Source organism: Lycium barbarum, chromosome 1 (assembly GCF_019175385.1).
Source record: "Lycium barbarum isolate Lr01 chromosome 1, ASM1917538v2, whole genome shotgun sequence".
Lineage (NCBI taxonomy): Eukaryota > Viridiplantae > Streptophyta > Magnoliopsida > Solanales > Solanaceae > Lycium > Lycium barbarum.
The window spans coordinates 135,694,710-135,838,888 of record NC_083337.1 but is presented as its reverse complement, the minus strand read 5'-3'; the positions used below and the strand labels follow the sequence as shown (position 1 = coordinate 135,838,888).

Sequence of the window (144,179 nt, the reverse complement as noted above, 5' to 3'; positions counted from 1 at the left end):
GCATAGGATTACACCGTGTCTAGATGGCCGGACATGTCACCGAGAAGGCGGGCTGCATACGATTGCACCGTGCCTAGATGGCCGGACATGTCACTGCGAAGGCAGGCTGCATACGATTACACCGTGCCTAGATGGCCGGACATGACACCACTAGTGGGCGGCGTGTGATGGTTAGCCGGACGCGGGTTAACGATGATGATATATTTGATATGCATACATGTGTTTCTATTTAAAGTTAAGAAGACTTAGTATTCGCCTTAAGAGGCAATTGACGTACAGGTTATATCATCACCTCATGTTCCATTATTTTTCTATTATGTTACTATTATTCATGCCTTACAAACTCAGTACATTTACGTACTGGCGTCCTTTCTTTTATGGACGATGTGTTCATGCCCACATGTAGATAGGGAAGTGGCCCAGATTTCTAGGAGCTACTCAGCAGATTTGCAGGAAAAATCCACTATTCCGGAGGTGCCATTTTGAGATATTATCTTTGAGTATATGTATTTTGGGCATGACGGGGTCCTGTCCCGTCCTTATGTTTGTACTCTAGTAGAGGCTCGTAGATACGTACGTGTGGGTAGTAGATCTCTCATGATGACTACATTGTATATTTGTATATCATTTTGATAGCTTGAGGGGCTTATGCACATGAGTATAGATACTTTTTGGAGGTGATAATGGTTTCCTTATGGCTAGTTGTGTTGAGAGTAATAAATGTATTCAAGATGAGTATGCTGATTAGCATAATGAGTGGTGCTCAGTAGTCAGCTCCGGGTACCCGTCACGGCCCCCTAGTCGGGTCGTGACATTCAAGAAGTCTCGAGTGTGTATCTTAATATGACACACTCGTTGATGATAGAGATAAAGCCTTTGGAGCCCATTGAAGACCCATATATGAAAGTGATCAAGATATGGGAGATATCTTGGAAGGTGGTAGTTACTTATGCAAATGGTGGCTAGTTATGCAAAGAGGCTAGACTTTTAGCATCCACTGTGAAGATCACCAAATAAGGCCCTTATTTCATTAAGTGTATTATTGTAATAGCTTTATTAGTCTTCTTAGCTTAGTTAGTATAAATACTATACTTGTCATTTCATTAGGGGACTTTTGATGAATTGAATGTTGAAGAAACTCTTTTGAGAGTAGTTCTCCTTGTATGGAGTTAGGTTAGCTAGTGCTAGGTTAGGGTGGATTCCCTTAACTCTTTACCTTGAACCGTCTTGAATAATCTTTGAATAGATGGCCAAGTATGAGTTTGAGTTTCCTTTCTCCCTTGGATTAATTCATGTATTTGTTTGTTGATTGATAGGTGTAGGTATCAAGTCCTATGTTGACTAATCACAACAACTAGTTGTTTTAATCCGTTCTTTCTTCTATTCTCATCTCCTATATCTTCATTCTCATCTATTGATTTCTTACTATCTTTAGTTTTCGCGTTTGTTGTTTGATATCATGTCTTCCACAAGCCGGATCGGATCATCTTGAGACTTAATGCCTTTAATAATCCAAATTAATTACTTAATCATTAAAAGGATATTGATTGATCATTCTTGTTTTATGAAGAATTCACAGTGTTTACTTTTGTCAATTCTAACACCTCTTCCACCTCTACAGGAAATGTCTCCTCTAGCTGAGATATAACTTCCAGCTAGGAGATAGATTCTGTTTATCAATTTTCTTTATAGGCTTGTGTTATTTTCCTGTGACGGATTCTCTTATCTTGATAGAGCCCAAACCAATTTATTATCAGAGTAGTCATTAGGGCCTTATATAATGTTTTCACTGGAGTCTTATTATCCTTTAATACTTTCATAATTATTATTGTCGGTGTCACTTTCTTCCTCTTGGGACTCCTCATTATCCTTTGTGTATTCTTCAATGGCATCAACATTTAAAGTCAACTGAATCTTTACTTTATTCTTCCGAATCATCCTTATTATCAAGGTTTTTAGGATCAGGAAAAAGTCTACTAGAGGGTTATTGGGGTAGACGGTCAGGAGGTTTTGGGACAGTTTAGTGCGATAGTAGTGCTATCAATATGAGCTACCTGAATTGGATGTTTAAGAGGTGTATAGAGGCTTGCTAAGTAGTGGGAGGTTGTATCTATTTATCTAAAAGGTCCTGGCTAGTAGTATCTATAAGATTTTGTTCAGCCTTGTCTTTTGGGATGTTGAATTTGATTTGATTCGTTAGGAGGATGTGATTATAGTGTGTCTGGTAGGCACAAATAATGTTATTGGGTTCAGTTGAGGCCTTTTTAAAGGTTTTGGTTTGTCGGATTTTGGTTAGAGGGTTGGTTTGTTGACCTTTCCAACGAACCTTCTTCATTTCTCCATTCTTATTCTTGCTAGTAGCCAAAGTCTGAGTGTCATTGGGGTTTCTCACCTGTCCCTGATTTTGATTGCCCATAGCGTTTTGAGAGTCATGATTTTTAGGTTGCTGGATAGGTTGATCTCTAGATGACTGTTGTATAGTGTGCTCATTTGGGTGGCTAACTTGGAAGGATAGACGAGGAGATTGACTATTTTCGAAGTTTCTCTTATATTTTACTGTCCAAATTTCTTAGCACCTTTTTGAACTTGTCAAGAATCTTTTTCTATTTCCTTGTTATTAGAAACTACTAATTTAGCACTTTTAGTTTCGTCATCCCTCTTCTTGTTTCTGCAAAATAAAACATCGTGTCATTGCATTACCAATATTGAAAATATGAGGGCACAACTTTATATTCCATATCTAACCAGTATCCATCTTCTTCACTATTTTTTTTTTCTTAAAGCCACCATTGGTGGGGATTAGGCATTGTCTAATCTATGTATTAATTATAACAAAAATATATAGTCGGTAAATTGATTTTTTGTCCAATCCACCTTGTGAGATGAAGAAGGATGAATAATTCATCCTTGTACAAAAAAGTCCCAGTGCAAAACAACATGGGATTAGGCATCAAAATTATGAATCCTCTAGGATCCATAGTTACGATGAAATGAAAATACAACTGCCCAAACCAAAATATATAGTTAACTATTATCAAAAGTAAAAGATTTCTTCTGAGCTCATATCCTGGAAGTAGGGATTCCATCCATATCATTCTTCGACCTGTTTTTAGGCCTATTAGGTAGAGTCAAATCCATCTTCTTCATTATTATCCACCCTCTTGAACCCTACATAGAGCTGATCTTGTTGAGGTTTGAGTAGATCAATTTCGACCTTAAATTTGGACGCATTACCCTAGATGTGAAATAAGTAGTCATGTTAGGGGTTGTGACATTGCCGACAAAACTTACCATTTAGAGAGAAGGTCCCACTTGAACAAATGCCATGAGAGTCGGTGAATTAAAATTCAAATAGAGGCCAAAGTAATTTCATTTTAAGCGATAAAGTCAGGGTGTCTATATGATGAGTTTCATAATATAAGGTCGCAGGGTGATAAAGGGCTTGAAATATTTGTAGCAAAAATCAGATTCGATAGTAAAATTTATTTAGACATGATAGGGTCGAAGTAGGATAGTATGACTAATTCTTTTAGGGGAATATGACTGGTTAGCTTTCTAAGATCGTCCATATTAACAAAGTAATCTTGGGTAGAAAAGTAAGCAACCAGCTTACCTATGTGCATGTCATATTCGATTTCAGTTGGTTGTTTGTCTTTTGTGCTATCGGAGAGAGCTGCTGAGATCGTCAAGGTAAACAAACGATGGAATATGAAACTATATATAAGGTCTGTTTGAAGGTTTGGTGCCATTCTTTTCATGATTTGTTCAGTCAATAGGTCACTTGTTAGGCTCCGTATTGTGTTTGGGATTTGGTCGGAGTTTTTGAATGGTAGTACATTCTCGATTGGTGGTGTAAAAGGGATCAAGGTGGGAGGAGACTTTTAGAGGTGGAGGAACAAAGAGATTGATTTGTGTAATTCCTTCTTGGCTTTATTTTATTGGTTTTGGTGTTGGTTCAATTAATTACTTACGTCAACTCCTTCTTCACTGATTTGGCTTGCGGGAAGGGGTGATTGCAGTATAGGTTGTTTAGTTGGGATGGTGGATGGATTTGGTCGAGGTTTTCCTGTGAAGCTTGGTTGTCGTTGGATTTAACGATAACATTTAAGGTTTCAGGATGATATGTCAAGTTCTGTCACGCCCCAACTAAGGAAAACCTGCGGGCACCTACCATTTCCCACCTCGATAGGCGAACCTGTCCCTTATTCGCAACCAAATAATAAATAATATAATTCCATTCACTCAGAATTACATAATAAGTCTAACATAAATAGATAAATATAATAAATGCGGAAGATACATCAAATCCAAAATATGGTCTGAATAGTACAAGAGCCACTACATAATGTCTAGGAAATACAAATCTCAAATATCGATAAATAACTGTCTAAATGATAGAATATAAAGGCAGGAATAGATAAGAGTCATCCAGGCAACGAATCCATCCAAGTGCTCACCCTAGAATGCTCGTCAAACAGCCTCGAGACTTAGTCACGAAGCACAGAAGTCGAACCAGTCATGAACTCTGCATTCTGAAAAGAATGTAGCAAGATAGAATCAGTGCAACAACACATACTGAGTAGGCATCATAGGACAATAACAATTAGATAACATATGCATAAGAAAGAGACTGAAAAAGTAGATATGCTCACTATTAAAGGCTAGTGTATCACTAAAAAGCTTGTGGAAACACACTTCCAGCAAGCACGCTTTGAGACTTTTTCAAAACACCTACAAATAGCTTCCTAACACAGAAGAGTAGGTTTACAATTTAAGCACAAACGAACAAAGACTTACAATAACATAAAGAACTTTAGACTAAATCTATGTCTAGATCGGGTTCTTCAATTTTGCAAGTGACTTGTTCTTGAGAGAACTTAAGAACTTGTGACGGCAAGGATTTGCACGATTTTGATTAGGTTTTCAAGTCTACTCAATATGTTGTCACCATGTTGTATATATAGTGAGAGCATGTGGGATGGAGACCACTCATTCACTTTGACCTATAGCATGGGCCAACTCACAATTGTATTATGTGCAGCAAGTGGCTCAGCTTTATAGCTATTCTCCACTGACGGTGCAAGGTGCACAGAGAGCAGGTTACAGACCAGGTTTCTATCTGGTTCTGAAAAAGTTTGACAATCATCAAAACAAAAGGCAGTTGGACTTATCAATTGCCCCTTTTTTTATGATGATAAACTCATAGACTATGTTCCCCCTGAGAACTAGCTACCCACTTGTTCCCCCTGCGAAGCAGATCATCATTGTCAAGGCACCTGCAGCATGTTAGCAACATAATACCATTTTCAACTGGAAGACAAAAATTGCCACAATATCATCACATATCAATCTTCCAGTTCTTCCCCCTTGCTCAGCACATCTTCCCACCATTGTGAATTTACAGCATTACAATCATTTATTCGACATGTTTTCCCCCTTAATCGCTGCATGTTCAGTTCAGTTCACTTTTTTCACTACACAATTATATCTTCCCTCTTTTGGCATCATTAAAAAGATTAAAGCACAGCCAACAAGAACTTTAGATATATTAACTTAGAGCCACAGGGGCAACACAATTATGAGAAAGATAGAGAAAAGCAAGCTAGCAATAATGCATAAGAACACAACAATATGGCAATAAATAGATCAGCACAAGTGCAGATAGTAATCAATTCAGTATACATAAATGATAGTTAAGCTGCAAATCTGCCAGAATTCAGGAAAGGTGACTTCAATTTTATGCAAAAAGGATGGGGGCTAGGAAGGATTTTCTAGACAGTGTGGAGACTTGAAGGAGCTAAACAAGTATAGGTCAATTTCTATGGTCTTGGCGATCCTTCATCATCTCATCTCTGAGTGCGTCCACTTGAGTTCTCAACCGATCCCTCTCTACCCGTAGCTTCCTAATTTCTTCTTTTGTTTCTCAACCCGAACCTAGTTCTTTTGATTGTTCAGCTAGTTGGGCTTTTAGAAGGGCATTTTCCTCCTTAAGTCGTTTGATCTCTGCATTTTCCGCTTCTTAAGCTTCAATTAGAATTGAGATGGTGGATGGACTTTCAGCACCTGGTCCCTATGGCACAAACTCACACTTCTTCAAGGTAGCTAAAGATAACACATGGTCTTTAGTTCCCAAGGAGGCTCTACCAGTTCTTACATTAAAGTGCACAAGGACTTTCGATAAGAAAAATCCATACAGGAGACCAGATCCTCCTTGCACAATTCGCGCCACCTTACTCATTCTCTCGATCATGATGGCTGATAAGTTGATTGGTTTAAAAGATGTAAGGGCTTCCATTAGAACCAGGTCTGCCACCGTGACAGTAGATCGTCCCTCCATCCTTAGCAAAACCACTTTGCTGACAAACTCGAAGACAAGTTGATGCTCAGGATTAAGCTCATTCTTACAGAGACTAGCTTTTGCTGCTGAATTTGCAACTTTGACAATGACCTTTTTGAAATCTAGTGATCTCTTGTCTGCTACAACTCTAAGTCCCACTGTCTTTGCTCCCAAGATTTCCCCAAGTACCGACTCAGTAAGCATAAACTCTGTCAGATTCACTGTTAGGGTCAGAGCAGTATCATTTATATAGAGCAAATTCTCATAGAATTCAACCACTTCGACTTCATATACACATGGTGATGGTTGACTAAAGAGATGGCTCCATTCCTAGAACTCCACCATTTCTATCAAATCTTTCATGCGAGGCTCCTTTTTTAGATTGACATCAAAGACTCTTCAAAAAGAACCTTTTGTTTTTATAGGTTCGCTTTATTCTTTCTTCCTTCTTCTTCACTACTTCTCCTCTTGGAGGAACCTGGTCTCTCACTTGTACTCATCTTTCTTTTCTTGAGTAATTATAGGGCACTGGGTTCCTCCCTTCTCTTGGCTTCTTGGCTTTGATCAGCCACATTTTTACTCAGATCACCTTCCAACTTTAGTTCAAGTAAATGTTTATTTTCATTCACTATTTCTTTCTTTGAAATTTTTCGTATCAAAGGTGTCTCCTCTTCGTCTTCAGAGTCCTCAACACTCGGCATTTCTGCATTACAGCGAGAGCTTAATCATTGAATCCAGTTAAGTCACTACCGAGTGACCTCAATTTCCCTTTCTCAGTCCATTGCTTTCCTGCATCATAGTGTTACACCCCTACTAGGAGTATGCCGGGCTCCGACCCGTAGTCCGGGAACCACCTGACTTATCCGTTACTTTGAACATTATAAACCATAACTCAAAGAACACTTGCACACAGAAAAGGCCCAACATAGGAATATCCGATCATTCAGCACATATGTTCATATGCTAACCGACAGGGTCGCCACAATATAACGTATATCCTAAAGCCAGCAAGGCTAACAGTAAAGTATCAAGGGCTCAAAATAAGGCCGACAAGGCCACCAATGTATTATACAACAATATGAACCAATGGAGCTATAAAACATCTAACTGTACACACACGTCTACAAGCCTTTACATAGAATACAAATGATCAGAAGGACAATACCAAATAGACTGCAACTCCAAATTAAGTGGAGTGTTCCTGAGAATTCGCTCATAGAACACCTACGGGTCTGATCCATCTCCCTGCCTACCTGCTGGCATGAGTGCAGCGTCCACAAGAAGAGATGTTAGTACTAATAATGTACTGAGTATGTAAGGCATGAATAACAACATAATATAGATATGAAAGGTAACATGGAATATGAGAGATAACCTGTACATCTGGATGCCTCATAAAGCGGTGTCATGCATGCTTAGCCTTCTTTTTAAAAAAATATTTTTATACATATATATAGTACCATGCCCGGCCATTAAGGCTCAGTGTCATATATATATAGTATCATGCCCGGAAATTAAGGCTCGGTGTCATATATATATATATATATATATATATATATATATATATATATATATATATATATATATATATATAGTATCATGCCCGGCCATTAAGGCTCGGTGTTATCATCATTAGCCAGCGTCCGGGGAAATATCATAACATGCCCACTGCAGTGGTGTGCACATCTACATGCCATGCCCGGCCGACTATAGTGCGGCGCAGTGTGAGAAAATACATACATATATATAAAGCATGCGTGAGAGCCCAATCAAAAGCCACAACTATATCGGAGTGACGTAAGGTCGGTAGCCTCCGATTATATTATGGATCAATCATAATCGTTTATCCTACCTTGAAGGAACAAGGGTCATAAGGTGAGATTACCAACAATGAAGGAAACTAAGAAAGTGCAAAGTAAGCTCAATCACCTCATAATAATATAAAGCTCGTGTACTTGGAAATCTCTATGAATAAAATCATCTCATAATATCATGAAATCCATATGCCTTGGAGCTTTGATAAATAAATCTCACATAATCATCGTCATGGTTATCATAAAAAAAAATTATTCACCTTTAGCACCATAAAAAACTTTAAGAGTCATGAATCTCTAACATTCTTGGAAATGAGGATTTTTATGGAATTCATGCAAGGATTGGTAGGAAAAAAATCATACCTTTAAAAGAAAGAGGAATAGCCTTAACATACCTTTTTGGTCGCCTTAACTTTAACTATTCAATGCTTGTCCACCCAGGCTTGTAAATCTATATTCAAGAAAATTTATACTATTGTTAGACTCACCTTTATACGCTTGTCTTAATCCTTCAAATAAATCTTTCTAGAGTTGCCGAAATTTGGGCAGCATCTCCCCTATTTATATGCCTAGCCCGAAATCATAATTCAACAACCAACAACAATAACAACAATATCAACATCCATAACATCATCTCTAACACCATTATGTATCATAAAACATCCCTCACGATGTTTTCCAATTTCCACAACTAACCAACCCGTTATACGATTATTTAACGACTTTATCTTCGTGAATAAACCAAACGTAATATTAATAAGGAGAGATTCATACCTTATTCTTGCTAAGGCAGAAATATCTTCAATATCCACTTTGAATTCACGCCAAAATCCACCGCAAAACAATACTAGAACCATAACTATACTCTTCCCGAGCCTCGGTTAACCAAAATCACTTCAAACCCTCAACTTTTTATGACATAATTGCCCTTCGTGTGTGCTGAGCCTAAAATCTGATTTTTGGTGAAAGAAAGGGGGTTTTGCCCCTTTTATAAGGTTCTAGATTCGGGGGGGTCACTGTAGCAGTACTGTAGCAGTACTTTACTGTAGCAGTACTGTAGCAAGTCGGTACTGTAGCAGTTACTGTAGCGCGTGTTTCTGCTTTGTTAGCCTAACTTGTAATGTCCATAATTCTCTACTCCGATGTCGTATCAACGAGCAGTTTATTGCGTTGCAAACTAGACTCGACGAGCTTCATTTTAGGCTTTTGAAACACCTTAAAAATCCTAATATGCTAGGATATATACCGCTCCAAAGGTGACTAAAAATCTGCCCAAAATCCTGCCAACTTTTTCCAAATTTTCGTCAAACTTATTTTCTTCGATTTGCTTGATCCCGAAATCTTCCGAAACTCTCCATACATGATATTTATCACTAATAATACTTGATAATGGTCATGTCCTTTGGTTCCAAGGTTGTCTTTCCCGGTTACGACTTACAAGATCATAATTCATCATTTACTTAAACAATATACTTAATAATGCTTCGTTCCTCACACTCCAAAGTTGTTTTACCTAACCATAGCTCGATATACCTACATTCAAATTTAACCAGTGCTTCTCCGAGGTACGGGGTGTAACACTGAAAGTGCGGGGTGTAACATTCTCCCCCCTTCAAAACATTCATCCTCAAATGCTGAGGTAGAGTTCGCTCTGAGGTAGATGTCAATGTTCTTACCTGTATTTGTTGGTATTTAATTTACTTACTTGCAGTCTTACTTGCTCATTTAAAACTGAACTTATCCGAATTACGCAGTTTATCCTTCTTCTTTTGTGGCCAAAATTTACGCCCGTACTCAAGGTCGTCTCTTTTCTTATTATCTGTCTATCTACTAACTCTTTATGCTTTATCATTCTCATTGTCTCTTCAGCCTTCGTTGTTTACATTCTTGTATGCCCTTTCATCCAGTACTTACCGCATACTTTTATCCAATTTTGATCCCATCTTCTTTTTATTCAGAAATTCTTGTTCTCTTCGATCTCCACGTATCTTTCTTACGTTTTACAGATGTCCCAGGTCTTTGTCTTCTTGGAGTTTACTTATTCTTATTCTACCTCCCTTAAAGATAACCTCAAGACTGGTCACATTTTAGAATCCTTTGCTTTCTATAGCAGTCGAATTAATCTTTGCGGTACTTTATCTTTCAACTAGTTTAACACCTAAATGTCTCGCTTAATTTCTCTTTCCTTCAATTGGACTTCTGGCACTTGGCTAACTAGCGGTAATTCTTGTACTTATATCAAAACATCTCAAACCTCTTCTTTAATGGTTCCTTTCCTTTAATTTACTCTTAAAGTTTCTGATCCTTAGTTCGGCTAATAACTTAGGGGTGAATTCAGAAATTTGTCGAAGAATAACCAAGATTCCTAGTCATGCAGCAAATTCGAATCTTTTCATTCTTTCCTTTGTTTGTAACCTTCATTCATCCCTTTTTCCAATAAAAGCCATCATGATGCTTGTTCCACGAGGTCTCATTGTCACCCACTTGTTCCAATCAAACGTGATATCCTTTGATCATTTCCTTTGGGGTTCTCCTTCTACTTTTAACCTGCCCAATTCTCATTTAATAAGTCTTTCCCATAGTTTGACATAATTATCTGTCATTTCGGTTTATCAATCAAGCGGATCTCTTAATTCCTTAAATGTCCATCTCATTTATTTATATCCTTGAATCTTTTTCCTGTGATCTTATCTTCATCTACTTCCATGACTTCACCTTCCATTGACTTAGTCCCTCTTGTTTTGCAGCCCTCTATTTCTCTACTAGTGGACAACTTTGTTATTTGGCTGTGACACCTTTCCTTGCTTGCTTCTCTAGTGCTACTTTAGATTATCCATCTTAGCACTAATCGATTTTATATGCATATCATTCCATCTCCTTTTTAATGCTTTTTTCGAACTCCTTAATTCCTCACAATGTCATCATAGTTCCACCTATGGTAGCACCCAGATGGCTTGTAATAACATTTCCTTTCTAATGGCTTATTATTCTCATTAATTAATTTACTTCAGATTACTCATCCAATGCGTCAAAAATACTATAGCCAAGGGATTCATATTTAAATAGGACTCAATTCGACCCATACAACAACCTCAACATCATCCGTTATACACTTGTATGCAGCATTTTCTTATCACCGTCATTATCCTTCATCACAAGATTATACTTACAAGTTACAACATACTAATGCTCATATCCCAAGCTAATCTACAATTCAAAATATCTTCAAATCTATGTTTAAAGCTTTCCTCCAATTTCCTCTCCTCTAATCTTAACATCATTACAAAATAACTCATGAGCAGGAGACTAAAATAAAATCTTACTTAATCACAACTTCCTTTTAATACGAGTGTGCTTCCCTCTTTAAGTCCTTGGCTCTCCAATACCAGCGGCTAATTGAGACTTAACTAGCTTCCATTCTTCTTCAAATATTTATTGTCGTCCCCACACTACTTTACTAGCCATTTCATCAGGACAATTATTTATATGGTCCTATGACATATACTCTCACGATTTGATATAAACGGTGACTTATGATTTCACGACGCAGGAGATATTTTCTAGTCCCAGGTAGTACTGCTGTCATGCTATCCATAGGCATACTGTTTTCCTTTCTTTTAACGATCATTGAAATTCCTAAAAATATTCCTCTTTTAAATCTCTCACCTCTTACAGTGCAACAATTTCTCTTTGCTAATCCCAACTGTCCCTGATACTTATCCTTGGTCACTTGTATGCCTTCTCACTTCTTTTGTTACCTTTTTGGGGTACGTTTGCTGCATATTTAATTGTAACCAAAAATTTCTCTGGTACAAGCGATTCGAATCATAGCCCGGAACACAACGTATTGCATTGATAAAACTTATTTCCTTGATTTGCTAAACCTTCATTATCTTGTCATGCCTCATTTCCCATGTCTGTCTCATAATATACTTGCATTTAGTCCATTTCCACTTTTATTTAGCACATCCTTGCTATATTAGTTCATCTCGAATTTCGACTCCTTCAAGCCAGTACATTTCCTTCTTCTGTACTTGGAAATATTCTAATTCATCTAAGAATGTTCCCATATACCAGTAACATTCGAGTATTGACCTTCTTTGGTAGTCATTTGGCCGACCCTAGCGATCCTTCAACTCCTCTAGTCCATATAATGCCGGAGTTACTTTCATCGCATGGTTTGACTTATTTTTTAATTTTTATTTTTTGCTAACTGGATTCTTGTATCAAGTCAAATGTCCACACATATTGGACCCAACTCAAACCCTTTCCTTCCTTCATGCCTAATAGTCCCCTAGGTTAATGAATCAATGGTAACATCGGAATTCGTTAGGCTCCTTATAGAATGCCCAACTATACCATGCTCCTTCAGCAGCAATTTTCCTTCATAGCTATCCTTTCACCAGTACCCTTGAGATTCCTCTTACTCTTGGTTCCCAATTACGAGTTGGGTTTATACCATACCGGTAAAAGTCGATAATCTCTCTCATTCATTCTCACGATTCGTCCTTTCCTTAATTTGGCTCATAGTGTCCCATAGTTTCTCTTAACTAATTGTTTACATCATACTCCTTCTAATGTCCCGTCGATTCTCATTCTCATCATGAAATTTTAGTAAAATACTCCCTTTTCTTTCTTCCTTCGTTCATCTCTTATTTCCCTTTACGATACCATAGCTTGCTCGTATGTATGTCTATTCCTCGTATACTCATCTTGTTTCCTTTATAATTGCATCTCTATTCCAAGTCCACTGTCGTATGCCATCACTGTCTGTCTCTTGCCAACCTTACTAATTTATTAAGCTTCCTCTTATCGTCACCGATCACATAACTCCCTTTAATTAATTTATAACCGCAGTTTCTCATACTTCTGTTCTCAAGGTCCTCCTTGATTTCCTTTGTTATTAAACTGCTCATTCTCGTTTGCCACTTAATAATATCTACCTAGAAATTTGCAAAACATTCCACTATGAGTACAAACCCATCTTGATCGCGTATATATATACACTTCTAGGGTGGAACTTTCCCGTACTCGTTAACTGCCTTTCCCACATCAATATCTCTATGTTATCACTTACTAACCAATCTAATCTATAAATTGTAATACTGTATTAGAGTTCCTAATGTCAACTTTCTTTATGTTTCCAATAGGTCCCAATCCTCCGAAATCTCAGATGCAACTCATCCCAGTTTCTTAACTACTAATCATTTTTCCCTCCAGGGTTCCTCCTTTAAATTAAATTAAAATCACTCTAAAGCTTCTCTTTGAAAGCATCACATAGTTGTTCCTTCAATCATAACTTACCAAACAGCTGATGGTCACATTTTCCCTTTACTCTTTCTCTATAGACTTGCAACATCATAATACATCATTTACTTAAACAATATACTTAATAATGCTTCGTTCCTCACACTCCAAAGTTGTTTTACCTAGCCATAGCTCGACATCCTTACATTCAAATTTAGCACTGCTTCTCCGAGGTACGGGGTGTAACACTGAAAGTACGGGGTGTAACACATAGTTTCCCCCTTTTGTTTTCAATGATTTTCCATTCTTTCCACCCATATGATCATATGTTTCCTTTTGACCAAAGATAGCCACAGGGATGTAAATTTCCTAGTCGTTCTACGCTTGCTGGGTTTTAAAGGAAAGGGTCTAAAGGCTGAAGTTGCTTCATTTATGCCATGATCAGAGGGAATTGAATGCCTTGAGGGTGATGATTTAGACTCTATTTGCTCAGTCTTGACAAGGATTGGTGATGTTTGATAAGTACTTGGTGTCAGGACAGGAATATGAAGAGTTTAGGGTAGTATTGTATGAGAGAGATGTGCAAATGAAGTCCTAAAATTAAAGGATTTGGGAAAGTGAAGAGAGAGAAGGATGAGGGGAATGTCTTTTAAAGAGGCAGAAGTGGCACTTTAGGATAAGTGTAAGAGGGAACAACTGATTTGTTCAAGAAGGAAATGACGATTTGGCATGGACACTCTTTTGAAATTTCTCGGAAGAGGAATAGACACATGACAGATTTGGCAATTTTTGCAGCTCAAATACATTTATGAGTACTGAAAGAATAATTGACCTGAGATACAGAGACCTGGTCTCTGATCAAAATTCTTTAAAGTATCAGGCCATCACTGTGAGCTGTGTAGAATTGCTTATGCTTGAATTCTCCTAATCTTTCCATGCATGTATAGCTGTAATAGTACAGAAGTGAGTTAGATATAGCCAACGACACTTGTCAGCAGTGTACCTTTTCACTTATTATAGCCATTTTGAGTGATGCCTTTCTGCAGCATTATTCATCAGATATCTTTCCTTTTATCATCACACCATACACATCCTGCTATAAGGGCTTTGAGGGGAGACATCTTAACCATAGTTGCACCTTGCAGTTGTCACAGTTCATCAGTTTATGCTGACTGCTTCTTCTTTCTCCCACCCTGTTAAGCGATGCTAGTGATTGGATTTGGGAACCCAAACCAGCTTGGGTCCTTTGTAGTTATATAAGGGGTGAATCAAACTCCTTTTAGCCCATACGGGCAGCACATTACTTTTCTTCTTCAAATGTCCTTTCTTTTGAAGACCTGCTCCTTTCAATCTGGTTCCCTTCTTGACACTACTCCTATTCTTTTGAAGAACGTCAGCCTTTATCTTGTAGGACTCTTGGTGACGATTAGTTTGCCCGCAAGAAGGAAATGGCTGCTCTTTAGTTGTGGGAACACTACAAAAAAATAGCGTTTAGTGACGGATGTATTCCGTCGCTAATCAGCATATATCTGTTGCTAAACATGTGTTGCGACGAATTAGCGACGGAATGTCGTCTGTTACGATTTTGCGCGTTGCTAACCTATTAGCGATGGAAAAATGAAATCCGTAGCAAACTTAGCGACAGAGTAGCGACGTATGAGATCCGTTCCACATTATAGCAACGGAATATTTTGTTGCTATTGTTATGAATTCCATGACTAATTTCATATTTCATTTCGTCGTTTTAGTAAATTAGCGACGAAAATCATTGTCGCTAATCCGTCGCAAAATATTTGAATTATTTGTGCCTGCATTTAGCGACAATACAATGTTTGTCGCAGTTTGTAGCCTACTGTTTTCCCTCTAGCAACGACCAATATCCGTCGCAAATCTGTCACAAATATTTTTCTTCCAATTTGTTTTTTTTTTAAATACACCTGTTGAAACATACTAAATACAAATTAATAAATACCCTTAAAAATAACTGACATTCACATAAAATAATATTGATAAAAAAGATTCAAAATAGATAGCGGAATCCTAATCGTTAAGTCCAAAACACCGACAACACCAAGCTATCAACTACCTAAAGAACCCACACATCCATCAAGCATTGTTAGTGCATAATTTTGTTCTTTCCAGCAAAAAGTAGATAACATAAAAAACTAATGCATGGGTGAAGGACTACGATCATTATCAGAAACTAAAGGATCAACATCGTCAACGTTAGCAGTAGTAGGAGGAGGCACTATGGGTGTCACAACTGATGGTTTGTCGATAGGAGTATTTGGATGATGTGATGGTGAAGAAATCACTCCGCGTGCCTTCTCAATTCCGAAGCTGTAGACATCTGCTTTGTAGGTCAAATAACCCCATAGCGCATACTCGGGTGCCATGTATCCTCTGCAGTTATTAACATACAATTATGTTACAAATTTTACCTAACCATACTGCTGATAACATAAAGGCAATAAAGAAATCTAGTTTGGATTTTACATCAGAACTTACATTGTTCCAGCAACTCGAGTGCTAATATGGGTATTATCATCTCCAGTAAGTCTAGCTAGCCCGAAGTCCAAAATTTTGGGATTTAGATCTCTATCTAGCAGTACATTAGTAGCTTTAATGTCTCTGTGTACAATTCTACGGCCGGCTTCCTCATGAAGGTAAGCCAGACCTTTAGCAATCCCAACACAAATCTTGACCCTTGTTGGCCAATCAAGTATCAATTGACTTTTCTCTGAATCTAAAGTTGTCCATACTAAAATGTTAATGGGCATTTCATAGAGATCGAACTGGTAGTAGTTTAGAAACTTTTCTTAAAAGAGAAGGTGTAACTTACTAAATAATGCGCGAGCAAGGCTATTATTTTCCAAGTATTCATATACGAGCAGTAATTCAGTCCCTTCAATGCAGCAGCCATGCAGATTAACAAGATTCGGGTGCTGCAAACAAGAAATCATGCCAATCTCATTTAAAAATTCACGATTTCCCTGTCTTGATGAATGCGAGAGCTGCTTCACTGCAACCGAAGTACCATCAGATAGCCGGCCCCACATCAAATATTTGGTCAAAATTCACAAACAATAATGATAAAGAAGATACTACATTACTATTGTTACCAGAATAATACCTTGAAAACTGCGCCAAAACCACCTTCCCCTATCTTGTTAGAAGCATCGAAGTTATTAGCGGTAGCCTTTATTTGCTTTAAAGTATAAGAAACGGTCTACGGCTCCATGCCCTCTAAATCTGTCATGGAAATATAGACTTTACTGGTTAATCATCTATTTACAACTCACAACTTCTGGATATGGAGTTTCGTTGATCATCATTTCATTACAATGTGCTCTTTCATATCAGTAAAGCATGGATCATCAGCCTAGTCACAAAATTTGTTGGTTAAAGTTACTTCTTTGTAACACTCGTTCAATAATCACCTGTTCTCTGTTTCTTTTTGCATTGCAGATTGCCTTTCCACCAAAGTGCGCTCATTAACAACAGGAAAATGCATGCGGCCACTACTCCAACAATAATATAAGCAGTAACACTCTTCTTATCTTTCTCTGAACAAGATCCAAAAGCTGCACAGAAATGAAGACAAGATTATTAGTGTATGCAGAAGTACGTGTAATAGCAAAATGAGATTGAATCAGTTAAGAGTCAACCAGTTGATTAGAAAGAACTTCAACACGCATATGTCATTCATGGGAAAATAATAGCAAAGTCAATATGTGTGCACTCATCCAAATAGATTTCCTCCGTTTCTAAACCATCAGCTTACGAACAACATCATTATAAATGGTGAACTTTTCCCCCTTGGCATTACTACTAAAAATATACAGCCTTCATCCCTTTTAGGCAGAGATAATGGCAAACACAACTGCTGTACTTAAACAGTTCTAATATTAGTATCGAACTTGTCTGCTGTAAGCCCGGAACTTGCAAGGACCAATTAACTTGGCTTTTGATTGTTCATTCAAATGAATAGCTAATAAGAAATATAGTGCGTGTATATAAAAGAGAGGCAAATAATTTCAGAATTCCAGGGAAGTAAAAGCTACCTTCACCAAGAATTACGAGAGCTTGTAGCATCATAGATCAGTAACATACTAATACTTATAGTTGGTACAGAACCACACGCAGATCAAGCCAGGTACAAATTTTAATAGCTTAATTCAAAGAAACATTTCCAATAATAAATTAGGAATGCTATTGAAAATTTACTCTTTCAATCATTCAAGCAGGTTGATTTAAAGTTCACATATTGGCTTTTGATGCTGATAATGTTTTACTTGTCTCAAAATAAATGTCGCTACTCTGAAGAAACCAAAGCAAATCAACTGTTCAGAGAAATACCCCACCAGTTATCTTTTGCAATTTCAGAAGCCAACTGGTGTTCAAATAGCACGGTGAAGAATGGCAAGAATCAGAATTCCCCACATATTTACATGCATCATCTTAGATAGCAGACCAATTATATTCTACAACGGAAGTTTATAAACATTGTCAACCTCACAAATAGCCTAACAGAGCATGTAATCATGCACTCTATTGCAGTATTTCTTGTAGAAGCAATTAAATTATCATGTATGAACCTGGTCATATGATATGTACGATCTCTAGAATATCTCTGTGGGACTTCAAAATGATACATGCCTTTTTGTGTTAGTTTTTTACAAAGGCATGCATAAATACACAATATACTTAAAATGATGAAGGTTGAGGAACCTTACTTGGTTTGAGTGATGAAGGCATGAACCTTAAAATGATGAAGGCATGTAATAGTAGATACACTATGATATTCCCCTTAAAATGATGAAGGTTGAGGAACCTTACTTGGTTTGAGTGAAATAGCAGATATTAGCGGACCGTAATGCCCTCTAGATGGAATTCTGGTAGTTCCTTTGCCAGCCCAGTAAAATCGGATCTCCAAAGTATTATCTGTGACACTGGTGTTAAAATGCCTAACCACGGGCCTTTGAACTCCATCAGCCTCATTCACAAAATTGAAGTCTTTCCAAACTAATTTCTCCTGAAGTAGAAAGAATATTGTGTAGGTACCTTGTTGAAAGTCAGGGGAACCAATTCAGTGAGATGTTATAATATATTCAGATTAATAGTATACGATATTCTATCAATTCAAACATCTCAGTATAAAGGAAAGATAAAATTTTGTATTCTAGTATTATAAACTTCTATATAAAGAGACTCTACTTTCTTATTATTGATCTAATACCTTCCATCTAACGCTTCCGGCCAGACAAAGTTTTTCATTTTTTTTAATTTTATTTTTATTTTTTTAAATAATTTTACAAGGCTTTTCTCTTTGCAGGTCCAGCAGCACCACTCATTTCCTCTCTCTTCCAGGCTTCAGCCATCTTTTGGGCAACACGTGCCAAATATCAACAGTCTTATTATTTGTCCAGCTAGCTGATGTGTCACCATGCAGACAGCACAATCTCGCTTCCTAGAGAGTGTTTCTATTGCGACTAGTACAGAAACGTGTTTCTAGTCAACATCGGGTCAGAGTCATGTGAATATTAATCATCACCAAGTCAAATACTGTTGATTGCCAGCTATCCAATCAAGCTGGCGCGGTGCTTGCTTCTCATTAACCATCTAGTTAAGCTGGCAAAATGAATGCCCTCAAATTCAATAGTAACTCCTACTCGATTTTGTATGAGTAGCAACCTGTCACTTTTCACTTTTGATTTGCAAACTCGAGTTGCTTTATCACCTTGAGTTTGGAAGGCTTGTTGAAGGAGAATTAATGCAGTGATGTGTTAAAATATATTCTAGGTTAATGGTAGAGAGCATTTTTTCTAAGTCTGTAGGGGTAACTTCCCATATGTAATAATCCTTATTTCATTTAGGTTAGCTTACCATATTTATAATTGTTTGAACTTCTATATGTGGAGGCATCTTGTATGCCATCCTACAACCAAATCCAATACAAGTTCTCTTTTTCTTTCCTTTATTTTCACACATCTAACGTAGTTTAATAGTTTAGCAATTTTGCTATTCGAGTGAAGAAGAGGAAGGCCAAGTGGCTAAAGATGTCAGATTCTTGCTACTGTTGGATTTCATATTCCATATGAAATTGAATAACTTTCCAGAGAAGTAAAGAACATACTTACACCGAGGACAAGTGAAATCCTTCGTACATGGAAGAATTCTCTTTCTGTAGAAGTTAAAGCACAAAAGCAATTAGACTCAACTCTGAATCAGATAGGAAAGCAACCACTTCTAAAGCTCAGTTTCATCATAAATCAGAATTTTAAGTTTTCAGAATAATAAGGAGAATCATCTTACAGGGGGCTTACTGCTGCAGAGCTCTTGTACAAATTCAAATACAGATTCCTGTAGAAAGAATAATTATCAGAACCAAAGATGCTTATGATTATCCAATAAATAACTTAAGAGCATGAATTAACAAATATGGACCTTTCCTTACATGTTTTGCTGACAAGCATTTTGGTCAGGTCCTTGCCAGGTAAAATTATTGTAGGAAAGATCACTGCATGCAACGGATGTTGTTAGATGGATTCTTCCCGATTATGAACCAAGCAGTTGTGAGATTCACATGAAGACAAAAATGTGGAAAAAATAATGCCAACATGAACGAGTCAAAATTCTTTTCGCATGCCACGGCACGATCACTATGTTTATGAATAAAAACTGTGACATGTTCCGCAAGGACTGAGCCCATCATACACCAGCAGAGATTGTTATGAAATTAAAATATTAATAAATGTATACTTACACATTTATTCCATTCTTCAGTATTGAGTCTGGTATATCTCCACTGAGCATGTTGCCAGTAAGAAACCTATGCAGAGAACATCAACCAGTTTGGGAAGAGCAAATCTGGAAGTACAAGAGTGTGTTATACACTTCATACTCTAATTTTCTTATAGAAACATAAAAAGGATGTCACTTTTGAGAGAATCCACTCTTTGTAATTCAACTTACACAAACTTTAGCATACTTCTAGAACTAATATTGTTTGGGATTTCTCCAACTAACTTGTTGAAGGTAACGTCTCTGCAGAAAATTAAACAGAAAATCATGATTATAAAGTACTTATCAGAAGGAGGAAATAAAGATATGAATCTGTGCGCACAAACTCTTACAACTGCCACATGTATATTGTAGGAGCAAAATATGTAAGAGTCAACTCTATATGTTAGACTAGAGAATGTACAGGAGAGATACAAGAAGTGGAAGGATGAGACGTTTAATGAAAAGAAAAGAGCAGCTTAAAACCTCTTGATATCAGGGTGTCATATACTAATTAAGAAGCAGCCGCCTTGTTTCCCTATCAGCCTCAATTATCTTTAAGAACTGGAAATGCTAAACATTTTCAAGTCACACAGAGCGAACTAGTTGTGATAAATTTCAACCTTCCATATAAAGAAATTAAAAGGGGCTTTATATTTCCAATGATTTCCCAATTATTTTTGACTGGAGAATGTAGTGTTAACTGAAAGAGGAACCAATAAAGGACAGTAAATAGTGTGACCTCAGAGCATCCAATGGTTACAGACAGCGGGGGAAGACAGGAAACCATGTAAAAGCTTTCTCTCAATTTGATACCATGTATTCTTAATGCAGCTGAAGAAGTTTGAATGTGGCAGAAAAATAATTACATGTCGCATACCACCAAAATTTCATTTTCCAAACAGTAAGTCCATAACTTACAATGTTTGCAGATCCTTCATCGCCCAAATATATACAGGAAGCTCTCCCGAAAGGCTGCAGTTTCGCAATACCATGTATCCATTTTTAATTAGCTTAACGAAAGATAGGATGCTTAATAGCACACTCTAACTGTACAATGGTTTCCACATATCGGTATAATTTGACCTACAACGTTTGAATGCCCGCGATATCACTCAATGAAGGAAATGTCTGAGCTGGTCCACCTATGTCACTGATCCTCCTGTATACAAATTGACCATGAGAGAACCTGCAGAGAGTAAATGCTCTACAAGAACCTAATGAAAAATAGTTAAGTAATGTCGAAAAGTTCTATACTTACAAATCTGTTAACTTATTCAGAAGAGATATGTTTGATGGAATGGGACCCTCTAGTCCGGTGGCATGCATCTCCCTTCATATATCGTCAAGAAAAAGTTTAGAAACTCTGCCAATTTTCTTTTTTGAAATTCGGGAGGTATTTCCAAAGATCTTACAGTTTGGTAAGTTGTTTCCAGTTTTGTATGAAATCTGGAATCTGTCCACTGAAATTGTCATCATTTATCCTACTGTTTAGAAAAATTATACTGTGAGATATTCTATTCCACGGAAAATATAGGAGCTAAAAGAATCTGGGCTAGAATTTATGTCTTACAAATCTGTTAAATTTACGAGTTCAGAAAATGAAGTTGGCACCTCTCCCACCAATTGGTTGGAGGATAAAAACCTGAAATTAGAAAAAGGAATAATCACCCACTCATCTGTGCATCAATCATTCACGTGCCAAATGCCAATTATTCACGTTACACCATAAGCTACAATTACCTTTAGAGTTTTCATTGTTATCAATTCTGATGAATCAATCTTCCTGGCATTTATCAGCTTTGCAATCTTTCCCAACCCAACTGGCTGCATGGAGCACATAAACAAGGAACAATTAAACAGACGATAACCACTAACATTAATCCAAAGGTTTACAACCATCAGTGGTTTCACTATCCAAATAAATCTTCACATATCTTTACTCAATCACAAAATAATATTAGTAACGTATTTACCATATCATCCAAAAAAGGGACTTTTAGTAACAAAAAGTTGTGTCTGACATGATAATTGGATAGCACTTGTATGGTGCAAACAACATATTTAGGTAGAAGTTGTACTAATATCTATACAACCTTTACTCACACCACATCATCCAACCTATCGTACATCCAATCACGCTCTAGATTATTCATGTTCCTATTAATGTTGACATAAACAAAGCAATCAAATTAATGTTCTGTCTTCATATCATTAATACAACCGAATGACCTCTAAATGGAAGAACAAGCTGAAATAACTTAGTGAAATAGAACATATCATTCACCTTTTAGTTAAAAAAAATGACAAACCGAAACAAAAAAAATCGAAAAGAAACGCAGTTCACTAACACTGATTTCAAATCACAGAGTACAAAAAAAATCGAGTAAGAAACCCAGTTCACTAACACTAATTTCAAATCACAGAATATAAAGAATGTTGAGTTCTTCAAGATTTTTCTCGACATGCAACGAATTAAAACAAACTTTAACCACCAAATAATATTATCCTACAAGATTTAGCACAAACAAAGGTCGAATTTCCATTTTCATCAGATTTTGGCCCAAATAGAGATTCCCAACACTTAACCTTCAAATAAATTATAAACCCAACAGTTTTCAAGACACCCAACTTCGATTTTAGCCAAAACAACACTTAAAGACACTCTGTCCTTTAGATAATAAGCAAAAAAACACAGATATCTTAATTTCTATTTTAGATTTAATGTCAGAAAACACAAAGAAGGAGATAAAGAAGAACGAAACTGCCCATAAAACATAGAAAAATCAAAACATACCTTTCCTTTAGATAAAAGATGCAGCAGAAGAAGAGAAAAACACAATAGAAACCCAAGATTCACATTATTTTGATCTATGTTGTGCTCTCTCTCTATATCTGTGTTGGGTCTGTTTGAACTGAAATGAAATACATGTTTATCCTAGGAGATATCTTTTTTTTTTAACACTTAACGACGGAATAGCGACGGATTTTATATTCCGTCGCTAAATAATACATTGATTTATTTTAATGATTAATATTGCGACAAATTTTTCCGTTGCTGCAAATATATATTTTTTTCGAGAAAAATTAAAAGGCCTAGTGACGGATTTTTCGTTGCTGAATCCGTCGCTAAATAAAAATAAAATTTGTCGCGCCTCTTCTGTTGCTAAATCTGTAGTGAAATTTAAGGCGCCAATATTTCGCGCTAATCATTAGTGACGAAACTCAGCTCTCGTTGCTAATCCGTCACTATATAATGAGATAAAATCTTAGTTGCTTTTCTCGCGACAAAATGAGCAATCCGTAGCTAATCCGTCGTTAATTAGCGACAGAATATGGTCTGTCGCTAATATTCCGTCACTAAACGCTGGTTTTTTAGTAGCGGAACATGTTTGTTATAGAGATCATAGGGCTTCTTCTCCTTCTCAAAGCAAAGTTCTCATCTGCACTATCCATTTTCCTCATTTCTAGTGGAGATTCCGTCAGAAGACCAGGTCCACTTGAGAGTTCTGTCAAGGTCGAACTTATCCCTATCTAGATCTTTTCTTAGCAGTTCGTTCTTCTCAATTTCAGTAGTAAGACTTGACTTTACTTTCTTTAGTTTAGCTTCAAGATCTAAGGAAGTCTCACTTGTTACTCCTCATCTTTTGGAGGAGGTTTCCATGTCTTTTCTCACTTGATACTCCTTTTCTTTTGGAGGAGGTTTCCATCTCTTTTCTCACTTGACAGTCCAACAAGATATTTTATTGCTTTGTCTCAACACCTGTTTCTCCATTTCTTTTGTTATCACACACATATCCTTCTTATCCAGTTCTATTTCATCAAGAGTAAGATTTAGCTTCTTTCTCTCAGCAACCAGAGCATGATAAGCATCAATTAACGCACTTGAAAGTGATATGAGTTTTTTCTTAGAGTAATCTCTCAGATTTCTTTACATCAAAGAAATTTACCTCTTTGTTCTCTTCATCAATATCACTCATGTCAGATTCAGCCATGAGTACGAGGTCTGACTTATGCTTAGTTTCTCCATCGTCAATTGCCATCATGGATAAGTCTCTTTTGTCATTTTCATCCTCAAACTCACTTGAGGAGTCTCCCCAGGCTACAAGTGTTTTGCTTCACAATCTCATTAGCGGCCTTGTTCCTTCTGAAATTCCTGCCAGGGACCTAGTTCCTCTTGGCAGTTCTGTCATAATTGTCCTACCTGTTTTGAGGACAATCCTTCATGAAATGACCAGGTTTCCCACACTTGTGGCAGGAGTAGTTGTTTCTGCTGGGGTTTTCTATTTTGGGGAACATGCCATTTTTCTTTATCATCTTGTGAAAGCTCTGTGTGAGATAAGCCATTTTGGAGTCATCATCACTGGACTCTCCCTTTGCAGCTTTGAGAACCAGGCTCTTCTCCTTCTTCACCTCATTCTTTTCTGCCTTTTTCATGGTCATATTCATCTCATATATCTTGAGGTTTCCAATAATCTCAACGATAGTGAATGTATCTAGATCTTTGGCTTCAGAGATAGCATTTACCTTGATACCCCAGGAATCAGGTAATACACTAAGCATCTTCCTTACCAGCTTGGTAGTTTTGATGACTTCTCCGAGAGAGTGGAGCTCATTAATTATAGAGGTGAATTTGGTGTGCATCTCATGAATGGATTCACTCTCTTTCATCTTGAACATCTCATACTCAGTGGTTAGCATGTCGATCTTGGAGTTTTTTACCTGAGTTGTTCCTTCATAAGCAGTTTGGAGAGCTTCCTAGAACTCTTTTACTAATGAACAAGATGAGACTCGATTGTACTCATCCAGTCCTATTCCACACAAAAGAATTTTTTTGGCTTTATAGTTCTTCTCCACTTTCTTCCTGTCAGCTTTATTGTATTCATTTCTTGTTTTGACAGTGGTCTTTTTACCGTCTTCACTTGTGTGAACTAGAATATAGGGACCATCACAGATGATATCCCAAAGCTTTGAATCTTTGGCAATGATGAAGTCGTGCATTCTTGTCTTCCACCACCCATAATATTTTCTATTAAATCTGGGTGGCCTAGTGAAAGACTATCTTTCTTCCATATTTGGTGGGGCTGCTATTTTACAGATTCTGTCTAGGTGTTAACCTTTTAGAAAGTACCTGCTCTGATAACAATTGTTAAGGCCTATGCATCCACCAAACACTGTATGGAGGGCCGTGGTTGCGTACCAGTTCCCTTATGAAATGCAGTATGTAAAGGACTGATACGCTCAAATTACACCTATGAATGATATAACGCGGACGTTGTCAAATATAGTTACCCAACAAGGTTGGGGTCGAATACCACAGGGAATATGGTGTGAAAAGGTTACTAAAGTCGTAGATGCTAAGTTCTAGGTCTAATGTCTTAATCCGATGATTTTGGTAAAAGTTGGTTTTTCTATAACTAATTGCTAAACTATTGCTTTGGTGGAAATTTATGGTAAAATAAACTAAGGTTGTGTCCCCGCTAGATAGGGTGTATGATCATGGGTATTGATCTCGATATACTTATAATGGATCATTATATGAATGCACTTAATCTCTATGTGAATCTCTACTATTTCCCAATAAATAAAGATTATGTCTTTCTATGATTTTCCCAAATATAAGAAAGTGACCATGAAGAACGATTAATCATGCCAAGTAAATTCATCTTATTCCTAAGTGAATTTATTAAACAAAGTTTAAAGCTTTGAGTTCTTTTTAGTTATTCTTACCAACCCTAATTATTTTCCCAAATAAATCAAGATTTATGGCTTTAATCAATGTTTGCAACCATTAATTATGAATGAAGAATAACTAAACCCTAATAATCCATTATTTGTATATCAATCACAACCCAATCACAAAACACCCATCATTGGGTTCACAACCCTAGTAAGGGAATTTAGCTACTCATGACAAAGAACAAGAAATAAGAAATTGAATAATTCATAATTGCTTACTTTGGAAGAAAAGATGAATTGATAATACTTGAATTGATGTTTGAATCTTCAAAAACTAGAGAGAATTTTATGTTCTAAGTCAAGAGAGAAAAATATAATAACTGATAACTATTAAAACCCTACAATGACTATTTATAAGTTTTGGAAATATAAAAGTTACAGATTTGCACTTTGGTCCTGCCATTACGAAATACGGTCCGTAAAGTGATTTACGGACTATAAAGTGGTTTACGCTCAATTCATCCTCTCCGTTGTGTGCAACTTCAACCTTCTGAAATACGGACCGTAAAGTGGTTTACGGCCCGTAAACTGCATGGTCGTCTTTCACTTGCCAAAACTCAGACTTTCTGCCAACTGCTCGAATGATTAAATACGTGATGGAATACGGACCGTAAACTGAAATACGGTCCATAAACTGAGCTCGTAAATCACCATCTTCTCAACTAGCCTTTCTGGTTCTGTTATCCTTTAACACGACCATGGAATACGGCCCGTATTGTAGAATACGGACCGTAAACTGCATTTACGACATGGTTCTGCACTTCAACTGTTGTCATGTCAAATCTGTTCCTTCACCTGAAAAACACTAAAAAACACGTAAAATCACATAGACTTGCTTAAAAACAAGTAAAACTTATAGCCGAAAAGCATCGATTTGTGGCGTAAAATCACGGCACATCAACACCCCCAACATAAAGTATTTGCTTGTCCTTAAGCAAGCCATACAAAACAACGACTTAATATAACACCTAGATATCCTAGAATAACAATGTCAACATTGGTTTTGACTCTGAACCACCGGCATGTTAGTTTTTCTTCAAACGACCACCCCAATTTTCTATTTCAAAGCGATATACACAACTCAAGAAAGCTATGACTAACAATGAATCTTCAATACATGACATTACGTTATCGAGCATATTATGATGCACAAACGCTACGTTCAGCGGTCACTTTATTTTGCTCAATCCTCATCCTTATGCCCTCACATAGACCAAAGAATTCCCAACACACATATATACAACAAGAATGGGACGAAGATGAAAGAGAAGAGAAAAACACTCACACTCACACTCACAAAGAATTCATATCTAGACATGCAAATATCATAGGCTTGCCCTTATTTTCTATGTTCTCATCCTAGGCTCGTTTGGTTGTGATCACATTAGGACTTGTTTCGGCTTGTAATGTAGGCTTAGGGACGGGTAGGATACTTTTTTGGGTATTAGTGACTCCCCCTCCTTGACACTACAACATCTCTTTACCTTGATTCGCCTCTTTTCGTTCCAACCCCTTTTTATTCTTTCGCGTTTTCGACCTCGATGTGGTTTTATTCCTATCCAACTAGCAATTCATTTTGTGTTTCAATTTTCTGATTTTTTTTCTTCTTTTTTTTTATTTTTTTATTTTCATTTTTATATATGCAACTACCACATCGACTCTCTAATAGCAAACTCCACCACTCCCAACATTTGTTCTCAACATCTACTTCACATGTAATTCACCCCCAACTTAGGTGCTTTGCCTCGTCCATCTAGTAGCATCAAGGAGGGAACGGGTGCAAAGATGGATAAATTTCACAACGGGTGAGGTTTCATTCGGTTAGCCAAGAAAAAGGTCAAAAAGGCTCAAAAAGGGAAACTAGTGATATTTTCAGCTTTTGGTAAGGCTTATTTAGGCACAGTGACTATTTACACAAAGAAAGCCTAAGATCATTTCACAACCAAACTAACTTTCGGATTTCAAACAAGACCAACCAGCAAAGTTCAAGATTATACATGCGTAAACAGAATTAAACTAACAACTCACACACACATCGGCATAAGGACAATCATTTTGTTACACTTTTGACCTCCTAAGTAGTCATTCAGCACACACAATACCCCAATAGCCACAATGTCATTCTGAGGGGTCGAAAATTTTCAACAAACACACACATCAGTTACAAAGTAACACCAAATAAGTCAAAATTATTCTACTCAACCTAAGCAACCTCCTAAACATGCCAGTTTCAACAGAATAAAACCCCCCTCAGGAAAAGAACTCTGGAAAAGAAAAGCCGAGGGGGTTCCTAAAAACATATTTACACTACCCTACTATCAAATAGTCCCACCCCCAACTAAAGAATCAAGCACTGTCTCAGTGCTTCAATTATAAGAACGAGAGAAAAGAAATGGTACCTTTGTGCTGTGAGCATCTCATGACTGCCCCGCCGCCACCGGCGGCTGACTTGAGGACTCTCCTGGTTGGCGCTGCGGTTCAACTAATGATTGAAGGATTGCCTGCTGCATTTCCTTCTTTTCTGTCTTCTTCAATCTCCTGTCCAATTCCTCTGGGTCCTCAGATGGCGCACGTACCCTCTTTCCCGTATCATGACCAAAAGGCTCGGCATCCTCCGCCTCCTCCTCAAAGTCCAGCAGATCCATCTCCTTAAATGTAGTAGGAAACATGGCACGTGGTGCTGGCACTGGTGCGGCTACCACCCCTTGCACCTTGAGTGCTTCAAGCTCCTTTTTCAGCTTCTCTAACTCACTCCTCAATGAACTAGACTCCCCACCGGGTGTGGTCTGCTCTCGAGTCAACAATTTCGCCTCAAAGCTATCTAGTCTAGCCTGATACACTTCGTGCCTTTTCTCAAACTCCGCACGAATTTCTGTGGTCGCCTCGGTAACCAGCTGCTGTACTATTCTCACCACTTTTGGCTTAAATTGTTGCAATATTTTTTCTACCTGTCGTTCAGTCCTCACTGCTTTGATTGCAATATGGCTGTAGTTAGCATGGCTGAAACGCAGCAAATCCAGCTCTGGATCAGCAGGCTCAGCTGTCGCAGCGGCAGTGGCAGACCCCGAAGGAGGGCCCTGTGTGGCCGGAGGTGGTGGTGGAGGTCTCGCCACAGAAACACCCAGTGTGGCTGCAGCAGCCTATGTATCGACAGTATCTGGAACACCTGTCGTGGGAGCCTCAAGCCCAGTAGTAGCAGCACCAATCTCGGACCCTACAAGATCAGTCCCATAAGCACGGCTCGGACTCAACTCTAGCTGAGTGTCATCGTCATCACCGGACTGATCTGCCTCCCGGTCCTTTTTTCTTATCACCTTATTTTTCCTCCAATCCCCTACATGTGCAGCAGTGATGGTACCGTCCTAATCTGGAAGCTGAAATATCCTTGCCCGTCGACACAATTCCGTGATAAGACACAGAAATACCATGTTCTGGTTGGGCTTGTGTGCCCGCACATGCAGTTCCTCAACTATTAGCTCCCCAATATCCATCGGGTACCTTGAAATCAAAGAGGCAATAGTGACTGCCTGACTGGTGGAAAGGGTATTATCTGCCTGGGTTAGAGTGATCCTGTACCGCAACAACGTCCACCAAAATTTAGCCTCTATGGACAAACAGCTTCTAGTGATCTTGACTTTCCCATCAGTAGTCCATTTTTGCTCATGTGGCTCAGATGTGATAATCGCCGCAGTCCATTCCCTGACGTATTTCTTATCCTTCCTATCTCATTTGTCTAGGAATAGGCTCAGATCAGTAGGAGCCACAAATTCATCATCAAACAGGACCCTGTTGATGGCTTTGGAGGAAATATCAACTAGTGAGTTCCGGACTGTCACATTCTCCAGCATGGGAATCTGATGCCAAGCACAACTCGGCTTCTTCATCGACATCAAGACGGCCTCATATGATGCATAGAACTCCCGCACAATATGCGGAGCATACTCTCCCGTCTCATGAGTGAACGCATCTAACTTGTACCCTTTGATGGTATCATCAAGCTGTGGATGAGCTGAAATACCATCAAAAATCAGCCGCCGTTCTTCAAATATTTTCCGCGGCGGCTGTCCCCCAGTTTCTGTCCCGGCCATCCATTGGTCATACAATTTCTTTGACCCTTTTACCGAGAACCGCAGCTTTTCTTCCTCCAGCCGTTTGGTCCTGAGGGCCAGTTTTCGACCCTTAGGCGGCGTACCATCATCCGGATCATTATCATCACTAGGCCCCGCTGAGTCACTCTCCGGATCCATTTGGGTGGCTGCCCCCCTGCTTGATACTTCCGCGTCAGAATCCCCCTCTTCAGACTGGGAGGCTTCCGACGCAGACTTGGACGGGGTCATAGGTGAGGGATGTGATGGCGTCACCGCTGTGTCCTGCGTGGGGGCCCCCCTGACCTTTGGGGGCGGTATAACCTCAGCGTACTCGGATCCTGATTGTTCCCCTTCCAAATTGGAAGGTTCATCTATCAACCTCGAATCCGAGCGCGCTTTCTTTCTTTTACCCGTGCTTTGGGCCCCTGCCTTCTTCGCATTCCTTTTTTGACCCATTCCTGCAAAATACACAGCATATTAGTTACCATGGAACATCCAACCAAAGATAAGACAACTTGATTGTGCAAAAATTATATGTTCTGTCTGTGGTCGTAAACACAAAAGACGGACCGTAAACTGATTTACGGTCCGTAAAGTCCGATCGTAAACTGGGCAATTTTCTTGAGAACATTCTGTCCCTTCATGAAATCTTAAATACGGACCGTAAACTGAAATATGGTCCGTAAAGTTAGATCGTAAACTGCTCAGCTCTTTGGATAACATTCTGCTCATTCGTGACATGCTTAAATACGGACCGTCAACTGAAATACGGTCTGTAAAGCATAGTCGTATTTCGCATCACAGACAGATACATATTCTGATTTCAAAATTTCGTTGCACATCTCGGTTTCACATTGTGTTCGAGGATTAGGTTACTCAGACTTCACCCATTTTTTCATAATTCCCACAAGAGTCAAGTTATTGGTGGGCAGACCAAAACTTCAAATATTGAATTTTAAAGTATGGAATGCCCTCCAACCCATTTGGGTTTTATTAACAATTACCCACGAGAATTAAAAGAATTTAACACATCTACCCCCTCACAAGATCACTAACCAAGGTAATCAAGTGCTTAATTTCACAAACCTAGCCTCATCAATTCTTACCATCAAATTTAAACTCACAGATGTAAAAGAAGAATGGGGAGTGTCAAACATACCTTTCAATGATGACTCCGATCACTATAAGCACAGATTGTTACAGCACAACTTTAATCACAAACGAATTTGAACCTAGGGCAGAGAGAGATTTCGAATTTTTGGTGAGATGGGTGTGAGTTGTGTATTGATGGTGTTAAGAAAGATGCACGATGATGGGTGATGGTGGGGATCGTGGGAATGATGGGGAGTTAGGGAATGATTGTTTCAATTGAAGGGAAATTAATGGAGGGAAGTTTAATGGGTGACGGTTCTCTGCCCTTTATTAAAAACGTTGTAATGTTTTAAATCGTGCCTCTTTCATTTTTTTTTTAAATCTCTAAATACGGTCCGTAAATTGATTTACGGCCCGTATTTAGAGATGTTGTAGTGGGCAGTACACTGTATTGTCCCATGATAGATTTACGATCTGGTTTACGGACCGTATTGTGAAATACGGTCCGTCCTCCGTGGTCGTAAACTGCCATGTGACATTACAGTGCTTACTGTCTGTGACATTGTTAAATACGCCCTGGTTTACGAGCCGTATTGTGAAATACGGTACGTAAACTTCAAGCGTATTTTGCAATGTTGCGAGACAGTTTCTTACAACCGAACTTACCTGCTCTTCAGCAATATTTTCTGCAACATATTCCTGCACCAAAACAACCATTACCCTATATTTTTTAAACATTACACTTGGGTTGCCTCCCAAGAAGTGCTTGATTTAACGTCGCGGCACGACGGTGGTGACCATTTACTCCTTATCTTGGTACATCAGATCATTGTTCGTTCCGAGGTGTTTCAACCTGTAGCGATCAACAATCCTATCCTCCGAAATCATTCCGTGATAGTGCTTCAATATCTGCCCATTCACCTTAAATGTCCGAGTACCATCTCCGGACTTCAACTCAACCGCTCCATGAGGTGAAGCACCTACCACCTCAAACGGACCAGACCACCTGGATTTAAGCTTACCCGGTAGCAACTTCAGCCGAGAGTTAAACAGTAATACAGAGTCACCCTTGTAGAACTCTCGCTTCAGAATCTTCTTGTCATGGTATTGCTTCATCCTTTCTTTATAAAGTGCTGCACTCTCATATGCCTGGTATCGAAATTCATCCATCTCATTTAGTTGAAACAACCGCAGCATGGTTGCTTCCTCCCAATCCATATTCAGTTTCTTCAACGGCCACATAGCTTTGTGTTCAAGTTCAACAGGCAAGTGACAAGCTTTCCCGAATACAAGCTTGAAGGGTGAAGTCCCAATTGGAGTCTTGAAAGCAGTCTGGTATGCCCATAGAGCATCATCGAGCTTGCAGGCCCAATCAGTTCTATTTGCATTCACTGTTTTCGCTAGAATACTCTTGATCTCCTTATTGGACACTTCAACCTGTCCACTTGTCTGAGGGTGATAAGGAGTTTCCACCCTATGCTTTACACCATATTTCTCCATCAGTCCCGCGAAAGCTCTATTACAAAAGTGGGATCCACCATCGCTGATTATAGCTCTCGGAGTACCAAAACGAGTAAATATGTTCTTCTTGAGGAAACCTATAACACTCTTGGCCTCATTATTAGGTAAAGCCACCGCTTCTACCCATTTTGACACATAGTCCACAACAACCAAGATGTATTTCATGCCACCCGTACTCACAAAGGGTCCCATAAAGTCAATCCCCCAGACATCGAACACTTCCACCTCCATAACAAAATTTATAGGCATCTCTTGCCTTCTGCCGATATTCCCTTGCCTCTGACATTGATCACAGGACCGCACCAATAGATTAGCATCAGGAAAAATAGTCGTCCAGTAATAGTCGCACTCAAGTACCTTAGCTGCAGTCCGGTTTCCGCTATGATGACCCCCAACAGAAGAGTCATGGCATGTCTTTAGAATCACCATCACTTAACTTTCTGGAACACAACGTCGAATGATGTTATCAGCGCATGTTCGGAACAAATAAGGCTCGTCCCAATAGTACTGCCGAGCATCCCGCAAGAATTTCTTCTTTTGGTAGGCTTTGATATCTTCTGCAACTATGCTTGTTACCAAATAATTGGCAATGTCAGCATACCACGGTGCCACCTCATTTGACACAGCCAACACCCTCTCATCCGGAAAAGCATCATCTATATCAAGCTCATCAGAAGGTCTCCCAGCCTCTTCAAGCCGAGAGAGATGGTCAGCAACCTGATTTTCAGTACCCTTGCGGTCCTTCACCTCAAAATCAAACTCTTGCAGCAATAGCACCCATCTGATCAGTCGCGGCTTTGCTTCCTTCTTTGCCATGAGGTATCTCAAGGATGCATGATCAGTGTAAACCACTACTTTGGACCCCAACAAGTAGACCCAAAATTTCTCAAAAGCAAACACAATGGCAAGTAGCTCTTGCTCCGTCACTGTGTAATTCATCTGTGCAGCATTCAGTGTTCTTCTGGCATAATAGATCGGGTGCATAATTTTGTTGTGCCTCTGCCCAAGCACAGCACCTATTGCAAAACCACTAGCATCACACATCAGTTCAAATGGCAAGGACCAGTCAGGAGCAACAATAATAGGAGCAGTAGTGAGATGCTCTTTTAACTCCTCAAACGCCTTCTGGCACTTACAATCAAACATAAATTTAGCCTCTTTTTCAAGAAGCTTGCACAATGGATTGGCAATCTTGGAGAAATCTTTGATGAAGCGCCTGTAGAAACCAGCATGTCCCAAGAAACTTCGGACACCTTTGACTGAGATAGGTGGTGGAAGTTTTGCAATCACATCAATTTTCTCTTGATCGACCTCGATTCCCTTTTCAGAGATTTTGTGACCGAGGACAATTCCTTCCTTCACCATAAAATGGAACTTCTCTCAATTTAGCACCATATTGGTCTCCTCACACCTTTTTAGCACTTGACCCAGATGACCAAGACAGTCTTCAAATGAATCACCCACCACAGAAAAGTCATCCATGAATACTTCCAAGAAATCCTCTACCATGTCAGAGAAGATTGACATCATGCACCTCTGAAAAGTGGCTGGTGCATTAAACAAACCAAAAGGCATCCGACTGAATGCAAATGTCCCATAAGGACAAGTAAAAGTGGTTTTCTCCTGATCTTCCAGAGCAATGTTAATCTGATTGTAGCCCGAATAACCATCAAGGAAGCAATAGTAGGAACGCCGTGCTAGCCTATCAAGCATCTGATCAATGAAGGGCATAGGGAAATGGTCCTTGCAAGTGGTTGTATTGAGCTTGCGATAGTCCATGCAAACTCTTCATCCGGTGACTGTTCTGGTCGGGATCAACTCATTCTTTGCATTCGGCACAACAGTAATGCCGCCCTTCTTAGGAACACATTGGACCGGGCTCACCCATTTACTATCAGCAATTGGGTAAACCACGCCCGCATCCAGCCATTTCATGATCTCTTTCTTTACGACCTCTTGCATATTCTCGTTCAGTCGCCTCTGATGCTCTACACTCTGTTTGCTACCCTCCTCCAACTGGATTTTGTGCTCACAGATCCCAGATGGAATACCTCGAATGTCTGCTATGGTCCAACCAATAGCACGCCTATACTCCCTCAACACCTCCAAAAGCTGTAGAATCTGCTCCTCAGTCAATAGGGCTGAAACAATCACGGGTAATGTATTATCTGGACCAAGGAACTCATATTTCAGATGTGATGGGAGTTGCTTAGGCGGCTCAATGATCGAAGGCTTTGATGGAGGAGTTTTTCTATTTTCCAGATCAAGATTTAGCTTCTTTGGGTCGTATGTATATGATCCCAACCCAACAAGTGAGTTAACTGTCTCCACATAGCCTTCCATGTCTTCAGCATCGAAATTCATAAGAATACCGGCTAAAGCCTCACCCAAACTCTCTTCTTCCATTTTGAACTCCACTTCTTCATCAACAATATCGAATGAATCAATTACCGAAATACTCTCGTAAGCACTTGGTAACTTCATCCCTTTGCTAGCCTGAAAAGTCACTTTTTCATTGTTGACTCGGAACTTGATTTCATTTTTCTCCGAATCCATCAGAGCCCTCCCTATAGCAAGGAAAGGTCTCCCCAGAATGATAGGAATGTCCCGATCTACAACACAGTCAAGAATCACAAAATCAGCGAGCAACATAAAATCACCAACCCACACAATTACATCATCAACCACCCCAACAGGTCTTTTGATAGACCTATCAGCCATCTGCAACCTCATCGTAGTCGTCCTTGGCATCCCCAAACCTGATTGATTATATATAGCAAGGGGAATCAATTTAATACTCGCCCCATTATCACACAAATCGCGAGCAAAATCATGGTGCCCAACAGAACAAGGAATGGTGAACGCCCCAGGATCTCCCTTTTTCTAAACAGTTGTGGTTGAGATGACGGAACTCACAGTGTGAGTCAAACTCACGGTTTCATGCTGAACCGTCTTCTTCTTGGTCAGCAAATCCTTCAAATATTTCGCAAAACCGGGCATTTCCTTGACAGCTTCCAAAAAGGGAAAATTTAGAGATAACTGCTTCAGCTGGTCATAAAACTTCTCAAACTTAGCATCTTACTTCTTCTTTACCAACCTCTGAGGAAAGGGCGGTTTAGATTTGAATAGCTGCGTCAAAGGGCGGAGAGCCCCTTTCACAACCTGCTTACTTGTGTCATCAGCTTCTCTCACCATCTCTGGAATATCAGCAACCTTCTTGTTAGTAGGAATCTCATCGGCAATAATAGGTGTTTCAGACTGCACCTCATCCTCTTCATCTATTGGCTCAAGATCAATCACCTTCTCAGCAGCCCCTTGGAGTGTTTTACCACTCCTAGTAGTGATGGCAAATGCACGGTCTACACCGCCTCCCCCATTCTTAGGATTTGGAATAGTGTCACTCGGAAGTCCTCCCTTTTTAGGAGGGTGCTGCTCTCTAGAAATATCCCTCATCTGCGACTCAAGCTTCTGAATAGCCGCTGTATGGGAACCCACTGTTTCTGTCAGCCCAGATAAAGTCCTTTCAGACTTAGATTGATTTGCTAGAATCTTCTTAAGCATTGCTTCAACCTTCGAACTACCCTGCTCTGTTGACTGCCCTTTTGGTGGTATATAAGGATTGGAACTCGTGTTCCCAAAATTGTTGCTTTTGTTGTAGATCCCTTGGTTCGCACCACCATAATTATTGTTGTAGTTCCCAGAGTTGTTGTAAGCACCTTGGCCTTGCTGAGGTCTCCATTGATTCTGATTCTGATAGCCACCTTGGAAATTCTGTCTTTGATAACCCCCTTGAGATTTATTAACATAATTAGCATCTTCAACCTGCATAGGTGGCCCAGCAAGGAACGGACCATCTTGAGCATGGTACATCCCTTTTGGCAAAACTGTATCATCCTCACAAACATTTACCTTCTTGATTTGAGATTCATCAAATTTCTTCGTCAGCAAGGAAATATTTGTTGCGTGTTCTGCCAATGTTTGTTGAGTGTCTTTATTCTCCTTCACTATATTCTGGATCATAGCACTACCATACAGTACCACATCAGCATTGTTTGACTGCCAAGCCTGATTATGAGTTGTCAGCTTGTTAAGTATGGTGGTCACTCGTCGATAAGTCTTGTTCATGAAACACCCATCAGCTGCATTATTAGCAACCAACTGCGTCACTGGATCAAGCCCTCGGTAGAACTTCTCCATTAATATATGTTCAGGAAAACCATGATTCGGGCTCTTCTGCAAATATTCCTTGAATCTCTCTCAGGCTTCATATAGTTGTTCCCCCGGTCGCTGGTTAAACTCATAAATCTTGTCACGAATTTCAGCCTTCTTGCTAGGGGGGGTACCACTTGGTGAGAAAAGCAGTCACCATCTCTGCCCATGAAGTAATCGAATTTCGGGGCAGCTTCTCAAACCATGTTCTTGCCTCTCCAGCCAAAGAATATTTGAATAACCTCAACCGGATAGCATCTTGTGGAACGTTGTTCTGAATGTGCTTAGCACACACATCCACAAAATTCTGCAAATGACGTTGAGGGTCATTCTCGGTAGAGTTCTGAAAGTATCCCTCAAGTTTCAACAGCTAGTATAGAGAGGAGTCAATTTTCACAGTAGCAGCTCCAACTCGAGGCTGAACAATAGCAGATGCATAGTCCTCCTCTGGAACAAGATCAGCGAAAATATTCTCATCATCAGATTCATTTGCCAGATTGTTCAACCGATTCCCCTGGTTACCAGCACGATGATTTTGCTGATTTTGATTCATGTTCACCTGGTTTACACAGAGTAGCAAACAAGGTGTGATGGAATAAGCAAAAGACTTCAATCAAAGAAAACACTATTTAGTAATTTCAAAACCGTATTCCCCGGCAAAGGTGCCAAAATTTGATACGCTCAAATTACACCTATGAATGGTATAACGCGGATGTTGTCAAATATAGTAACCCAACAAGGTTGGGGTCGAATCCCACAGGGAATATGGTGTGAAAAGGTTACTAAAGTCGTAGATGCTAAGGTCTAGGTCTAATGTCTTAATCCGATGATTTTGGTAAAAGTTGGTTTTTCTATAACTAATTGTTAAACTATTGCTTTGGTGGAAATTTATGGTAAAATAAACTAAGGTTGTGTCCCCGCTAGATAGGGTGTATGATCATGGGTATTGATCTCGATATACTTATAATCACTACAAGAAAAAGCCTTATCTGCGACCAACATTTAGGGACGAGATCATAATTCCGTCTCTAAAAATACATGTATTGGGACGAGATTATATTTCGGTCCTTAATTTAGTACTTTATTAGGAAGGTACTAAATCTAGTCCCTAAAGAAATTAGTAACTGGTCCTAAAATAGAATTGAGGGCCTTGAACGGAGAGACTGACCCCAAATCTAATACTAAAAAATAAAAATAAAAACGTATGGTTTTCTCAAATTCCAGGGGCCAAACCAATTAAAAACTTTTATTTTCACAAAAAGGCAGGCGCTAAACCTAGATGTATAGTGAAATAAAAAAAATCTAAGAATTAAAAAAACCTCTTTGTTCTCTCAAAACACAAGTCGTCGCAACTCTACCCTAAGATTTACACATCTCACCCATCATGTACACTGCCCTAGTTCTGCCGATCGTTGCAGAAGAGAGCTTCCCCAAGAAGTGTTGTGAAGACCCAATCACAACAGGTCCTTGCTAATCCTTAGAACTTCTAGGGTTGAAAAGAAGGTACGTTTTTTTTACTTATTGGTCTACTTTTTTTTCAATTTAGGTCTTCTATTATCAGTAAATATTGCATAGCCCTTTGGATCTTGGTGTATTTGATTGGTAAGCTAAGAGTCCTGGAGTGTTATTATCGTTTGCGATAACCCAGTTGATGTTTAAGGCTGATTAGGCCTCTGGTGTATGAATGCTAACAGAGATCTCTATCTTTTGTTATCATCATTTTGGTTTAATTATAAATTGTCCCAATTTTTACTTATCAAAGTAGAAAGTATATAAATAGTCGAGCAACGATTTTCTCATAATATATTTGAAATCACCAGAATCTTTTTCTTTTTTGCTGGGGAATTTGTTATATCGATCTTATTTTGTCTCTAATGATGGTTATTTGAAACTTTACTGAGATACCAGAATCCATTTGGCATATGTCATTGTTGTCTGTTTTGCGTTTTTATTTGTGGATTGGTTAGAAATTACTTGGTAGGGCTGCTTATCGGCAGATCGGTTGGATATTTGCGCTAAAAGATTCGGTTTAGTGGTTATCGGTTTTTAAATGTACTACTCTGCTAGCTTACCATTAAGATATTGGTTGGTTTGGTTTCAGTTTAGTGGTTTACCCTTCAGTTTATTGGTTAATCAACACTATTCTAGAAGCTACATCCTACCTAAATTGAAAAATCAAAACATTACTGCCAGCCTCGCTTCATTTTGCATATAAATGAGAGCTTCGTATACCATTGTAATTTGCACCAGCTATTCCTCAGTAATATGACCTGCTAACTGATGAAGAAATAAATTTGAACTGGAAAGATACATTGTTAGACCAACAACTATATTTACTATATTATTTTGGAATAAATTCTAGCAAAAGAAACTTCACACGAGATCTAGTCTTTAAAGAGTAAAGAACAAATAGGAGTAACGAACATAAACCTAGATACTTGTGTATCAATTTTAATGTATACTCTTACCACTATGAAGAAAGGCTAAATTAAAATTATTTGGATAATTTTAAATAATTACTAGATCATGACTGTTCGTATCTGTTTAATGTAAAAAACAAATGACCATCGTCCATTCTAATTTTGATCATTATTCAAACAATGGAATATTATCAGGAGTACAACTTGCCTTTTTGTTTTAAAATTTGTTTACAGTTGAACCTTTTTGGTCAGATATAAAGCTTGTTTACTTCATTTCTCAAAACACAGTAGTTTGCATCTGATCGTAATTGTGCGCATCTTAGTATTTTTCTTATCCTTTATCTTTTCTTAAACTAATTCTTATGTACTCTCCTCAGGATGCATGAACCTCAGCTGAAAAGTACTTGGCATATAAATGTGCTAGTTTTAAACGTAGAGTTAGTATAATCATTTATTTTTGTGATGCTTGATCAGGATTTAAGTATATTTAGCCACGCAGTTCACTAAAATATGCACTCAAATATATACACAAAATTTGTCAAGTCGATCCCACTTGCAGAAAGCCGATAAAATCTCTTCCCCCATCATTTTCTCAGCTTCTAGTATTGTCTGTTGGTGATAAATCCCATAACTATATCTTGTTTTATTGACAGGCCAGCAAAGCATAACAATATCTTGGGACAATAATATATGAGAAGTAATGAAGAACACATGTAGAAAGGCGGTCACTGGCCAGAACATTGAAATACTTAAAATGATGACTCTAACAGTAATAAGTGGTGAGCAAATCAAGTACTCAATCTTTTTGTCTTTTTCACGGCAAAGGAACAGATTGGTACATAGGAAATCCATGCAATGAAAATGAAAAGACAGCTTAGGTAATTTATTTTACATCCTGAGCAATGGTTATTTGTCCTTGACAGTAGATTATTAGGAAGTTTGCATCTCATAAAAGAAACCTGAAAGTAATTTGAATCCCATAAATGTGCTTATTCCTCTAAACTCAACTTAGGTTTATCTCATCTCTAGGAGTCCATTCATGCATTATTTTCTGAAGTCAATGTAATTATATTTCAGGAATCCGGTGTATATCAACTCTTTTCTTAAAATTGATGTATGGTGCCAAACATTCTGAGGGATGCACCTAGATCACCTAACATTCAACCCCAAATGGGACAGCGGTCTTATTTAGTACTTCCAAAAATGCTCCTTGAGCCTGTGCTTTCCAGTTGTACTTGACAGTGCATTTGTTTAGTAAGACTCTAAAACTTAAATGAGCCTTCATCAGGTTGTGCAAAATAGTATTTTTTAACAATTTTTGGGAATTAATTGCACTATCTTGAGTTGGAAATGTTTGACCAAATTAAATATTAGCTGAATTTCTATCTTGCGCATGCCATAGAGGTGACAAATATGAACGGCCTATATAGCAGAGGCTCTCTCAATTTGCATTTGAAATTAAACTTTGCATAACTTGAAGGTCGGGGCGCCATTTTGTGAGCATTGTGCTTCTATGGCTGAATTTGACATTTGCTGGAAGCTAGTAGCTGCTATATTTGTAGTTTACTTCATTTATGTTCATCCAAACAGTGAACATCTAAGGTTGAACTTGTTTCTTATATCATTTTTATGAGAAATGATTAAATTCCTCAGTATTCCTTTGTTCTATATGCAATTGTTGTAGTGATGATGGAAAAAGCCTTATTGAAAATAGATAAAACATGCTTCTACCAGATGGAAAAAAGTCTTATTGTTGTTAACTCTTGTTCTGTTTTTCTGTTTTTCAAGTTTAATTTTTGTAGTTCCTTGTTTGGTACTAGAAAGAGCTCATAGTCTCACTTGGTTTGATATTCTCCTTGTTTTACAAGAGGCCTTAGTGGAAGGTTAGAAGAATTAGTTCGATCACTTCCATTATGTTTGTCACAGTTGTTTTAGTTGTGGTTCTTTAAAATAGATATTAGGTTCTTGGTTAATGCATCCCAAAGCTTTTCTAATTAATATTTCTTATATCCCTACAGCGTTGATGTTCTGGATAACACCTGATGAATTTAGACTGCGTTTGGGGTAAGCGGTTTAACCATTGCTAGTGTAAAATTTACTTATCTTATGTTACTAATAATTATTCATCGTCTTTTCAAAATTTTGTACTTATATGTTTTGCAGATTGAAGTTACAAGTCAAGATGCAAGTTTGGAAGATGCACAAGCTCATTATTATTTTGCTAGGAATGTTATGCAAAACTCAATATCATAGTCTAGCTCGGGATATTAGCTAAGATTTTTGTTAAGGTGTTAGAGCAAATATTGAAACTAACATCATAGGTCATTAACCATTTTATTGTAACTCTCTCTCTCTCTCTCTCTCTCTCTCTCTATATATATATATATATATATATATATATATGTAAAACTTTTTATATCTAGATTTTTCAGTAGCAATTTGATATTTATTGATAAAAAATAACATTCTTGTGGCATCAAGCTTTAGGGACCACTCCTGGTCAGTAAGGACCAGAAAAAAAGTCCCTAAAATTAGTGTATTACTTTAAATAGGGACCAATTAAGGTGGTCGCCAAAAGATTTAACGACCAGAAAAATATATAATTCCAATGATACTAATCATGTGTTTGGGACGAGATATGTAGTCTATAAAAGCATTTAATGACCAGATTTTCTCTCCGTCGCTAAAGACCTTTAACGACCAGAGTATTGAACCCATCGTTGTTGACCTTTAGCGGCGGAAGCTATTACGACCAGTGGCGATCAATTTTTCCACGTCATAATTGCTCTATTGGGACCAGATTTAGACTTTTAGGGACCAGTTTTCCCTTCCTTAAAGGCCATTTTTCTGGTAGTGAATGGATCATTATATGAATACACTTAATCTCTATGTGAATCTCTACTATTTCCCAATAAATAAAGATTATGTCTTTCTATGATTTTCCCAAATATAAGAAAGTGACCATGAAGAACGATTAATCATGCCAAGTAAATTCATCTTATTCCTAAGTGAATTTATTAAACAAAGTTTAAAGCTTTGAGTTCTTGTTAGTTATTCTTACCAACCCTAATTATTTTCCCAAATAAATCAAGATTTATGGCTTTAATCAATGTTTGCAACCATTAATTATGAATGAAGAATGAAGAATAACTAAACCCTAATAATCCATTATTTGTATATCAATCACAACCCAATCACAAAACACCCATCATTGGGTTCACAACCCTAGTAAGGAAATTAAGCTACTCATGACAAAGAACAAGAAATAAGAAATTGAATAATTCATAATTGCTTACTTTGGAAGAAAATATGAATTGATAATACTTGAATTGATGTTTGAATCTTCAAAAACTAGAGAGAATTTTATGTTCTAAGTCAAGAGAGAAAAATATAATAACTGATAACTATTAAAACCCTACAATGACTATTTATAAGTTTTGGAAATATAAAAGTTACAGATTTGCACTTTGGTCCCGCCATTACGAAATACGGTCCGTAAAGTGATTTACGGACCGTAAAGTGGTTTACGCCCAAGTCATCCTCTCAGTTGTGTGCAACTTCAACCTTCTGAAATACGGACCGTAAAGTGGTTTACGGCCCGTAAACTGCATGGTCGTCTTTCACTTGCCAAAACTCAGACTTTCTGCCAACTGCTCGAAAGATTAAATACGTGATGGAATACGGAGTAAACTGAAATATGGTCTGTAAACTGAGCTCGTAAATCACCATCTTCTCAACCTGCCTTTCTGGTTCTGTTATCATTTAACACGACCATGGAATACGGCCCGTATTATAGAATACGGACCGTAAACTGCATTTACGACCTGGTTCTACACTTCAACTGTTGTCATGTCAAATCTGTTCCTTCACCTGAAAAACACTAAAAAACACGTAAAATCACATAGACTTGCTTAAAAACAAGTAAAACTTATAGCAGAAAAGTATCGATTTGTGGCGTAAAATCACGCCACATCAAGGACACAGGATGTTGCCGTGAAAAACTCCTTGCTCAAGGGATTAAAAATCACGACCCTCCTCAGTAGGATTTCAACTCCCTTACATGAGCAACTTCATATTATAATCGATTGTAAGCTAGGAATTAACTCCCATAACCCCTCACCCTTATAGTGACTCTTTTACAACTTAGGAACTACCGTAGTCCCTCAACACCTGCAATACTCCGATTACAAGAAACTCCACTTGACTAACTCTAGCCAAGAACTACTAATACACCTACATTAGCTCTAGCTGGTGAACCACTCTAAAGCTTGTGAAACATATTCCAACAAGTACACTTGTAGACTTTTCAAAACACCACAATTAAAAAATTAATAATTTGCGGAGGTTGAAAGTTACAATTCGCGGAGGTTTTATCTTCCACTAGTTTCTAGAAGAGGCTAAAACCTCCGACTTGTAACTTTCAACCTTTGCAAATTACCTATTTTTTTTGTAGTGCACTTACAAACAGCTTCTTAACACAGAAGAGTAGCTTTACAATTTAAGCACAAACGAACAAGGACTTACAACAACATAAAGAACTTTAGACTAAATCTATGTCTGGATTGGGTTTTTCAGTTTTACAAGTGACTTTTTCTTGAGAGAACTTGAGAACTTATGACGGCAAGTGTTTGCACGGTTTTGATTAGGTTTTCAAGTCTAGTCAATAAGTTGCCATCATGTTGTATACATATTGGGAGCATGTGGGATGGATAGAGATCACTCATTCACTTTGACCTAAAGCATGGACCACCTCACAACTGTTCTTATGTGCAGCAAGTGGCTCGGCTTTACAGTTATTCTCTACTAATGGTACAAGGTGCACAGAGAGCAGGTTACAGACCATGTCTCTATACGATTCTGAAATAGTTTGACAATCATCAAAACAAAAGGCGCTTGGACTTATCACTCACAGTCAGATATAACTCAACACAGTCCAAAGTATCAAATCCAGTACCAAGTCTAGCATGTCTCCTCAAAATCCACTATAAGTCCAAAGTACAATCTCAAGAACCAATATCAATACACATATCACCAAAGATCAACCAACAAGTCCAATACAATGCCATATGCTAATATGAGAAGAATGCAATGCAAATGCAGTGATACACACACGCTTTGGGTAGAATATCTCATCGCCTCGATAGTCATGATCCATGGGGGACCGCTAAGTGCATCTGTCGTGGTGCACAACCCAATCCAATAGTCAATGTTGCGGAACGTGCAACTCGATCCCAATCAGTGTTGCGGTACGTGCAACCAAATCCATGTAAGTGTTGCGGCGCGCGACCCGATCCCAATATATGTATACATGAATGAATGCATGATAATCAATGCCAACAAGAATATATGAATCAATGGTGCCACACATGGACACATATCTCAATCACAATATCAATATCATAACTTTACTTTCCTTTCCAACAATCTCAACTATGATAATTATACTCTCCGAATCATAAGGTAATCACTAAACATCAACTCTAGAATCAATCACGTGGATACAAGCCAAAAACTCACAATAAAACAACAACTCAATAGAACACAATAGGGCGACAAGCCATGGTATACCAAACTAGTATTCCATCCCAAACTTTATACCCGAATGTTTACATGCTTCCTCCAAGAATCACTAACTCTACATATAATTCGCTAACCAAAGTCTAACCAAAAAGGTAAGTCGTAACCTACCTAGAGAGCCGAACAGGAGTGTTACGGCCCGAACCATGGCCTAGGCGTAACACGGCACTCGGTGCCTAACTGCATGTGACCGAGCGAACCCATAGGCTAGCTGAATCAACATGTGACGTGAAAACATGCAATAATAAGGAAATAAGACTAACACATGTCGATCTACTAAAAGTCTGACCGAAAATATATTAAATACGGAAATACTGGTTAAAGTCTGAAACATCTGAATAAATAACCAACAAGGCCAATATATAAAAGACTGCTAATATCTGACTGATTGAAAAGCTAACTATCTAAAACTGGAAAGACTAAAAGTAGGATAATGTCCCGGAGGAACTGGGGCTCACCAATCAGCTGATACGAGCAGTCCTAGTTAGCTGGATCGTCAACCTGTATATCAAGATGCAGGCCCCCAAGCAATAAAAGGGACATCAGCACATTTGAATTGTACCGATATGTAAAGCAACTGAAAGAAGAAATATAAGTACTAAAACTGAAACTGAATTAAACAGGAAAGCAAGAATTTGAAGTACTCCCTAGTCTGAATGAAGAATCACCTGTATGACTATAAATATATACTATGGCCTAGGGCCCAAATAATGTGCACAAACATTATGGCCTCAGGCCCAAGCAATACATATGCATAAACTGTGGCCTAGGGCCCAAAAATACAAATACAGGTGTTCAATATTAAACAATTTACAAGACTGAGACTGGGCTATAGCTGATAGCATGATAATTGTTTCTGATTATGGAACTTAAGCTAATATCTGGTTATACACTGACTGAGACTCGTGTGATGTCAATACACAAGTATATAATGATTACGTACTGAGTTCATGATATTCAAAATGATCACCATGAACGAATTATGAAACTATAACCCTAGGAGATAGCAGTTCTACAACTATTCAAGAAACCAGGGCTAAACTATATTCTGAGTCAAATTACTAATAAACATGTAGAATGAGGCGTAGAAAGAATCATGAGCATTCCCTAACGGAGATAGCAAGCCTCACATACCTTAGCTGCTTCACAATCCACAATAAAAGTCTGAATCTTTGAGAAGAATCCCAAAAGCTTGTGTCTTAAACCTTGAATATGGGTTTTCTTGAAAACTCTAGGTTAAGATTAATGATTCCCTAATTAGGTTAGATGAACACATGATTTAATCCACTTTGAATAGGTTAGGATCTTACCTTAGTGTCCTTGGTAATGGGGAAGAAGAGCAGGTCATTCTAGGGTTTAGGACTTGAAAATAAGAAAATAAAACTACATATTTATAGTTTCTGGTGCAGGTTGACTTCTACAGACTGAATTACGGTCAGTAATTCAAAGTATGGTCAGTAATTCAAATTATTGTCAGTAATTTGAATTATGGTCAGTAATTTGAATTATGGTCAGTAATTCTTGGACAGTAATTCAAATTATGATCAGTAATTTGAATTACGGTCAGTAATTTGAATTACGGCCAGTAATTCTTGGAAGTAATTTTTCATGTCTCAAAACAGAATGCCCAACTAAGCACCTCTTCAATTATGGTCACAATAATTACGGTCAGTAATTCTTGGAAGTAATTTTCGATGTCCAAAACCAGTGACCAAATCAATAAGTACAGACTGAGTCACGGTCCGTATCTCAAGTTATGGCCCATAATTCTGGGCGTAAAACACCATCTGCTGAACTGTAGCAAAATTTCAACTCCAACTTTCTCTATCTGATTTTCTAAGTCTAAAATCATGGTCAAAGCTTAAGTTAAAGGTCTGAGGTGTTACAAGGAGCCACGAACTGTCACACCTTAGCCTTGCCCTTTCTTTGGGTCTCTAATAATCAAAGCTAAACATATTCAAGTTCTATATTAGAAATCAAGAAGAACGATACCCATATTGCTATACTTCTAGTTATGTCAAATTCTAACTCATGGAATTGGGGAAATGGACCCACAAGGGTAAAATGGGAAATTGGAAGGTGGAATATGCAATTCATGCTCTAGATGATCAAACCCACCATTCAATTGCTAAAACAACTCAAGATTAAGCGTAATTCGGATTTAAAGCAAAACCCCCAAATTTGAGTATGAACCCTAATTCTTTAATCATCAAATTAATCACTAATAATGGTAGAATTAAGCTTAAAAACAATGAATTCATTAAATTTTATGATCATACTAGTCAATTTCACTATCAATTTCCATTTAAGAAGTCTAAACCCATTTCAAGAAATTTATCATAAGACTCGTCTTCTCCACTTTGATTCTAGTGATTCTAAGCATGGATTAAGGATCTATGAAAGTGAATGATGAAGTTGAGGGTCAAAGATTTTACCTCCAAGAAGATTCACTTCAAAAGCTATTCAATTCTCCCAAAGTGCGCTTATGAAGTGATGAAGGGAAAAGATAGGGTTCAAGGGTTTTAACTTAAGAAAAATATGGAAACACTGCCCGTCACTCGCTACAGCAGTAAGGTTACCCGCTGCAGCGAGCTTGACGGCGGCCAGGGGCTGTTATGGCGTCTCACTTGAAATCTCGGGCTCTCAACACGTTATAGCGAGTCCGCCTCAACGGATACCAATCCGCTGGGGCGACTCACCACGAAGTCCCTCACCCGCTACAGCGATCTCTCCCTCGCTACAGTGAGACCGCTGCGGCGAGTCTGGTGCCGCTGCAGTGGACACCAGACACTATATTTTTCTGGTTTTTGACAATTCTTAATCCAAAACCCCACTATCACCCGAGGCCCCACAGACATAAAACAAATAAGCAAACACGCATAAAAACTCACTACGAATTCATCCGGGGCCTTGGAATTTCGAACAGAGGTCTATTTGACCAAGTCAACCCCTAATGGCCTAAAGCCAAGTTTCCAAGCCAAATCTGATAATGCTTCCAAGTACATTAGGAATCGAACATACTACCAAGTCACAAATGGTCATCCGGACCTCCCAGAATCAAAGGAATTCCGGAAAAAATTTGTTTCCTCAAAAGTCAACTATGGGTCAACCTACCATTCTTTAAGGATCAAACTTCCAAAAGTCACACTAAAACCACCCGATAACCTCGGGAAAGGGTCAACAGGGTAAAATGGTCAATAGCACTATAACGACCAATCGAGTCGTTACAAGTTCTCATTAGTTTGTGTGGCGGTGGGTCTGATAGGTCGTTGGTGGGGGCTGAGACTATAGGTGGTCCAAATATATCTATAAAAACATAAAGATAAAGCAGAGATGATTTTGTAGAGAGAGAAAATCGGGTTTTATTATTAGTGAAGTAACCTCCACTTTTTGAATTTGATGTTCTTAGATGGAAATTGATATTTTATGTAAATGCCAGTGTTTAAATTTTGCCAATGCTCATAGTATCACTCACAAGTACCTTAGATTACTCATCTTAGCGGCTAGATTAGGATTTAGGGCGAATTCTTCTCCAAAGGTTTGTGCCCTAAGTTTGAAAGTTGAAAATGTACGCAGGATCGTCCCATCCAGAGGCCCTTGCGCCATGATTGTGCAGGAGATTCAGAAGTTTGTGTTGTCACGTGGTTTCTAGCGGTCGCGCGGATCATATATTGTTATGCTATTTGGTCATAATTTTGTGTAGGGTAGTCCAAATGATGAACGATTTGAAGTGTTAGAAACTGGCTTCAAGAGCTACAATTTTCCTTAATAAATTCTCCTAATAGCCAAACTATTTCTACATTAAGAGTTTTACATTTTTTTAATTTAGGCTATATTTCACTTTTAATTTTGACATCTTTCCCACAACATTTTTAGTTCAACTTAAACCATTTATATCCACTCCCAAACATCCCCATCGCCTTCAAAATGTAGTTTTTAAATCATTCAAATCTTTCCAATGTATCAAACACATCATTTTCACAACTTAACACGTGAAAGTATATGGATTTAAAACTTAATGAAAGATCTATTCCCAGTATCATAATCTTTGATAATGATTCCTACATTACCAACTTTTATATTACAAGTTCTGCATTACTAGGTTTGCATTACGATCTCCGCATTATACTAATTCTTGCATTGACTCTCTCCTAAATCAAATGACCCATAAGGATTTTTCATATGTCACATAGAGATGACCCTCAAACTAAGAATTAGAGGATTGCGTAAAGAACTTAATGCATGCACATGGACAATCCCCTGATGAATGGCAGTTCAGACATCTGGTGTCCACTTAAGTTGAATAAGGAATATAGGCTTCTTCCTTCAACTGTACATTTTCTTTATACTTGATCATCAAGTATATATTACATCAGATGTACGGAAAACACTCAACACATTTAGATAATTAGATGGTTCCTTTTGTCAAATCTTATGTTAATCCTTAACGTAAACAAGAAGGTAGCCGCCAAATTCATAATCATTTATAGATTTAAAAGGCGTATATGCCCATATATTCATATAACTTGAACCGTTTGTTTATTTTAAAGTGGGCGTAGCGCATAATACGCTAAGCAATTCAGCGAGGTCAATCTACACGGTGTAGAAAAATTCATACTTTACCTTGAAGAATGTTATCACAATTCAGATATTATATTACTCTTTGACATAATGGTACGTATTATGAATGACAAATAATTAAGAATTGGCAGAATATATATATATATAAAAAAAATAAAAAAAATAAAATAACTTAAACTTGATAATAAATTTCATCTAGACTTGAGTACCTGAACCTATGATAAAGTGTTCCTATTAGATACTTCCGGCTCATATTTTGGAAAAGCTTTTGTGCATGTTCGCGGCTTTATGGGGTTCGACATCAATTGGAACATGCACCAGGTTTTACGACTTATTGAGGTTAATCTATATAATTTAATAAGGTGACATATTTTAAGTGGTTGACTTATCTTTGTAATGGGCGCTTCAGAATTTGCGCAAAAACTTTTTTGAAGTTTTGAGTGGGAAGTATTTACTCTAATAGAAACAGTTTAACATATGTACATGTGCTCAATCAAAATATGTCTTAATTTAAGTGTCTAAATGAAACTTACTGCACAAATTTAAGAAATTGTCAACGTATTTTGCCTAAAGAATTTGGATATGGATGTTCACATGGATACATACGACCAGAAAGGGCATCCCCTCCCCCCCCCCCCCCACCCCCCACCCCCCACCCACCCCCTTTCTCTGTCTCTCTCTCCATATATATTGAGTGCATTGGCAGTGATCCACAGAACCAAGATCTCAAAATGAAGTAAAGACACTGATGTGTTGAATATCAATCTTGACTTTGTTATCTTGTGATTGCATTTCTTATTGTTATGTTTGCTTCCCATTTCAGGAAGCCAACTGACGTTCGACATTATTAGACATCCCATTTCCTTTACATTTCAGATTTCTGTCCACTAGTATAAAAAGACACCAACCGCATCATTAAATGATCCTTCATTCCTATTCACTATAGTTTGCAAAATACTCCTAATAACAAAATACAACACAACACAAAAACAACATATTTTACCACAATGACAACTTATAAGCTCAATTCCTTAGTATTCTTAATATTCTTTTCCTTCTTTTTATTCCCACACCAATCCTATTCCAATGAAGAAGAAACAAGTGATGATATTAACTGGTGGTGTAGCAAAACTCCTCATCCTGAACTATGCAAATACTTCATGGCCGATGCCGGGCTCCAGCGTACTTTCAAGCCGACATGCAAAGCCGAGTTTCGAACCATGACCGCACAAGTGGCCTTGGAACAAGTCCTCCTAGTACAAAACCACTCGAAAAAAATGGGCCCGCACTGCCGAGGGAAACGAAAGAAACTAGTCTGGATGGATTGTGACAAGCTTATTGACAACACCATCTTCCAATTAAACCGTACTCTTCATGGCATCGGATCTAACTCTACTTCCTGTACGGATTTCGATGCTCAAACTTGGCTTAGTGCCTCGTTAACAAATATCGAGACATGTCTATCGGGCTCAAATCAACTCAACGTTTCAAATATCCTACATCCGACTTTATCCACAAATGTCTCACAACTTCTTAGCAATTCTTTGGCTGTAAACGGTGAGCTTGTGGATTCACAAAATTCCACAGAAATTGGTGGATTTCCAAGTTGGGTTACGACTAGGGAAAGAAAGTTGATACAATCTTCGACGAGCAGCTTAGCTGCCAAGGCGATTTACGTGGTGGCTCAAGATGGATCGGGGAATTTCCGGACCATTCAGGCTGCAATCAATGCGGCTGCAGAGAAGGTTTCAGATCAGAGGACAATCATATATATTAAAAAAGGTGTTTATAGAGAAAATGTGGCAATAGGGCCTTCCATGAGTAACATCATGTTAGTTGGTGCTGGTTTGAGATACACAATAATTACAGGTAGCAGAAGTGCAGCAGCAGGTTTCACAACTTACAGTACTGCAACTGTTGGTACGCTCCCCTCTCTTGCTCTATCTTCCCATCCATACTGTACTAGTTTAACTTATATACACCGATAAAGTACGAATTATTGCACTATCAGGTCACTTATATGTAACTGTCCATAATAGCTAAAACTAATAACCAAGAAAATAATACCTCTAATCTTCTGTTTCAATTAATTGCTACTATGTATTTGACTTTTAGAAAATGTTACTTTCTATATTTAATAATTCTTTAATTCTAATATCCTACCTGTACCTGACTTGTTTAAGACACAAGATTCAAAAAGCATTTTGGTACATTACATGTATCTTTAGTTTAAGATCACGAGATTTAAAACTTTTTCTTACTTTTTAAACTCCATACTCAATCAAACAGAGACACATAAAATAAAGTGAAAGCGAAAGAGAAATCCGTAAAAAGTCTTTCCTGTATTTATTTTTTTTCCTTTCTGGGTCAATGATTTTAAGATTTCAGCATGGAAAGGGACTCATGAAGAGTTGAGTAGTATAATGCAAGGACCTTAATAGAGAAGTTGCAAATAATTAGGCAAGCTCTATTATACTTCAAGCTCGTGAAGTAAAGTTAAAGACATGCTACTTTGGCGGCCACTTTGCTGCAATATCGATCTGTATGCTTTCACATGCTACCATTCTTAGGCTTCTTCGCGAAGGCAATTATTTTCAAGTTATTGAAATTTAGTCTTTTAATATCAGATAGTTTAATTGAAACAGGGATATATCATTCTACTTTGATATTATTATAAACCACAAAAAAAAAAAAAAAAAAAAACGTATCTATTTCCTTGTTTCATAAGGTAATTTTATTTCTTTAAAGGAACAATTATGAATAGTGTCCTGGGAAGTTTTTTTAACTAAGTACAAGGAAAATTCCTTTGTCCATAATGTCAGAGTTATTTTTGGTAAATATCTAAGAGGGATAAACTTTAAATTTCAGTATGCATGGCATGGCCATCTGAATTTTCACTTAAAGGACCACTTTTTTCAGTTAAGTAAACCATTGACGTTAGTATAAGGCCTATTTTGCAATGTTGTCACTTCATCACCTTATAAGGTCGGTTTAAGAAATGCTATTCTATACAATTTATATTTGATATCATTGATACTGCAATCCAAGTTTTGTCCTACGTCTAAATGAAGGATCCTCATTTTAAAGAAACCGCACTGATCAAAGTAATAATGATCTGGGACAATAATATCAGCATTATATTGCTTCTACATCAAATTATTCCCATAAGTCGTAACCTTAATTGGTCCAACCAATACATGTTTTTAGGCTACGTTAACCATTTTCTCCAAGAGAGCACTTAACTTCCTTAATTAATCACTTATTTCCCAAAATAACATTTGTTTATAGGCAAGTCACACATTTGGCCAGTCATCCAAAATAATTACATTTTCTAGCCATGTACACTATTATATATTAAAAATGTATATACACACACACATAATATACATTTGCTAGCTATTATTTTGATGGGTGGTTATTTATGTCAATTTTTCTTGTTTAATTCCAGGGGTTGATGGAAGTGGATTCATTGCGCGTGGCATCACATTCCGTAACACAGCAGGTCCAAAAAAGGGTCAAGCAGTAGCACTCCGATCAGCATCTGATCTTTCAGTATTCTATGCCTGTGGATTCGAAGGATACCAAGACACAATCTTTGTCCAATCCCAACGACAATTTTACAAAACATGTCAAATTTATGGCACCATAGACTTTATATTCGGTAACGCTGCAGTTGTTTTTCAAAATTGTGTCATTTACGTCCGAAGGCCCTTAGTAGGCCAAGTGAATGTGATCACAGCACAAGGCCGAGGTGACCCTTTTCAGAACACCGGAATTTCAATTCACAATTCGAGAATAACAGCAGCACCATCTCTAGCCCCGGTGGTTCGAGCATTTAAGACGTATTTGGGACGTCCATGGCAGGAATTTTCAAGGACAATAATATTAAGGTCTTATATTGACAGTGTAATTCATCCATCAGGATGGTTACCGTGGCAAGATTCTGATTTCGCGTTCAAAACTTTGTATTTTGGAGAGTATGGAAATTTTGGACCGGGGTCTTCGACTAGGTATAGGGTGAAATGGCCTGGTTACCATGTTATAACTGATGCAAAGGAGGCTTCAAAGTTTACTGTTGCGAACCTTGTAGGTGGTCGGACATGGTTGCCTTCTACTGGTGTGCCATTCACTTCAGGGCTCTGAATTAATTTGGTCTATTTATTTGTATAATTTTCTAGTAAATTATTATTTCTATTCATTATTTTGTACATGTGTGTAATGACATTATATGAAAGTATGTGTATACGAATACGATGTGATTTTATCTAATACTCCTGTTCTTTATTACCTGCTTAACTTTCTTGTTGTATATCTAATCTATTTCCGTACCTCCTCTCCTCTGCACCCATCAGAGCCCCAATAAATTTAGTCCTGAGTGAAAATGGTAAACTTTATTTATTTACTAGTGAATCTGAAAAAAATAGTAAATTACTAAAATATTAGCAATCCAAGAATAAATTTAGATATTATTCCCTCTTTAATGTAAAAAAGAAAAGACTTATAAATAGGCCAATCCCTGACACTTTGGTCAATTCATAAATTTGGTTTATTTATACCGATTACTTACTTATATGTAATGTATAGTATTATATAGTGTATTACCAATTCAACTTCTTTCAGTTTTATCTAATCAAACAATTAATGCATATCAAAAATACATATATAATGCAGAAGTAATAGCAACATTAAATTTGAGATAATAACACCATTAAAGGAATAAAAATTACCATGTATTCACTTTACAAAAAATAGTTAATATTAGACATAAAGATAAGAATATGAACCATTCTAATAACCGAACATTCAAAAAAGAAATCACGAGTTCTCATAATAGACTTTAACTAAAAAAAAAAAAAAAAAAAAGAGAGAATGAACCAATGTAATTTGATTAAAACCTAACAATTAAAAAGGTAATTACCATCTAATTTACTAATTCTTTTTCTTGTTCCCTCAAGCTAAGTCAGACATGTGTTTATCGAACATCTTAGTTAGATTTGAACTATGTAATAGTCGATATAAATTTTCAATCATCTTCCAGTAACTCTTCTCTAAAGCTCTTACTGCCTCACAATCATTTTACCCATATAATAAAAATCATTTTACCCATATAATAAAATTTTCTTTTATACCTAAATAAAATATTTTAATACTTGGATCCTTTTCATAAAATGGTTTCCTCGCTTTAAGTGCTTCTTTTCTCCTCTTTAATTGTCTTTGCTTTATAATTTCTTTTTCTTCTTCTTTTTATCTTAAAACCAAAAGAAAATTTGAATTTATATCAAAAGTTTTTATATGAATAATACATTTATAACTTGTTGGAATTCAACGTAACTTAATTTCCTCAAGATCTATTTCAATGGAAGAAATCAACAAAGATGAAGACGATGAAGAGAAAAGGGGAAAAGAGAGATGTTCGAATGAGACTTCGTATACATCGAAGTCTGTTCAGATGTCCAAAAATGAGAAAAGGGCCAAAAGAGATATTGGGTCAAAAGTTATATTGGGCCCAAATGAATGATTCAGCAAAATTGGCCCAGTGAGCCCAACACACACACCTCCTGGAAAAACACCACAGCTGTACATACACTACAAAAAATTGGGTAATTTGAGGAGGTTGAAAGTTGCAATTCGCGGGGGTTTTAACTTCCACTAGCAAATAGTGGAGGCTAAAACCTCCCCTAATTGCAACTTTTAACCTCCGCAAATTACTCAGTTTTTTGTAGTGATAACACCTATACACATTTGGAAGTTTCCTAGCATAGTAGTGACCAATTAGAATTGTACAAATTAGGACAGAATTTAAAATTTATTTATTTTCTTATTTCCTACATACTTGTATAAATAGACAATGCATTGTACAAATAAATGATCAGAGAAAATTTCCAAATATTCCTCTCAAATATTCTTACATGGTATCAGAGCATTAATCAACCCTAATTTCCAGATCTGAGAAATGTTTCTATCAACCTAAATCACTATCAAAATGCCTGAAAACTCAACCATCTCAGCTGCTGCTACACAAGCACAGGGCAGTTCACAAAATGTGGATTCTAATCATCCATACTATCTTCATGCTTCTGATGCACCTGGTATGCTGCTAGTCAATAATCTCTTTGATGGAAAAGGGTATTAAGGATGGAAGAGATCTATTCTTCTTGCCTTATCTGCAAAGAACAAGCTGGGATTCATCACAGGACCTCATGCTATTCAGCCTGCTGCTGATTCTGCAGATCTGCAATCATGGAACAGATGCAATGATATGGTAACAGCTTGGCTTTTGAACTCACTAACCAAAGAAGTTTCAGACAGTGTAATGTATTCAAAATCAGCAAAAGAACTTTGGGTAAGCTTGGAGCACAGGTTTAGGCAAACTAATGGTGCAAGCTTTATCATCTTAAAAAGGAACTTAGCAGATTGACACAAGGAAATAGTAACATTGTTGGTTATTTTACCAAACTTAAAAAATTGTGGGACGAGCTTGATTCACTTAACTCTAACATCAAATGCACTTGTACTTATGTGTGTGAAGGAAAGCACAAATTGGAAAAATCTATGGAGGATGAGAGACTTATAGAATTTCTTATGGGACTAAATGATACATATGCACAAGCTAGGGGAACATCTTAATGATGAACCCTTTGTCAAATATTGACCATGCATATTCTCTGATATTACAGGATGAGAATCAGAGGGAAACTTACATAAATCCAATCACACCCTCTGATTCATCTTCCTTCATGGTAGGCAATATGAACCAATTCAAAGGGGTCAGACAAACTCAAAGGTTCTTAGGTCCAGGGCCTTCAAACAGAACTGGGAACACATATCCCAGAATCAACAATACACAAACTGGGAACACATATCCCAAAATCAACAACCCACAACAATATCAAAGGTTTCAAAAGCAGCCTCAGATTCAGACATTCAAAGGCAATTGGGCAAAATACAATCCAAATGTTTCATGCAATCATTGTGGGAGGACAGGACACACCATAGATGATTGTTTCAGGTTACATGGTTTTCCTGCATATTTTCAATTCACAAATGATAAGGGTTCTCAAGGGCAGATTAGAGGAAATAGTGTTGTAGCTATGGAAGAAGCAGAACCTCGAATGACTAATCTTAATGATAACTACAATCCTACTTAGTCCTATAGCTCTGTTCAATCTTATAACCCTGGACAGTCTTACAACAAAGAACAATACAACCAATTTGTTCAAATGTTCAAACAGATGAAGATGGAAGAAACAGGAAATACTAATGTTGGTCCTGAGATTAATAGCAATGCAGTTGCTGGTACAATACTTAAGTATATTGGATCATGTCTTTCTATTGCTAATTCCAGCACCTGGATCATAGATTCAGGCGCTTCTAAACACATGTGTTTCAACTCAGACTCATTTTCTACATTAACACCCCTTAGGTCTCCCTTAACTATAAATCTTCCTAATTATCAAACTATTCAGGTTACTCATATAGGAATAGTGGTCGTTTTTTCTAACCTCACCCTGCATAATGTCTTATATGTTCCAAGTTTCAAGTACAATCTTATGTCTGTTCATAAGTGTTCAATTTGATTGTATTCTATTTTTCACACCAAATCATTGTGTCATGCAGGGCTTTTCACAGAGGAGTCAAGTTTTTGGTGAAGCTAAGAAGGGACTCTACTTATTTCAGCCTAATCCTAAGGAGTCTAGTTTACATTCCAATAAAGATACTTCTATCTTGTCTAATGTTATTCCTAGTATGTCTACTGTTTCAATGCCTAGTAGTTCTATTTCAACCTCTTTTCTATGTATAAATGCAACTTCTAATGTAAATCTGTGGCATATTAGATTGGGGCATTTGCCTTTATCATCAATGAAAAATGTCAGTTTCATTTCAATTCCAATTGGTTATGATTGTGTTTGTGATGTTTGTCCTAAAGCAAGGCAATTTAGACCATATTTTCCTACCAGTCAAATATCTTCTGCATCTAGTTTTGATCTTATACATGTTGATACCTAGGGACCATATAAAATACCTACTTACAATCGTTATAGGTATTTTCTAACAATAGTAGATGATTATACTAGGGCAACATGGACCTTTTTATTGGCTTCTAAAAGTAATGCATTCACAATGATACAATTTTTTCTATTGATGGTTGAAAGGCAATACAATACCAAGGTGAAGGTGATTAGATCAGACAATGCATTGGAACTTGGGAAAGTGAAGCAGGTTCCAATTTTCTCAAATCAAAAGGGATCATTCATCAGACTTCCTGTGTAGCTACCCCATAACAGAATGGGGTAGTAAAGAGAAAGCATAGACACTTGCTTGATATTGCAAGGGCTTTAATGTTTCAATCTCAGATTCCTAAAGCTTATTGGGGTGAGTGTATATTAACTGCCACCTATTTGATCAATAGACTACCTTCAAAGGTGCTTAAAGGAAGGTCACCTTATGAAATTTTACTTGGGGTTTTACCTGATTATCAATTCCTGAAGTGTTTTGGTTGTTTGTGTTATGCAAACACTTTGGTTCATGGGAGGGATAAGTTTTAACCTAGAGCTACCAGATTTGTGGTTTTGGGATATCCTAATCAGAAGGGATATAAACTGCTTAATTTATCCACTAAAAGAGTTTTTGTCTCCAGAGATGCCACATTTTATGAATCTGTTTTTCCTTTTGTTTCTACTCAACATTTGTCATCCATTTTCCCTCCTCACATAATCATACCTGTTGACACACTACATCATTTATCCTCTTTTTACTCACCTACAGATCACTCAGATATTGTTCCTCAACCAGATTCTGCTCTTCCACCTAGTTCCCCTCTCTCTCCTACATCCAGTTCTTTCTCACCTCATATATCTTCAAATTCCACACCTAGTCCAACACAACCCCTATCTGAGCTCACCATTTCTAATTCATCAAATCTTCCTATTGTTTCATCCACTGATAATGTCAGAAAATCCACTAGAACAAATAAAGGAGTTTTACCTACTCATCTCCAAGACTATTACTGTAACTCTATCTTCTTGAGTAATGTAACAGAGTCCTGTTTTATACCCCTTTCATCACCTATTGTCTTATCCTTCAACGCTCTTTCCTTACCTAATCAACTCATTCTTCACTCAGTTTCTAGCATCATTGAACCTACTAGTTATGCTCAAGCCTGTAATCATCCTGGGTGGAAGAAAGCCATAGAAGCTAAAATAGAGGCATTACAATCTAATTAGACTTGGGATTTTGTAAGTTTACCTCCAGGAAGAAAGGCTTTACCTTGTAAGTGGGTTTACAAGGTTAAGCAACATGCAGATGGTACAATAGAAATATTAAAGGCAAGATTGGTGATTAGAGGTGACATACAGAAAGAAGGGATTGATTTCCATGAAACTTTTTCCCCAGTGGTAAAAATGACAACTATTAGGTGCTTATTGGCAATTACAGCTAAGAAAGAATGGGAAATCTCACAGTTTGATGTAAACAATGCATTCTTGCAAGGGGATTTGCAAGAAGAAGTTTTTATGAAGTTCCCACCTGGTTTAGTGTCTCTTAAGCCTAATTTGGTTTGCAAACTTAGAAAATCATTATATGGCCTCAAGCAAGCGTCAAGGCAATGGTATGCCAGTCTTGCAGGTGCCCTCAGTTTCAAAGGTTTTACAGCTTCCCTCAATGATTATTCCCTCTTTTTTAAGCAGACAGGGGATTCTATTGCTATTGTTGCAGTTTATGTGGATGATATATTTATTACTGGGGATTCTCACACTGAGATTGCATCTCTTAAAGTTTTTCTACACTCAGAGTTCAAAATCAAGGATCTTGGTTCCCTACATTACTTCCTAGGGATGGAAATTCTCAGGGAAAATCAAGGTATTATTGTCAGCCAACACAAATATACCAGGGATTTACTACAAGAATTTGATGTTTCTCAGTTACATTCAGTTTCTTCTCCTTTAGATCCTACAGTCAAGTTTACTGCAGATTCTGGTGATTATTTGTCAGATCCATCCATATACAGACATATCATTGGCAAATTGAACTATATTACACATACAAGACCAGATTTATGTCATGCAGTATTGATATTAAGTCAATTTATGCAAAAGCCTAGTCTTATTCATTATCAAGCAACTTTAAGGGTTGTTCGTTACCTCAAACAATATCCAAATCAGGGTTTGTTCTTCAATTCTTCATCTTCACTCTCTCTCCAGGCCTTTTGCGATGCTGATTGGGCTTCATGTCGTGATTCTCGGAGGTCCATTAGTGGTTTCTTTGTTAGCTTGGGAGGCTCACCCATTTCTTGGAAATCCAAGAAACAGATTTCTATTTTCCTTTCATCCGCTGAGGCTGAGTATCGTTCAATGAGACGTTTGGTTGCTGAATTGACTTGGTTGACTTGTCTTCTAGCAGATCTGTCAGTTCCACCGTGTCTTCCAGTTCCGGTCAACTCCGGTAGTCAAGCAGCGATCCACATTGCTCGCAACCCGGTCTTCCATGAGCGAACAAAACACGTCGAACTCGACTGTCATTTTGTATGCCAACAGTATCTTTCCGGCCTGATTTCTTTGTCATTTGTTCCCTCGAAAGACCAGTTGGTCGACATCTTTACAAAATCTCTTTCTGGGCCTGTTCACCATGGGATTCTTGCAAGCTCTGTCTCACTACGCTCCCCTCCACCTTGAGGGGGATGTTGGAATTCAAAGTAACTTAATTTCCTCAAGATCTGTTTCAATGGAAAAAATCAACAAAGATGAAGACGATGAATAGAAAAGGGGAAAAGGGAGATGTTCGAATGAGACTTTGAGCCCGTTTGGATTGGCTTACAGCTTAAAGCTGTTTGCAGCTTATAAGCTGAAAAAAATAAGTTGGGGTAGTCCAACTTATTTTTTTTGGCTTATAAGCTGTTTTCAGCTTATAAGCTGCTTTAGATAAACTAAGTCAAATGGGTTCAATTATTTTTTTGAGCTTATTTTAAGCATAAAATGACTTTAAGCTGGCCAGCCAAACACTCAAAAAAGCTAAAAACAGCTTATAAGCCAACTTATAAGCCAATCCAAACGGGCTCTTTGTATACATCGAAGTCTGTTCAGATATCTGAAAATGAGAAAAGGGTCAAAAGAGATATTGGGTCAAAAGTTATATTGGGCCCAAATGAATGATTCAGTAGAATTGGCTCAGTGAGCTCAACACACACATCTCCTGGTACACCACAGCTGTACATAACACCTATACACATTTGGAAGCTTCCTAGCATAGTAAAAGAATATTCTTGTTAAATAAGTGACCAATCAGAATTGTACAAATTAGGACAGAATTTAGAATTTATTTATTTTCTTATTTCCTACATACTTGTATAAATAGACAATGCATTGTACAAATAAATGATCAGAGAAAATTCCAAATATTCCTTTCAAATATTCTTACATAACTGAAACAGAAAACATGACTCAATGTTACAGCAAATAATAAGCATAAATCAATAATCACGAAAAAAATAATATCATGAAATCTTAACTGCATATAGAAGGAAATCACTACTCAATTTGAAATACATGGATCTTTGCCTTGTCTTTCAACTTCCTATTCAACATTATTCCAAAAAATGATAGCGGTACGAAACATTCTCGCCATGAAATGCCTCTCAAACTCTGAAGCCTTTGAAATATGCTTTATTGAAATGGAACGGTGTGAGCCTCACACTCTGAGGCATTAGGAATAGGTGGACTGCTCACTTCATAGACAACCATGATTTCCAGGGAATTCCTTGTGGAAAGTGTATAAGAAAATACTTGCAGTTGCATTGTTCAATAATGAGCAAATTTATTTAGAAACATTCTACGCATGGAATTATGGAATACAAAATACATAAAAGATTAAATGCACAAAGAACAGACAATCGGTTGCTGGGGCTACTATGAGGTTTAATGCCAACCAATTTAATATGCTTTTAAGTGCTATTGCGTGGGCTGGGCTTTATTGGTTTGTAATAAAAGGCTGTATTGATTACTCAAACGTGGGCTGCAGGAGCATTCATTTTTGTGAGGCATATTTTAGGTGCTTTGCCTGATTTATTATATAGAAAAAGATCATAAAAATTCCAAAAAAATCAGAAAAAAGATAAATGTTAATAGAGGTCATATAGAGGTGTCACATAGGATTGTTTATGCCTAGCTTTATATTATATATAGATTTTTAATTGAAAATGGTCATATGACAGAGGATAAATGTACAATGTCAATTGTTAGGTAACGCCAACATCATGCCTATAGCAAGGCCAACGAGGTTTTGGCTGGGATGGCCCGGATTGAAGTCATGATTGAACATGACGCTTGCTTGGTGCGCTTAGTTGAGAAATAAAATTGCATCTACTAATAGCTTTTGGCACGAGGGTAAGTCTGATTTACTGTGCCTTGGTTTCTTCTTAGTCCGCCCTATTTCTGCACTGGCACTCGTCCCACACAGCGCCTACACGGCGTGCCAGTGTGTTTCTCGGGCCAATTAACTTCACTTTTTCATTCTTTTCATGTACGCTTGACGCTCCAGTCTTAGACTCGGTTCAATTTTGTGCCTTTGGACTTTTACTCAGACTTCAAAGTCCTTTTATTTCTCCATTTTAGCACCAAATATCTCTTTTTCATAACATTATTTCCTGCACAGTAAAACACAAATTTTAAGTAATTTAAACACGAGTAAAGCGATTAAATAATTAGCTGCTAAAACATGTATTTCTAGGCGCCAATCAGTACTCATTGATATGGGTGCACGCGAAAAGCCTATAATGCATGAAAGACTAGTCTAATTTTTTTTCCTTTTAAAAAAAAAAAAAAATAGAAGAAGAAGAAGAAGGAAGGAAGGTAAGCTTTTGTGCTTGTGAGTTGGTTAAAAGTTGGGGTTGTTACAAATGTAAATTAGTCAGATGCTTTTCTATTTCTCTTAAGCTGTTTAATTATGCCATTGGAGAATTAAGAATTTCATTCTTTAATTCAATTAGCATACCTTAACTCTTCAATAAAAATTTCACTTGTATTTTCTCTATTGCAATATATAAGAAGGAATAAACCAACCAATAGCATGTACTTAGGGGTCGTTTGGTACACGGTATTAGTTAGGATATCCCAGCACTAACTGTGAGATTAATTTTGTACCATGTTTGGTAAAAAATATAAATTTATCTTGGAATAAATTTATACCTTATACTAAACAAAGTATAAAGTGCATCCCAAACTTAAAGATGGGATATCCCATCTTATCTCATTAATCCTGAAATTATTTTATCTCATCTCCTAGATGAGATAAATTAGTCCCAAAAGATGGAATAAATTAATCCCAAAATTATAATCCTGCCATAATTTTATCTACGTATCAAACCACCCCTCAATAATTTCCTGCCACAAAAAAAGTACATGATGGAATTTGGAAACAGATGTATTTGTGACTTGTAAAACTAAAATGTCAGCCTTTGTCCTGTGGTAGACTGGTAAGAGTGCTTTTTGCCAACTGAAGCTTCCTTAACGTCAAATCAACAAAGCTAAAAAGTAGTCGATCAAGAGAAGTTTGAAATTGTCAATTCACCAAACAGTCCAATACCATACCTGAACTGGGCATAATCCAATGGGCTTCTCAATTTTCATCTCGTAAAGTCTGACAAGTAGCCCGGAAAGCCAATTTTTAACTGCTTGTTTATATCTAATCGCCATTTAAAATGTAATTGAGAAATAATCATAAGGTCGAAATAAAATTTGGATAAAAATATCTTTCGTAAGTGAAACTGAGGTACAATGTGCTGGAGTTCAAAGCTACTAGAACTTAAAATATGCAGTTTAAACTCCAAGAATATTTTGTATAGAGTTTGAATCTTTATTAGTTCACTTTTAGATAAGTACCACTCATAAAATTACCCATTATTTTCTCAAGTACCACACATGAAATCAAATTACTCTATTACTGTATAATTTATTTTTGTACATTAGAAACTGTATTTGTAGGTACCACCCATAAAATTTTCTTTGAGTTCAAAATGGTGCAAATGAAACTTTAAAAAAAAATCTAAAATGATGGAAATAGAACTCTACGAAATTTTCCATGAGTTCAAAATGGTGCTAGCGGAACTTTAGAAATTTTGTGAACTGGTGCAAATAGAACTCCAGGAAAACTCCATGGCATTGTCCTGGAGTTCGAGAATGAAGCAGTTCAAGCTCCATGAACTTTTATTGAAGTTTAAAGTGCACATTTCGAACTCTAAAAAATTCTTGAACTCCAGCATAGTGTGCTGGAATTTCACATGTACAATAATTAAGTTTCAAACTCCAATATATTGTACTAGAATTTTCCTGTTGTTTAGAAAAAGGTAATATGTTTGTTAAAATTTTATTTCCGCATAAAAAAACGACCAAACATTAAATAGCTTTGAGATAATGATTAACAGTTTTATTATCTTTTTTCTCCCCTTAAAGTCCCACCAGTACCACTGACCAGGGGCGGACCCACTTATTGGCTACCGGGGGCTCGAGCACCCATTAACTCCGACGTAAATTATTTATATCTGTATAGAAACTGATTAAAGGTGGTTCATATTAAATCAATAGCACCTAGGGAACAACGTGTTGAATGGGTGCTTTGGTGGGGAGGCTGCCTTTAAGGTCGTATGTTTGGGAAGCGTGAGGGTTCGATCCTCAGGGACATAATTGTTTTTTATAACTCAGAGTAATCTTTAGTTGATAATTCGTTTAGTTTTTAATTTCCTTTTACATTTATTTAATTTCTTGTGACATAGAAAAAGACAATTTAGCTAAAAAAAATCCTTCAAGTTAATCATATTTTTTTTCAAAAAGTGAAGAGTGTTTTTTTTTTAATGGTAATATTTATCGTAACTTTCTCATTAGGCTTTTAAATTATCACGGTTAAATAGTTGTGTACTTATACTATATGACTTGTAGTAACTTTATATTAAAAGAAGTGAGCACTCACGAGTCGAAAATCCTGGATCCGCCACTGTCACTGACCACCATTCGAAAACAAAGGTGCATATCCTCTTGCTTCACGTGCATTATTACCATCCAAAAAGACCTTTGCCTAGTCGTTGGCTCACCAAATAGGGCTCTTTACCGAGGCGGATCCAAGATTTGAAGATCTCGGGTGCCACATATTTGAACTTAAACATATTACAATTTATATGGTTCAAATAGAGTATACATTTAGTTGGTGTTATTTATTTACGTTTCCATTCGGGTTATTCGTCTTTTCATTTATATAAATAAATTGATCGACCAAAAAAATTACGTACTGATTATGATAACTTGGGAAAAAAGCATAATATATTTTTCAATTGGAGTATGTATTTTGTACGAGAAAAATGGCTCGTTAGCCAAAACTTATACTAATAAGCACTCTGAACTTTGAAACAAAAGAATGTTTAGAGACATTTTCCAACTCATCGTTTTTCATGAAAATTGACTCATTCAAAATTATACTAGACAATTATCCTTCTACCAAAAGATTATCTAGCAAAGATGAACTTTCATCTTTGATAAAACAGTAATTTATTCAAGAATTTCTATTTTGTAGGTCTCTGCAATTAGATTTACCAGAGTTGTGCTCCTGGAGAAAAATAATAATTTTTCTATCATCTACTAATAAGTCATCGAAGGAGTTGGAAAAGCACATCAGTGAGGAAGGAAACCTCTATACTTTATGTTTAATGTTTAAAGAAAATGAGAAAAAATATTCAAAAATGAAGAAACAACTCCTAAATGCTAAAATGCAGAAAACTAAAGGCATTGCCAGTGGCACCAAGCACCCTTTTGGTAATCCAAGTGTCAATTAATATATTTAGCCTATTTTTTTCTATATTTACGTATGTGTATGTGCAGTCTCGACCAAAGTTTGCGAGTGCCGTGACACTCCCTCCCATACACATAGATCCGCCCTTTACACTGGGCTCCTTCCGCTAACAACCAGATAATTCATTCTCCAATTATAGTAAGAGGCGCTTCGTGTTAGTTTCATACAGTATTTGGTATTACATGGACATCCTATAACTAAATGTTACTAACTAGTAACTCGTTAATTGTGGAAGAAGGTTCCTTTCCAAATTATAATAGATGTTCTGTACAGCATTTGGACAAAATCAAATTCTGTTTGGAACATTTCTTTAGGCATTGGTCAAGGGAATCTTTATACTTTTAAAAACTTGCCTTTGACTTTGCTATTGTTTATCGTCAATTTTGTCCTTCTCCATTGCGTGTTCAAAAACATATCCAAACAATTTCGCACCGTACTTTATGCAACTATATAAGCTAACCCCCCTCATTGTTATAACCATCCAAATTCCAAAGCATTAAAAAAAAAAAAAAAACTGACGTAAACAAAGAAAGAAATGGCAATAAATCTTGGTTTGTTCATGCTATTGCTTTCTTTCTCTATATTCATTTTACCTGCCTTATCGTTCAAACCCTCTTCGAATGAAATCAATTCTTGGTGTAACAGAACTCCCTACCCGGAGCAATGCAAGTATTTTATGAGTCATGGTCCTCACCATTTTGCACCCAAAACCAAGTCCGATTTCAAAAAGATGGCCATGCAAATAGTCATGGACAGAGCCCTTAAAGCCGAAAAATACACCAAAGCACTTGGTACAAAGTGTAGGAACGAACGAGAGAAGGTCGCTTGGAATGATTGCCTAAAGCTCTATGAGAGCACGATTCTCCAGCTCAACCGAACCCTCGACCCCAACATCAAATGTACTGATTTTGATGCACAAACTTGGCTCAGTACGGCCTTGACAAATCTTGAAACTTGTCGAGCTGGATTTATTGAGCTAGGTGTATCGGACCACATATTACCTCTCTTGTCAAATAATTATAACGCGCCAGAATTAATTCGTAACACTTTAGCACTCAATAATAATGGCTCCACACCAAAGCAAACTTACAAAGATGGTTTTCCAACTTGGGTTTCTCCTGGTGATCGAAAATTGTTGCAATCATCTTCGGATATAAGGCCAAATCTTGTGGTAGCTCAAGATGGTTCAGGAAATTTTAGGACAATTAAGGCTGCACTTGATGCTGCTGCTAAAAGGAGAGGAAATGGAAGGTTTGTAATTCATGTGAAACGTGGAGTTTATACAGAAAATTTGGAGATTGGAAACCAAATGAAGAATATTATGCTAGTTGGTGATGGGTTAAGGTACACAATTATTACCGGTAGCCAAAGTGTAGGAGGAGGTTTTACCACATTCAGCTCTGCTACTGTTGGTAAGCTACTGCTATGTTTTAATTTGAACATCACTACTTTTTTGGTTCGAATGAACATCACTACTCCCTTTGATACTTGCAATCGATTGTTTAAGGTTTTGTCACATCCTTTAAGCAAACTATTTGATAAGATGTTACCTTTATTTTAGATCAATTTTTTTAATTAAAGCCACAAAAGAAAAAAAAAGATCAGAATGAGAAATTATCTCCCTTAATAAAACGCGAAATATATGGTCTTCAAAGTGGTTACTACAGAGCATATAACTATGGCAAATTGTGCTTTTTCAATTTCATATAGTCATGCTCGTTTTGATAGGATTTTTACAACTTTCCATATATTGACTAGGTCATTCATATTCCATCATAACAATAAAATCAACAACCGAAGGATCACACATTTCTAACATTAACTTACATGTAGTCTGCAACTATTTTGTAGAAATTACTTCATTACCTTCTTTTGCAACATATTAACTTACAGTAAAATAACTTCTATACAATTAAATCACTTGAAATAGTTATATGTTCCATGATAAGTTAGATTAATATATAAAAAATAAAGCAGATAACCTGCTAAAATTGTTGCAGTTACACTATTGTATATCAACTAAATCCCTATCAAACTTACCTTTCTTTTATTACTTGCAGTTGTAACTGGGGAAGGATTTATTGCTCGAGGCATTACATTCCGTAACACTGCAGGTCCACAAAATCACCAAGCAGTAGCACTACGCTCTGGATCTGACCTTTCAGTTTTCTACTGCTGTGGATTTGAAGGGTATCAAGACACTCTTTACGTCCATTCACAACGACAATTCTACAAAGAATGTTACATCTACGGCACAGTAGACTTTATTTTTGGTAACGCCGCGGTGGTTCTCCAGAACTGCATGATATATGCAAGGAGACCTATGAATAAGCAAAAAATTACTATAACAGCACAAGGTCGAATGGATCCCAACCAAAATACCGGAATTTCAATCCACAATTCGCGAGTAATGGCTGGATCAGACCTTAAGCCAGTGTTAGGTTCATTCAAGACATATTTGGGAAGACCATGGAAACAATATTCACGAACTGTATTTATTCAAAATTCTATGGACTCGTTGGTGGATCCGGCTGGTTGGCTAGAGTGGGATGGCAATTTTGCTTTAAATACTTTGTACTATGGGGAATATAGAAATACTGGCCCAGGATCATCTACTAATAGAAGAGTAAAGTGGCGTGGTTATCGTGTGATTACAAGATCAAGTGAAGCATCAAAATTTAATGTGGAGAATTTTATAGTTGGTCGATCATGGTTGCCATCCACCAGTATTCCATTCATGGCTGGCCTCTAAGATTAAAAAAAATATATACTTATTACTTTTGCATTTCTTTTTCTTCATTGCTATTGTTTTGTTCTTTATTCTTGAATGATGCTCAGCAAATTGAGTTCTTCAATAAGTTACTGATTGTGTTATGTATATATGTAAAAGTTAATGCATCAATTTGAAGTTCTTATAAACAAATTCTACTGCCAAAAACAGGGGTTTGAGCAATTAATTCAGGTCTTACATCTTGTTTCTTAACTATATCTATATCGGTCTTTGCACCATTTGCTATTACAAAGTTCCGAAAAGTTGTAGTGTTGTGCTATCATCTAGCGTGCAGAGTCAAGTGGTTTACAACTGATGGTTGTCTGAATGAAATTTCTAGATGGGGAAAATACTTTAAAGTGCATAAAATGGGACACTTATTGAACCATATTAGACTATTAGTAGGCGTTTGGCCATAAGATTTGGGGTCTCAATTTCTAAGTTTTAATTTGAAATAAGCGTTTATTTATGAAATCTGCACAAAACTTCAATTTTAATTTCAAATCATGATATCCAATTCTAAATTCTCCAAAAGTAGGATTTCAAATTCTAAGTTAGTGACTTCAAAATTTTAAATGTAAAACCAGAGATATAAAATTATATTTTGTAAAAAACGACTCATCACTTTAAAATTTGTAATAAAGACCCATGCTCGATGTGAAGAAATTGTTCATACCATTATGTGGAAGGATTATGTTAAAGAATAGCTATTACTACTATTGTTGATTTTTTGTACCAGTGGATCATTGTAAAAATTATATGTATTTGAAAGTTTGTAATAACATGTAATTGCAAACATTTATTTATAAAAGAAACATGTAGATATGCGATTTATTAATGTGGTGTCTTAGGATATTCCGATACAATGTTTATTAACTATGGTTTGTTCATATGGTCAGATTTTAAGAGTTAGGGAAGTTTGTGATAGTTTTCACAAATTATGGGATTTTCATATTTATGAGAATTCTAAATTGCATGTTCAAACAAAATATCGACTTCAAACCAACCTAATTTCAAATCATGTCCGAACGGACCCGAAGTTACATTCAAACTCATGAACTTGTGCTTGGGTCACTAGCTATTAAAGCCATGACTTATTTCTTGTATACTTGTAGAAATTAGGCTTCTCTGTTGTTGAGTCTTCACTTTTTGTATGAACTTTCAGTTAGATCGAACTGTCAGTGAAGAACATTTTTTTGCGCGGATTGCCCTTCTTTTGAGGTGGTCTTTAAATTTTGCCCCTCATATTTGTGATCTTTAAATTATGCCCCTCATATTGCTGGTCTTTAATTTTTGCCCTTCGCATTGCAACCTTGAGCGTTCACACAGAAATCAGGAAGTTCTGGGTTCGAACACCGGCTCAAGCATAAATTAAAAAAAAAATTGCAAGGCAAGGTTTGGGTCGTGTGTATGCCGAACCCGGCATACACTTGTTAAGGAATTACCAAAGTTATGCCGGACCCGGCATACTCATGCCTTATGGGCAGACTTGACATAAGTATGCCGGGTCCAGCATAACTTTGGTAATTCCTTAACAAGTTTATGCCGGTGGGGGCATACTTATGGGTAAACTTTTAGTTAAGCCTTAACTAAAAGTCTTTTCCTAATTATGTCTTATGGGGCACACTTTTAGTTAAGGCACAACTAAAAGTATGCCCCATAAGACGGAACTTTTCCTTAAGACATAACTAAAAATATGTCTTAGAAGACAAAGTCTATGTCTTAAGAAAAAGTTATGTCTTATGGGGCATACTTTTAGTTATGCCTTTAGTTAAGGCTTAACTAAAATTTTGCCCATAAGTATGCCGGACCTGGCATAAACTTGTGAAGGAATTACCAAAGTTATGCCGGACCCGGCATACTTATGCCAAGTCTGCCCATAAGGCATAAGTATGCCGGGTCCAGCATAACTTTAGTAATTCCTTCACAAGTGTATGCCGGTGGGGGCATAGCGAAATGTAAACTGTGCCTTGCGAATTTTTTAAAAAATTTTGACTGAGTGGGGGTTCAAACCTGAAACCCATGAGTTTTAGCGAAAGGGCAAAATTTAAAGATTTCAAATATGAGAGGCAAAATTTAAAGACCACCCCAAAAGAAGGTGCGAATTGCCCACTGAAGAATTCAATAGGCAAATTTTGATAAACATAAGAGTGTTCAACAGATCAAACCCCAAAATAAAATGTCTAAATAAAAAAATTGCACCATGTTTAGGGTGGCGGTCGATGTATTTGGCCTAGGGATGTCAAATTTGGCCCAAAAGGTGATGACCCACCTAAAATTTTATGGATCGGGCTCAAGATATTTTCATATTGGGTTGATTTTAGCCCAACCTAACATAGCTCATTTTAAAGTGATCTCCAACTTAGCCCAATACTAACCCAACTCTAGCTCATTTATAAGATTTACTTAAATTTGGATTTATTGCTTGAGATTTACTTTATTGTTTTTAAGTATACATTTTTCTTGTATCATGTATCTTAGAAGTTTGTGGTATGTTTAATATGAAGGGAAATATTTTTCACGAAAAATCCGCGAAAATAATTTTCACGAAAAATCTGCGAAAATAATTTTCAGGAAAAATATTTTTCGCGAAGAATATTTTTCTAGAAAATAGACCCTTCAAAAAAACTGGATCAAGTTGGGCGGGTCATGACCCAACCTATTTTTAGCTCATTTCAGCCCAAGTAACTTTTGGGCCAATGTTAACCCAACCCATTTATTACCTCAGCCCATTTTGATTGGACCAATTTCAGCTCAAGCCTAATAGAAATAAAGCGAGATGCACACACTAAAATACATGCTTATGAGTTACTCCCTCCGTCTCAAATTATATGGCACAGTTCGGATTTCGAGAGTCGAACAATTTAATTTTGATCGTGAATTCGGGCATGGAATCTTCAAGTGTTTTGAAATAAAAATTTAAATATTTGGAAACTATGTAAAAGTATTACAAGTCACAATGATTGACAATTTAAAATATTTCAAAAAATTATATGAAAAATTTACAATCAAACAAAGACTTGTTTGAATCTTAAAATTTACACTAAAATACATGCTTATGAGTTACTCCCTCCGTCTTAAATTATATGGCACAGTTCGGATTTCGAGAGTCGAACAATTTAATTTTGATCGTGAATTCGGGCATGGAATCTTCAAGTGTTTTGAAATAAAAAATTAAATATTTGGAAACTATGTAAAAGTATTACAAGTCACAATGATTGACAATTTAAAATATTTCAAAAAATTATATGAAAAATTTACAATCAAACAAAGACTTGTTTGAATCTTAAAATCCGAAAGGTGCCACTTAAATTGAAACAGAAGAAGTATGACTCATCATTGTGAATGTGCAACTAAAAAGGAGCATGAAATATTGACGGCCCGTGTCTTAGACAGTCAGACTTGTTAAGGGTAAGTGGTTAAGTGCACAAATACTTGTTTCTAGGATCCCCTTATTTAAGGAATAGTTTAAATTTACAAAGTTTTAAATTCACTCGCATCAGAATCAATTTCAGTCACGCGAGTATGATATTGAAATTGTGGATCTAAAGATGGTTTTGTGAAAGCATAACTTCAAAAACATGAGGTCGGAAGTTCAAGAAGCAATATCCGCAAAAGTTGGTTACTCTAGACATAGTAGAACGGTTTCTCTAGCCAACAAAAGTTGTTTTAGTCAGCAGAAACAAATACTCCATCTGTTCCAATTTATGTGACACACTTTTTTATAGTTTGTCTTAAAAAAATGGTATATTTCTATATGTAGAAACAATTAACCTTAAAACTTTCCTTTTATCCTTAATAAAATGATTTACAGCCACTTAAACATTTATGACTTGTTATAGATCACAAGTTTCAAAAGTCATCCTTTCTTTCATAAACTCCGTGTCTAGTCAAACTATATCATATAAATTGAAACGGAGGGAGTACTGTTGTATCTTTCCAATTTCCTTAATCATGATTGTGCACTCCACCTCCTTATGTATCCAAAGGATTGTGAAATTCTTTTGGATCTTTAACCTTATCTGTTTTTATTTTTATATATGTAAATCATACAAGTGTATGCGTGAAATTGCAAAAAAATAAAATAAAAAAAAATAGAAGAAGATGAAGCAGAGGAGGAACAACAACAACCACCTCCTGATGTATCAAATGGATTGTATTTGTTTATGAGCTTTTAAACAAAACTTCAACTTTAATTTAAAATTTTGATTTTAAATCCTAAATTCACCTAAAAGGTAGAATTTTAATTCAAGATTCATAATTTCAATTTTTAAAAACTTGACCCATAACTTTAAATGTTGGGGGCTTGTGTGTGTGTGTGTGTGGGGGGGGGGGGGGGGGGGGGGGGGGGGAGCGGATAATTTATATATACAACTCACACATCTAGTTTGCATTCAGTGTAGTCCACTATATATCGGTGTATAGATGTATATGTTTTGTAGCCCATTATATCATCGGTGTATAGATAATGTATCGGTTCTGTATAGTTATATATAAATATTATATATACTCTGCATATATAATGTGTATGATTAGTATAATCATGTATAAACACACGAAATCAACTCAATTTTAGTGTATAGATAATGTATCTTTTTGTATAGCATATATAAGTTGCTCAACTTCTTTTGTAACTTTTTCATTTCGTTGATGCCTTTTCATTTCGGATTTTGAGAATTTTTCGGAAGCAGGGTAGAATCATGATTTCAAGTTCATGTCCAAACATCTAGCGACAGTTAATTGTCAATTCTATTGCTACAAATATAATTCTGAACTACTACAACTACACGACCCCAAAAGGAGATTAAACAGTGGTTTGTTTTACTTAAAGTCTCAAATTAATCTTCTTAATTGCTCTTTGCCTTTTCGTACTGCTTGCGTCTGCCTTATGACATTTTACACTTAGTGAATAGAAGCAAATTAACTGAAGGAGATGATTAATTTTAATCATTTGACTGCCCACTATTTTAACCCTCATTTGCCATTGCTTCTTATCCATATTATTACAGTCATAATTTTGAAGGGGACTTGTTAACCAAAATGCAATTATACTGTATCCTGACGTCTAATTATATGTGTTATTAGGTAAAGCTTAGCTTTTCTCAATAAATGACAACAAAAAGTGAATAAGATCACGGTAATAATTAATATTGGTCAGTGTCCCCCTAAAAACTTTTCTTAACCCAACGTGTGCTTGTGAAAAGAGATTAATAATACAATTGTTTGACAAGCCTTCGTGGGATATAGGTTAATGGTATATTATGAACAATAAATTTATTGCATCTTTACGCTTTCTTGAACTCATAACAGATTGTATTTCAAGCCATGATCTTCGATCCAATGTTCGTGAAGACATAGCAAATACTCTGTTCCTCGTGAATTCATTTCTAATTTATTTCCTTTTTAATGTCTTTTTCTTAAGCTCGATGGTATTTCATAACAAGAACGGTAGTAATTGACCTTTTCCCAAAAAAATTAAATAAAAAAATTGTGAATAAAATAATCTGAACTTAAAACAATTACGTATTAATTGAAATCTTCTACGGAATACAGGTGATTAGGGGTGTCACATGGGTAAATTGAGCTGAGTTTAGATGGATCAAAATTGATTAAATTAATACGTGCAAGAATCACATGTTTATGTGACAACATTTATATCACCCTTATGTTTGAACTTGATTCTTTCTTGCATCTTGCTGAAAAAATAAAAAGTCAAACACCGTCTAAGAAAAGTCAACATGGTTGTAGATTATTTACCATACAGATACTAATTCAGATGCGTGATTTTTTCACTGGTTTTTCTCTGTTTTGGGGAATTGAGAACCTTGGTTTTCCGGGATCTAACTTCTGAGAATACAATATTCAATGTCATACCTCTGAAAATTGTAGCAAGAATGTCGGCCACTATGACAATTAAACATTCCTTTTGCAACATTTGTATTGTGCAACTCTTAAAGTACATCAAAATATGCCTAAATTTGGATAGAAATGTTGTGGTGATTCTGAGACTATATGGATCCCTAAAACATATGACTATCAACCGGTTAACGAAATCACTAAATGTTGCTAACATACTTGGTGGAGAAAAGGATTTAAATTATACACATTGTTGGTGCATGTAATATTGTAATATACATTGATGTTTTTTATTGATATAATTTGACTCTTTCTTTTTGTTGGTAATTAACTTAGCTTTATTAATTGCCAAAATGTGAACATTACAGTGCCACAATTAAACTTAACACAGCCTGCTGCCTCAAAACAACAAAAACACAGAACCAAAACCTGCTAAGTGGAGGACACTAGAACATGTTAAATATTATTCTATTCGATTTGTACCTATAATTTAAACTCTAAGGACTCGTTTGATACAAGAGATAAGAATAAATAATCCCAAGATTATATTTGAGATGAATTTATCTCATATTTGATTAGAATAAAATCGCAGTATAACTAATTCCAGAATCTTGAGATAACTTGTTTACAACCAAACAACTCCTAAGAGAAAAAGAATGCATATTTCCCTATATTACCAGTAGACAATGCCGTATTCATGTACACTTTCCTTAACTTTCGTAGTAAGCATGTATTGCTGGTAGCACACACTTGTCCAATGTTTCTAGCGATCACTACTTCCCCATCTCATGCCCTCAGCTACTGTATAGTTGTTTTAGTAGTTTAAAAAAAAATAACTGCATGTTTTTCGCTTTTTTTGTGCTAAAATGTAATAATGCAAATCCATAATATCTCTTAACTTCTTTTAACATTATCAAAATACAAATCCAATCAGTAGTGTGACGGAGCTTTTTACCTTTTCTGAAAAGAGATTTCTTTCGTTTCTACTTTTTTGCTATGAATTTCTGATCGTCCTTTTCGTATATCTAGAGGCAAATTAAGAATCAAATTCAATGAGTTCAGAACATGTACGATTTTATACATGTGCATATCATATATATGGATGCAATATGTATAGTTGAAATCAAAAGTATATGTAGTAGTATGTAGTGTTAATTATTATTTGTTGTAAACATCATCTTCATTTGTTATTTAAATCAAATCAAACAAGTATATAACATTGTCTTTTATCATCTCAAATATGTATACTTAACTACAATAAATTGATGAAATTTCACGTAAATACTCTATGTGAGTAAGTTCCTTTTTTCCGGCCATTACATTATCAGTGCAATTTAATTAGTTATTGCAAGTTGTTATTTTCTTTTGATTACCATATCAGACTTCTAAACTATTGGTCAACATAACTTGATTATATAAAAAACGTGTATATTATCATTGCATAAAACTTAAACCCTTTTCAAAATATTGATTGGTAACCCGTTATCACAGAGTTAACTAAGTTAATAGTGTAAAACAATTTCACATGTTAGTATATACTTCCTCCGTTTCAATTTGTTTGTCTTAGATTGACTCGGCATGAAATTTAAGAAAATAAAAGAGATTTTTGAATCTTGTGATCTTAAACTAAAAATATATGCAATGTACCAAAATGACCTTTTAGTCTTATGGTCATAAATATGTCATATGGGATGTTGAACGTAAAGAGTTATTACTAAATATAAAAAGTGACATTCTTTTTTAAACAGATACAGAAAAGACACAAAAAAGGAAGTAATACGAACAAAGCAGAGGCAGTAATAACTACTACCTCCATCCCGATTTATATGATACACTTTATTTTTAGTCAATCTAAAAAGAATGACATCTTTTTATATTTAGTAACAATTCAACTTTAAATTTACATATTTACCATTGATGAAATGATTTATATCCATACAAATTTTTACGATTTGCTTTAGACCACAAATTTCTAAAAAAAAATTTTATTGCTTAAATTTCGTGTCCAATCAAACACTTTCATATAAAATGACCGAGTATATCTCTTTTATTTTTATTTTTTCCTTTTAGTTTCTTCTCCTCCGCGTATGTAGGGAAGTAGGCCATAATGATGTGAAGTAGAAGTAGGGCCGAATAAGTATTATACCTACCGCAATACCATTGGTTGCCGTTCATTTCAGCCATCTGTAACGGGTCCATGTCATCAATAACGGAGTTCTCACCAAATCAAAACGGAGACAATGATTTCACTATGCGTCATCTGGGCCCTACCAGCCTTCAATCTCAGCCCTACATCTACTTCCTTTGCAGACCCTGTGAAGTACATATCTGATATCATCAAACGTTAAATGAGTCGGAAATAAAATCAAAAGTAAAATGATTCACTAGATATAGGGTTGTTCGCGGTTTTGGTTAAAACTAAAACTAAATCGAAAAATCAAACCGAATAAAAAATTTGATATTTAGTTTGGTTTGGTTTTAAATTTTAAAAATCGATAATATTTGGTTTGGTTATGATTCTATTAAAAAATAACTGAATAAATAACCGAACCAAACCGATAAATTATATACATAAATTTTATAATTATTTATATGTATAATATTAGTTTTTCATAAATAATTATAAATATTTTTATACATTTTAATCATTAATTTGATTTTTGGTCTACTTATTTCACATAATTGTTTAAGGAAAAAAGAACAACTCTGTAGTCGAGACCCTACCCTCGGGATAGAGTCTGAAGTTTGGGATCATTACACAAAGTTTTCTTAATAAAATGGGAGAATTGAGGGCAAAATGCAAGTACTGCCCCAATGTTTGGGATCATTACACAAAGTTATTTTTATTTCATATATTTTAATTTTAATTTTAGGTAGTCTTTTTGTTTAATTTATAATATGTATGTTTGTAACAACAACTAAAAGCTCCTACGCTCTACTTTATTTCCAGGTATGTGTATTAAGATGACAAAAATGGTGCAGCCACTACTAAGTTAGTTTTTAGCTCTATATGTAATAGTTTAGCAACTTTGGATAACTTGAGTATTACACTATCACTAATAGTGAAAATGTTTCTATGATGTATATTCTACCTTAAACTATAAATAAAAGTTATCGTTTGAACCAAAAAAAGACATGTCTTTTTCAACTTTTTAATGTTTTACTGATAAGTCTCATGGCTGCTAGTCATAAACCGAAAAATTGAACCAAACCGACAATAACCAAACCGGTGGTTATTATTTTATTTGGTTTGGTTGTGGTTTTAGACATTTAGAAACCAACTAAATTGGTTTAGTTATGGTTTTAATCAATAACCGACCCAAACCGAACCATGAACACCCCTAACTAGATATATTCCCTCCGTCCCAATTTATATGACATAATTCGAATTTCAAGAATCAAACTTTTTTATTTTGATTGTGAATTCGGACATACACGTTTTAAGTTTTTTGAAAAATTACATATTTAAAAGCTACATAAAAAGTATTACTCCCTCTGTTCCAATTTAAGTGTCTTACTTTTCTTTTTGATATGTTTCAAAAATAGTGTCTCCTTTTATATTTAATATGTTGATAATTCAAACCTCTTAAATGTCAAGTTTAAAACCACAAGATTTAAAACATATTTTAATACATTACACACATCTTTAATTTTGGACTATAAGATTCAAAAGTCTTTATTCCTTAAACTTTGAGTCTAGTCAAACTAAGATACTTAAATTGGAATGGAAGGAGTATAAGTCATAATAATTAATAATTTAAAATATTGAAAGAACATATGAATAAATTGCGATATAATTTTTTCGTGTTTGACTCTCAAAAAGTGAACTACATCATATAAATTGGGACAGAAGGAGTAAACTAAATTCGGTAGACAATTTGTTGAGTCGAATTCAAGTGAAATGTTTATATGTGTGTTTGGTTGTGTCGAATTAATTTTTTGAAAACTTCAGGTCGTACATATTGTGTTTTACAAAAATAACAATTATTTTCTTGAACACGTGTTCGATATAGGAAACAAAATAATAGTTATTATTTACTAATGGAGGAATTAAATTAAAAGGTTCAAATATTTGATATTTGTTTATATTTGGGCTTTATTCATCTTCAATTCATGAAAATCTACATCATTATCTTGTGTCTCAAATTCCCTTTCACTAATTGTTTTGTCATTGTAGGAAAATTAATTTGATTTGGCTTATATACAGGGGCGGATCTATGTACAAGGTTGGGATGCCACGGCACCCAGACATCTCAATTGAAACTCTCTCTCTCTCTCTCTCTCTCTCTATATATATATATATATATATATATATATATATATATATATATATATATATATATATATATATATATATATATATATATATATATATATATATATATATATATATATGTATGTATATGTATATGTATATATATGTGTATATGTATATATCTGTATATATCTGTATATATATGTATAAATCTATGAAAAATAGTACTCCCTCCGGATCAAAAAAAGAGTCCACTTAGGCGTTTTTTCTTGAATAAAAAAAAGAGTCCACTTAGCAAATCAAGAAAGAATTAACCTTGTTTTTTCATATTTGCCCCTATTAAGTGTTATTTGATCAAATCCCAATGTCTATTTAATTAGGAGTAGTTTAGTCAAATAACCTATTTTTATTTAGGAGTTAGTATTTTCTTAAAGGGTGTGTAAATGGCTAAGTGGACTCTTTTTTTTTTTTTATCCAGGGGAGTATAAATATAACCGGTGCCACCTGTAGTAATAATGCAACTCATGGGCCAGGGGCCTAAGTGTTAAGTTCTGCGCTCCTTGTACGCGAGTTCGAATCCCATCTGCTGCATTTCTTATAACTATTTTAGCGTGCTCGGTGGTTCGAATCCAGCTTGTCTTCCTTTTTTTTTTTTTAAACAAATATTCAAGTGAACTTTTATTGTTAAAAATTTGAAATTAAGTAGAAAATTAAGTAGAATAGAGCCCTCATCCTCTTCGAACTAAAGACTAAAATACACCAACAATCAAGGATCTCCCTGTTTACAAAATTAATGATAAAATTTACTTATTGCTTTTTAAATATTGATACCGTCTATGACTCTATGTTGCTCGGACTCTTCAAAAATATCGACAAGTGCGTGTTGGACGTCGGAACAACATAGGATACCGTTGCTGTAAGCTACTGCTCAAAGCGGGTGTGGCACCCGGAACTTCCAAATCCTAGATCCGCCTCTGCTTATATATAGTGAAAGTCACATAGAAATTAGTGAAAATCATTTTCATCCCCCAACTTTGCTTAAAAAATTAAATTCCCTTCTCAACATTGAACAATAATCATTCCTCCCCCCTTTATCCTATGCAATGTCTATTTCGTCCTTGTTATTTTCAACTCTCTATTTATATAATACATTTAATATAAAAAAAATAACTTAGGTATTCATAAATTCTTATTTAAATTCATTAACATTATACTTGGAATAACACTTTTATGAATTTGTCACAAAATCTAGTGCTATTTTTTATGATTGTTATCTCAATTTTTTTTGTTTGTAACTGGAAATTTTATTACCCAAGTATAGTAATATTTATAAATTATTTCAACATATGCATTAAGTATGTATATATGTATGTACAAGGATGTCTATGTATAATTAAATCTACCGTCTCTCTTATTCTCTATTGTCCATAAAAATAAACAAGTTTTGATTGTCATTAATGGAATATTTCTTAAATTATAATTTAAAATTCATTTACAACATAAATAAATAATTTTTAAGAATTTGTCTCTATTGTATTAATTTTTTTGTTGTATTAGCTGCATTAGCTATTATTGCCTGATATTTTCAGTTGTAGATTTTTTTTTTTTATTTTAAATATAATCACCCATTAAAGCTTGGGTGTGCTTTTATTTCTTCATGGCAAAAAACATAAGGAGGGGGACTTGAGGCCTAACCTCCATTACAAAAGAGGGATTATAGAATCCTGTTGGAGTATGTTGTTGAATCATTCCAACAATTCTCCTTCTATAAACACTTTAACTAACAAAAAAATTAGCCTTATCATATCTTATCCTAAGACTAGGCAGTTGGCTCTTGTCTAATTGAAAAGGACCTTTTGCCTCTCTTGGTAAGTTCTGGTAGTTACAAAACATGGAAGATTCACCTTTAACAGAAGCATTTTTGGCTAATACGTCTGCTACCTGATTTGCTTCCCTATAACAATGTGTAAATATTAGTTGTAGAAATAGATATTAGAGTTTTGATTGTTAAAAATAAAATTAATTATTTTATTCTGGTAATTTACTTCATTATAAATCACTATTAACTTATATACTCAATTAATATTTCTCACTTTGTTTTCACCCAGAAGATAATATTTATTTTTTATAGAAAATTTGTTACATAGATAAAAAAAAAAAAAAAGAATATCATGATTTTAAAAAAGTAAGAAAAAGAAGACGAAGAAGAAGAAGAAGAAGAAGAAGACAAAAGTTGATAATGTAAGGGTAAAATAAGAATTTTAAAAAGTCAATTAGAATAAAGGGAGAAGAATGTCTATTTTCAAAGTTGAGGAAGAAGTTTAATTTTTAAACCCAAGTTGGGGGTGTAAATGATTTTCAACCCATAGAAATATACTAACCTTTTCAATTGTTTGGAATATGTTTGGACCTTTTAAATCTTAGATTGTTAAGTGCAAAAGTTTATGCCCCATTCCAAACTCGCAATCCTTTGTAGGAAAGAAATAGATCCACTTGTGATTCGACATTAATAGGTCTTTCCAATAGGTGTTGACGATGTACACACACAGCTTCTTTTTTCATTTTTGTATAAATAAAACCAGAATAAGCAAGTGAAATGAAATGCCTATATAAACTTGTCTCTTTGCTTGTAGTATGTCAAGTTGTCAACAGGGGAAAGGAAAAAGCACTCTGGTAGTCTGGTATATGGTGCATAGGTGTACAATATTACTTGCTGTTTGAAAAAATTAATCACTTTTGTAGACATTAGTCTATAAATTTGAAACTAATTCCTATTCTCCCTCTTATTATCTCCGTTGTACATTTGTTGAGATTGAAAGACAAAACTATAATCAGGTGACATGATATAGCAAAAGGTAAATTAAAATGTTACTACAAAATGAATTGGCATAATTGGATACAGACAAAAGTTCACCCCCATAGTACCACCGCACGTCATCTATGTTGCACTCTTTTGATCACATGTACTTTTGTTTTCGTTTATTTCCAGAATTTCCGAAAATTTTAATTGTATTGTTCACCATAAATTAAATTTCACAAAAACAATCAACAGTAATTTTGAAATAAAACTAAATGGAACAAATTCATTCATTAATATGTGAGTACAATTCTAAGCATTTCTAATTTTTTCTCTAAGTTGTGTCAGTCGATCTGGACAAAAATAACGTACTTCTTGAATATTCAACTCGTCTATTTGTCTTGTTCAGCTAGACAGTCAATTTACTTTTAGCCGCTTGTCAATTTGCAAGTAATCTAATTTAATTACTCGCACCGGATGTTTATACCTATCATTTAATTATAGTTAGGTGATAAATTTGAATATGAAACTATGTCTTGTATTCATTGATCATTAGCTCTACGCGGGTAAAGTTTGTACGTATGGTCACCCTTCACTACCATATTACTCACTATTAATGCTTAAAATTCTTCTATTCTTTCAACTAATTAGTCTCATTTCCTTCACTACTGTCCTTCTCAGACTCGCTTTGATATGCTTTTGTCTTCAGGGTTTATCGAAATTAAACTACCTCTCTACCTTCACAAGGTAGGGATAAGATCTACGTACATACCACCCTCTCCAGATCCACTAGTGGAATTATAATGTTATTGAATTTTGTTAAGTGTCCCACACCACTCACCCAAGGGATGGGTGGTCTCTTTATATTGCTTCAGCAATCCTTTTTTCTTTGAGCTAGCTTTTGAGGTTAAGTTAGACTCAAGATCTATTTCTTTACGATTCTCACTAAACAATTGAGAAATAGACCAAAATCACATTCAATTGCGGGAGAGGGAGAAAAAAGCCTGGCCACAAATGAAAAATGTTTCTTTAATTTTTTCAGCGGCAGTTCTTCACCAGGATCCGATATTTTCGATCGGGATCTGTCAATAACTTAAATATCGTGTAAATTCATTTGTATATCTTTTATTTTTTTAACAGAAATTACCAGACATTTTATCTATTGAAAACATGTCAATAGACATCGGAGAGTTATTTATCTAAAAAATTAATGTTCTACATTTCTTGTATCGAGGGGACGACTCGTCAGAAAATCAATTCCGCACGAAAAGATTTCGGGAATAGCCATGGAAAACTGTTTTTTAATTAGAAAATTAGAGTATATTTTTTGTCCTGTAAGGTAAATCTGGATTATTTTCTATTTTTTTTTTAAAAACAGATTATTTTCTAAATTAAATACTCTATTACTTATATAAAATGATGACATCAATAATTAAAATTCAGTGAAGTTAGGTTGACTTTCCTGCTGCATATCAATGCTCACCATGGTAGTTCATTGTTTTTAAACTACCATGGTGAGCATTGATATGCAGCTAAGAGGGCGAAGCGACTGAAAATTATTCGTCTTAGATCTCCCATTTGACAAGGTTGCACGAAAATATGTAGCTAGGTAGCAACAAAAAATAAGTCTAGAATTATTAGTAGGCAACATATAAACGCTGTATAATGATGAAAGTGGGTAGTGGTGCAGGAAACGTATTGGTCACGGACACTACTCTTCAATCATGTTGGGACACAACACATACTCATATATTTCTTTACAAACATTGGTCAGATTAATTAGTGAAGATAAGAAAAATATCACATACTATTGTACGATGGACACAAAAGTTGAAAAAAGATATATAGTGCAGTGAATTGAAGCCCTATATCCATGAAATAATAGAGATCAGTGAATGAATCGGTAGCTTGTTGGTTCCAAGTAGCTAAAATTTCAGTAATGGGAAAGAAAAGGTAGGGACTAGGACAAAGCATATTGTTGGCCACTGTTTGAGCAATTGTTTTACCTCTTTTAGACGAGCAACGGTCCAAGATCCTTAAATTCCTTCAAGGACACTGTTCCATTACGTCACCAAATAACAACAAGATGCTTAAATTATTTATTGCATATTCATTTTGGATTTCAGTTATATAAACTGAGAATGTAAAACCTTTTTTTTCTACATTGATAGTGTAGTCTAACCAACTATATTGAATTAGTTATATTAAGTGCTATTAATGGACATCCGGAAAATATGGAATTCTATGAAAAATATTACTAATTCGTAACCTGATAAAAATGATAACAAATTATCACATGTTAAATTATATTAGTGTAAACATTTTAATATTACCAGCGTATATAGCTTAATCCACTAATTATTATATATCATAGAAATTTATCTTAATTTTAAGTGAAATGGTTGTGTAAAGAGTTTAAGTTGTACACATTATCCGTGTAAGAAATTAAACTTTTATATCATCATATCACATTTACCTGTTGTAGCAGGTACCCTATATTATTTAAGATTACAAATATCATATTAAAAATAAATTATGTAATATAATCTTTGGATGACCTGAAAGAACTTAAACTCATTTATTTTATCTGCTATCCTTTTTAATGGAGACCCGTTATATTCAATCTAATATATAAGCTGATTCGTCTACGCCGTTACTGTTTTTGACGCCCCGTTACCCTCCTTTCATTTTCATCTTTTTTCTTATGTAACATCCAAAAGACTTAGACCTAATTATTAAAAGAAAACATTCTCTTTATCAGTCATGTCTATATGCTTTAACTAAAAACAAAAACAGACTTATAAGTAGAGAATTAAGAAGAGAGTCACAATCAATGGCTGGTGAGTGGAGGTGGCAGTTGCCCACACGATGCTTCTGTCTCTCTCTATTTACCAATTTTGCGCCACCTTTTATCGCGCCCTAAAGCTTTCCCAGCAATTTAGCTAATATTAATATATATTATATGATGGTAAAAGAAAGAGACAATGAAAGCATATGATCAAATAAATAAAATAAATTAAAAGTGTAGCTAGCTAGTTACTAAACAGAGATCCTTCATCATTAGGGTTTATTTGTTTGGTGGGGGTGGCTTTATAGTATATATAACCCTATTTCTTCATCCTTCTTCCATTCTCTCTGCCCCCTTTTTTTTTCTTGAGTTCATTTGTCTCATTTCCTACTGTTTATTCTTTCCTCGGGATTTGGTCCAAAAGACAGCCAAACTCGAAATCCCAGATTGTTCTTGTGGGAGTTATAAGGATTCCAAATCCCGAGGATATTAAAAAGTTCGATTTTCCAGTGTTTGTCTTTTTGTTGTCTCTCCTCTTTTGTCTTTTTCTAAGTTTCTTGGTACCGCAGTTGACCCTTTTCTTCTTCTTGGAAGATCGCTGACTTAGGCTACAAATTCAAATTCCTCTTCACTTGCCACTTTGATTCTGTGCTGCCCAATATTGACTCTCCTCAGATCTGTGCATTTGAAAATTAAGGTTTGTTTCATTTGAGAAGGTCTTGCTCCTTGCCTTGCTTTCTTTTTCTTTAAAACATATAGTATTATAATCGGAGGTAAATTCAGAATTTAAATTTAATAAATTCAACTTATAAAACTTATTAGTACTAATTGATTATATTGTTATAATTATCGATTCAGATCTAATATTTATTGAGTTTTTAGTAGGTTTCTATTTATAAGTGTATACTCTGTGCTATAAATTCCGAATCTAGATGATCCCATAACCCAAAGGTTACATCCATCTTGGATTATAAATACTAATGCATCATATTACATACGATGATATTTCTAGTGAAATTTGTTTCCAAAAAAGTCTCTCTCTCTCTCTTTCTCTTTTATGTTGTGGGTTAATGTCTTCTTGTTTCATTTCATTTTTTAAACCTACCGGGACTGGAACGAAGGGGATATAGGAATTGAATCCACGCCTATTTTGTGGTTAACTCACGTCAATATTCTTACCCATCATAAGTCTTAGTTGTGTTGTTGTTGTGTGCGCGCGCGCTTAATTGTTTGTCTTAAGAGTCTTAATTATCGGTTTTTTAATTTTAACAAAAAATCTTTCTCAGGAACGAGTAGTTACCTCTGTTAATGAACTCATAAGTTCTAGCTAATTTATATGTCCTCTAGGAAACAGGAAATGTGTGTATTTTTTTTTATTTTTTTTTTTGTTCTTCAAATTATTACTTGTAAATCTGGAAATCCAGGTCACTCGTTCGGGGTTTATTTTTTATTTTATTCTTTTTCATAACCTGTTTTCTAAATTAACCAAACAAATAGTTAAATGGATCACTGAGGATCTTATTTTGTTGTTATCTTTTGGTAAAAAATAATATTGATCGTGCTATTTTCCTTTAGGAATTGCACAATCTCAACTTTATAGTACCATCTTAACAATGAATTTTATTTTGTTATTCTTTTCCATAACCTGTTAAGTTAATTAACCAAACAAATAGTTGAAGAATATTACGGTAAACTAAATCAGCACGTGATTCGAAATGCCTATATAAAGTGGCAAACTGCAACCTATAACTTCATGACTGGAGATCTTGTATCATTCCACAAAAGTAGAAGCATCAATTAGATTATGCTTATCGTTTAAGGCAAGAGTGAGCTCAATTTTAATTATCAAAAGGGATTTCTCCATTTTTTTCAAAAAATCTATTTAGATCCACACACTTGTGTCAAATTTGTAGGAGTTTTATATTGCATTTCGAATTACTATGTAGGTCTTCGTTTTATTTTTTTCCTTTGGTGTTTTTGCGGCTTTCTCAAAAATTTTGCTCATCATTAACTTCTTGTTCTCTTCATTTGGATATTAATTTTCACTTGTTATTACAATTGCTGGAATTAATCGAATTTATTTGGCTAATTTTTTAATTGAGGAATATTCAAGTTCAACAAGAAATGGAGTCATCCTTTATTCATTGCATCTCATGATATACAAGAAAACGAGTCCCACATCATTTATTCGGAATATAGATATATGCAAATAAAATTAACTGAATTTTTACATGCATAATTGATTGATCAAGCCTATTGGTGTTTCATGTAGTTCGCCCGTGTTGATCAGATGTGTAGCATCTTGATTTATAGTACTTGTTAATAAGATAATTAAGTAAATAAAGTACGATCGCTCTAACAGCTTAAGCAATTGATCGAACTTAAGAACACTGATTAAAAGTTTAGAAACTGGTCAATTGCACCCCCTATTGAAAATTTATTAGTATAATCTTGGTAATAAGTATATAGTGATAGATTTACTGTTTACACTTTTGTCTCATCTCCGAGCTTTGATCTAACTGAAATGCTGATGCGTTTCATGAATATGCAGGTTACACATTTGAGTGAGAGATCATGAATTCCTTCTCACATGTTCCTCCAGGTTTCCGGTTTCACCCAACTGATGAAGAACTTGTGGATTATTACCTTAGGAAGAAAATCACCTCCAGAAGGATTGACCTTGATGTTATTAAAGACATCGATCTCTACAAAATTGAGCCATGGGATCTTCAAGGTACTTATTTACCCGTCAAGTAATGTCCCTGATGGACTTAACTTATATATGCTAACAGTCCAAAAAATATTTGCACTATCAACATATTTTAATCTCTTGTGGCAGGTCATTTGTCTTATTGCCATATTACTACTCTCTCCTTTCTAATTTGTGTGACATAGTTTGAATAGGCACGTAGTTTATCAAAGAAATAAAGATTTTTGAAACTTGTGATATTAAACATGTCATAACATTTGTATGACTATAAAAAATTCTTATTAAGAGTAAAATAGGAAGTGCAAAAATAGTTTGCAAATGAAGAAAGTGTCACATAAACTGAGGAGCGGAGTAATAAGGAAATAATGTGACATAAATTGAAAAGAATGGAGTATATAATTTCACTTCTTATGAACTATCACCTGTCATTATCTTTTAGTAGACCTGATAGTGTTATTCTTCATTAACTGTCTTGTATAGAAGTTATTAAGCGTATGCATGTTTGATAATCATGACCAAAATTCAACCTCATGAGGATGAAATTGTGAATAGAGTTATGCAGAATGGGGACAGAAGAACAGAGTGATTGGTACTTTTTCAGCCACAAAGACAAGAAATATCCAACAGGAACAAGAACAAATAGAGCAACAGCAGCAGGATTCTGGAAAGCAACAGGAAGGGACAAGGCTATATATTCTAAGCATGACTTGATTGGGATGAGGAAGACATTGGTGTATTATAAAGGGAGGGCTCCAAATGGACAAAAATCTGATTTTATTATGCATGAATACCGACTTGAGTCTGATCCAAATGGTGCTCCTCAGGCAAGTTATATTTTCTTGTTTCACTATGGTTGAGCACAAATATTTTCCAATTAATGGAACCTAAGAATTCGAAATTACTGAATAAATGATGTAGGAGAGTTCATCTTTTTTCCCTTTTTGTCCATGAGTAATATCTTAGTATATGCAAATACTTAAATCAATATTTGCAACCACTAAGTTAGCCATCATTATTCGCAAATACTGAACTTTCATTTTGAAATATTGAATACTGATTTGAGGAGAATTTCAAGTAAAATAATGATTTCTGCCTACAAATCTTCAATTCTTTTTTTCTAGGTGAAGCTCATGTCTAAACACAACTTGAAAGTTTTATAAAAGAAATTTCAACTTTCATTTTAAATTGTACACTTCTTTTTCAACCTCAACTAAGTTTTGTCCAAATGCCTAGATTTTTGCGAAACAACTTCTTCATCAAATTAATGTTGTAGGGAACTAATTAATTTGCTGAATTTATTGCTTTTTTCATTATATATAGGTGTTAATTAATTAATTAATCATCCTATCTCTTGTGTTATTAAAAGTATACAAAGATTCACTCATTAATATTATATTATACCAAGACAGGAAGAAGGATGGGTTATATGTAGAGTGTTCAAGAAGAAAATAGCAGCTGGCATGAGGATGGATACTAGTGAGCATGGTTCACCAATTTGGTATGATGATCAACTATCATTCATGCAAGACATGGACTCCCCCAAGCCAAATTACATTAACCACTATCCTAATAATTACCCTAATTGCAAGAAGGAACTCGATAATTTGCACTACCAAATCCCACCTCATCATCAAAATCACCACCAATTTCTTCATCAACTTCCTCTTTTAGAAACTAATTCTAAACTTGTAGCAGCACCTCCTGGTACAATAAGTTGCAGCTCAATGCCAGTATTTGGCATTAATGTTAATCAATCATCAATGCTCACACAAGAACGTATCCCTCCTACGTTTGCAAATAATGAGCAAGTTGCAGATCAACTGACCGATTGGCGAGTACTCGATAAATTTGTAGCTTCTCAACTTAGCCAAGAAGATGAAAATAATAACTACTCATCAAATGCGACAACCACATTTCAGGCTACGGGCGATGATGGGAATATGAACAAGCAAGAAATGGCCCCGGAAAATAACTCTACAGCATCTTCAAGTTCTCAAATTGATCTGTGGAAGTGAACTGAAATTAAATCCACCAAATAATAAGTTACTGCTCAACAATATCATAGGAGGAATTAAGTACAGCATCCTTATTGATTGAAAAATATCTGAAGATATATTTGTACATTATAAAATGTATAGAAATTGTACGACATTATTTCTAATTGTATTAACTTAAAATGATGATTAACTGATCATAGTGATGAAGCTATAGGTCTATTATATATGGTGCTGCATGGAGTTATAATTGGTAGCATGCATTGACATTGTGTAAAGCATATGGCTAAATATCTTTGTTATGGTCATAGCCATTGCTTTGTTTATGTAGTATAACCAGCCGACTATTTCCGGCTGTTTAAATTGTTATTAAATCATATTCAGGTAATAATAATATCTACTCTCCTTTTCAATTTATATACTAAGATTGTAATATTTATTACATTGTCAGCATTATTTAACCAGTAATTATAGCAGATTGTATGTCTTTTTTTTTTTTTTTAAGTTATCGATTTTATTTGGTGTGACTTGTTACTGTAATTATCATTCAAGCTACGTGATAATGTAAAAAAATATCTCATATAATTTGTGTAAGTGTATAGCAGAGCCATGTATAAGAAAGCTTTTACTCTAATGGAAAAAGTGGTTCGAAAATGGTAGATGTGAAATCTTTTAAATTTGCCCCGGTGGATTTGGTTCGAAAATGGTATAAGAAGCTTTTACTCTAATGGAAAAAGTGGTTCGAAAATGGTAGATGTGGAATCTTTTACATTTGCGCCGGTGGATTTGTTTTTCAGTTAATAAATGTCTCAAACCTTGGGTTATTAATTGATGGAATACTGAACAATCCGATTTTTTTAAAATAATATTCAAGAATCTTTTAGAAAATTTTATAGAATAAGAGGAACTCCTCTTCTTGGACGATTAATCCACTTGTATATTCAGGTATGTCACTAGTGTACAGGGGCATAATTATGTATGCCATCAGATCAGTTATATAGGCTAAATGTTACCCTCTCTTTCTCAATTTACGTGGCATCGTTCGCATTTCGAGAATCAAACTTTTTAATTTTGGGATTTGAAATCTTTAAAGTTTTTTGAAATAAAAATTTACTTATTTGGAAACTACGTAAAAAGTACGAGTTTTAGGTTAAAATTGTCCCTTATCTATGGGAGTAGGTTCATTTTGGTCCCTCAAATATTACCCTGAGTATATTTGATCCCTTATCTATGGGAGTAGGTTCATTTTGGTCCCTCAAATATAGCGCTAAGCATATTTAATCCCTTAACTATGCTAAAGTGGGGCACTTTTGGTTCCCCTAATAGAACCCTTTTAAAAAGTAACGATACTAAACCCATGTGACACTCACGTGACTCGTAAAAGGCTAAACCCATCGGACAAAATGCAAAGCAAAGTAATGGCATTTCTCTAAAAAATGCAACTCATATAAGATATTAGCAAAGCAACTCATAATAGTTGGATCATATGGCTGGTAACCAACTCTTAAACGGTAATCTGGCAGCACACACAGAACCATTCCACTTATTTTGGAAGCATGTGAATATAAAGTTTTTTTTGTTAAATATTAAAAAAAATCAAAATTCTTTTTAACAGCTGTTATAAATTATCTTAATTGGTGGAGACACTCTAATTTTTTCCAAAAGCATATGCAAATTTCAATATATTAGATAAAGTTTCTGCCTGTTTTAAAGAATCAACTTCTTCTTCTTCCAGCCAATTGAAGCTTTCTACAGAGAGGCTAGGGCTTTTTCCGGTGAAGTGTTTCTTCATATGAAGTTGGGGAGAAAGGCGAATGAGTTTAGTATTTTTGTCCAATGGGTTTAGGCCTCTTACAAGTCACGTAAGTGACACGTGGGTTTAGCACCATTACTTTTTAAACTGTTCTATTAGGGGAACCAAAAGTGCCCCACTTTAGTATAGTGAAGGGATTAAATATGCTTAGCGGTATATTTGAGGGACCAAAATGAACCTACTCCCATAGATAAGGGATTAAATATGCTCAGGGTAATATTTGAGGGACCAAAATGAGCCTACTCCCATAGATAAGGGACAATTTTAACCCAAAACACTAAAAAGTACTATAAGTCCGTAGTATATTTAAAAGGCATATGAAAAGATCGCGATCAAAGAAAAAATCCGTTTGACTCTCAAAATTCAAAAGAAGACCTGTGAATTGGGACGGAGCTAGGGAGTATTTCTTATACGTACATATATATTTAATAATTTAAACATCCTAACAAAATTCCTAACTTCGTGTGTATACAAGTTAAATTCTTATTTAGACCGAGTATCCGTCCTGATAAAAGCTACTGCAAGAGGCCGCTGCTAAAATAAAGATAGATCGTTATAAATCAGGGACGAAGAGTGAACATTTAAACTCTAGTCCAAAAATACTTGCATTATTGGAAAGGACTAATTAATTGCTGGACAATTATGAGCATGAATTTAAGAATCATCGAGAGTTGTGGTAGGATGATCAAGGTCCTTTCACCTTTAAATCTTTAACGAGAGGTTTCAAGTCCAATCCTTGTAAATGAAAAACCTTTAGTGGGCCTACCTAATGCGAATTCAGATTAGTCGGTCCAGTAAAATCTTGATACAAATGATTAAAGCAACAAAAAAAAAAAATACATGCATGAGAAGTCAAAATAATGAAGAGTTATAATTAATCGTCCTTCAATGGTCTTATCTGAAGTGAATTCAAATTAATCGAGTCAATAAATTTTAGATACAGAGGCTTAAAGAAAAAAAAAGTGAGGAATCAGATAAGAAAGAGTTTCTATTTGTTTTTGGTTGGAAACTAAATATTATAAGTACATGTAACTAATATTTATCATTACGAGAGAAAGTGCCCTTAGGAGTAACAAGGGAGGAACCCGTAGGCATGATGTTAAACTAAGTAATTAATACTACTATAGTACGCTAATAATAGCTAGTAATAAAATAAGCAATGGATTTGTGACAACCCATTATGGACAAAACATTTCCTAAAGAAAATATAGATTTCTTATGTAACAAAATTGCTATTCCTGACAAAAGTATACTACTATTACGTTCCTTTGGAGTTAAGACTTGTCCCATTGCTGGTTGAAATAGCTTTGCGTAAAAACTTTTTCATTCTTCATAGAAAAGAAAAAAAACCCTAAGAAGCAATCTAACCCTAGTCAGAGTACTTATATACCCCTAGACCACTTAGGGTGTGTGGGGTTCTGTCAATCAAAGGCAGATGTAGAGTACCGTTACTTATGACCGTTCATCCAAACCCAGTACCAGTTTTGACTCAAATCTTGTATAGGCGTTAAAGATTCACTAAATCAGTATAATTGATTATAAACTCAATAAATCAAATGACTAGTGCGTGGCGAAATTTCAAACTCGAAATCATGAAGTTTAAAGCTTGAATCTTCCTCTACTAGCAAGATAAGAACGTAAATGTCTGCAAAATGATACTAATACTAATTGCTGTTTCTAAATATATTGCATGTTAAATTCTATATACTTAAGCTTAAAGCTTGGGCTAAGTAAGCAATTTCAGTTGCATGCAAGTCTTTGGAACACGAGCAGATTAAGTGACAAAGATAAACACAGAATTCAAATTAATAGGAGTAGGTCGTTGATTAGATTTTGAGTTCTTTGAAATAAGTTCAAACGTAATAGTATCTATACACATTCAGGGTCTTAAAGAGTAACCAGGCCCCTCAAAGACGGAGCCAGAATTTGAAACTTGCTGATTCTAAAATCTTTTTAAGTTATTGAGTTCTATATCAATTAATTTGTACATATTCAATGAATTTCTTAAGATAATTACAAAATTTGAACCAAATTAAGTGCTACTTGCTTACTTCTAATGCATGTAAAAACATGCTCTGAAGAATCCATGGAAGAAGATGAAAGAGATAAATAAGGGGAATAATACTTACAGAAACATATCTAGCTTCTCATACAGTAATTCTGCAAAGTTGCTGAAGAACTTGAAAGTAACCACAAGAATAAATGAAACTAAGAGAGTCGATTGTTACAATATTTTTTTATAAATACAGTGAAAACATATATAGTGTCCAAGTTATTTGGATATGGCATTAATCTGCTAGAGATAATGGTCTTTTTCAAGAAAAGGGAATTTCTTTTTCTCCAGAAACATACTCATTTACTATGTTTTCCTTACTCATTGACCATAATCTTTGGAACTTTAGAAAGCAAGGAGTACAGGAAAATTTTTGTTAACAGAATGATATCCTATAGGACAAAAAATATATTTTCAAAGTCAATGAGTTTGAAAAGGGGTCACATAAGTCAAAAACAAAAATAGGTATACGCATGGCATGAAGATGTGATGAGCACCTGGGAATTATGATTGAGGTTTCCAAGTAATGTTTTGGAGTGTGAATGAAGTTAACATCATAAAAGGAGGAACTCCCATGTGACTGCTATTATCCTCTTCTTTCCACTCACTAAATTGAAATGCCAAAGAACTTTTCTTCCATTATATATTGCATTAATATTTATTCCCTGCGTGTCTATTTACGTGTCTTACATTTTTTTCCTAGTATGTTTGTTTAACGCTGACATCCACATGTTATGTTTAAAACCATATATATATATATATATATATTAAATTACAGTTAAGACACGCGCCTCTAACCTATGCTCTCTAGTTTCCGCGTTTGATATACACGCATCCCACCATATAGACGATGGTCGGGCTTGTTCCGGTGTGTTTGGATCGTCCTAATCAGTCAACTAGAATCAGCAAAAGCTCGGACAACGACACACAATAGAATTTCAGCGATAATCTTTAAAGCCGGCATTGTAATGGAATAATGCAAGTTCATGATAGATTTCTAAAACTAGACCTGAAATCGAATACTGTAAAAAAAACATTCATCGACATGAATAAAAGACTTCATTTTTTGTTGGAAATTAACCTACAGACTTTCGTCGTTTTCCTTTAAAAATTTGAAAAAAAGTTCATAGTTTGATGCATTTTCACATGAGATTAACCGGTGGACATCCATCGATCTTCTTTAAAAAATGTAAAAAATAATAATAGTTATTTCCCAATAAGCACTGTTGGTTATCTTAATGTAACGATCCACCGGTCGTTTTGAGTATTAGGATCCCCTTTTATCTCAAAAATTTGAAAAGAAGTTCATAGTTTTTGTGCATGTTTTTCGTAGTTTCAGCATGTGATATATGACTTGCGGGAACAGGCAACATGGGTTTCGAGGAACCGGATGCACTACGGCGAAGAAAACCAAAACCTAGAGGTTTCGGAGTCATAAACGTGGGCTGTTATTGGCGCTGCGCCCATTCTCCCTCTTCTTCTCCTTTACAACCGAAATACGGAACCTTACAATTCACCCTACCTGTCGATGAAAAAATAGGATTTAAGAGGAGCCGAAAGCCACTTGATTCTAAGGAGAGGACCATCAACTAGTGGATCAGAAAAATTTGTATGAAATGTCCTACTCTTTCCTGAGCTTTCCGATCAACCAATCCCCTATTCTAAGGATATCCGTGTTAGGCCCAGGGATCACTAATAATTAGTCGAATGAGCCCATCTATCTGGGCTATCATTTGTTGGTCGATTCGGCTGGCCGTTCCTGCATCTCCTGCCTCTCTATGGGCCCTTTTTATACTAGTTTGCTGCTAAGAGTCCTTAGAGTTGAATTAATAATCAATAGAAGTCTAAATAGAAGTTGATTGACCTGGCTCTTCAATAAAGTATGAATTTACGAAAGTCAACATTTGGAGTTAAGGGGCTCAGAATCTAGGTTTGTAAGTTCCTAGAGGTTTGATGTTTTTGGACCTAGTTGGATAGTTTGGACGGGTCCCGAGGGGCTCGAAAGCTATTCGGATGCGTAATTTGAAAACTAGTGACTTTGAAAATAAGAGTTGACCACGTTCAAATATTTGATTAAAGGAGTCTGGATTCATGATCTAAAAGTTCCAATAGGTTCGTTTGATGATTTTGTACTTGTCTACAAGTTTTGGTTAGATTCTGATTGTTTTAAATGGATTTTGATCGTGTTGAGATCATATTTGATGTTTAGACGTCATTTTAACCGTAAACGGTACCACACGAAGCAAATGAGTTACTAATTGTGGTTTGATTGAACCATTAAATCCGAATCATGATTTCAGAACTATAGCAACAAGAATCGTTAAATTCTGAGATAGCATGAGAGAGTTATGACCATTTTGGCACAAAATATTATTTCTGATTTTTCCGGTGCAGAGGTTGTTCTTCGCAATAGCGAAAAGGAAAATATGTTGGGTATCAGTTACTCTTCACGATAGCGAAGAAGGAAATCTAGACATTATTTAAAAAGCCGAATTACGGGAATTTCAATTATTTTTGGATTTGGGGAGTTTGAATTTAAGTTATTTTAACCAAGATTTTTACTACAAGCTCGGGTTAAGTGATTATATTTTGAATCTACGATTATTTCATGTATATAACCTTGAATTTAGCATTTGAATATGAAATCAAAGATGGAATTTAAAAATTTTCGTCCTAAAATTAAGAGGATGATTTTGAGTAATTTGAACGTCGATCAAAGTCGTTTTGGGTAGAAATTTCAGATATGCATTCTGTAAGGAATGGGTAACCCAATTTTGAAATAAATTTTTATTTTGACCCTGAGGCTCGGTTTTGACTTTTTTAATTGACTTTTTAATCGGATTTTTATATTGTAATATGGGAATCACTAGACTTGTTTTGTTTAACATCGTAAAGTATTTTTTTTTTCATATATTGATCTCGTTTGGTGAATTTGAACGCGGTAGAGCTTTCGAACGACTTAAAAATTCACTTTGATCGAGGTAAGTTGAGAATTGACTTCTAATAGGAAAATGTTTTCCTAATTAAGCAACATGAAATACATTGAGGGTAAGGGGGTACCGTGTACGTATGGTAACGACCACTTATGCGGGCACCAGGTGACATATCGGGTTTATGTGACTTATGTGTCTTAATTGCTTGATTAATTGTTACATTATGAGAAATGACATGCTAAATGAGACGTGTATGAATATTGATGCCATGTTAGGTCTGTTAGAGCTACGAGAATGCAGGTTAACATGTTTAGCTAAAAGTCATACTTTATTGACATTGACATGCTTGATTTGTGATTATAATTAAATATGAAAAATGATATGAGATAAGCACGCGGAGACCGTCTGTGATGAGTGTTTGATATGTATGTTGATATAGTTCTTACAACACGTGGAGATTGTTCGTGCTGCTTATGGACAACACGGTTGTCCCCCATGGATCGTTGGGTCGAGCAACCCCCATCTGGTCCAGGTGTACGCAGAATGTTGAGGCACTGGTCTGAGATTGACTGGGTTGATTCTATGCATATCATCTATATATGTTGATTTCGTGCATTTTACATGCTAATGGATTGGATCTGTGTTTAGCATCTATATATGCTGATTATCTGCAATCTATATGTTGTTGGGTTAGATCTATAAATACCTAGGGGCGGATCTAGGGCCCGGGACGGTGCTCAACCGAACATTCTCGGCAAAAAATTACACCATCATGTAAGGCATTTTTTTATATTTTATGTACATATATAGATTTTGAACGCCCTGAATACAAGAAAAAGATGTTGATTCAGTGGTTTAGAGGGTTCAAAATTCACCTAGAGGTTCCAAGTTCAAATCTCATGCATTGCATTTTTATTTTTCAATCGCCATAATCAAAATCCTGAATCCGCCACTATGCATATCATCTATATATGTTGAATCTGTGAATTCTATGGAACTCGATTCTAAGTGTTGAGCTGAATTTGTGCATAACATCCTTACATGTTGATTCTCATGTTTTTCCTCTTATTCGGATAACACTATTCTGTACTCGGTCTTGATCTTATCAGTTGTTGAGATCTATGAGTAATACAGATCAACGTTAAGTTTTCTAAGGTCTATGATACTGGATTTTTTTTTTTTTTTTTTTTTTTTTAACTCATGCTACGCTTGATACACTCTTATGTGTAGATTCGAACGTAAGAAATAGAAGACCATGGGGAGGATTCTAGGGAGTTGGAGTTTCGGAGTGAATTGCTGACCAATCTGCAGCACCAATTTTTTTTTTTTAAATGTCCTTCTATCCCTAGACGGTGGGTTGTTTCCAAGTGTAGTATTAATTTCAGTTTTAGGTGCCCTTGATGTCTTTGGGGTCTTTTGTACTTTCGTGTATTGATAAATTCAGACTTGAGCCTTATGATCACTATTCTTATATGTTTTCTATATATCTGTTAGTAAGGAACTAATTGCTAAAACTGAAATTGATTTATCTATTGAATTGGGTGTAAGTGCCATCACGACTTAAAATGTTTTGAATCGTGACAAATTAGTATCGTAGTCTTAGGTTCACCAATTTTATGAGCCTTGAGCAATATCTAAGAGTCTTGTGAATCGATGACATCTGTACTTTTCTTCAAGAAGCTATTGATATCTAGAAAAAAATTATTCTTTCATTTCTTATCGTGTGCACTTAATTCAGCTTGAGTTCTACATCTCTTTGTTTCATTCTCTCACCGATGGTGAGGACACGTTCTCAGATTTGCATACCAGCGACTTTAGATGACGGTATGAGATGTTTTACCGCGATGAGGGAGTATGCCACCTAAAGGACATGTGGCCACATTTAGTAGTGTCGCCATATTCTAGAAATCTTAAATTCGCTAACATCAAGTAACGGGTAAGTACCTCATTATTTTTCAGAGAACTGTAGGCCCAAGGGAAAGCATTTAACTGCATGGCTTCAAACAAACTGACGATTATATAAAGAAATCTCCATTAAACATCAGACTCTACTAGTCTAAACTTAGAGATATTGATATGAAACAATGTTCACCCAAATCACTTCAACAAGCATCCAAGCCGGTTTTTCTTGGAAACCTTTTTCCCAACAAAATCCTCTAATAAAGAATTCGAATTTGGCATACCACAATCAACAGGCTTCACCAGATATTATTCAGTGCCAGCTATATGCTGGTAGAACTATCGAACAAAGTAAAATTGGCAGTATCTACCATGTGTGCCAAATGAATATGCTCTTTTATTTTGCAAAAGAAAAAAGGAATTACTATAGAATTTGTATCTAAAAGCAGGTTCCCTAAGTTATTTATATGTACAAAAAAGTGAAAACTTATATATATCAGATATAATAATGCAGTAACAGGCTTGGCATCGACATATTTGGAAACCTCACACATGTACACTACCAGAGCTTCAGTTTTGACCTGCCTCAGTGAAAGACATACCACAACGGCATCACAAAGAAAGGTATGTATAATCACATGTGCAGAAGATTATTCACAGTAACAGTTACCGAGTGTGTTCTCTGTAAATCCTGCAAATTCAGATTTATCAACTTTTAATTGCATTTTGGAAAGAAGCACCAAGACAGGAAAGAAAAATGAAAGACAGATAATGAATAGTTCATGGATGAAGCAAAGTTATAACTCATTAGTCCATAAAATTATTAGCTACAAGTGTATACTACTATGTTTGAAACAGCAGTACATTGCAGCAAGGCAAACTTAGGCCCCTTTCTTTCTATTTATAGCCATCAGGATGGATGAGTTAGAACATTTAATATTACGAGATATTCTAGCTTCTTTTCCTTTTAGGTTGGGGAGTGGACGATGGGGATGGGGGATGGGGAAGGGAAATAGCGCAAGGCATTCAAGGATTGTCAAGCAAGATGGTCAGTTAACGTTCAGTAATATCTATCTGGTGCGTAAATTTGCCACCATCCACACAACAGATAACAACAATTCTTGAAAAAATGGACTTGTTGCTCCTTCGCACCAGAACGTAACTTTGACCACCCTCTTTTACTTGGTATAAAGGAAGAATATAAATGATTATACCATATCACGGGAATAATTAGGACGAAGATCAGAGAACAATGAATTTCCTCATTAACCCTGCCCTACCATTTATCTGAGAACACCGGCCATTCATTTTGCTTTTTCATCTCCCTCAGTTTCCACAATTAATACCAACTCTACACAACACCCCCCCCCCCCCCCCTTCTCTTCCCCCTCCTCCTTCCAGGTGCAAGTCCCTTTTACTGGTTTTTGGACTTCACAGCGAAAGTAAACAACATTCATATTTCATGGGAGATAGCCTCTAAAGGTCAAAAGTAACCATACCTCAAAAATTATTTCATAAGGTATGTGCGGCAGCACTTCTCTAACAGTTTCAACCATTGTATGTATGTTCGGAATGTTGCTGTTTGCGGCACGTGAGGTTGTCCTCAAGTGTAACCCTCCAGCACCTGCGACGTGCCTCACAGAACCTGCAGGAGGGATTGCTGAACTGGAAGTACCAGCCTGGGAGGCACGCATAGACCAAATGTTCCAGGCTGCATCTTCCAGAGCAGTTTGTGCATATGTTTCTCCAACAGCTGCGAGATGCCTCATCACTGTCTGAACCCGACCCAGTCCCGCTGACCTGATGCCTGTAGATGGACCAGCACCATCTAAACCCAACCAACCTGAATCAATTCCCGAACCCCTGTAGACAGGAAGAGCAAAATTAGTGACCTCTCTGTTTCAAGATGATCAGAAATTACTGCAAAAGATGACAACTGATAAGCAATAAGAGTATCAAGAGGATGAGAGAGAAAATGGCCCATTGCAGTGCATATATTTTAGTTTATTTCTACTTATCCTAAAACACTATAATATGAGATTCTCAGAGATTCTCCACAGCACAAGCTTCTCTTCAGCTCTACATCAATTAAGACAATATCATTTGCAAAATAGCTTTGTCCTATTGGACTTCATCTTGCATATTATTGGCTAGCTCATACATAACTAAGGTAAACAAGTAAAGGCTCAAAGAAAATCCTTGAAGTAATCACACAGCTACGGGAAAATCCTATATATCACCACCTCTTCTCACACTTGTGAAGGCTCCTTCATAAATATCCATTATCACATTTATATATCTTATATATGAATTCATTTCTTCTCGAACGACTTTTCTTGACACTCTTTATCAAATATTTTCTCTATATCAGTTATCCGCTTTACATTTCAAAACTTCTACATATATCAGATAAAGCAGCAAAAGGCACATTATGATATTCCACAGCAGATGCTGGTTTTAGCTGAAACCAATAGTGGCACATGGGTGAGAAGCAATCAGCGACAGTGGTACAAGAAAACAGACCTCCAATCACTACTTTCAAGAGGATTGTGCGTTTGATTGCGGGAAACTTCATTTGGAAGGGCATGACCAGGAAGATTCAACTGATCAAGTCCCATACTCATCTCGCGAGCAAGCAGCTCATCACCGCGAACATCTGCGGTTCGAGGATTTACCTCATTCTCGCTTCTTCCTATAAACAACGGCTTCCGGCAAGTGGGACATGAATAATTTTCAGTTAAACCTTGATCCAACCTGTAATTATTGCCCATGTTTGTATATGAATTTGTCCTAAGATTGCAATTTGCACAACCCAATAAACATTTCCAGCAATGAATAAGCCATACCAAGATCTCAAGCATGCAAGATGGAAAAGATGATTACAAGATAGTTTTTTCGCCTTTGCCATTGGTTCCTGTCATTTTCCAGCATATCAAAGGCTTATCTATACAAAGCAAAAAGAATAAAACAAAAAAGAAAATGGAATTAGAACAAGGAAGCTACAAAGAGGGGGAGGGAGATACCCTGCAAATAGCGCATTCATCATCATAAGTTTGTAGCTCTTCCAAAGTTGCATCAGGAAGTGCACCATGAAGAGTTCCCAATGCTATTCTCAGTTTAATAAACCCTTTGACACGTTTTAGTATAGCACTCAATAAAGCCTGTTCAAGATGAACTAATTTTAGTAACAACGCATGGACATACTAAACAATAGATAGAAGAGAACAACCGAGATTTTTCAAAAATTATGAGATTACATTAATTCATACAGATAAATATTTACACGGATATTTAGGAAAAGAACTGCATCCACAAGGTGAAATGCCATGCCATGAAGCCACCAAATGTGCACATAATGCGCTAGGGCCATCAATAGAGTCATCATGTCCAGGAGAAAACCCATATTCCGGATAAGCATGCCTTTCCATTCTCCAAATGAGCCTGCATGAGGTTTTTAGCAATAAGATAGAGGAACGGAGATGACTGAAGCCATAAGGAGAATTATTATATCTTATTTGAGTAAATATCCTATCTACATCAATCTTGCATGAACAAGGTACGCGGAAGGCGATTAAGAAGTGTTTTCGACCAGAGACTTAGCATGAAACCACCCACAGAACAGAAGCAGAAAGGAAACATCTTACGCAACCTATCAACTGAATATACATTCAGACAAGCTCAGGATTAATAAAGGATGGACATATATATCCTTAATATATTTTAAATTGCCATATATCCTTCATTAGCTATGAATAGGGTATGTTTGATTATAAAATCTCAAAGGCAGAACATTGAATCACAAAATCCACTTCATAAGGCACAGTGCAACAACAACATACCCAGTGTGGTCCCACAAGTGGGGTCTGGGGAGGGTAAGATGTACGCAAACCTTATCCCTACCTTTTGGGGTAGAGAGGCCGTTTCCAAGAGACCCTCGGCTCGAAATAAAAGACAGTGACGTGACAACAAATATCAAGGTAAAAAGCATGGTATCAAGAGAAATACAACAACAACAACAACAACATCCCAGTGAAATCCCACATCGTAGGGTCTGGGGAGGGTAGAGTGTACGCAGACCTGACTCCTACCAAGGTAGGACGGCTGTTTCCGAAAGACCCCCGGCTCAATAAAAGCATAAAAAGAAGTCAGATACGGTTAGATAAGGTTAAGAGATTCGGATAAATATGGCATCAAGAGAAATATGGCAACAAAAATAGCACAATAAAAAGCAAATGAGGTAACAGGTAAGCTCACCAATAAATCAACATAAGCTCATTAATCAATCAACCAGAACACCTAAAGCAAAAGTTACCAGCATAAAACTTACCTGCAGCAGATATGTCAAAGAGCTTCGACATTCTGTTATTTGAAATATCATTTGCCGAGTCATTGATATATATGTCGAGCAACTGGAATCCATGAACAAGAATAGCCTGCAGAGAAGGATTGGCACACAAAATGCGATTGTCAACATGTTTTTTATTATGCATCAAAGAAAAAAAAAAGTATACCCTTCTTATGTAGAGTACCTGAAGCGTCTCAAATGCTATGCTAAGAGGCTCAAAGAACAATAACAAAAACAGGGATGAACTTATTGTTGTATATACGACCAGGCACGCCCTCATCCTGGAAGGACACAAAGAAAAGCGTAGTTAGAAAAGTCTTAAAAAGACCAGCTAATGTGCTTAAAGCACTTTAGATGTCCCCCACCAAAAGAAGCTGAAAATCTGGTTCCAGTACACAGAATCAAACACTCAAACATCTACATTGTCTTAAGACAAGACCTCTGATGCTTTCTACAAGGGACCCTAATGGACCATGTCCTAGGGCTTTGATCTAGTGGTAAGAGTACAACGCATGATGCGTGGGTAGGCAGACGTCATGGGTTTGAAACCAGCCGCAGATAAAAGCCAAGTATTTAAGAGAACAGTAGAGCCGCCCACTACCCACCGAGTTCCGAACTGTGTATCACTGGCTCTTGAGAATTTCTCGGTTATCAAAAGAAGGGACCTTCTGGAACAAGGTCTCTTATTGTTCGATCATTCACTCACACACCTAAATTTTTAGAATATATACTCCAAACTCTAAAAGAACAGAAAGGGCTCCTAGGAAAGGTACAAAGATGCAAGACACCACCAATTCCAGGCCTCCCAACAAGGATGAAGGTTTTGAAAGGGAAGCAGAGAGCTGAGGGAAATGGATTCTCTCAGGGTTAAGTGTAGAAAATCCATCTCTCATGATGGGCTTAGGGTGAGAATAGGTACCCCACTAAGAGGCTTAACTCTCCATGCAGACAATAGGTACCCGTTACCATACAAGCTGTCTGTAATTGCTGCTCTGATACCAATAATTTTTTTTGTGGACTTCTTCACGAGTTAAGCAATTGTGCTAGTTCTAACAGCCTTAATGATAACTATAGGAAGAATTCTAATTCCTTATTGTTGATAGTTCTTGATATAATCACTTCTCGACTAAGTTCGTCTAGTTTTTCATCACTCTTTTGTATATATTCAAATAATTTTCCTACATTATCTAGTTCTAAGCTCGTAATTATATTTAATACATTTCGTATTTTCCTTCTAATTGGATCAATATTAATCATTTTTCAAGGTTATAGCTCCTTGAGAAGTATGAATTTAAGAAACAATTTCTATTTATCAAAATATTAGAGATCCTTGAGTTAACTTATTTATCTTTTTCTGCCACTTCGCTTCCTCTACTATCTAGGCAACTTTCTCGAATCCGCAACTTGTGCCCCGCAAATCCTCGACTTTCACTTATTGTTCTCACTCTTTTGGCTTTAAAGGATCAAAGCATAATGGCTGGGTCTCTAGAAAATTTCAGATACTAGTAATTATCTGATCAAGATAGGTTCTACTAGTCAATTAAGTGGAACCGTAGAAAGGAAAAAGGCGATCAAGTTCCAAGATTTTCATAAGAATGGGTACTTCTCAGAAGAGTGCTAGGCATCAAGTATTATATAAACCTCTAAAAGAAGAAGCCGATGCGAAAAAGTTTTGGGTATACAACTTGACTGAGAAAATGGTGACAATAAGTTGCAAGGATAAGAATGAGCCTAGATGGCAAATGTACGATATCTAAGAAGCTTATCAGAAAAGATAAGAAGGGGAAGCTTGAGAAGACATCTGGTCACTCTGAAAAAGCTCTGTGAACTATTTGCTGACGAAGGAATATCACATCATTGTCAGTATTGCCTTAAAAAGAAGGAAAATCATAAGACGACGATGATATGGAATTCGATATTATTTTGTAAAAGAAGATGCGCGTAAAAGAAGACTTTCAAATCAAGAATTTTCCTGTGACAGAAAGAAGAACCGAAGAGACTCGCCATTAAAAGAAGAAACCTTGTCTCAGAATCAAGTCTTATCATGAAAGTTGAGAAGAGGGAATAAACATCAAATGAAGAAATGTCTTACAAGTGTAAAGCCGGAATCTTGTCAAAAGAAAAAGATTAATTATGGTAGCATTCTCCATTTGGAAAAGTGAGCAATCTAATTCCTATATAAGGATAGGAAATGAAGGAGTACACAACTCAAGCTACCTTGTCCGAGTATTGTGCGTATCCTTGCTCCAATATGTTCTAAATCTTTTGTATAGTTCCTAAGAATTGATGGAAAAAAAAAAGAACTAGTAAAATTACTTATTCTTGATTCAGCCTCATCACTCGTCGGTTCTCCTTTTCATTCTCATTCTCGGCTTTGTGGCAGATCTTTGTGCCATCTTTGGGCTGCTTCTCCCTTTTATTCTCCACTTTGCAGCAGTCTCTCTGATGACAGAATATATGGTATCAACCAACTCAAGAATGAATTGGTCACCTTCGCAAAAGGTTCTTTCAATCTCGAAATGACTCTACTGAAGGTCAGACCTTGACCTGATAAAGGCAATACTGGTGATTGAGGTTGTAGAAGAAGCTGCGCGACTGAATCTGGTAAGAATATTCTTCTGTATTCTCGAGTCAAAGAACCATGTTTTGTTTGATTAGTCCAGGATGGATACTACAGCTACACCAAATTTGTAACATGCTGACACCAGTCGTCAGCAATAAGCAGATAAACCCTGTAATCCAACTCGCACCATTCGGAGAATATTATTTTTGACCCCCTCAATGGCCATTAATATCACAAAGGCTGGAATAGAACACCCAAGGACATCTTCACCATTATCCCAACCAGGTAGGTTTAAGTTAAAACACTCATGAAAGGGAAGACCTCATGCCATGAAATTTGCCCAAAGCATAAAAGGGTATTACAGATTAAAGCTGTCAGATCTGTATCTGTGGAGACATAATTGCTGATAACACAGCAATAGTTCAAAGATGAAGAAAGACAACACACATACAATACCTTCAACATCCATAAAACTAAATATGGTCTTCAAATAAAAATGACTGCTATTATGTAATGCACAACAAACAGATTTAGGTCTAGGAAGTACCAGAGTAAGTTGGCTGAGAAAACCAGCAATAAGGCAGAATACACACGGAAGTATGTCCAGGGAGTAGCTGAAGGAGAGGCATTCAATCGTTCAAGTCGATCCCTAGCTAAAGCTTGAAACATCTGTATATATGTAGATTTTGTCCAAGGTTAGACAACTCAAAAGCCCAATATCCATAGCTTAGAATACACGACAGTAGATACCTTTAAAAAGCAAAGAACAGCTAGCCATGTTGACCACAGGCCTGCTTGATATAGCGTCGGTGGAACTACCAATGGAAGAAAAGTTCCCTGGAAGTAGTTATCAGTTGACAGAAATACTAAAACACTTCTAATATCACTATCAGAGGAAAACATAATGTGATAATGACTTCATTGACCACATCAGTGTAAGGTTACCACACTTAGATGACAACATGAATGTAGACTGTAAAACTAGCAAATGATAAACATGGAGCTATAAGTCTCAAACAGAGTTTGAAATGCTCTAGATCATTGCAGAAAAGTGATTCGGAAATCAGAAATACTGCAGTTGCTCCTCAGTGAAAGAACACGGCAACAAGACATATCCAATCTGATCAAGCCAACAGTTTGAAACAATTCAAAGCCTAAATGTTGTATTAAAAGAGCTTATAACAGCTTAAACTTCATATATCGAAAAAAATCCTCAAACTTAAACTTTCTTATTAAGAAAGATTGTGTATCATCGGTTTCCTAAAAAAAGAAGTTATCATACGGACACCTTGTCAAGCATCTGCCAGAGCTCGCTTATTCCAAAATTTGCTAAATTGGGTTCACATATATTATTATACTAATGAAAAGTGGAAAAAATTTAAAAGGTGAAGTAATAGAAATGAGGGAATAGCTTGGGACCCCCCTGAACTTGTCGATTTTTATTTAGTGTACACCTAAACTATGCGTTAGCTTAATTACCCCCCTGAACTTGGTAATATGATAGTCTCGACCCCCCCTAGACGCTGATGTGACAAAGAGCGCGAACACACTCTCTTTTAGGCGCGTGGAAGGGTCAAAAATCGAAAAATCAGCTTCCAAGTGGAGTATTTTTCAACTATTAATCGCCATATAATCAATATAATGATTTATTTTTTCCAATTGTGTTTCTTTTTGGTTTTTCTAAATATTCATTGCATATTTTATCCCAATTGTATTTTTTTTCTTTTTAGATATAATGATTATTTATTTCAACTATGTGTTTTTTTTTTCCTTTTTTTGGATCCAAATCTAAATAACTCAGTTCAAACTCTATTTATTTTAGCCAAATAAAAAGAAGGTTTAGCAAAAGTAATGAAGTTTAGATGGTGTATTTTCTACAAAAAAAAATTGTGTATTTTTCTTTTCATGCAATTACTATTTATTTCAACTCTACATTATTTTTTTCGGGTCAAATTCTTAAAATATTTGGTTGATATTTTATTTATTTCTTTTTAGATACAATGATTATTTGCTTTAACTGTGTATTTCTTCTTTTTCTGGCCAAATATATAAAAATAACTTGATTAGAATATCATTATCTTTAGCCAAATAAAAAAAAGTATGGTCAAAATATTGTTGTTTCAAGTTCTTTTTTTACAGATTTGGCCCAAAAAAGATGATCTAAATAATTGGTGAACTTAAAAAGGTAAAAAATATATATTTTATCCTTAAAAAATGCCACACGGACAAAAAAATCCATGTGGCAGCGCGTGTCACACGACCATGGGTAGCCAGCGTTTAGGGGGGTCGAGACTATCATATTACCAAGTTCAGGGGGGTAATTAAGCCAACACATAGTTTAGGTGTACACCGAATAAAAATTGACAAGTTCAGGGGGGTCCCAAGCTATTTTGCCTAATAGAAATATAAATCATAATCAGTAGCAAATTTCTGAGTAATTAATTATTCAAAGGCAACCACAAGCAAGTGGGGCAAATTCGTCAATCAAACAACTAAGAATTTGATAACAGGACTACAAGAATTTGATAACAGGACTTTTATTTTTGCACACACAAACCCAACAGATCAACTATGAACATTGCAATTGCAAGCCCTAGGGACTTCCATCTGCCCCAGTAGCTAAAATTTCTTTTTTCATATAACACATGGAAGTCGCTGGAAACAATCGCTTCCATTAGGTCAAAGGATAGTTTATCCTCTACCGTTACCAAATAAACTACGTGAACACATAAGTCAGCAAATTTTGCATTCATGAAGATTAACTAACAAAAGCCATCATGAGTAGATAAAGATTCAAGACCAACCAACTTGACATCTCTGATACTGCAGTATACCTGCACTAAAGAGGTGCATATTCACACAACAACCAATAGACCAGATACCTTGAGGAATACAACGCTTTAAAAAGTTCTTAACAAGTAAAATCAAATTGAAACGACGCCAACACTATATGTTGCATAATTTTCGTCAACATCGGTCACAGAGTTAAAGAGTTTGAGTCAAAACAATAGTCCTCAATAGGGAAAAGAAAAGAAAAAAAAAGTCATCAAGGTTCTATATACCACCTACTATTCATGTATGATGTAACTAAGATATTTACCTTGGAAATAACATAATTGATAAGGCGCTCAGCCAGCTTCCGGATTTCTGACGACTGCAAATCTCCAAAGAATATTGTCTGCAGAAAGTTGTGAAAAGAACTTGTGTTGTAAAAGGTACTCTGTAATATTTGAAAAGGATTGAGGTACACAAAGAGATCCCTAATTTTCCCATGAACTTTCACTAGAAGCACTAAGAAGTCCTATTTTTAATGTTCACGCCAATATTCAGAGACATTCAAGCCATTACATGCACGAATGTCCAAGAAACCGAAAGAAGAAATTAAAGATTTGTTAAGACATTCAATAAGGCTGAAAGAGTGTCCTTTTGGAGATAATCAAGCAACCATTCCACCTCCCCATATTTTTATCTAATTTCTAATCCGTCCCTGAAAATGATTTTTCTTCAATGACAAGGTCAACATTTTCTTAATATATGAAAACATTATACTGTTTTCAACTTGATGTGATATCTTTACACCTTTTCCACATCTTGAAACCAGTATTTTAATATATTTTGACCACAACAACATACCCAGTGTAATCCCACAAGTGGGCTCTGGGGAGGTAGGATGTGCGCAGACCTTACCTCTACCTTTGTGGAGATATTTTGACCACATTCAAATATATTGTACATAATCATTCAAGCATTTTCTCCTAATCTCTGTAGAAAATCAACCAGATCAATTTAAGATCAGACTAAGGGGTACTTGTATTCTTTCCCAAAACTAATAACCACATACTTCCTATCTGGATTATAATATAACGAGTCCAAAACACATCTAAAGAATATATCCTAAAATCCTAGAACAATAGCTTATCCAACCAATATTGAAAATAAATACAGAGAGAACAGTTAATGTTTTGGTGCAAGCCTAAATGAATTATCATCTATTCTTAAATATACTGTGACGCAGTATGTGGATCCTGATTTTTCAAAGAGTTGTACTAATGGTATTTGTGGAGACATCTCTATTGATGTCCCAATGCTAAAGCCTAAAAGTTTCAACATATGCATCAGTTGCAAACATTCTAACATGGAGATAAAGCCTTTGTATTACAAAAGCAACAAGGGCCATTGGGCTCATGAAGCAAGAGAGGAGCCTTGTGACAATAGAGCCCGATGGTTTAGGCATTCTTAGCAGGAACATCGAGAGGTTCTCAAGGAGTGTTGGTTTTAGTCCACTATAGATGGGTGAATCATAAATAGCACATGCCCTCAGGGGAGGGTAGCGAAGCTAGAAGGGAGTTACTGTTAATCAAATTGCCATCAAAGAACAAAGCGAATAGAGCAAGGGTAGATAGTAGAATGAAAGAGCAGACTTACAGTAAACTGGTAAGGAAAGTAAGGGCCTAAGGGGTGCAGTAGGAAATGATTTGAAGAAAAGAAGACATGGGCAAGACTAGTAGGTTCACTTCATGTCTATGGTATTCCACACAATGTGGAGATGTCAGCAATACGCTTGGGTATGGACAAGATTAATGAGGCAACAATTACTGGATCTAACATTAGTAAGATTTTTTGTTCGGGGTGGATGAAAGAATCGTCCTTCCATTCATAGTCGACTCACTTCTCTATGATATTCTATCAAACTTAGAAAGATAACGGAAGGAGGAAGATGAGGAGAACAAGCTGGGAGGAGCAAGGGTTGAAAGAGTCAGTATGAGGCATGTGAAGACGAGAACTGACAACTTTAGTTTCAAATTGAGGGGCAGGGAATTCTACTCAAACTCGAGAACTGAAATTTGGAGTAAAATGGCCAAAAGAAAACAGAGAAAAGCGGGAGCCAAGACTTGAGGGTTTTTGCATGAATAACCCAAAAATTCTATAGTGGGCCCAAGAAGAGAATATAACCTAGTCTGAAGAGGAGAGAAGAATAAACAAAAGCAAACAATAGAAACTCATACTAGATTCTATCCCCTGGAGCCCAATAGCACTATGACATAAGCTTGGCCCTCACAAAGGAGCTAGGAGAGCACAGGAGCTCAAACATAAAGTCTCATCAAGGGCAGAAGAAAACCAGTGCAGAGCAAAAAAGAAAATAGAAGTTCCCATTATCGAGTCAAACTGCGCACGCTGTTGCCCTAGCAACTGGTAACATAACATATAAGTCTCACAGACCAGTAGATCGCAAGTTTTTCTAACTCAACTATTTTTGCATCCTTCACTAAACTTATTTTTATGGAGTGTACTAAGGTTTCTCCACATATGTATGAAAAAATCAGAAAATTTATCCTCGTGATTTTTGTTGAGAAATTGATCAAAGTAGGATTTCCATTTTTGTTTGATCGCGCTATCTCCTCTCAAATTTATTTGGGAATCATCTTTACCACAGTTACCTCTATCCCTCTTTATCAAAAAAATGAATAACCTCTACCCCCCCCCCCCCCCCCCCCCCCCTTCTCTCTCCGTCGTGCTAGCTTATATATTTCTGTCTTTCCTTCCCACATCCCTTACTTTCGGGTAGAAGTCATCTATCTAAGGCTTTACCTCAAGATTCATTAAGATCCTACTTAGGTTCTCTCCTTGTTCTCTTATACCTTTCAAAAGCTTCTCCATCTTCTGCTGTTGGTAACTTCTTACACTACTCTTTTTTTTTTTTTAAAGTAATTCTTTGCATCTCCTACTCCACCGCCATGATTGTTGTCGTTGACACACCTAGAACTTCATTTGCTAATTTCTCAATGCAACTTATCATTTCCTTCCACGGAATATTTGTGAAACATCTAGGTCCCATTCTCCCTCCATCAAAAGCTTGTCCTTAAATATTACTTGGTTTGAGCCTTTTAGTATCAACTACCATGCTCCACTTTTCCGCTTCATGTCCAGGGCTGCCAGTTTGTATAATCTGTTAGGGTTTATTCTGGCATAACCTTGCAGTCCTTACATGTGACCTTGTCACTTTTCCTATTTTGATTAAAGGGCAGCCCAGCGCACTAAGCTCCCGCTATGTGCGGGTCCGGGAAGGGCCTGACCACAAGGGTCTATTGTACGCAGCCTTACCCCTCCATTTCTACGAGAGGCTGTTTCCACAGCTCAAACCCATGACCTCCTGGTCACATGACAACAACTTTTCCTATTTTGATTAGAAAGAAAAAAAAAAGAAAAAAATAGGAGAAGCGACAGGGTCACATGTACTGTACGCAGTAAGGACTGCAAGGTTATGCCAGGGTGAACGTAATCTATTTGGCTAGGATTACTTTTACATTATAATAGAACAAGTAATATTTCCTGATTTACCCATAGCTTTAAAAGCAAGAACTTAATGATGTGTACGTAATATCCCAGCCCATGATAACAATATCAGTTATCACCATTCAACTCAATGTGCAAAGAATAAGTACCTTAAGAAACAAAACCAGCAGGATAAATACGTTAGCTGCAAAATTGGCTCCCAGAGCAATTGTTGTCTGCGAACCTAAAAGGTCCTCAAATACACGTCTTTCATTCCCAAAGTTGATAATACTCTCCCCAATCAGTCCATCTGATTTTAGTTTCTCGACTGAAATTCCCATCCAACACTGAAGTCCAACATAGCTCAGAACAGTGCAGACCGCTGAAACTGACAAGTAGCTTACGCCCATGGCAAATATATTTATTTCTTTCAGAGCAAACAGGATCCAAGATTTTCATTAGAACGAGTAAGCATGATCATTCGCCCTCAAAATTGATTGCTGCAACTTAGTATACCGCAAGCAGTCCCTCTTAGTATACCGCAAGCAGTCCTTCTAATTCTGATAGGTAGTGGAACTTAAAGCAGAAATCTGCATCAAAAGCAAGGAAATCCAAGATTATTTCTTCAATAAAACAACAGAAAGGGGAAGAAACATTGTCATGTATCAACAAATGAAGTGACAGGCTCACAGCACGCTCAGTATCAGAGTTGTTAAAGCCTATAGTTCACCCTCACAAGTATCTTGCCTACTCTATCCTATTCATGTTCCCTTTGGGGGTAGTATTGAAAAAGCTGATCGGTACTCCCCACCTTATGTTATCCAAAAGATTACTTATTAAGCATCTGAATGAAACAAGTTTATCAGGAGCAGAACGGATATTGAGGATTCATATGCCTTCCGAACTAGTATGAGACTAATAGCCTGTTTGGCCAAGCTTTTGGGAGGCCAAAAGTGCTTATTTTTTCCAACAAATACTTTTTAAAAAAAAGTGAGGTGTTTGGTCAAACTTTTGGGAGAAAATAAATGCGTCTGGGGAGTAGCAGAAGTTGTTTTTCAGAAGCTAAAAAAGTAATTTTTCCCCAAAAGCACTTTTAAAAGCTTGGTCAAATACTAATTGTTGCTCAAAAGTGTTTTTTAAATTAGTTGGCCAAATACAAACTGTTTCTCACCAAAAGTACTTTTTTAAAAAACACTTTCCAAAATAAGTTGATTTAGAAGATTGGCCAAACAGGCTATAAAGCTTAGTTTTTTCCTGGGAGCTATTTAACATATTTTGACTGTTGAATCCACTTAATCGCTCTGGCAATTCATGCATTCCACTGAGAATATACCAAACTTCACCAATCTGATGGAATGCCCAGCTCAAAAAGTGATCCGCATTTAACAACAGCTACTAAGCATATACATATGATTCTTCCCACCCCAAACAAATTGAAACGGAGTTTCAATTTGTTTGTCTGGTTTTGACTTGGCACGGAGTTTAAGATAGTAAAGAAAAAGACTTTTGAATCTTATGATCTTGAACTAAAGTTATGTCGAATGTACCAAAATTCCAGCCTTAAACACGCCATGTGTAAAGTTGGAATTAAAGAGTTGCCAAAAAAAGGAAAGAAACACTCTTTTAAAACAGACTAAAACGGAAAGTAAGATAAACAAATTGAAACGAGGAAACAATTCTTGCATTTAGAAGAAAAGTCAACAATTCAATTAGCAAAACCCTAGAACTAGCAAAGACACACAAAAAGGCTAAATCTTTTGTGCATCAAAATAAGAATTTGAAAGAGAAAATCAAACAATTAAATTCAGCACACAAAGATCTAACTAAAGGATTGAGTCATGAACAACTGAATTAGCATATATCTTATCTATGTAAACTAAATGTAAAAAAGACAGAGACATTGACACGAAAATCGAGAGAATAGCGAACCTGTAAAAAAGATCTCAGACAAATATGAAAGCAGAAACAATTTAGTCTGAGATCTTCAGCTTCATGTCAATCGATCAGTTTTTTGCGGGAAATTGGAGTCTCTCACACAATAGAAACACTATAACTTATAGGTAATTTAGAATTGCCTTTGCAGATTATATTATAATCTTACTTTATATATTTTTTTGGTACATTTATACTTTATACTTTATCGAGACTCGTTTAAATATACGACTCCTTGTCCTATTAGGCGTTTGGACATAATCCCTCCCGTTATTATCATAATAAGTGATGTTTTTAACTTATACATATAATTTAAGAAATTAATTTTCTAGAAAATTATGAGTATTTTATTAATTTATCCTTAATTAAATTTTACCTTTTTGTAAGTTGACATTTGAATTAAATGTTTAGAAAAAGAAAAATTACTTAATAATTATTGATTATATAAATAAGAATAAGACCAATTTTTTCTTGAAATGCTAAAGCACCATGTATTTTGAAATAAAATGAAAAGTCTAAAAAAATCATTTATTTTGAAATTGAGGAAATAAAAATCAAATATTTTTCACTTTATTTGAAATTTTTGAAGTTAGAGTGAGTTGTGTTTAGTTATATTTTTTGAAAAAAAAATAATATTTTGTTGTTTAAATGTACTGAAAATGAAAACAAAATTTTAGGTATTTTTGCATTTGAAATTTTTATGGTCAAACATTGATTGTCAAATAAAGTGAAAAAATATTTCAGAAAAATAAATATTTCTCATGGCCAAATATACGACTTTCTTGGAGATATATCCTGTTTATTTTATTGTGTACACTATATACTGTTACTTTATAGAGAGTCGTTTAAATATACGTACTCCTTGTCCCAGTATTTCTCTAAGTGGTCGTTTGGTAGGCAGTCAAAATTATCCCTGAATTATAATTTCGGGACTAATTTATTCTACTTTTTGGGATTATTTTATCTCATCTAAAAGATGGAATAAAATAATCTCGGATAAGTGAGATAAGGTGGGATATCACACCCTTAGGATAAGGCTTTATTTTGTACCGTATTTGGTAGGAGGTATAAATTTATCCTGAGATAAATTTATACCTCCTATCAAATATGGTATAAAAATTTAGTGCTGGGATATCCAGCCTATACCATGCACCAAACGACCCCTAATTATTATTCCATTATTTTGTCCTTTTCTTGATTATTTTTTCCTCTGTCCTTTTCTTGATTATTTTTTCCTCTGTCCTTTTCTTAATAGGCTTGTTCGGGTGCTCAAGTGTTTTCACCTTCTTCTTTTTTATTTTAATTTTTTTAGTGCAGTGAAAAAAAAGAAGTAAATATTTCCTCCATCTTAAAATAAGTATAGATTTAGCTCATTTCATTTCATGTTCATTAAGAAAAATAATAAACATAAGGTATAACTTGCTAAGCTATCTCTATTTATTAGATTATCTTGAGAATTGAGTACAGTTAAGAAAAAGTATCTCTTTCACATAAGGGTATAATTGTTTTCACGCTCATTAATAAAAAATAAACAAAAATTTATGGTAAACGACACAGGTTACAAACTGTTGCACCCTTTCTTTTAATTGAAATAAATTTTCCTGAGTAATTTGATTTAACAGTTAAACTCGTTATGGTCCCTATGAAAATTAATGTCACAATGTGATCCTATGAGATGTTTGGATTTCTCAATATGGTCCCTTAAATGTTCTAGACTGTCACAAATGTGATCTTTTTGGATATTTAAATTTTTCAGCATGATCTCTGGAATGTTCACACTTACTCTGGACGGATACTTTATCATCACTATATATAAGTGAGGATAATAAAATTTTGTAGTTTTCATAAGATAGTTTTTTATGAGTTTAATAAGGAAAATAGTTGGTACTAAGTATTCGAAATCAGTTAAGATTTTTTTTTTATGAATAAGTTTTTGTTTCAAAAAAAACATATATGCTAATTCTAAGTTTTGGTTTGAGCTTTCTTCTTAAGCATGCAAGAGTTATTTTTATTATTATTTTTAGAATGTACTAGCATTTGTACACGCGCGATGCGCAACAAGTATCAAATGAAATTAATCGTAAAACATTATTAACTTATTTTCTTTATAAAATAAATTTTTTGTCATTGAGCATTGATATATTTAAAATCAATAAATTTGTGAAAAATAAATATAACTATTAATATACTAAATTTAACGTCATCGATAATATATACTTAAACATAAATTTTATATTGAAAATCTAAATAGACACTTAACATCATATCACGATTGCCATTACTTTAGACATTTTTATATGGAAACCTTTAAAAGGGTTTTTTCCTCTTTTTCTTTTTCTAATTTGATTATATGATATTCGATATCTATTTACTAGACTTTTCAACTATTCCGCCACATCCTAAGATGGGCATGAGGAAATGAGTACCAAATCAATGCGAGAGAAAGCATATTTAGTTTAAAATCTGGCTTCAAAAATGTTCCACAAAAAATAAATACTTGTCGGCATCAAATGTTTTCACCAGTTTCATAGGCTATTTCAATCCAAAAGAAATCTTTAAAGCTTGACATTAGATCTCTCTTCCACGTGAAAGCAAGAGTATACTATTGTAAGGGAGCAACCAATTTGAGTTGTAGGCCTCATTACATAATAATATAGACAAATAAATTCCCATAAATTTTTCAAACATACATAGAAGTATACTGAACTAAACAGTGACTAAGAGGTGCTCTATTGTCCAAGAATAAAAACACAATAACTCTTGCAAAGGATCCTGTTGAAAGCCATATGTCTTCACAGATAGTACTGTTCTCCCAAGACTGAGAAATCACCTTGTTAAAGAACCTGGATGACTGCAAATGAATCCTGTCAAAAAACTTGCATCATATTCTAAAGGCCCATAAACACAACGAATCTCGAGTAGAAAATATAGATAAAATACATCATCTAAAAACTATTATATCAATTTCTGATTACTTTAGTCTATACAGTTGTACACCAGGCATAGGAGATGTCTACAGACTCAATCAGATTCCTCAAGAAGAGAGGAAACAAATTTCCCTATCATCCATTAAGAAAACTTCATATAAACATGGAAAAGGGGTTATATGTGTTAGGTGTGGAATTGGTCAAACAAGTCAATTCTTTTGTTCACATAGTCGTGATGTAAGCGCTTACCTCATAATAGTCGTGATGTAAGCGCTTACCTCATAATAGTCGTGATGTAAGCGCTTACCTCATCATAGGAAATTCATTCCTATAAATAGGTAGCTTATGGTTCATTTGTAAGACATCATTAAGATCATTTGCTATACACATCCCAAGAGAGAAAAAAAAAAAAAAAAAAAAAAGAGAAATACTCTTAGTGAAAGACCTAAGTAAGAGAAGGTCTTTGAGAAAATTTTCTGTGGTAAAATTCTTGAGTGTAATTGGGATTGGGGTTGTGAGGTTGAGTGTTGTAAACACTTGTAATATTTCTTCTTTAATAAGATCTGCAACAGCAACGTGGACGTAGCTCTCACATTGAGAGTGAACCACTATAAATTTGTGTGTGCTATTTATTCTTCGCTTACATCACGGCGTAAGTAGGTTCTGTCTAAGGAGGTTGGTATTTAAGTGGTCCAGCTGTGACCCTCTAATCTTTCCTGGGAACCTGCTTACAAAGGTCGGATTTGGGATTTAAATCCTAACAACTGGTATCAGAGCAACAGGTTGTGTTGTGATTTAGAAACGATGGGAGGCGAAGATGGTACGACGCACGGTATCGGTAAATTCGATGGTACAGACTTTGCGTTCTGGAGAATGCAAATTGAAGATTATTTATATGGCAGAAAGCTTCATGAACCTCTGAGTCCGAAACCAGAGGAGATGAAGCAAGCAGATTGGAATCTCCTCGACAGACAAGTTCTGGGAGTCATTCGGCTGACGCTGTCAAAGAACGTTGCTCACAATGTGGCAAAGGAGAAGACCACTGCAGATATGATGAAGGTATTGTCTGACATGTATGAGAAACCTTCGGCAAATAATAAGGTATTTCTCATGAAGAAACTATTTCATCTAAAGATGATGGAAAATGCTCATGTTGCTGCACACGTAAATGAATTCAATACCATTGTAAATCAATTGTCATCGGTAAAAATTGACTTCCATGATGAAGTGCAAGCTCTAATTTTGTTGGCATCCCTACCAAATAGCTGGGAGCCAATGAGAGCAGCGGTTAGTAATTCTGTCGGCAGTGACAAACTAAAGTTCAACGATGTTAGGGATCGTATCCTTGCTGAGGAAGTGCGCAGGATAGATTCTGGAGAGGCATCGACAAGTTCTGCTTTTAATGTTGAAAACAGAAGCAGAAATTATGACAGAAACTACAACCGAAATAGGGGCAGATCGAAGTCAAGGAATGGCAGGGGTCAATCCAGACCAGGACGAACATTTGATTGTTGGAACTGTGGAAAACCAGGTCACTTCAAGAAGAACTGCAGGGCGCCAAAGAAGGAGGACAACAAGGGGGCTGGAATCAACGCTGCTACGGAAGACATTGGCGATGCGTTGTTGCTATCGGTTGACAGCCCGATAGACTCTTGGGTGCTTGACTCAGGAGCGTCCTTTCATACCACCCCACATCATGATATAATGACAAACTACGTGGCTGAGAATCTCGGCAAAGTTCATTTAGCCGATGGAGAGCCGCTAGACGTTGTTGGCATGGGAGACATTAATTTGAAGATGTCAAATGGATCCTCGTGGAAGATTACAAAAGTTAGACATGTTCCAAAGCTGATGCGAAACCTGATCTCAGTAGGTCAGCTTGATGATGAGGGATATGATCTCAACTTTGGTAATGGGTCTTGGAAGGTGGCAAAAGGTGCTATGGTAGTTGGCCGAGGAAAGAAGATTGACACTCTCTACATGACGGCTAGCTGTCGTGATACTGTTGCTGTGGTTGACAACACAAAGAAGACAGATTTGTGGCATTGTCGGCTGGGGCATATCAGCCAGAAGGGGATGAAGTTGTTGGTGACAAATGGTTTAATTCTGGAGCTGAAGACGGTGGACCTTCATACGTGTGAGAGCTGCATTATCGGAAAACAAAAGCGAGTAAGCTTCTCAAGTGCAAGCAGAGAGTTGAAGGTCGAAAAGCTGGAATTGGTGCACACAGACGTGTGGGGACCTACCACTGTACCCTCCCTTGGAGGATCACACTACTACGTGACCTTCATTGATGATTCAACCAGGAAGGTATGGGTTTATTTTATGAAAAATAAATCCGATGTGTTTAGTGTATTCAAAAGATGGAAATCCATGGTCGAGAATGAAACAAACCTCAAGTTGAAGTGTTTGAGGTCCGACAATGGCGGAGAATACACTGATGGTGATTTCAAACGGTACTGTGCCGATAATGGGATCAAGATGATGAAGACTATTCCTGGAACGCCGCAACAGAATGGAGTAGCCGAAAGAATGAACCGAACGTTGAACGAGCGTGCTCGGAGTATGAGAATACACTTTGGACTGCCCAAGACATTCTAGGCAGATGCAGTCAATACCGCGACCTTTTTAATTAACCGAGGACCGTCAGTTCCCTTGGATTTCAGAATTCCAGAAGAAGTCTGGAGTGGCAAGAAGGTAAATCTTTCATTTCTGAAAGTGTTCGGTTGCTTATCATATGTTCATAATGATGATACGGCTAGAAGCAATCTTGATCCAAAATCAAAGAGTGTTACTTTATTGGCTATGGTGACACTGAGCTTGGGTACCGATTTTGGGATGAACAAAATCGGAAGATCATCCGAAGCAGGAATGTTGTCTTTAACGAAGAGATACTGTACAAAGACAAGCTGCAAAAGAATTCAGAATGTCAGGACAAGGAATCGGAAATAGTCGATTTGAGGGACTTTCCGGCACCTGAGCCGCAGCCAGGTACAACCGAGGCAGAGGAACAAACAATCCGAGAAGGTGCTGATGAAAGTGCTGATTCTGAAACAAATGAACAAACGCCAATCACAGAGCTGCGTAGATCATCCAGGATCAGGAAGCCGCTTCACAGGTACTCTCCATCCCTCAACTACATTCTACTCACTGATAGAGGGGAGCCGGAATGTTATGAAGAAGCAATGCAAGTCGATGAATCGACTAAGTGGGAGCTGGCAATGAAGGATGAAATGGATTCACTATCGGCAAATCATACATGGGAATTATCCGAGTTGCCAAAGGATAAAAAGGCATTGCAAAACAAATGGGTTTATCGGATAAAGGAAGAACCCAATGGAAGCAAGCGTTATAAAGCAAGGCTGGTTGCAAAGGGATTTCAACAGAAAGAAGGCATTGACTATACGGAGATCTTCTCTCCCGTAGTCAAGATGGTGACTATCAGAACTGTTCTTGGGCTGGTAGCAAAGGAAAATCTACATCTGCAACAGATGGACGTGAAAACTGCATTTCTTCACGGTGATCTAGACGAGGAAATCTTCATGCGACAGCCGGAGGGATTCAAAATCAAAGGAAAGGAGAATTTGGTGTGCAAACTTCAAAAGAGTCTGTACGGACTAAAACAGGCTCCAAGACAGTGGTATTTAAAGTTTGACAGCTTTATGAAGAAAGCTGATTTTTCAAGGTGCGAGGCAGATCACTGCTGTTACTTCAAAAAATTTGAAGACTCGTACATGATACTGCTACTCTATGTCGACGACATGCTAATCGTAGGAGCAAACCTACAGGAGATTGATCGGTTGAAAAAAGGGTTATCGGAAGAGTTTGCAATGAAGGATTTGGGAGCTGCAAAGCAAATCCTTGGGATGAGAATCGACCGAAGCAAGGAGGGCATCAAACTCTCACAAGAAGAATATGTGAGGAAAGTTATCAAAAGGTTTAACATGCATGATGCCAAGCCAGTCAGCACTCCCTTGGCTGGACACTTTCGGTTGTCAAAGGATCAGTCGCCGACAACCGAGAATGAGAAGAAGCAGATGGACAAGATACCTTATGCATCTGCAATCGGTAGTCTTATGTATGCAATGATATGTACAAAGCCAGACATTGCACATGCAGTGGGAGTTGTCAGCCGATTTATGAGCAATCCGGGAAAGCAACACTGGGAGGCTGTGAAGTGGATATTCAGATATCTGAAAGGCAGCTCGAGTTCAGCTCTGTATTTCCGAAAATCAAAAACAGGATTGCAAGGGTATGTTGATCCTGACAACGGTGGTGATATTGATAGCAGAAAGAGCACATCCGGGTATGTTTACACCTTCGGAGGTACTGCAATCTCTTGGGTTTCCAAGTTGCAAAAGATAGTAGCTCTCTCTAGTTGTGAGGCTGAGTACGTTGCTGTGACGGAGGCCACAAAGGAAATGATGTGGCTACAATATTTTCTGCGGGAATTGGATCAGGACCACGAGGGAAGTGTGCTATATTGTGATAGCCAAAGCGCCATTCATTTGGCAAAGAACCCGGTTTACCATGCTCGAACGAAGCACATACAACTCCGGTACCATTTCATTAGATCAGCTTTGGAAGATGGAGCGCTGGTGCTTGAGAAGATCGCAGGGAGTCAGAATCCAGCAGACATGCTGACAAAGGCAGTGACGATAGACAAACTGAAGTTATGCTCAACTTCAGTTGGCCTGCACGAAGTATGAAAGTAGGAAAGAGCTGCTGCATCGATCAAAGTGTGAAGACAAATTAAAATTAGTCTTCAAGTGGGAGATTTGTTAGGTGTGGAATTGGCCAAACAAGTCAATTCTTTTGTTCACATAGTCGTGATGTAAGCGCTTACCTCATAATAGTCGTGATGTAAGCGCTTACCTCATCATAGGAAATTCATTCCTATAAATAGGTAGCTTATGGTTCATTTGTAAGACATCATTAAGATCATTTGCTATACACATCCCAAGAGAGAAAAAAAAAACTAAGAGAAATACTCTTAGTGAAAGGCCTAAGTAAGAGAAGGTCTTTGAGAAAATTTTCTGTGGTAAAATTCTTGAGTGTAATTGGGATTGGGGTTGTGAGGTTGAGTGTTGTAAACACTTGTAATATTTCTTCTTTAATAAGATCTGCAGCAGCAACGTGGACGTAGCTCTCACATTGAGAGTGAACCAATATAAATTTGTGTGTGCTATTTATTCTTCGCTTACATCACGGCGTAAGTAGGTTCTGTCTAAGGAGGTTGGTATTTAAGTGGTCCAGCTGTGACCCTCCAATCTTTCCTGGGAACCTGCTTACAAAGGTCAAATTTGGGATTTAAATCCTAACAATATGTGCAGTGATGGAAGTGTTTTTGAAACGTGGAGAGCAAACCTCGAATGACCATTTTAATAGATAAAGAATATGAAAGGGATAAAAATAGTAAAGGTTGCAATGGTGATGGGTATGAGATATAAAGCACTTGAAATACACCCTGGAATGCAACTCACCTCTCCCGTTAGTCATATTTCGTAAACTGCACCCAACAAATGACGGAACACTTGAAATACATATGAAAACATTGGCATAAAAGATTGACACTAACCCCAACCTAATACTCCTATAATTTTTTTCCCTTTCCAGGTTCTTGACCTCTTATTATAAGTAAGTTAAAGGCTTGAGTTATAAACGTCATAAGAGAACAGAAAAGCAATTGTTTTAATTAGAAGAATAGAAAGAACACTTGGTGCTGAACACTAAGAGTATGGGTAAGGAACCCGTGAGCCAAAATCCATTATCTTCAACTAGAGAGTTTCCAGTTGCTAAATTTTAAACAAAACAATTGAGGAGTGGTAATGCTAGTCTTCTTTAGATCTGGGTAGGTTAGCAATTGTGAAACTCATTATGTGCTATTTTTATTTACTTTTTAATATCATAATTTCTTTGATTGTCGTTTCTTATACATAATTACATAAACAGTTACTTTAGGCACATTACCAATGTTCCCTAAAGGAGGACTTCCAGCATCCTCAGCATCATATGCGCTCTGAATTAGTCCTTTTCCCTTCTACCCAAGACTTATTTGAAGGAGCTCCTATTCTTTCTCCATTTCAGCTTTAGCTTTATCTTTAATCTCATGATCGAACTCCATAAGATGTTGCAAACCATGAACCTACAGGGGAGACGAACTACAGTTATCTCATTGTAAGACAACTATTAAGACATGAAATTTTCTTCTCCTATTTTGTCTACTTCAACATCAATCTCAATCTTGCAGTTGATCGGTCGTCTGAATTGGTGCATATTATTATACTACTCTACGTTTAGAATAAATTGCAATTCAATCGGGGGGAAATGCAACAGCATCATTTACCATGCATGGAAGACATTCTGAATTAAATATGTTTAGTATTACCTATTCTTATTCATCAAGCTAATATTCACCCTTCTCCAAAACCTTCAACTCAAGTTTTCATCAACCCATTATTTTTTTAAAAATGAAACCCAACTCTAAAATTTATAGTAAGAAGCAAGACACGTCTAAAATTAGTACTAAGAGGCCAGACACATCTAATTAACCATAAAGGAGATAAAAATCACACAAGATATCATCTAAAATGACTACTCACACAAGATATCATCTAAAATGACTACTTATGAAAAGAAAAAAGTGGCGCACCTGATCAATCGTTCCTATAGATACCATCAATATCTTTAACTCAATGGAGAATGGAATATGTGGTGCAGGGGTGTTCATGGTTCGGTTTGGGTCGGTTATTGATTAAAACCATAACCAAACCAATTTGGTCGGTTTTTAAATGTCTAAAACCATAACCAAACCAAATAAAATAATAACCACCGGTTTGGTTATTGTCAGTTTGGTTGGATTTTTCGGTTTATGACTAGCAGCCATGAGACTTATCAATAAAACATTAAAAAGTTGAAAAAGACATGTCTTTTTTTTTGTTCAAACGATAACTTTTATTTATAGTTTAAGGTGGAACACACATCATAGAAACATTTTCACTATCAGTGATAGTGTAGTACTCAAGTTACCCAAAGTTGCTAAACTATTACATATAGAGCTAAAAACTAACTTAGTAGTGACTGCACCATTTTTGTCATCTTAATACACATACCTGGAAATAAAGTAGAGCATAAGAGCTTTTAGTTGTTGTTACAAACATACATATTAATTAAACATAAAGACTACCTAAATCAAAATGAAAATATATGAAATAAAAAAACTTTGTGTAATGATCCCAAACTTTGGGGCAGTACTTGTATTTTGCCCTCAATTCTCCCATTTTATTAAAAAAACTTTGTGTAATGATCCCAAACTTCAGATGTTTTTCTATCATTATCCCCAAGGCTAGGTCTCGACTACAAGGAGTTGTTCTTTTCTGTTTTTTAGGAGGATTACCCACGAAAAAGTATTAGGGTCTTACCATGTGCTTGAGTTGCAGCAAATGCTGATGTTACTGAAGTATCTTCTATAGGAATCTCCAAATCTACAACCTCTGTCCTTTTCATATGAAAAATATTAGAAGTTTAGGACCCATTCATACAAGAAAAAAGAAAGGTATAAATTCGAGAAGAAAAAAAAAGAAACAACTTAAAACCAAATGGCTGACAAAGAAAGGCTAAAAATTTAAGTTAAAGACATTAGACTCTAACGTGAGCTTCTGTTAGTAGGTTTACACTTAAATAGTTAAAAGACCTAAAGACATGGGCTTAGACATATTCTTAAAAACATGGGCCTTAAACAATCATGTGAAATAAGTAGATCAAAATCAAATTAATGATTAAAAGGTATAAAATATTTATAATTATTTATGAAAAACTGATATTATACATAAAAATAATTATAAAATTTATGTATATAATTTATCGGTTTAGTTAGGTTATTTATTTGGTTATTTTTTAATTGAACCATAACCAAACCAAATATTATCGGTTTTTAAAATTTAAAACCAAACCAAACCAAATGTCGATTTTTTTATTCGGTTTGGTTTTGGTTTTAACCAAAACCGTGAACAGCCCTGTGGTGTATTGATCTGAAACTTGTTACAGTCGCACAACACAAACCATCAAGTTGCATTACATCTTTGTGGTTGGATTTGCTGATGAAACTAATTTTATGCAGCCATATCCTGCAGTAGCAATTTGATTTTATTGTTAAAGCTAATGATGATAAATCAATAAGACCTTGAAGAGAAGTGTACTCAATTTCAAATTCAAACCATAAACAATTTCTCTTTCTCCAAGTCATGGGTTAAGCCTTTCTTTTTAGTGGAAGTGCGTGGATTTATCGTGTAAAATAGTAAAGTAGGATCATTTTAAGCAGATAATCTATATTTAAATGAATTTCTAATTTCTCACCATTATGGCCTCCTCAATTGTAAATGAATTTGTCGTCAAGCTCGTTTATAATCTCTACTTTAATGAACTCCTAATTTCTCGCCGTTGTGGGTCATTCATGCCCAGGGACCATGTGGAAATGCCCAACAAAAACCATGAAGACTTAGGCTCAAGCTTGGTGAGCCATAAATACAAAAATGTAGTGGTAATTGAATTGAAAACACAAGTACCACGATGAAAATCTTCATAAGTTATACAATACGATTATTTAGACTTGGTAGATCTACTCAACACGGAAAGAAATGTATCACATGTATCTATGAAGTAAGCATCATCTATCTCTATCATAACTCATTAGCCTTCAACGACTGATTAAATCATCAACTGATCTGGAACCAACTGAACAGAAGTATAATGATAAATAAACTAATAAAACGTCTATTCTTCAAGAATCAGAGACACACTTGAATATTGTAACGACCCGTTTGGTCATTTTAGGAATTTTACTCATTTTCTCTAAAATACCCTTCCCGTAGTCTTTTTGTCGTATTTATGACTTGCGGGGATGGTTGGCACGATAATCGAGGCAAATCGGACGAGTCTTGGTTTTGAGGATTTTAGAGTTTTCTAAGTTAAATAAGTGAAAAAGAGTTGACTTTTGAGAAATTGCATCTGAAATCGAATTCTGATAGTTCTGCTAGGCCCGGAAGGTGATTTTTGACTTAGTTGAGCCTTTGACTTGGGTCTCGAGGCGTCCGTTTGGGTTTGGATCGTTGGTCGGAAATGTTAGTTTTGGTTTGGTTGGAGTTTACTTGGGTCAACCCCGGGTCAAGGCGACCTCTTTTGAGAAATTCGAGTGCGCGAGCGAGTTCGTAGCAAGTTTTATGATAAGTTTGCATGTTTGGTTTGTTCAAGAGATTTTGGACGAGTTTCGAGGGTTGGATCAGACTTAGTGAAAAATCAGATTTTTCTGGTTCTGGTGCAACCACACCTGCGCGCCCGCTTCTGCAGAATTTCGGGAAGTTAGTGGCTTCCGCTTCCGCTGATTGTTTTCTGCAAAATCGAGGTCGCACCTGCGAGCCTTAGCTCGCTTCCGCGGAAATTGTGAAAACAAAACACCTCAATTCTTTTTCTCAAATTCGAACCTCATTCACTCTAAACACATTTTAAGACCTAGGGAACTGGGCATAGGTCGATTTTGAGGGTATTTTCAAGAATCTTCATTTAGGTAAGTTCTGTATCATCTTATTACAAGTATATCTTTAATTGGTTAGAAATTTCATGCTAGGAATCATGTTTTAGGATAGGGATTTTATGGGTTATGAACCCTAAGTCAAAATGGAGTTTCTCTTATTAATCATGGTTTGTTTTGGGAAAATTTCTTGGTATTAGCTTGATAAATATTGGGTAAACTATTTCAAACGCGATTTCCAACTTCAAACGGATTTTCAAAGGATTTGAGTTATGGGTTTTTGGCACAAGTTAGGTTTTGTATAATTAATGAAGTTGGAGGCTCAATTGGGGTTAGAACTCCATGAAACTTAAGATTATGACTGTCTAGACTATAGGTAGCATGTTTCTAACTCAAAAGTTTGATTTTTCCTTTGCGGGTCCCCCATGGGTCATGGCTTTATGGCATAGCCCTTAGCATCTGTGTACGAGAGTGGAGAGTTGGCTTGTGTGGCATTGCATTTCATTACATTCATTCGTTCACTCATGACTGCTTATTGATGAATTACATACTCTTTCTGAAACTGTAACCGAAGATTGTTACGTGGCTGTACTTGATTGTCTTATCTGCCTTACTTGTTAATTTCTTCATCTTATATGCGTTATCTAATCGTTGTCGGCCTATGATGCCTACGAGTACTATTGTTGTACTCATAGTACTCTTGCTACACTTTTTTATTGAGTCCAGAGTTTGATCCAGGATCCAATTCGCAACCTCGAGACTGATATCGGGGCTTTCCATCAGGAAATTTTAGGGTGAGCCACTAGCCATACCTGCAGTCCTATATCTCTTCTTGTGATTATCTTTCTATTTCTGATTCCACAGATAGTTTTCTATTTTCGTATTTTGAGACTTGTATCCCAGTATTTCAGATCTTGTACGAGTTCAGACCAGGTTTGGGATTGTAACTGTTTTAGTACTTCCGCTTTAGTATATTTCGGCCTTTACTTCCGCTTGTCTTTCTTTCAAGTGAATGTGATTAAGGGGATGGTTTGTCCACCGGAGGGGATAATGTGGGTGCCATCATAACTCGCAAAATGGGTCGTGACAAGTTAGTATCAGAGCCCTAGGTTCATCGGTCTCACGAGTACAAAAGCAATGTCTAGTAGAGTCTTTGAGATCGGTATGATGGGCTCCTTACCTATCTTCGAGAGGCTATAGGACACTTAGGGAACTTCCATTCTTTCACTCCTTTCATGCTACCTTATTCAAATTGGTATCTAGTTGGTTCAAATTGGTATCTAACTTCACTTTCTATTCTCTCACAGATGGTTAGGACACGTGCTAGAGTCGGTAGGGATGAGGTGCCACTATCAATTACCAGGGCTGTGTCACGAGGCTGTGGTAGAGGTAGGGGTCATGGGGTAGCACCGACCAGGGATAGAGCACCTATGGCTGGCCAGGACCTAGCTAGATTGTTGTCGCCTAAGTCAGAGATAGAGCATGAGGATGAGCCTATGGAGAAAGAGGAGGTGTGACTATCCTAGGCTCAGCCAAAGGTTATTGCTACTCCAATACTTCAAGATACCATGGTACGCATTTTGAGTCTTCTCGAGAGACTGTCCCAGTTGGGTGTCCTTTCAGCTACACCAGATGGGTCATAGACTAGAGCTGGAGGTCAAACTCCCCAGCAATTTCAGACCCCAGAGGCACAGCCTGCTGCTGCTGTGGCTCCCCGTATTGATGAGGTTCTGCAACCTAATTTTTCTCCTAGACTTGTTGCTAGTTCGGTTATGACTCATGAGGAGCAGGATTTGTTTGATAGGTTTACCAATATGAAGCCTCATAGTTTCTATGGTACCCCTGAAGAGGATGCCCATGAGTTCATCATTGATTGTCGTGAGAGGCTTCACAAGTTGGGTGTGATGGAGTCATATGGAGTTGACTATATTGTTTTTCAGTTTCATGGGGATACAAAGTTGTGGTGGAGATCTTATATTGATTGTCGACCATCTGGGTCGCCTCTCTTGTCTTGGACTCGATTTTATCAGATTTTCTTAGAAAAATATTTTCCTCAGACTTTGAGAGTCTAGAGAAGGGATGAGTTCATTGCTTTATAGCAGAGAGGGTTATCGATTGCGGAGTACGACGTGGTTCGTAGCCTAGTAGAGGCGGTTACCAGTCTGGAGAGGTGGTCATCAGCCCGGCAGGGGCAACTCTCAGTTAGCGAGAGATGGAGCTCAATCTAGCCATGGTGGCTATAGAGGTACACAGTCTGAGGGCGGACCACCTCATTCCTATGCTTTTCCGGGCAGGCTAAAGGCAGAGGCTTCTGATGCAGTTATCATATGTACTACTTCGATTTGTCATCGGGCAGCTTTAATATTATTTGATCTGGCTCTACTTTCTCGTATGTTTTTACATACTTCTCTACGTGTTTGGATATGATTTGTGATTTACGTAATATACCTATTCGTGTCTTTACTCCTGTCAGAGATTTTATGGTAGTAGATCAAGTTTATCGGTCTTGTATAGTTACATTCATGGGTTACGATACTTAGGTAGACTTCGTGATCCTCAGTATGGTGGATTTTGATATTATCTTGGGCATGAATTGGTTATCTCCTGACCACGCGATTCTAGATTATCATGCCAAGACGGTCACGTTAGCCATGCCAGGCATTCCAATATTAGAGTGGAAGGATACTCCTAGCCCTGCTCCCAAGAAGATTATATCGTTCCTTCGGGCGAAAGAGTTGGTGGATAAAGGGTGTTTAGATTACTTGGCGTATATCCGATATACGAGTGTGGATATTCCTTTCCTAGAGTCGGTACCAGTAGTTAGTGAGTTTTTAGAGTTTTTCCCCACATATTTGCCTAGTATGTGTTCACCACTTTAGAGTAGAGAGGGCTATCGATCGCGGAGTACGAGTCTAGGTTTCATACCTTGGCTCGATATGCAATGCAGTTAGGTTCTAAAGTACAAGCAGGACCCGCAGAGCTGTATGAGTATAAGACTGTGATTTCAAGAGACCGCGGTGAGCTACTTGGCTGATCCGCAACACTCTTCTCTCTTTATCCTTTTATTATCTTGTCTTTCCTTTGTATCGAGGTAGTGTATTAGTGGATTTTAGACTTACACTGTATTCATAGTGGCTATTGTACACATGACACCAGTCTACGGTTGTATTTGAATTTCCGCACATAATATTTATTATAAAAGACTTAGGGCTCGTTTGGTTGGAAACAACTTATCTCGGGATAACTAAACCCGGGACAAGTTATCCCAGGATTAGTTATTCCACCCTCAAGATGGGATAAAAAAACACTGTAATCCCGGGATTAGTTATCCCGAGTTTTTTTCCAACCAAACGTGGGACAAGGCGGTACTAATTTTTATCCCAGAACTATTTTTCTCTATCCATCATACTAAACGAGCCCTTAGTATTTAGGTATTCGGGTTTTCTATTTGTTTTTCCAATTTATTTAACTTATTTGAGTTGGTAAATGATTTACCTATTGGATGGGAACATAGGTGCCATCACGACTTGTTATTTTGGGTCATGACATACTCATTGGAAAATAATAAGGTGAGCTTGAAACATGCTTTGCCCAATGTTCATTTCTTACCAAAGTCATATCTACAATGTGTTTGATAGCATGCTTTAGAATGTCAGTGTGTGTTCGATTGGAGCGGGCCAACATGCATTATCCATAAAAAATATTGTGTCATATTCAAATGATTTATTTTCATAATATGAGTGTTTATTTTCATAATATCTAGCTATGCGTTCATGATTTCATGAGGATTTATGTTGGTATAGCAGTTGCTCACCATTCTTTGAGCGAGCTTCATCATGCTCTTCTTCCCTTCTGATGACGGAATCACTTGCACCATTGCATCAAAGACGTATTAATTTCAAGTAAATAAAATTCCTTCGTATTTGAGAAATAACTCTGGCTTATGTTTGAAAAGTATTGTTGAGCATGTTTTTGACGATGATAAATAATAAATGTTTGTTCTGAAGTTATGTTTTATTCATAGATTTCCGAGAAATAATAAGGATAAGAAAAAAAGGAATATGGCAAAAAATTATTGACTAGAAAACTAAATTACCATGTGACTAATATGAATAATTATCCTATATTATTATTGAGTTTTCGTGGCAGAATATAGAAAATATGAGTTAGAATTGAACAAAGAGCCAACAAGATCCTAAGAGGAAAGGAAAAGAGTTTGGGTTGACTTCTACTTGATATCTCTATGAAACATGGACGCAAATAGATCTTATAAGCTAATACATCTATAAAACGTCTAGTCACGTTTTGAGAATCTTGAGGAATTTGGTTGAACTGACATGAAATTGTCACGAAGCTACTATGGGTTGGTAAAGTGACAAACAATTACAAAAGAACCAAGTCCTTATAATGTCTACTAAAAGAATTGGGTTGCAGAAGTTCTACACACCCAATGAAGGAAACATGTCCCTCGACCAAAAACCTATTCTCCTGACGACTGGGCAGAAGCTGCGAATTTGATTCCTATTAATAGTGTAACGACCCATTCAGTCGTTTTGAGCATTAGGACCTTTGCCCCAAATGACCCTTCCTGTAGCTTTAAAATGGAGATTGTGACTCGTCGAGATGGGTGGTACGGTTCTCAAGGCAATCGGGTGTAGTATCACAGAAAAAAAATCTAAATTGAAAATATTAGGTCAAGACGACACCGGATCGATGTTTTGAGTACGAGCAGGCTTAGTTTGGGTCAACCCGAAATTCAAACCGAAATCTAAATTCTTTGAATATTTGATTTAGATTTTTGGATTATGGATTTGGACTTTAGATTTTATTTTTATAATTTTTGAATTTCGGATTGGATATCAGATCAGTACTTCGGATTTTTTGATATCCAAAAATTCAAAATATTTATACCTTATACTTAGGCCTACCCATAATATATGTGTCTATTACTAATTAGTCCAAAGGTCCAATATATTAGTACCCTACGACCCTAACCAGTATATTTAAGTCTAATACAGAATTTTCTACCAAAATAAATATAATATAGCTTGCTAACCTGAAGCTTACTTCACTACTTTAAGAATAAGGTAGCTTCCAATAAAACAAAGGGAATAATTTAGAACTAAAATATGTGACTTGATACCTTTTGGTTTAGTGGTAACAACTCTGCTAAATCCACATATTTGGTTTCACATTATGCTAAGACATGTAACTTGGTAACTGTGGCACATGAATTTCGTTCCTAATAAGCCTGCCTTAAAGGCTTAAAAGTCAAAAAATAAAATAAAATATCCGAACAGATTAATTCGAAATAGAACGTTAAAAATCCAACCCGATCCGGCTTATTTGGATTGAAATATCTTCAATCCGAAAATCGAAAATTCAGACCGAAATTTTCATTTCCAACCTGACGGCCTGAACTCCCACCTCTAGTTTTGAGCGTTTCAGCAGGTTCGTAATATGTTTAATTAACATATTGGTTTGGGTCCGAGGGGTTCCAGATGAGCTCAGGCATCAAAGAGAAGATCGGATGGCATGAGAATTTTCTGGTTTCTCATGGAAGGCATCCTTCTTCATGATCATGAAGAAGGGATAATGTTCATGAAGAAAGGTGCGGGGGTTGATCTATGCATTTGCGGGTGGGATGCCGTGTTCGCGATGAGAAAAGGGGCCCGGGTCTGATTCGAGTAGTGTTGGCCTCTGCATTCGTGAAGGGTAAGATTGTGTCGGGTCGGTGAATTCTCTTCGCGTTTGCGAAGAAGGGTCGTGTTTGAACAATGATTTAAATATACATTCCGAGGGTCATTTCCTTCTTCCATATTTTGAGTTCTTTAGCTCGGTTTGAAGCGATTTCAAAGGAAAAACTCATTATTTGGCTCGGGGATAAGAATCTAATATCTAATTTGATGACTTCTATTTATTTCTTTAATTAATCAGAGTTTATTTCATGATTTGGTTTAGTAAAAATGTGGTTTCCAGCGCTAAAGTTGGAAAATAGTAAATCCTTGATTTGAGACTCGATGAGTTGATGAAATATAACAATTTTCTGAATTTTCTCTTTAATACGTTAAGGGTAAACTGGCTTTCTAATAAAATCACAGTTTTGCCTTTAGGGGCTCGGGTTTGACTTTTGGATTGACTTTTTGGGGTTAGATTATTACTATAGCAATATTTGTGTCTACGCATACTCATGTACATCGCATATTTGATAGATTGAGAGCATTCTGAAGCACTTCAAAAAGGAAAGGATCATTTTTTATTCATTAGCTCGGCTTTAAGGTAAGTTAAGACTTTATAGACTCCATTTGGGGGACATTTTTTATAGTTAATTAATAATAAGGTTTAAGGGTGAAAGAGGGGGTTTCGTATCCGTCATGTGACGGAAACTGATACAGGTATTAGTGTTATGTTATGGTAATAGTGAAATTGCATAATTATGGATTGTAATCCAATAATGTAAAAGTATATGGGTATTAGCCGATAGATAATATTCTTGATTGATTGTGTATATGTATACATCACTCCATTTAGTCTTATACTTGTGATGATAAACTTGTTAAACATGTTCAGGTCATTGATAGTTATAATTGTATTGCGTAAGATATTCATGCTCTTTATGATTGTTCATGCATATTCATTAATTATCTTGATGTGGTCTGATTGTACCTAGTTCTAGGTGGAGTGATGATTATTTCAGCCTTAAATAGTTAGTTGCCCGATGTGATCTAGGTTGACCTGGTTCCTGGTGGGTATATGGACCTCGTGAGTTCCCCATGGGCCATGACTCTGGTACATTCTCGTGGCATATGTGTTTATACCAGTTGCATAATGCATTGCATTGTACTTTTCTTACCTAATTATTTGATTCTACTTGGTATTGACTTATCTTCTACGCTGCTTATCTTCTGAGTTCAGGTAAACCTGTTATTGCTATAATAAGAATTTTCTTTAATAAACTCATCACTACTTCAGCATTGTTGGTCTGTGAGATTTACTGAGTACACGAGATTCCCGTACTCATACTACACTTGTTGCACTAGTTTTGGTAAAAATTTAGTTTCGAGGACGAGTGGTCCCATGGAGCTGTCTAGGTCTAAGGCCTTGTTTTCCGGAGATTACTGTGAGCTGGCTGGTTGATGGATAATGCCATTCTACCTCTATCCCTTTTATATATTTTCATCTTTCTTTACTATTTCTATCTTCTTTATATTTCAGACAATGTAGTTTAGTTGATTCAGACATGTACTAGTATTCATAGTGGCTCTTGTACATATGACACCAGGTCTCGGATTGTATTATATTGTTTCCGCACTTTTTTTTTTATAAAATTAAAAGACTTGACTTTAGTTATTATTATGTTATCACTTTGCTTTTCTCTTAATCAACTTAATGAGTTGGTTTAATCAGTTGTTGTTGGTTCGCCTACCGGGTGGGAGTAGGTGCCATCACGACATTTGGTATTTGGGTCTTGACAATTTGGTATCAGAGCACTAGGTTCACTAGTATCATGAGTACAAGAGCAATGTCTAGTAGAATCTGGCGGATCGGTATGATGACATTCGTACCTACCTTCGAGAGGCTACAGGAAATTTAGGATAAATCTATTTTTTCATTCCTTATTCGGCGTATGTGATTCGGTTCAACGTCTAAACTTCATCGTTTCATTCTCCCACTAATGGTGAGGACTTGTTCTCGAATTCACACACCAGCAACTTGATGTGACGTCGCGCGGTATGGTGCGAGATGTATCACAGAAATAGGAGTAGGACCAAGTTCAGATTACAGCTACGACTCCAAAACTCAGTTGAGTGGGGTTGTGATTCAGACTTTTTAATTCGGTGATATCCTTAGGAAATTGGAGTGATGGTATGACAGACTGCATGATCGTCATGTCTTCAACAATTAGTTTTTCGGAAGTCGAGAAAATGCATTTAAGTCATATCGGGTGATACAAAGAGAGTTAACAAGAGAGTTAATAAGCGTTGGGATTTTAAAAACTGCTCTTGAGGAGGTTTGACGTAGCAAGGGTCGTTTACTCGAGGTGTGATTGGAGTGTGAATCCTTCCACATCGTCTGATTTATTATGATGGACTTATGATGCGAGTGTATAATGGATGGTGTACATTCTGATATTTTGAAGGCATGTTTAAGCTTGGGGGAAATCAATTGACCAAATGAGAGATAGTGACTACAATAAGGCTATAAAGAGGAGTTAAGTTAGGGCAAAGACATGAAGAGTAGCGATGTGATACATGGAATTTGCAGGTTCCCCATGGGTCATGACTTTGAGGCATAGCCCTTAGCATGTGTGTACGGATTGGAGAGGTGGCCTGGGGGGAATTTCATTACATTCCATTGAATTTACACTCACACATTTACTCATTGATTGTCTTACTTGATATTTTATACACTCTGTCTGATCATGTACTTGAACATGTTTCATGACTGTGCTTGATTACTTATCTGCTCTCCTTGTTGATTTCTTCCTATTTATATTTGTTATCTAATCGTTGTCAGCCTATAATGCCTATGAGTACTAGTGTTGTACTCATACTACTCTTGTTGCACTTTTTGTTGAGTGTAGAGTTTGAGCTAGGATCCAACTCGCGACCTCGAGAGTGACTCAAGGCCCTTCTTTCAGAGATTTCAAGGTGAGCCACTTACCGGATCCCGCGACCCCAGGTTTCCCTCCATTTCTATATGTCTTTTTATTCACAAATAGACTTTATTATTTATATTTAGACTTGTATTCAGTTTTCGGATGTTGTACTGTAGTAGTGCTCTTGTACGAGTCCAGACCAAGTTTTAGAATGGTAGTTGATATTACTTCCGCACTTATACTACTTATATATTTATCTGTTAACTTGGTATAATTTTATCTTTTTGTTCCATAAGTAGGTCTTAAATGTTATGACTAACTGAAGGGTACGCCTACCAGGTGGGATAGTGTGGGTGCCCTCATGATCCGTGATTTGAGTCGTAACAAGTTGGTATCAAAGCCCTAGGTTCACCGATCTTACAAGTATAAGAGCAATGCCTAGTAGAGTCTTGCGGATCAGTATGGTGAGCTCCGTACCTATTTTTGATAGGCTATATGACATTTAGGAAATTTCCATTCTGTCACACCTTTCATGCTACTTTATACAAATTGGTATATAACTTCACTTCTATTCTCTCACATATGGTAAGGAAACGTGCGAGGGTCACTAGAGATGAAGTTCCAGCATCGGCTGCCAGGGCCGTGGCACGAGGCCAAGGCCGAGGTAGAGGGCTGTGGGGTAGCACCGGCCAGGGGTAGAGTACCCGTGGCTGGCCAAGCTAGAGCCATATCATTATCGCTCGAGCCAGAGTTAGCGCATGAGGATGAGCCCATGGAAGAAAAAAGAGCTGGGACCAGCCCAGGCTCTGCCAGAGGCTATTGCTACTCCAATAATACAAGATGCTATGGTACACATCTTAAGCCTTCTTGAGGGACTGACCCAGGCAGGCGTCCTTCCAGCTTCACCGGATGGGTATTAGATAAGAGTTGAGGGTCAGACTCCCGAACAGTTCCAGACCTTAGGGGAACTGCCTGCTGCTGCTATGGCTCTTCAAATTGATGAGATTACGGCGCCTGATTTTGCTCTTAGACCTATTGTGGGCCTAGTTTTGACTCATGAAGAGTAGGATTTGTTTGAGAAGTGTACCAATATAAAGCCTCATAGTTTCTATGTTATTTTTGAGGAGGATGCGTATGAGTTCATCATTAATTGTTTTAAGAGGCTTCACAAGTTATGTGTAGTGGAGTCATATGAGATTGATTATGCTGCTTTCCAGTTGCATGGGATGCGAAGATGTGGTGGAGATTGTACATTGGCTGCCGATCATCTGGGTTGCCTTTTTTGTCTTGGAGACAGTTCTATCATGTTTTTCTAGAGAAGTATATTCCCCGAACTTTGAGAGATAGGAGGAGGGATGAGTTCAATGCTTTAGAGCAGAGAGGGCCATCGATCGCGGAGTATGAGTCTAGGTTCTATACTTTTGCTCGATATGCAGGACAGTTTCTCCCTACAGAGGCAGAGAGAGTGAGATGGTTCGTCAAGGGTTTGACACTTTCATTGTTTGATGACTTTACAACAAGTAGCTTATGGGGCTTCATTCCAATCTGTGGTGGATCATGCCACAGAGGTCGAGTCCGTGAGGCTTCAGGCTCATGGTAGGGTTGATGACAAAAGGATTCACTAGTTTCGCAGTTTCAGTGGTTCTTCTTCTAGGGGTGGAAGCCATTTTGGCAAGAGTCACCAATACAAGTATGGCCGCCCCAATTAGCCAGCACTTCAGGTTTCAGTAGGTGGACCTTTTGGACATAGTGAGTTCAATGCCATACAGATATCTCGAGGTTCTTATGCCCGACACTCAGATCCTGGGGGGCATTCTGGTTCTTCTGTATCAATTTCGCAGCCAAGGGTTGTTAAGGCTTGCTTCGAGTGTGATGACCTAGGACATTTTGCGAGAGAGTTTCCTCGACCCAGATAAGAAGGAGCTCAGTAGGGTTCTCGATTTCAGACACCTAGGGCTCCAGCATTATCGGTTAGTAGAGGTAGATCTTCTAGTAGAGGTGGTTATCATTCTGAGGGAAGTGGTCATCAGCCGGCCAGGGGCAACTCACAGGCAGCGAGAAGTGGAGCTCAGTCTGGCCATGATGGCTGAGCAAGTACACAGTTCGAGGGTGGACGGGTTCGTTGCTATGTCTTTCCTTGTAGGCCAGAGGCGAAGGCTTCTGATGAAGTTATCATAGGTACTATTTCGATCTATCACCGGACAACTTCGGTAGTATTTGATTCAGGCTCTACTTTCTCATATTTTTTTACATATTTCTCTACAGGTTTGGATATGATTTGTGATATACTTGATGTGCCTATTTGTGTCTCTATTCCTGATGGAGATTCTATAGTAGTAGATCGAGTCTATCGGTCTTGTGTGGTTACATTCACGGGTTACGATACTTGGGTAGATTTGATGATCCTCATCATGGTAGATTTTGATATTATCTTGGGTATGAATTGGTTATCTACTTATCACGCATTTCTAGACTGTCATGCCAAGATGACCATGTTAGCCATGCCAGGCATTCTGAGATTAGAGTGGATGGGTACTCCTAGCCCTGCTCCCAAGAAGATTATATTTTTCCTTAGGGGGAAGAAGTTGATGGATAAGGGGTGTTTAGCTTACTTGGTGCATATCGGGGATATGAGTGCGGATACTCCTTCCCTAAAGTCGGTACCGGTAGTTAGTGAGTTTCGGACAGATTTACTTGGTATGCCACCTAATCGGGATATTGATTGTTGCATTGATTTGGACCCGGGCACTCATCCAATTTCTATTCCACCCTATCATATGGCTCCGACTAAGTTGAGTGAGTTGAAGGAGCAGTTGCAGGATTTATTGAGTAAGGGATTCGTTAGACCTAGTGTTTCCCTTTAGAGCGCTCTCGTGTTGTTCGTGAAGAAGAAAGATGGTACCATGAAAATATGTATCGACTATCGACAGTTGAGCAAGGTTACAATTCGAAACAAGTGTCCTATACCCCACATAGATGACTTGTTTGATCAGCTTCAGGGTGCGTCAGTATTCTCTAAGATCGATTTGAGATCAGGTTACCATCAGTTGAAGATTAGAGCGGAGGATATTTCGAAGACAACCTTTAGGACTCGCTATGGTCTTTATGAGCTCTTGGTGATGTCTTTTGGGCTTACCCATGCCCCCACAGCCTTTATGGATTTGATGAATGGGATTTTCAAGCCATAGTTGGATTCATTTGTTATTGTCTTCCTTGATGACATCTTGGTGTACTCTCGTAGCAAGGAAGATCATGAGAAACATTTGAGAGTAGTACTTGGGTTGTTAAAAAAAGAAGAAGTTGTATGCTAAATTTTCAAAATATGAGTTTTGGCTTGTTTGGTGGCATTCTTGGGGCATGTAGTGTCGAAGGAGGGCATCATGGCGGATCTCAAGAAGATTGAGGCAGTTAGAGATTGGGCTAGGCCTACCTCGGTGACTAAGATTCTGAGTTTTATAGGCTTGGCGAGTTATTATCGTCATTTTATGAAGGGGTTTTCATCTATTGCTTCCCATTTAACTCGGTTGCCTTAGAAGAATGTACCTTTTCAATGGTCCGATGAGTGTGAGGAGAGATTTCAAAAGCTCAAGGCTCTATTGACTTCAGCCTCGATTTTGGCATTGCCAGTGGAAGGAAAGGACTTTACTGTGTATTGTGATGCTTCTCGGATTGGGTTGAGTTGTGTGGTGATGCAAAACGGTAAGGTGATTGCGTATGCTTTGAGGCAGTTGAACGTCCATGAGAAGAACTACCTCACTCATGACTTGGAGTTGGCAGCAGTAGTCTTTGCTTTGAATATTTGAAGACATTACCTAGATGGAGTTCATTGTGAGGTGTTCATAAATCATCATAGTCTTCAACATGTGTTCAATCAGTAGGATCTAAATTCGAGGCAGCGCAGGTGGATGGAGTTGCTTAAGGATTATGACATTACCATTCTCTATCATCCAGGCAAGGCTAATGTTGTAGCTGATACGTTGAGCCGAAAGGCGGTGAGTATGGGTAGCTTGGTGAGTTTAATTGTTGAGAAAGGTCACTTGGCCATAGAGGTTTAGTCTTTAGCTAAATAGTTTGGTGAGGCTTGATATTTTGGAACCGGAAAAGGTTCTGGCTTGTGTTAAGGTGAGGTCGTCTCGTTTGGAGAAAATCAAGGCACAATAGTTCGAGGATATGAAGTTGTGCAAGATTCGAGGTAAGGTGTTGAGTTGAAGGCCAGGAAGGCGATTCTTTGAGGATTAAGGGGCGCATTTTCGTTCCTCGTGTTGGGGATTTGATTAAGTTGATTTTAGGGGAGACTCACAGTTTTGGATATTCCATCCATCCTAGTGCTACTGATAAGTTGGTATTTTACCAACTTATCTCTTCTTTAATCTTATATTTTTGCTATGTTTGCTTGAGAAAATAGTGCATTTAATATCATTTACATCTATTTTACAGGTTTTATATGATTTATAAGTGATCGGAAGAAACCAAGTGAAAATAAAGTCAAAAAGAGGTCAAATTGGTCAGATTTGCAAAACTGTCAAAACTGGACAGTTTTGCAAAAATGGGACAGATTCGCAAAAAACGGGCAGAACTGCAAAAACGAAAATCTGGGGCATATTTTGTCATTTTTTGGACTTGGAAAAATTGGGAAACATAAAAGGAAGACTAGGGGGCAAAAACATATCATCTTTGGCACAACACACAAGTTCTTGGAGGCTAGGGTTCATCACCAACACCTTGGAAGAGAAGATTTGGAAGCACCCAATGAGAAATTCTTTACCCATTTCTTCTACTCTTGCTTTGTATTGAATATTTATGTGTGTAGTATTTCATTTCAATACTTGAACCTTGTTTATGGAAGTATATATTGTTTAAGTTTGGATTGAATCTCTTGTTTTGCTTATGTGTTGAATGATTTTATTCCTAATGAAGTGGGTTATTGTTTCTTTAATTAATCTCATTTTGAATGATTCTTAAGGGAGTAGCTAACCCTAAGACTTGCCCATTTAGTTCGATTTAAACTTGGAAGAGGCAAACTCGGGATTGGGAAAGATTAATTAACAAAAATTTGGGGTGTTAACCCTCATCTAATGAAAATCGACCTAGGGATAGGCGACACCACTTGTAGCCATATTCGGGTGTTCTTAATGCTCCTAATTGCTTTAGGGATATTCAATTAGGTAGTCTAGTTAGTCTTCGGAAGAAGCTAATTTAGAGTCATTATCCGAGGCTAAGTAATATAAACTCACCATTATTTGTAAATCATGAAGTACATTGGATCGTTACTTGAGCGTAGTTTCCCTTGTATCCATGCTTGTGGCCATTGATCATTTTACTTGCTTTCTAGGTTAGTTTACATTTTTGCATTAGTTATAATTTTCTCTCAAACAAAACCAAAATATTATCTATCGTTTGGCTTTAGCTATTATTGGTGAAAATTCCTACTTTTCCTAATCGCCTACATATTGTTCTCTGTGGGATTCGACCCCGACTCATAGTTGGGTAATTATATTTGCATACGACCGTGCCCATTCTAATTAATAGGGTGGATTTGGACGTTATCAAAAATGGCGCCGTTGCCGGGGAACAATTTGGCGTATTTGGTTTAGTTTGGGATTTAAGCTAACTTGCTTTGGTCCAAACTTTCTTTGCTTTATTTTATCTTTAAAAAAAAAAAAACTGATCAGTTTTTGCAAAACTGTAAAACTGTCCAGTTTTTATTTCTGCAAAACTGTCCAGTTTTTGCAGAACTGTCCAGTTTTTGCCTCTGCAAAACTGTCCAGTTTTTGCTTTTGCTAAAATAAATTTTTTAAAAAAAAAAACAATGGCATCTTGTAATGAAAATGGGTCGGATGGAAGTTGTTCATACTTTGATGACCCTTGTCCCTATTGTGGAGGACCTCACTCTTGGCAAAATTGTTTAAAGTCTCCCGGGGGAGGATTGTGCGCACAATCTCGAACCCATGAGTGGAGCATATGTGATAGATGTGGTGGTCAAAATGGCTATTGGGCTAATTGTGCTTATGTGTCCTTTCCTTCCCCGAACCCCCACTATGACGATTCTACTTTTTGTTGTGACAATGATAGGGAAATGGAAGTGGAAGAAGTTGAGAATGGACAAAATGGAGAGTTCAAGCTCATGATGGAATGCCTACTTGAAGGAGAAAATGAAAAGCAAAAATCCTTGGAGGAGTACTTGGAAACTAGTCTCCAAAATGGCTTGATGAATGAATACAAAAATCTTCCATGGGCATTTGAACAAAATCAAGAAGAATTCTCAAATGCTCAATATGAGGAGAGAGTGCCCATGTTGGAGGCCAATCATGAAAAGGAGGAATCAAGAATTGAAAATCCTCCAAACGAATCTATTTTCATTAGAGATGCCAAAGAAGAAAAGAAATTAGAGTCAACCGTTGTCTTGAGAAAAATGGTGGAAGTTGACTCTAGTTTGGGGGAAAATGAGAATGTCAAAATCCGGAAAAATTTGCAAATCGGAAGGTTGAAGTCTCACTCCAAGCATTTTTCAACATTGGATTTGTATGGTGATATGGGAATTGAGCCACATACATCCATGTTGGATGGTGAAGAAGAAAGACAAGTGCCTTACATCTTGCAATTCGAAAGAGTAAGAAGGCAAAATGACATTCCTCATTTGAAAGCCAAGAAGTGCAGAATGAAGAAATTAACGTTTGGCTTGTTCATCTACTTACCACCCTCCACCGCTCGTGGTCACAAACTTGAGTCCAAGTTGGGTGCCCAATTCATAAGCTCCAAATGGCGAGAAAAGCGGTAAAGGTAACCGTCGTGCCGCGACGTTAACTTAAGCGCTTGGTGGGAGGCAACCCATCGTTTTAAAAATTTTAAATCGTTTTTGAAATTTTATTTTTTAGAATAGTTTAGTTTATGGTTTTTGACTAATCTGCAAAGTTTCAGAATTTTTGGAGTTGTTTTGAGCAGGTCGGATTTCCGGACAGCTCCAAACCAGTAGCTGCTGAAAATTGCAGCACTGTTAACAGAACTGTTTTGCACAGTTTTTGCAAAATTGAACAGTTTCGGCAGAACTGTCCAGTTGCAAAAACTGTCCAGTTTCTGCAGAACTGTCCAGTTTCTGCAGAACTGTCCAGTTTCTGCAAAACTGTCAAGTTTTTTTTGCAAAACTGTCCAGTTGCACAAAAAAAAAAACTACTTTTATGTTTTGTTTTGATTATGTGCAATGAGGACGCTGCAATATTTTTAGTTGGGGGTGGCATGTGGTAGCACGTTATATTTTGGTTATGCTTGATTGTGTGCCCTTGTCGGGTTTATTTTGTGACTGTTGGTGTGGCTGTGGATAAACGTTACAAATGGAACTTTCTCAAATTCTTGAAAATTTCGTTCTTTTTGCATGTTGTGGATTAGTCACTTTTGTTATTTTATTTCCGTTCTACGTTAGGTAGTTTAGGAGTAAAAACTTTTGTTATTTTATTTCCGTTCTTAGTTAGGTAGTTTAGGAGTAAAAATGGTGTTGGGATGTGATTTTTTACCCCTTGGCTAATTTTTGGCTTGCTTGGTACCAACTTATTTAAACCTTAACATATGAACTCTTGATTTTTGAAAAAGAAAAATGATTGAAGTAAGGTTTCTTGTTGTGACTTTTAGATTTAATTTTTGGCTCTTACTTTCACTAATTAGTCTCTTTAGGCTATGAGTGACTTTTTGAGTTCATTTGTTTCAATTGGTTCTTGGATACATATTCTACTTGAGTTTTCATGTGCCATGTGTGATGAGGTTTATTTGTGAGTTCTTTTGCATTATTTGTGGTCTAGAACTTGCCCGGAATGAGTTTCAAGGCGAAATCCTAGACTACACTTGGTTTGAAAAAATGTTAGGCCTTCCTTGAACCGCTTTTGTGCCTTAAATATCCTACCCTTGCATATTTTCCCTAGTCAACCCCGTTTGAGCCTTTAACCTTTTCTTTGGCAACCATGTTACAAGTTTTAACCTTTTGTTCTTTATTGATCTATCTTTTGGTACCCTACCTCCTTAAGTGCGTTGAAAGTGCAAACGTAGGCTAAAAGCCTAAGTTTGAGGGTGATAGTTGGAAAAAGTTGTGATGTGGGAGTTACTTTAAGGTGAAAGAAAAAAAATGAAGTAGTAGAAAAAAAATTTGGAAACTTCCTTGTTATTTTGAAAAAGAAAAAAATAAAAATAAAGGAAGGAATAATAAAGAGTTGTGAATAAAGGGAAGACTAGTTGGCGAAATGAAAAATGAAAAAAATTGTGGAAAAGCTTGAAAGGAAGTGTGCTTTGATTGTTGAAAATTGTAGTGCTTAGGGAGGTTTTTGAGTCACTATTTCTAAATTATGTCCCTACCTTAACTAAAAGCCTACATTACAACCCTTTAAGTCCTAATTGATTTTGAACCAAGTGTGTCTATATTAGTGGAGAAATACATGAAGGGCAAGCTTATGGTACTACTTGTGCAATTGAACATCTTTGTGAGAGAAGAGAGTTAATTCTTTCTATTTAATATCCCATTTGTGTTTTGAATTACATTTTCTAAGTGTGGGATTCTCTCTTGAGTGTGAGGGCACATGGGAATTTAAGTTGTGAAAGTGTTTCATTTTCCAATTGAGAGGAATGAACAAAAGAAAGTTGTTTTGCGATAAGGAGGCAAATTTTGAAGCTTTAGTGTCATGACTTGATTGCTACTTTGATTAATTTGGTGTTTGAGCACTTGAAAGGAAAATGAAGTTTTTAAGAAGAAGTTGGTGATTCATATGTTTTGAATTAATTGTTGGTACCAATCAAAGTCACGTTTTTGTGCTTAAAGTAGACTTTTTAACTTGGTATGATGTTGGTGCACTATTGAGTCAATTTCTTCGAAAGAGATTGTATGTTTTGAATTGCTTGAGGACAAGCAATAGTTTAAGTTTGGGGCTAATGTTGTAGCTGATACGTTGAGCCGAAAGGCGGTGAGTATGGGTAGCTTGGTGAGTTTAATTGTTGAGAAAGGTCACTTGGCCATAAAGGTTTAGTCTTTAGCTAAATAGTTTGGTGAGGCTTGATATTTTGGAACCGGAAAAGGTTCTGGCTTGTGTTAAGGTGAGGTCGTCTCGTTTGGAGAAAATCAAGGCACAATAGTTCGAGGATATGAAGTTGTGCAAGATTCGAGGTAAGGTGTTGAGTTGAAGGCCAGGAAGGCGATTCTTTGAGGATTAAGGGGCGCATTTTCGTTCCTCGTGTTGGTGATTTGATTAAGTTGATTTTAGGGGAGGCTTACAGTTTTGGATATTCCATCCATCCTAGTGCTACAAAGATGTATTGTGACTTGAGACAACATTATTGGTGGGCTAGAATGAAGAGGGATATAGTGGAGTTCATTTCCCAGTGTTTGAATTGCTAGCAGGTTAAGTATGAGCATCATAGACCGGGTAATATGACTCAGAGGATGCCCATTCAGTGGCATTTTGGGTCATTGGTTGGAGTTGGAGTTGACTTGGGTTAACACCAGGTCAATGAGACCTTTTTTGATAAATCCGAATGTGCGAGCAAGTTCGTAGCCTGTTTTACTGTCACGACCCAACCCCGTGGGCCGCGACCAGTGCCCGAGCTGGGCACCTATACGTACCCGATACCCCAAATTAGCATATTAACAGAATAATAATATAATAATAATATTAGTGGTCGCTACAGAATTTAGCAGAAAAACAGACTTGGCACACATAGGCCGATAAGGCCATCACAGAACAGAATATCCCAAACATATGTACAGAACCCACACAGATGTATCCACAGACCTCTACAGAACATATCATAATCATAAGACGGGACAGGGCCCCGTCATACCCTGAACAAAGTACATATCCAGATAGCAGTGACAGACTGTACCAAAAGATGGGCTCTGTAGAAGAGAGCGCCCCAAATAGCAGAAATAGGATCCTAAACGTGTGGATCAGCGAACCTGTCGTCAGTACCTGCGCGACATGAAAACGCAGCCCCCGAAGAAAGGGGGTCAGTACGAAATATGTACTGAATATGTAAAGCGGAATCACAGAAGTCAAATCATAATGGTTACAGAAAATGAGTACAGAATCCAGAGTGTCAAATGCATATTTCCAAAACAGACAGAATGCGTACAGAAACATATGTCATATCATGTCATATCCGGTCCCTGCCACGGGACTCGGCAGACAGAATGTGGCCACCCTCCCGACGCTGGTGCCACTATACAGAGGAATCAGAAAAAGGGGCGTGGCCCCGTATCATATAATGTCATATCAAAATGGCCATACAGATCAGATCAGAATAGGCGGACATGGCACATCATACTCCACAGACCCATGTACGCGTATACCTGCCCCCTCACATCGGGACGCGGCGAACAATGCAGAGAATTACGCTTGACAACATATCCTGGCCCGGGCTCAGTGTGGGAAACATTGGGACATCCACGAATAGAGTAGTGAGAGACTAATGCAATTTAAAAATATAATAAATGTTTGCAAAGACTCGATGAAGCGTATCAAAGACAAACAAATCCAATGGGGTCGGACGGAATCATAATAAATGTATTTCGGATATCATAATAAATTACAGAAGTATAACTTTCCCGAAGTCATTCCGAGTGTCAAAGTAATTTATAATATTTAACAGAATATTTAAAATAATATTCGTTAAGCGATTAGTAGGGTAATTAAAACATTTCTTTCAAAAATCGCTTAAAAAAGGAAGCTTTAACACATTAGGGGCAAAACCGTAAATAGCGGGCCCGCCTTGGGACAAACAAGGCGGCGGGCTCAAATTGTGCCCTCTAAGCATATAGTATCACCTAAAAAGGTTATACAAACATTCTATGATTTTCTTAATAATTTAGAGCAAAATTGCATAATTTCAGAAAAAGCGTATCAAAATGGTTCAATTCTACTGAAGGAAAAACTGAAATT

The 144,179-nt window shown here is 36.5% G+C and overlaps 5 protein-coding genes, 1 long non-coding RNA gene and 1 other non-coding gene across 7 annotated transcripts; 4 read left to right on the top strand and 3 right to left on the bottom strand.

Moving 5' to 3' along the window:
* Window positions 1-15,535: 15,535 nt before the first annotated feature.
* On the bottom strand, window positions 15,536-24,224 carry LOC132614645 (probable LRR receptor-like serine/threonine-protein kinase RFK1). Its single transcript, XM_060329155.1, has 18 exons — window positions 24,132-24,224; window positions 23,945-24,028; window positions 21,902-22,008; window positions 21,755-21,826; window positions 21,597-21,668; window positions 21,443-21,514; window positions 21,272-21,343; window positions 21,103-21,156; window positions 20,374-20,445; window positions 20,165-20,230; window positions 19,856-19,918; window positions 19,714-19,761; window positions 19,539-19,620; window positions 18,238-18,433; window positions 16,839-16,982; window positions 16,241-16,474; window positions 15,907-16,144; window positions 15,536-15,801 (listed from the first exon to the last, which is right to left on the bottom strand). Exons 1-18 carry the CDS (start codon window positions 24,222-24,224, stop codon window positions 15,564-15,566), a joined length of 2,007 nt encoding a protein of 668 aa, XP_060185138.1. The 3' UTR covers window positions 15,536-15,563.
* A 12,610-nt stretch (window positions 24,225-36,834) lies between these two features.
* LOC132618952 (small nucleolar RNA R71) lies at window positions 36,835-36,940 on the top strand. The gene has a single exon (XR_009574403.1). It is a non-coding gene; the product is annotated as a small nucleolar RNA R71 (small nucleolar RNA).
* Window positions 36,941-50,179: 13,239 nt separating this feature from the next.
* Window positions 50,180-53,682, top strand: LOC132605974 (probable pectinesterase/pectinesterase inhibitor 33). The gene is made up of 2 exons (XM_060319293.1): window positions 50,180-51,328; window positions 52,857-53,682. The coding sequence occupies exons 1-2, from the start codon at window positions 50,416-50,418 to the stop codon at window positions 53,549-53,551; spliced, it is 1,608 nt and encodes a 535-aa protein (XP_060175276.1). The 5' UTR covers window positions 50,180-50,415; the 3' UTR covers window positions 53,552-53,682.
* A 1,512-nt stretch (window positions 53,683-55,194) lies between these two features.
* Window positions 55,195-61,298, bottom strand: LOC132638934 (uncharacterized). The gene is made up of 2 exons (XR_009581995.1): window positions 59,548-61,298; window positions 55,195-55,640 (listed from the first exon to the last, which is right to left on the bottom strand). It is a non-coding gene; the product is annotated as an uncharacterized LOC132638934 (long non-coding RNA).
* Window positions 61,299-65,442: 4,144 nt separating this feature from the next.
* On the top strand, window positions 65,443-68,163 carry LOC132605898 (probable pectinesterase/pectinesterase inhibitor 17). Its single transcript, XM_060319203.1, has 2 exons — window positions 65,443-66,648; window positions 67,297-68,163. The coding sequence occupies exons 1-2, from the start codon at window positions 65,772-65,774 to the stop codon at window positions 67,986-67,988; spliced, it is 1,569 nt and encodes a 522-aa protein (XP_060175186.1). The 5' UTR covers window positions 65,443-65,771; the 3' UTR covers window positions 67,989-68,163.
* Window positions 68,164-84,026: 15,863 nt separating this feature from the next.
* LOC132638918 (NAC domain-containing protein 7-like) lies at window positions 84,027-88,822 on the top strand. The gene is made up of 4 exons (XM_060355603.1): window positions 84,027-84,399; window positions 86,254-86,436; window positions 86,965-87,236; window positions 87,822-88,822. The coding sequence occupies exons 2-4, from the start codon at window positions 86,277-86,279 to the stop codon at window positions 88,425-88,427; spliced, it is 1,038 nt and encodes a 345-aa protein (XP_060211586.1). The 5' UTR covers window positions 84,027-84,399; window positions 86,254-86,276; the 3' UTR covers window positions 88,428-88,822.
* An 8,540-nt stretch (window positions 88,823-97,362) lies between these two features.
* On the bottom strand, window positions 97,363-112,380 carry LOC132638901 (E3 ubiquitin protein ligase RIN2-like). Its single transcript, XM_060355602.1, has 13 exons — window positions 112,215-112,380; window positions 110,456-110,875; window positions 107,113-107,190; window positions 104,763-104,849; window positions 104,560-104,681; window positions 101,634-101,730; window positions 101,432-101,537; window positions 100,388-100,545; window positions 100,128-100,265; window positions 99,951-100,018; window positions 99,628-99,858; window positions 98,604-98,967; window positions 97,363-97,795 (listed from the first exon to the last, which is right to left on the bottom strand). The coding sequence occupies exons 2-13, from the start codon at window positions 110,693-110,695 to the stop codon at window positions 97,739-97,741; spliced, it is 1,746 nt and encodes a 581-aa protein (XP_060211585.1). The 5' UTR covers window positions 110,696-110,875; window positions 112,215-112,380; the 3' UTR covers window positions 97,363-97,738.
* Window positions 112,381-144,179: the final 31,799 nt, after the last annotated feature.

What these genes read in the sequence shown, in the direction of transcription:
- LOC132614645 (XM_060329155.1), bottom strand. Translation starts at nt 24,224, where the DNA reads ATGGCAATTGACGATGGAGAAACTAAGCATAAGTCAGACCTCGTACTC. An exon ending in CTGAATAAGTTAACAGATTT is followed by an intron (nt 21,344 to 21,442) that starts GTAAGTATAGAA and finishes ATTTGTATACAG; the next exon opens with GAGGATCAGTGACATAGGTG. An exon ending in ATGAAGGATCTGCAAACATT is followed by an intron (nt 20,446 to 21,102) that starts GTAAGTTATGGA and finishes AATTTTCTGCAG; the next exon opens with AGACGTTACCTTCAACAAGT.
- LOC132605974 (XM_060319293.1), top strand. Translation starts at nt 50,416, where the DNA reads ATGACAACTTATAAGCTCAATTCCTTAGTATTCTTAATATTCTTTTCC. An exon ending in TTACAGTACTGCAACTGTTG is followed by an intron (nt 51,329 to 52,856) that starts GTACGCTCCCCT and finishes GTTTAATTCCAG; the next exon opens with GGGTTGATGGAAGTGGATTC.
- LOC132605898 (XM_060319203.1), top strand. Translation starts at nt 65,772, where the DNA reads ATGGCAATAAATCTTGGTTTGTTCATGCTATTGCTTTCTTTCTCTATA. An exon ending in ATTCAGCTCTGCTACTGTTG is followed by an intron (nt 66,649 to 67,296) that starts GTAAGCTACTGC and finishes TATTACTTGCAG; the next exon opens with TTGTAACTGGGGAAGGATTT.
- LOC132638918 (XM_060355603.1), top strand. Translation starts at nt 86,277, where the DNA reads ATGAATTCCTTCTCACATGTTCCTCCAGGTTTCCGGTTTCACCCAACT. An exon ending in TGAGCCATGGGATCTTCAAG is followed by an intron (nt 86,437 to 86,964) that starts GTACTTATTTAC and finishes AATTGTGAATAG; the next exon opens with AGTTATGCAGAATGGGGACA. An exon ending in ATCCAAATGGTGCTCCTCAG is followed by an intron (nt 87,237 to 87,821) that starts GCAAGTTATATT and finishes ATACCAAGACAG; the next exon opens with GAAGAAGGATGGGTTATATG.
- LOC132638901 (XM_060355602.1), bottom strand. Translation starts at nt 110,695, where the DNA reads ATGGGCGTAAGCTACTTGTCAGTTTCAGCGGTCTGCACTGTTCTGAGC. An exon ending in TCAATTATGTTATTTCCAAG is followed by an intron (nt 104,850 to 107,112) that starts GTAAATATCTTA and finishes AACTACTTCCAG; the next exon opens with GGAACTTTTCTTCCATTGGT. An exon ending in CTGTTCTTTGCTTTTTAAAG is followed by an intron (nt 104,682 to 104,762) that starts GTATCTACTGTC and finishes ACATATATACAG; the next exon opens with ATGTTTCAAGCTTTAGCTAG.